The sequence below is a fragment of the Drosophila gunungcola genome, unplaced genomic scaffold (assembly GCF_025200985.1).
Source record: "Drosophila gunungcola strain Sukarami unplaced genomic scaffold, Dgunungcola_SK_2 000168F, whole genome shotgun sequence".
Taxonomy (NCBI): Eukaryota; Metazoa; Arthropoda; class Insecta; order Diptera; family Drosophilidae; genus Drosophila; species Drosophila gunungcola.
The window spans coordinates 1-134,870 of NW_026453329.1; the positions used below are offsets into that span (position 1 = coordinate 1).

At 38.2% G+C, this 134,870-nt stretch overlaps 12 protein-coding genes and 3 long non-coding RNA genes across 18 annotated transcripts; 6 read left to right on the forward strand and 9 right to left on the reverse strand.

Annotated features, from left to right (window-relative positions):
* Nucleotides 1-9,767: 9,767 nt before the first annotated feature.
* Nucleotides 9,768-11,941, reverse strand: LOC128265874 (uncharacterized). The gene is made up of 2 exons (XM_053002090.1): nucleotides 11,547-11,941; nucleotides 9,768-9,912 (listed from the first exon to the last, which is right to left on the reverse strand). Exons 1-2 carry the CDS (start codon nucleotides 11,820-11,822, stop codon nucleotides 9,841-9,843), a joined length of 348 nt encoding a protein of 115 aa, XP_052858050.1. The 5' UTR covers nucleotides 11,823-11,941; the 3' UTR covers nucleotides 9,768-9,840.
* A 6,738-nt stretch (nucleotides 11,942-18,679) lies between these two features.
* LOC128265885 (uncharacterized) lies at nucleotides 18,680-35,280 on the forward strand. Its single transcript, XR_008268933.1, has 3 exons — nucleotides 18,680-18,839; nucleotides 19,817-20,049; nucleotides 35,052-35,280. It is a non-coding gene; the product is annotated as an uncharacterized LOC128265885 (long non-coding RNA).
* On the reverse strand, nucleotides 29,977-38,085 carry LOC128265884 (ras-GEF domain-containing family member 1B). Its single transcript, XM_053002100.1, is given in 7 exon segments — nucleotides 29,977-31,160; nucleotides 31,218-31,420; nucleotides 31,472-31,618; nucleotides 31,700-31,750; nucleotides 31,752-32,861; nucleotides 32,863-33,198; nucleotides 37,371-38,085. Coding segments are annotated over 6 exon segments (2,037 nt in total). The 5' UTR covers nucleotides 33,112-33,198; nucleotides 37,371-38,085; the 3' UTR covers nucleotides 29,977-30,883.
* Nucleotides 38,086-40,065: 1,980 nt separating this feature from the next.
* Nucleotides 40,066-42,803, forward strand: LOC128265880 (uncharacterized). The gene is made up of 5 exons (XM_053002095.1): nucleotides 40,066-40,378; nucleotides 40,434-40,930; nucleotides 40,997-41,787; nucleotides 41,930-42,120; nucleotides 42,183-42,803. Coding segments are annotated over exons 1-5 (1,593 nt in total). The 5' UTR covers nucleotides 40,066-40,376; the 3' UTR covers nucleotides 42,295-42,803.
* Nucleotides 42,804-42,980: 177 nt separating this feature from the next.
* LOC128265881 (alanine--glyoxylate aminotransferase 2, mitochondrial) lies at nucleotides 42,981-55,599 on the forward strand. Of its 2 annotated transcripts, none has more exons than XM_053002096.1 (4): nucleotides 42,981-43,184; nucleotides 49,390-49,714; nucleotides 51,019-52,093; nucleotides 54,405-55,599. In XM_053002096.1, exons 1-4 carry the CDS (start codon nucleotides 43,163-43,165, stop codon nucleotides 54,537-54,539), a joined length of 1,557 nt encoding a protein of 518 aa, XP_052858056.1. In that variant the 5' UTR covers nucleotides 42,981-43,162; the 3' UTR covers nucleotides 54,540-55,599. The 2 variants fall into 2 exon arrangements, with proteins under 2 accessions (XP_052858056.1, XP_052858057.1); XM_053002097.1 differs by lacking the exon at nucleotides 54,405-55,599 and adding an exon at nucleotides 52,293-52,594.
* LOC128265882 (transmembrane protein 64) lies at nucleotides 54,548-65,714 on the reverse strand. The gene is made up of 4 exons (XM_053002098.1): nucleotides 64,679-65,714; nucleotides 57,776-57,899; nucleotides 57,438-57,599; nucleotides 54,548-55,070 (listed from the first exon to the last, which is right to left on the reverse strand). The coding sequence occupies exons 1-4, from the start codon at nucleotides 65,359-65,361 to the stop codon at nucleotides 54,957-54,959; spliced, it is 1,083 nt and encodes a 360-aa protein (XP_052858058.1). The 5' UTR covers nucleotides 65,362-65,714; the 3' UTR covers nucleotides 54,548-54,956.
* On the reverse strand, nucleotides 59,968-62,001 carry LOC128265883 (xaa-Pro aminopeptidase 3). Its single transcript, XM_053002099.1, is given in 2 exon segments — nucleotides 59,968-60,583; nucleotides 60,585-62,001. Coding segments are annotated over 2 exon segments (1,608 nt in total). The 5' UTR covers nucleotides 61,986-62,001; the 3' UTR covers nucleotides 59,968-60,376.
* Nucleotides 65,715-66,690: 976 nt separating the features above from the next.
* Nucleotides 66,691-68,305, forward strand: LOC128265879 (transcription elongation factor, mitochondrial). The gene is given in 3 exon segments (XM_053002093.1): nucleotides 66,691-66,942; nucleotides 67,001-67,691; nucleotides 67,693-68,305. Coding segments are annotated over 3 exon segments (1,131 nt in total). The 5' UTR covers nucleotides 66,691-66,757; the 3' UTR covers nucleotides 67,948-68,305.
* Nucleotides 68,306-70,195: 1,890 nt separating this feature from the next.
* Nucleotides 70,196-72,183, reverse strand: LOC128265875 (protein maelstrom). The gene is made up of 4 exons (XM_053002091.1): nucleotides 71,747-72,183; nucleotides 71,480-71,681; nucleotides 70,857-71,413; nucleotides 70,196-70,789 (listed from the first exon to the last, which is right to left on the reverse strand). The coding sequence occupies exons 1-4, from the start codon at nucleotides 71,864-71,866 to the stop codon at nucleotides 70,283-70,285; spliced, it is 1,386 nt and encodes a 461-aa protein (XP_052858051.1). The 5' UTR covers nucleotides 71,867-72,183; the 3' UTR covers nucleotides 70,196-70,282.
* A 2,763-nt stretch (nucleotides 72,184-74,946) lies between these two features.
* Nucleotides 74,947-77,106, reverse strand: LOC128265877 (serine/arginine repetitive matrix protein 2). Its single transcript, XM_053002092.1, is given in 5 exon segments — nucleotides 74,947-75,250; nucleotides 75,252-75,817; nucleotides 75,819-76,009; nucleotides 76,012-76,807; nucleotides 76,901-77,106. Coding segments are annotated over 5 exon segments (1,917 nt in total). The 5' UTR covers nucleotides 76,964-77,106; the 3' UTR covers nucleotides 74,947-74,949.
* Nucleotides 77,107-78,726: 1,620 nt separating this feature from the next.
* Nucleotides 78,727-81,858, forward strand: LOC128265873 (ADP-ribosylation factor GTPase-activating protein 2). Its single transcript, XM_053002089.1, is given in 7 exon segments — nucleotides 78,727-79,064; nucleotides 79,160-79,207; nucleotides 79,209-79,484; nucleotides 79,639-79,755; nucleotides 79,854-80,003; nucleotides 80,061-80,913; nucleotides 80,979-81,858. Coding segments are annotated over 7 exon segments (1,680 nt in total). The 5' UTR covers nucleotides 78,727-78,983; the 3' UTR covers nucleotides 81,134-81,858.
* An 8,557-nt stretch (nucleotides 81,859-90,415) lies between these two features.
* Nucleotides 90,416-92,284, reverse strand: LOC128265871 (zinc finger BED domain-containing protein 4-like). 3 transcript variants are annotated; one of them, XM_053002086.1, is made up of 4 exons: nucleotides 92,217-92,284; nucleotides 92,088-92,168; nucleotides 90,737-92,028; nucleotides 90,416-90,675 (listed from the first exon to the last, which is right to left on the reverse strand). In XM_053002086.1, the coding sequence occupies exons 2-4, from the start codon at nucleotides 92,119-92,121 to the stop codon at nucleotides 90,517-90,519; spliced, it is 1,485 nt and encodes a 494-aa protein (XP_052858046.1). In that variant the 5' UTR covers nucleotides 92,122-92,168; nucleotides 92,217-92,284; the 3' UTR covers nucleotides 90,416-90,516. The 3 variants fall into 3 exon arrangements, with proteins under 3 accessions (XP_052858046.1, XP_052858048.1, XP_052858047.1); XM_053002088.1 differs by having other exon boundaries at nucleotides 92,088-92,161; nucleotides 92,217-92,221; XM_053002087.1 differs by lacking the exon at nucleotides 92,217-92,284 and having other exon boundaries at nucleotides 92,088-92,201.
* A 6,396-nt stretch (nucleotides 92,285-98,680) lies between these two features.
* Nucleotides 98,681-100,238, reverse strand: LOC128265870 (brain acid soluble protein 1). Its single transcript, XM_053002085.1, is given in 4 exon segments — nucleotides 98,681-99,313; nucleotides 99,315-99,616; nucleotides 99,697-99,867; nucleotides 100,015-100,238. Coding segments are annotated over 4 exon segments (1,038 nt in total). The 5' UTR covers nucleotides 100,094-100,238; the 3' UTR covers nucleotides 98,681-98,827.
* Nucleotides 100,239-111,017: 10,779 nt separating this feature from the next.
* On the forward strand, nucleotides 111,018-112,742 carry LOC128265872 (uncharacterized). The gene is made up of 3 exons (XR_008268931.1): nucleotides 111,018-111,244; nucleotides 111,504-112,505; nucleotides 112,572-112,742. It is a non-coding gene; the product is annotated as an uncharacterized LOC128265872 (long non-coding RNA).
* Nucleotides 112,743-119,964: 7,222 nt separating this feature from the next.
* LOC128265878 (uncharacterized) lies at nucleotides 119,965-134,482 on the reverse strand. Its single transcript, XR_008268932.1, has 7 exons — nucleotides 134,342-134,482; nucleotides 120,820-120,941; nucleotides 120,684-120,756; nucleotides 120,479-120,567; nucleotides 120,350-120,415; nucleotides 120,113-120,234; nucleotides 119,965-120,046 (listed from the first exon to the last, which is right to left on the reverse strand). It is a non-coding gene; the product is annotated as an uncharacterized LOC128265878 (long non-coding RNA).
* Between the last annotated feature and the right edge of the window lie 388 nt (nucleotides 134,483-134,870).

Sequence of the window (134,870 nt, forward strand, 5' to 3'; positions counted from 1 at the left end):
TTTTTTTTTTTTTTAATGTATTTCCCAAACTTTGAAAAAATATAAAATAGTTTTGAAGATAAAAGAGTTATCCTGCATTTAAATTGTTTTGATAGTTCAGATGTTGTAGGTTGTTAAAGTTTTGGAACGATCAAAAAATTGGGCTGAAATCATCATAGGTTCGATGTTTGCTTTTTTTTTCTTGTTTAAAAAAATTTATTTCCCAAACTTTTTGAAAAAATATAAAATAGTTTTGAAGATAAAAGAGTTATCCTGCATTTAAATTATTTTGTTTTTTTTTCAGATGTTTTGATTAGTGTTCGGTTGAATTAGGCTGTGAGCCAATGCATAATTCGTTCTCATCGCGATGCTTGCCCCATGCTAATGCGAGTTTGAAAGGATTTTTAAATTTAATCCATATGTTAAATATGTTCTTTGTAAATTAATATTTACAAAACATGTAACATTTTGCATCTTAAAACTTGATTCAATTGCTAAGTTAAAATATTCAAGTTATCTGAATTGAAAATATAAAACAAAATTGGTTGAAACAGGAACTGAATTTGATCGGTAATGTGTTGCAAGTGTTCGACATGCGCCGATCTATAGCTCAGTTGATAATGCTGATCGGGGACCTTGAGATGTTTGCAGTGGGATGGTGTGCGCTTATTGGCGATTTTGCTTACAATTGTTTCGCCACTGCTAATTACTCAATTACATGGGGCCGCTATCTGTAGCGATCTTTATTTTTGGAAAAGCCTGTCCATTGTGTCGCCGCTGCCCTTCCAATTTTCTTATGCAAATTTTCTACACTGGCCAGCGTGTGAGATTTCCTGATCGCTCTGCCATTAGCACCATTCACAATGTTTGGGAATCTCCCACTGCACTAACGACCATAAATAATCGCTTCGCACTTTTAGATACCTCTGCTCCGCGTGACTTGTTATAAATTGCATAAGCAGTTAAGCAGTAAGCAAGGACAATCTGGTGATGTGTACGATTTTCCCAACTGATCATTAACAAATTTATTTTTTGTTTAAACCAGTTATCTTAAGAGGTTGGTCAAAGTAATCGTTATAAAGTATATACATATGCATATTCTTGATCACTAGAAAAGTTGATATTTTCATGTCTTCTACGCAACCTATTTTCTCAGTTAGAATGTGCATAGAATTAGCAGTAAATTAATTATAAATTAGTTATCCGTAAATTATTCGTGCAAAAACAAAAATTTAAGCCCAATTTTTTTCAAAGTTATCCAACGTTTTGCTTTCTTGATAACCTTTTACAAAATCCTTTTCACTAGAAATTTCATTTAAATACATTTATACACAACACATAATTTAAACTACATAGTTATTTAACCGTTTCTAATGCTCTACTTAGGTCAGCAAACACAAATACTACTTAATATATTCTCCTCAACTATAATTAATGCAACTGTTTACAACTCTATTTTTATACCCTTGCAGAGGGTGTAATAATTTCAGTAAGAAGATTTCAACGCAGTGAAGGAGACGATTCCGACCCTATAAAGTATATATATTGAATTGTATTGATCAGCATCACTAGGAGAGTCGATCTAGCCATGTCCGTCTGTCTGTCCGTCTGTCCGTCCGTTTCTACGCAAACTAGTCCCTCAGATTTAAAGCTATCTGCATGAAACTTTACCAAAAGTTGTCTTTCTATTGCAGGTAGTATATAAGTCGGAACGAGCCGGATCGGACGACTATAGCATATACATAGCTCCCATAGGAAGCAGAATAAATAAAAAAAGTTATCTTTGCTGTTTTTAAATTTTTTTTTAGTTCTTCAAGATATTGTAATGGTTAAATATTTTAAAATAACTGTTTAAATGTCATCAAAATCGGACGACTATAGCATATAGCTCCTATAGAAACAATCGGAAAAATAAATGAAAAAATAACTTTGTTGTTTTTTTATTTTTTTTTTTAGTTCTTCGACATATAGTAATGGTTAAATGTTTCAGAATTACGGTTTAAATGTTTAGAAATTTTTTTTCATTGTTAAATTATTTGACAGTTCAGAATTACGCTTTTAGTTTTATTAAAATCGGAAAACGATATCATATAGCTGCCATAAGATCTCAAATAATTGAGCTGCAAATGATCATAGCTTCAATGCTTTTAAACATACAAGCAAGTAAATCATAATTTTAATGTCTTCAAGATTATTTAATTTTTGCGATGGCCGCAAGGGTATTTGAACATCGCTTGCCGAAGTTTGCTTCCTTTCTTGTTTTTTTTTTAAATCTAATGTAGACCTAATTCTTACTTAAATAGATTTTTTCTTGTAAGTTTGTCACTGATAAAAAATATAAAATGCATCGATCATCACAAAAAAAATCTGGTTATGTATCATACTACATCGATGTTTCTTCCAGTTCTACTGCTCACGTCGCGCACAATTTCCGCGAAATCTACAACTAAAAAAAACATTGTCTACCGTGGCTGGGTGCATATTTTAATTTTGGGGGTTTAATAAATTTTTTCCGTTCCGTTTTATACCCATTATTGGAAAGGATACTAGCTAGCTAACACCTAAGTAAATTACAAGGTATTTACGAGAACAATAAAATAGGTAAGGTACAAGGTGCAATTATTTAAGAATCAAGATAAGGTAAAAGGTGCAAAAAATTACAAAAAACTTTTTACCTTTTTTACCCGTTACTCGTAGAGTAAAAGGGTATTTTGTAATCTTTTGAAAAGTGTGTAAAAGTTATAAAGGACATATATTCTTGATTAAGATGACTAGCCGAGTCGATCTAGTCATGTCCTGGCGAAAAGTTTGACATTACTTTTGTGATGAATCTTAGCCAGTTTATACCTGTTATATTTCAAATAACTTATACCTTAACCCAACCTAGAGGTCTTTCCACCATATTTGGCATGTAATTTGGCGGGAAGCAAAGTTTACTAATGACGGCTCCTTGACAGCCAACAACAATGGCGGCAACAAGAAGCCTCTTAGGTACACAATGCGGTTTTTGGGGCAGTTAGCAATCGCTCGAGTTCTTTATTAATTTACGTTGCTTACTTTGTAGGACACAAACACAAGGAGGGCGGAGGTTTGGTCTATTGGCAGGGCAGAGTTTTTTTGGGGAATAAGTTTTACCTCCTTTTAAAACATAGTTGTTACAATTTTTGGCATCAATTACATTGCGATCGGTGAGGCAAAGGTACAAGCACGGCGTAATAGAAAATAACCTTACTTTTGCTTTGAGACAAGCAAGAAGTTAATAAAACTAAATTTAATGAATTTCTAATTGATGCCAGCTTCCACGAACTTCGCATTTCTAGGTTTACTGCCTGGTTTCGATCCATGTGGCTTACATTTGTGGTTTTTTTGAACTTTTTGGCATAAAAAGTCATGAAAACGGCAAAGCCCAAAACCAGAACTTCATTCAGGCTTACCACAAAGGGAATTCAGGATTTAAGCTGCCTCATTCGACCAATGGTGGGCCCTATTCCAAGTCCCCGCTTATAGCGTTTTGGTCTACGCTCATCGTCTATCGGTAATTGACATGCATTTTCTAGTTCAATAATTGCAATCAAGCACCCTCAAATTAGAATTGTTTATCTTCTCCAATGCATGGCACTAAACTTGTCCATGAGCCTAGGCTGGCCGAAATCAGATGTGCAAACCCGGAAATGCCACTTTTGTTGACACTTTATCGACAGATGGACAATGATTGAAAGCTTTTAAACGGACCAGTTGTTTCGCAGAATCATTAAATTTGCAAGTTTGGTACAGTTGGAAAGGTTTGAGTCCTTCAATTTGGTTTTCCTATGAAAGAACCCATTTGTAGATGGGTTTTAGTCACTGAAACTAACTACCAAATTCCCATTTTCCAAGTGAATAAAGCTTACTCCAGGCTATTAATAATCTTTTTTGTTACTATAAAGGAAAGCAATATTGACGCTCAAAATGCAAATTCCCTTTCCGATTGCTTAAAAATCGAGTTTGTTAAGGTTTAACACCATATTTGTCAATTTTAAACTTTTTTGTTAAGCTTTATCGATAGTTTATACTCCTAACAATATCAAGTGAAAGAGGCAAAAACGTAAATTGAATAGCGTTATTCCTATGAACGACAGCTAGCAGGTATAAACCGTTTTTCCGTTTACAGATCGACAAAATAAAACTGAGTTCTCTTGAATATGTTTACTATACCTACGTCATTTTTGATTGGTTACAAATTGTAAATTTGGCATTACTCGCAGAAATAAGTGCGGGCATTTTATAGTATGAGTACCGACCACTGATTTAAGCTATAGTGACTCGTTGTAAAAAAATTGTGCTCGTTTAACTATAGGGATATTGTCTGAGCTTTGACATTTAAAACATTTTAAACATTAGGACTCAGCCACATTACTAATTGATACATATTTTTTACCTGATGTTGTATTACACATGTTGGCAAGTATGTGCAATTTAAAAATGTGAAAAAGTAAGGCAATGGAACGGTTTTTTAAGAAAGTTTAACTGAGAAAGTTTATCAACTGTGAAATTTCAGCATAAGAAATATTTTTAAAGAGGCAGTATTTTCCCAGTACAATTTTGTTAGACTGACTTTAAATATCTGACCACTAGAAGTCACGCATTTATCATTCCAATGGCATAGCTCAGCTGGCTAGACGCCACGATGAAAAGTAGAAAATGGGGTTGTGGGCGTTTCAGAGCCACGTAACATGAAACTGTTGGCCAAAACTGTGCGTTACTTAACGGCCAAAAGCAGGGCTCTCCGGGCGTAAAAAATGGTTAGCAAGTGCACCCATTTTTCTTGGTCTCCGTGCCCGAGGGCTTGGGTCACTGGTTAGTTTGCATAGCAAATGTCTCATGAAAAAACTAATTCCGCAGAGAAGGAAAATTCTAACGAGCTCGCCGGAAGTGCACGAAAAAAGCAAAGTGTACAGAAACGACAAGCTCAAGTGACGGCAGAGAAGAGTGAATAAGGAGAGATGATCAACATTTCGAGGACTCGAAAACTTTATTCGGCATTCAATACTCGAACAGGAGGTGCCAGCACGAGCGCTAATGATGAGCAAATGGACTATGTAGTCTCGTTAAAGATGTGATGCGATGACTCTTCAATTGAGAAATTCCATAAATTTTGACAGGAGAGAGAGGTTGAGTTTCGTTTGATGACATGAAGTAACGAATCGAGTCGAGTAGATTCGATCCACGAAGTCATTGCAAGCGAAAAAGACTTGACGTTATACATTAATTGTTGAAGTAAGTCGAGCCTCGCTCAAGTGCATATGGGAGGCGTTCCCTCGACTCCAAACTGCCATCTTACTGGCATAGTTTACGGCATGTAAGCTGCTTACCCAATGGCTTCGTCCGGGCACATGATTTAGGTCGCAGGTCCTACGATGGCGACCCAACATTTTATGCGTCATTAAGTGCAGCTCAACGGCAAGTGGTTAAAGCTAACCAACTTTTAACTTTTGGTCGAATGGACCCGCTGCTCCAGACGCGAATCAATCTCAATCTTGCGAACCGAACCCAGCGGAGCCAAGCCAAACAATTTGCGGCGAATTGTATTTGCAATCCAATCTGGGTAACGTCGATTGCCAATTTTCCTGGCACCCTCGGTAGATCCCTTTTCCCAGCGTGCACGAAAGCTTCTTAATGGAGCCCTTAAAAATATGCAGGCCGTCACTTTTGGCCCCGAAACAGAAATCCTATTAAAAGCGGAGGTAGGAAAGCGATTCGAAAGGTTGACGGGAAGTCAGGGAAGGAATGTGAAGTGGGCGGAAGTTATTGCCCTGCGCCTTTGGCATCTTTTAGGTTGCATTGTGAGTTTAAGAAAACCTCTACCCTTAGCTAATTCCCTTGCATATCTTCAAAAAGGGGCACGCATAGCTTCCATGAGGAGCAGCCCAACTAATTCGAAGCGAATGAAATACGTTTATTCGTTATGGAAAAGAATAAATCTCGAATGTCCCAAATATTTAACACACGCGATGTTCTCCTTCTCCTTGCACGACTGAGTATGTCTACAGAAATAACAAAACATGCAAGCTTCTACAGAAGATACTTTTGATAAGACGAATAGGGTGGTAGGGATATTATTATAGTTTACAACGCCTGCAGTAGGATGCCAGCTTGGGGAGAATTTTCCACTTTGACACTCGAGAGCCGCAGGGAGATAAAAAATAGACAGACGAACAGGTTGAGTTGGGAGTGAAGGAGGTCTCATCTTGTCCTATAGACGCAATTTCGAAATGCACAGACGGCGGTTCACAACGACAAGGACAGACGTCGCATACAAATGGGTGTTGGATTCATTCCTCCCACAGGACCACCTCACAGGACCATTCACCATCTAACTGGTAATGGACCAGCTCAAAGAAGTTGGGTCGACTAAAATCGAACTTTCGAAATTTGAAAAGTGGAATCGTTTGCCCATTTTTTGCCCACTTTTGCCCACCAATTCGTTTTTTTTGCCCACCTCCAGTTTTGAAAATATGGGAACTTTGAAAATTTTCGAAGATTTTCGAAAACATAAAAGTTGACTTTTTAAATTTTTTTTTTTATCGCAAAAGAATCGTTTGCCCACGTTTGTCCACCTTTTACAATTTTGAAAAAGTAAAAACTTTAGAAAATGTACAACTTTTAAGTTTTCATAATTTTTTACCCACTAAAACGATTCTCTTGCGACTAAAAAAAAAATTTTAAAAAGTCAACTTTTATGTTTTCGAAAATCTTCGAAAATTTTCAAAGTTCCCATATTTTCAAAACTGGAGGTGGGCAAAAACAACTAATTGGTGGGCAAAAGTGGGCAAAAAATGGGCAAACGATTCCGCTTTTCAAATTTCGAAAATTCGATTTTAGTCGACCCAACTTCTTTAAGCTTAATGGACCCTCATCAGCGTTTCATATAAACAAGAACTCTAGAACAGAGTTATTCTAGTGCTACTGAATATATGGTGTCATTTTAAGCGAAATCTTTTTAGTTTGACAATTTCTTAGTTTTGTCGGTACACAAAAATAACAATAATCATGATTTTATGCGCCCTGAGTTCCATAATAGGAAAGTGTATAGGGCGTGTGTTGTGTTACAGCGCGACCACTTAAATATTTGATAAAAAGGATTGGAAACAGCTGCCGATGCAAGTCTGTCACGCCCATCACTACCTTCTCTATGGTTCTTTGTGTTTTTGTTAGAGTGTGCATCTGGGAGGAGGAATTATGCAAATTGTCATTTCAATATCACAGCGTTGAAAACAAAGCCAAGTTGAGTGATAAAATGGGGAGCAAACGGTGGAGAAGTTATCTAGCATTCCTTGTCTGATGGTTTTGTATGTTGCAAGCTTCATTGGTTGCACAGCTCCGAGCAGCAATGGTTGCAATGGGAGTTGTTGCATTTCAATGTTTTTTTTACTAAGAATATATAAAAATAGAATATATAAAAATTCTCGGTGCAATTTTTGCCGCCCAAAAGTTAAAACTCATTAACGCACTGTGTGTTGATAAGCATTCGGGTTTTAAAGGATGTTCAAAAGTTTTAGTTCTTCTAATACTAATAACGTATTGAAGGTACAGAAAAATTTTGTGAAAGCTTTTTGGTTTCTTAAATAAGCTTAGGTAAACGATATTTTAGTTGCATTCCTGTATAAACAAAGTAAACGTCCCGTTTTTAAATAAAAAAAGAAATCGAGTGATAAAAAAAGGTTGGATAGTTAAGAACAAGCAAAAGTTCAAAAATACAGAAAGTTTATATTTTGTAATATAATAAAAAGTTATTCAAAATGTACAAATTATTTAAGAAAAGTGCCTCAAAGAATGTAAGCTGTGTGTTATCTTACTGCATTTAAAAATTATTCTATCGATATAAAACTGACAGCACTGAATGCAAAATAGAAACTCGTCGGTTAGGAAATAAAACTAAATTTCGGCTTTATATTATGTAGCATTGGAATTATACTGATAATGTGGAATCTGCCTATTATAGTTTAATGTTAACACAACGTTTATGAAATGTTTAATATGTGTTTTTTTGCTAAATTTAAATAACAATTAAATTGTGAATTCCTTTTCGCTTTTAAACAGTACTCGCAAAGGAAATTTATGCGCGGCGGGCGCTGATAATTTACATATTATTGACTGGCAAATTGCAATTTTCTGGTATGAGTAATGGAATTTCTGGTATGTTAGGGTGCAACCGAATTAATATGTGTGCCGACTCAAAGGACACTTTTCCCACTACAGTTAACGGACAGGTCACTCTCACAAGCCAAGCCCTCCAACCTCGATATGGGTCTACTATGCTATGATTAGCTTCGATTTTCTCTTTTTAGAATTGCCTTTTTGCGTTGCTGATAATTTACGTGTAAACCATACAGGTATACAAACTTTGAAGTGGTGTCTGGGCTTTTCCTTTTACCAACCAAAATGATTTTGAATAATATTTTTGTTCTTACAAGTAGCTTTCTGTTAAATCGTATCAGGAGATCACAGTTTATATTTTCCTTTACATAATGGGATTCTTAATTCTAACTTTGAATTCTGTAAGTTTTTTTTAGCATACCGATATATGTATGTGTATATTTACATATATTTTTTTAATAAGGGTCGGAAAAGATTCGTCTTTAAATTTTGTGGCTTTTTGTGCTTTTTACCAGTAACCTGTATGTTTTTAAAGGAATAAATGTTTGTTAACTAGAAAAAAAACTGTTGCTCGATCACACAATATAGAATTTAAGGGTCGTGTAAACAACAAAGCATGCCGATTGATGCTTTTTTAAAATGCACAGCCTCAATGCATGAAACGATAATCTAATATTTGTCGCCGTTCGCCGGTAACTAATTTATTTGGTTTAAAAAAGTGAATTATCCCAAACGTTTGCACTTTCTTCCTTGCAATCGATTGTGTTAATATTGGTATCGGGACACGCTGGTGGCCAATTTAATTACAATTTTCAATTAGCTAAATCAACACCGGGAACAGGTAAAAGCAGGCAAGCGCCGAGGGACGTTTGTTTTAATTGTATTTACAGCACTAAAGTGAGAATGATCATGTTTAGCAACTCAACAAATCAACCAGAACGGGAAAAAAAAGGTTGGATGTCGTTACAGAAATATAGGATTATAGAATATTCAATTCAAGCTTGTAAAAGCTGAAACACAAACAACATTACAACTTAATACTCAGTTATATGGCGGTTAGTTTATTTCCGACTTTCATTTTGAGTATTTATCAGAATCTTTAATTCAATAATATTTATGTGCGTTTTCACCGACCACATTTGCATATTGTTTATGCTGAATTGCTTCAGAAATGTTAAATTCAGAAAACGTGTCTGATAGTCAATAAATAATCAAGGCCAAAAAATATATATAAACTTGCAAAGCTTATTAAATTTATGGGCATTTTGTCAGCCAGCGTCCGCATAATGAGTTGGGCAAAACAGAAGAGCGGGAAAATTATTTGTGTTGATGATTCCAATTGTCAGCTATTAATTCAAAGTCAACGTTGAGTGTCCATTCATCTATAGCAAAGCTTGGTTTAATGAGAGGAATATGATAAGTTGAGCTCCAAGTATCAAATGTAAGATTCAGGTCACCGACTTGCAGGTAGAGACAAAGTTGAAAAATCAATTTTTTCCTTTCACAGACTTCCACTAGGAGATAGAGCACCCACAATGCACCCAGTTGCACAAAAAATTGAATGAGACTCGGGCAGGGGTCTGCTCGTTTGCTGTAATTTCTAGCCACTTACATCATCTGGAACAAGTTTGCAACTCTATAAAGTTCGTTTCCACGTCTTAGCCGGGCCATTCATCTAACATCCAAAGCAACGAAGCCGTTAAGTGCCCTCCCAGCATACCACCCTTACCAAGGAAAGAGTCCACCAAGTCGGAAAAGCCGCAAAAAGTAATATTCCAGAAAGAAAAGCGCAATCAGCTGATGAAGGAAAAGAAAGAGAAACAGATTTATAGCCAAGCACCAAAATGAGCGTAGTAAAACAAAAGCCTCGCCCGGCTGAACTCAAACCAATCTGTGAAGGGTGGGCACGTAAGTATGAAAGGTGAAGTTCTGAACTCAGGCAGTCAGATATCAGCTAACGAAGCGAATTTACATCAATCCTTCCCAGAGCTGCTTATTCCGCCTAACGACTTCTAGTCTAATTTTATTTCTATTCCATTTCGGTCCTTCACCTCATTAGCACGCAATTGATGAGAGCGAGAAGCACTTAGTGGAAAAATGAAATCTAGGAACGATCATTTTAAGGGGCTAACACAATATTAACTACAAAAAGAAAATTTGGTATTGGAATGGTGACTAACACGCGGCTTTTTCGTCTTTTGTCTCCATTTTGCTTGCAAGTTCAAGTCCGAACGACACCAAAGATTAAATTGGTTATTATTTTTGTCTGACAAACGTTCATCGGGAGTTCATCCCTGACGTCTGGCAACACTCCTAGTATTTTTTCCATCGATCTGAGTACCATCGTGCAAAAAGGCACTGTCGTAAAGTGTTTGCCGGTTATTTGCCTCTCGCTTTCTCTCATAGGCGGCGAACGGTTTTCGTCGATCTGAGTACTAGGCTTTAAAAAAAATCCCAAAAATGGCCTAATTTTTCGTGAGTAATGGGGCCTTGAAGAAGAAAGATCCTGGTAAGTAGAATTTTTGTGATAAAAGAAATTTTAATTTTGCTTGTTAATAAGTTTGCTGAGAGCATAGTGCCGGTAGACAGTGAGGTAAAACCGAATTTTATGCGTAATTCATTTCTTATTTAAATTTGCAGAACCAAAAAGGGAGTCGTATTGAACCACCGTTAAGAATTCGCAATCTACATTTTTGATTTAAGTTTTTTATTAAAAAGATTTGTTGTGATCTTATTGTATGAATTTCTTATTGTATGAATTTCTTGCCTAGACTCCAGCTGAAATGGCCGTTATTGAAAATTTCGAGTATAAAACTTATGCTTGCACTGTGTGTGTTATTTTACGAACCCTGATATTAACTTATAGTAATAATTTTTTTGGCTAAAATTTGGGACACAGCGCGGTCGTCTACCAATGAGTAGGAAATTAATCAAAAAGAACCAAAACTATTTATATATAATACTCCCTATATTAGAAATTGTAAATTGTAAAATTATTTTACTCCAAAACAGGGGAGTAGGCTATTGTTTTATAAAATTTATTGGCCTTCTGGGCCACCGAAGACTCGACTAAATATGAAATTTGAATGTGGCTTTTTAGATAAGTTGTATGGAAAAGGTTGATGACCCACCTTTAAAAAGAATTCGTTAACCTAATTTGATACACTACCAACACAACACAAGTCCAATATAATTGTAAAATTAATCAATTATAAAGCGTTTTGAAAAGCCTTTTTTTGCCCACACAGCTTAGAGTACGCATCACCATTACTGAAGGACGACACGTCTGTGTATTTAAAAAAAATTGCTAAACCCAAATTATGCACAGACACGACCCAAGACAGGGCCGAAAGAGATGAACAAAGTACCTTTGCCAGATCACATCACAGTAGTCGAAGTAAACAGAAGCCTAACCTTCTATGGCCTCTCACCTGTTCGACTAAGTCCTCATCTGTTTCGATTCTATCTTTTTTGACTGCTGCACTGCCCGGCCTGACATCCTGTTTGACGTTCCGCTGCTCCTTGACGTTGCCGATACTCCTCCGTAGCTTGGACTTGCTTCCGACGCCCCTGATCTTAGGATGGCGATTGCGAAGGCCACTTGAAGTCGCTGGGCTTTCTGCCAGGGGGCTCAACGGCACCGTGGAGCCGGGAGCTGCCGGAGGGACCCGACGCTTCGTCGTCAAAGGCTTTAAACTCTGGGGCATTTGGGCGAATTTATACTGAAGTAAGACTCAATGAAGCTGAGGCTGCCGCCTCGTGCAGAGCACTGAACTTAAGCCTTCCCATCCCCCACATTCCCGTCAATGTCCTACGCATGCTGCCCTGCTGATAATATCCATTAAATCACCCATGGGCGGTAAGTAATCTGATTAACGGCCAGAGGCAGGGTCAGCGAGTGGGAAAACTTATGTGATGCCATATGGACAAATTTTGTATTCCATCGAAAAACATCCTCTGTCTGAACTGCCACTTGCAGGACTTCAGCTTCCATAGTTGTGGGGCCCGACAGTAAGAAACAACAGCAAGGACCAAACTTAACACTTTGTTGCAAATGCAATTTCAAATGTGTTTCACCGAAATGTAGAGGCATTTCAATTTAAAAGGATTCTTTTCAGGGGGCCGAGGAAGGTAAATTGGTGCAATGACCAGTGTGAGAACTGCGTTGGTTGGCTGCAAAGCCACAGCGCATTGGGTTTTCAGCCTGACCAAAGGTGGGGAGCACAAAACATTACCTGAATATGAGGTGACAAACAATATTGGACTTTAAATTCCCATACTTCTACATGCGATTTCACAGATGCTTTTGAGTATTTAATACCCTTGCAATAGATATTCTAATTTTGGACAGAAAGTTGTCAAATTGCCTTCTCCGTCACTGTATTCATTCTTGATTAGCGTTCATCGCGCAAAATGTCTTACACCAAGAACGGATAGAACTACCATATTCTTTTAACCACTCTCCATCTTTTTCTCCGTTAATAGAATTTAAAAAAAAATGGTTTTTATTAGCTTTTATAGAAACAATCAATTCGTATATAGGATTGCAGGGTATAAAAACCTTCCAAAAATATCATATTCAGAACCATACATTCAAGTTTCACATTCTATGAAAGCTTTGCGGAAAAAGTTTTAGCTGCCAGCTCAGAAAAGAGTCGGGAGGAGCAAAACAAAGCGCAATCATAAACAGACAACTCTCTTTTACAGGGACTGCCAATGAAAACTTTTTTAATTTGGACTTATAAACCTAAGTAACGTTGGCAATTGCCGCACAAAGCCTGAGGTGTTTAAATAGTAGCGGCGGGTGCATGTCCGAGCAGTTAGAGATAGCCAGGGTCAGTAAAAAGTGAACCTGAAAATCCAACCGAAGTGCAGTGCATCTGATTTTGGCTTTTGGGTTTTTAAGCAGCTGGTGCCATGTGCCCGAGTGCACTGCTAGTGTTCATAGCCAGCTCCTGGACGCACAACTCTCTTGCAAAAATGTTGCCAAATATTCTGTTGGACTTTCCCTGCGCTTTCCTGAGCCTCCCACTTTCTCGAGCCTCCCACACAGGACTAACTGAATTTGTATATGCAATCCAGACTGCGTGCGGTTGGCCGCTGACAGACATTAGCACAGCTTATACTTCCGCCGCATGACCTCCCATCACTTGCATACAAAAATTGCCAAAAACTGCAAGCTCAAAGTGGAATTTTGCTTCTTGCATTGGGGCGTGGGTAGGTGCGCTGTGTATAGCTATATATATATATGTATCTGGCAGATACGAGCCACAGTTATTTTTATAAACTTCTGGCTTCTGCTTCGTCCTTTTGCGTACTGCCCGTTTATCTGGCTAAGGACCCGGGACAGACAATGTAGTATTGGCCAGTCAAATAAAATTCGTGTCATTCCGCCTTACATTCACTGCACACAAATTTGTTCGTGAATGGAAACTGGAGTTTGAAATGGTGCATACTTTTCGGCTTGGTGGAACACAGCCAGCAATCTGTCGTTGCTGAATCTTTTTAGTTAGATTGCAGAGATTAAGGAGAAAATTAAACTATTGAAAATAAAATATATTAGGCGTATTTTTGACCGAACTATGTGAGGCAGACATTTGCGAATTTATGTATATTGTGGATCAGGACAGATATGTGTACTAGATATGTATTTTTTAAGGAATCGCTTAATATGAGGAAATTTTGACATGAATTGGCATTTTTTTTCGGAAATACTTTTAGATTTCCGCTTGATTTTCTCTGACTGTCACCAAAAGCAGCGAATCTGATGTCTGAAGTATTCGTGTGCTGGTAGCTCTTGATAAGCATGCCAAACATGCTGTTGACACAGACAGGACCAAATAGCGACCGCACATATCAACAATCTGGCAGTGGGGGCCTTTAAGCTGCTGCGGCAGGCAAAAAATTATGAAGAGTGGATGCGAGGGGCAGTACCATTACCCACCCTTCCGAAATAATGTTTCGTTACTCATCTCGCTCGTGTCCTTTTATCGGGGGCCATTTTAATTGTTTTTACAAGGGCTAATCCCCCTTTCTACGCCCTTAAATCCCCAATTGCTTTGCACTCAGAATAAAATTTGCGTTTTGATTAGACTAGAAAGGTTTTTTTATTTTATCTATTTGACCTATGTGTTGTTTATACTTTAACAGCAAAATATTCATAGTAGTGATATAAATGATGACGAAATCAGTTAAAGCAAGAATGGAAATAAAATTCGGTAAGCCGAAATTCATATTCATAAACAACAAAATCGTCTATAAAACGATTTATGTGTATATGTTTAAAATCAAAAAAGCTATTTCGATTTACCGTAGAATTTTTCAATTTAATAGTGTTTCGTTATTTACGTTTTTATAAAATTAAAACAGTAATTTTAAAACAGTAAACCATTATACCTAGGAGTATATAAACTTAAAAGCAATGAAGTTTTGGTTTCAAGTTCCGATCTGGCCTGCTCCGACTTATGTATATACAACATGCAATAGAAATACGAATTTTTTGATTTTTTATTCAAATAGCTTAATAGCTTAGCTGAGAGTCTAGATTGCGTAGAAACGGACTAAGGGACAGACGGAAATGGCTAGATCCACTCTGGTAGTGATACTGGTCATAATATTATGGTTGCAAAATTTTAATTGATATTAGAATACCCTCTGCATGCAATAAAAACATCCCTTTCTTGGCTTGAGTAGAGTTCTCCCACCAGACTGCCGACCTCAGATATTTCGAGCCCTATAATCTTCCTGGCATTGAGGGAACGTGATCCAAACAAATTTTAAAAAATTATTAAATATTAAAATGAGCGATGAGGCTCATTTCCACCTCAGCGTACGTGAACAAGTCTAACTTCCGCACCTGGGGCACCAAAAGCCCACAAGTGATGCACCATGAGCCATTACACCCGTTCAAAGTGACTGCATGGTGCGCTGCTCACGCTGGAGGTGTCATCGGGCCGTGTTAGCCGAGTTTTTTCTGCCGCAATTGGACGAATTAGGACTGGAGTACATGTTGTTCCAACAGGACGAAGCAACGGCACAAACTGCGCGAGCCACAACCGAAGTTCTTGCTCTGGCCCGCAAGATTGCCCAATTTAACCGTTCCAGGCTTTTATCCAGACCCTGAAAGCCCTCAAGGACATCTTGCGACACAAGTGAGAGAATCTGAAGATGTCATATAACAAGCCCGAATTAAAATTATTGTCCATGCTACCAACCCAAATTGCATATCTACTATATTGTGTACCGTGGAATAAAATTAATTAATCGTTTAAAGAATTCATGTATGATCTCAATTGAATAAAAATAAACAGTCCGTCCATTAATGAAGAATTGTTGTTATCTACTTTAGAGATTGCTTAGCATTTAAGGAATTCGTTGTTTGATTCGATAGGGATACGTTACATTTTAGTTTACACAACTCTTTCATAGATCATTTTCTCGGAGTGTTAAACCATTTTTTCCTAAAAAAAAAAGGTATGGAACGTTGACTGCAGCTTCTTCCAGCTCTTGATGATTTTGTAGTGGTTAGTGTTCTTGGGGGTGGTGGTCATAACTTCGCGTAGCACAAGTTGCAATCATTATCATCCCATTCCATTTACCTCCGCTGGTTTCGGTCGTCTTATCATCATACTCGTAAACTCCTGCGCTTTGTGGTCATGTTTTATACACGTTTTTTTGGGTCTGCTTGTGCAACATGCTTTTCAATTTCTTTTTACATCCACTTCTCAAAGGAAGTACAAGCACTGGGCCCTCACAGTTTGTGAAGCAAGGGTCTAACATTATAATTCAACTAGGGTAATGAACGGAAAGGGCGGATCGGTCGACTATATCATATAGCAACGCAGTAAAGAAGACCATAAAAACAATGGAAATGTTAAAAAAAAATTTCTTTTTTCTTTTTCTGTCCCTCCGTCTGTCCGTACGTCTGTCCGTCCGTTTCTACGCAAAATAGTCTCTCAGATTTAAAGCTATCTGCATAAATCAAATTTATTTTGTAAATTTGGTTTTTAATTCTTTTTGACTTGTTAATAATTTTACAGTTCAGAATTACGCTTTTAATTTTATTAAATGTCATAACGCTGCCATATGAACTATCAAATAATTGAGCTGCAAATGTTTTTAAACATATTCACAAGTAAATCATAATTTAAATGTTTTCAAGAATATTTAATTTTTCCAATAGCTGCAAGGGTATACGTACGTTTAGCTTTGTTATAAAAATTAAGCATTTTTTGCGAGAGACTTAATATGACAAGAGTGTTTAACGGTTTGAACGGACACAAAAGAAGAAAATAAGGGCTATAAGAATTAATCAATTAATTAATTCAATATATAGCCCCTGCATGTGCTTGAGCTTTTACCGGGATATGAAGTAGGATGAGAGGTTGCCGGGACTCACGAAAAGTACAATCACAGACAGTCCTACAACGAGATGAAAGGCTGTTCGTGAACCTTTCTGTCAGCGGTCAATATTTCCATTCATAAAGCGACCACAAAGAAAAACTGAAAGGACCACCCTTCCAACTTTCTATTTTGGGACACACACATACGATTTCTATACGATTTCTTTTTCTAAGAGAAAAAGAAGACTGATATTTCCTTCAACTGCTCGATGTAACTCCTCAGAAAATCAAGGAAATTCAATTTGTTGAAGTGGCGCATCTGTGTCATTTCAGACATGAAACCCTCGACCTTTTCCATCGAATCGCAAGAAATGCGTAAGGTGTTCCGCGTGTTCCGTAGTGAATATGCAAAAGATTTCAACAATCACATTACGCTCCAATAGAATTTGCTAAACATGCGGATAAACGGCAATTCGTGGACGAAAAAATACAGCTTTTGGAAGTTTGAAAATGTGTTCAAAATGAACACATTGGCATTGCTACTGCTAATCAGTCGTAATATATATAAAATTATGTTCTGCTCGTTTTATTTTGAATTTCTTTAAAGAGTTTATGATTGGATTTCCAGCTCGCAGTCGACTTGGTAAAACGCCGGGAAGCGGTTCCCAGATTGGAACTGACCCAGCTGTGAGTCTGACAGTATCCGTCACTACACCAAGTCAGTCGAATTTGAATGCCAAATTATTTTTTCCCTCCATTCTGTGTTCCATGTGCGTCACTAGCGTAAGAAAGACACTTGCACCTGCGAGGGGGAGGTGTGCCTGTCAATGCTAAACTTGTTAATATGATATGTAAGTAAAGCGACAGCTGTTACCTGTATCAAGCACGAGCGCTTTCTGTAGAAAAATATATCCTGGACTCATTTGGAAAGGGTATTAAAACGAAACCGTTTTTCATGTAACCAATATATTATCGTTTTAAATAAGTTAGATATGGAATGCCTAAGGTTGTATATGAAGCAAACGACCAATATAATATAACCGGAACGAAAGCAAACTTCGAGAAGCCAAAGTTTAAACAATCCTGTAGCTTTAACAAAAATCTAGTTCTATACAACGATTACATACCAATTTGTATAGCGACTAAATAATATAATATAATATTTTATATAGCTGCTACAGAAAAATGTGTCTACAGGCTGTGTTTTTAAAAAGTTCGGCTGTTGGCTTTTATGCCCTTGCAGTTACTCTTATTGGACCTTTTCGAGACCCATAAAGTATCTATATTCCAAATCTGCATCACTAGGAAAGTCTGTCCGTCCTTCTGCCCGTCCGTACGTCTGTCTGTCCGCCCTTCCGTCCGGTCGTCCGTTTCTACGCAAACTAAACTCTCAGTTTTAAAGCTATCTGCAGAAACTTTTCCAAAAGTTGTCTTCCTTAGTCCAAAGTGATCAAGTGAAAATATGAAAAAAATGTGTAAACACATTTAAGATGTGTGTTTAAAGGTCTAATCAAACTGAAATAAAATCAATATTTCTAATCAGTACTACTTTTTCTGAATTAAATAAGTTATAATCGTGTTTAAGATTTTAAAACCAGATTGAGAACTTCATCCCAAATTATAACTCGTCTATAATTGGGTTGAAAGAGATTCCTGTGGCAGACCCGGTAAATTGTTGAGTTTTGGCTCGAAACTTAGCTCATTGTGATTCAGTGTGAGTTCATAAAATTATTCCCCTACTGCATGGCTTCCCTCTGAGGAACGACAATGCATAATAATGCAGTTTATGTTTTATGATTATAATAAATACTCTTAAATACTGCCAGTCATTTGCCAGCTTCCATTTATGCAGGTAGTGTGGGCATACCATTTGCTGTACAAGCGGATAGGACGATACATATTCTTGGCCATGCAATAAATCCATTTGTACCACTGGATTTAATGCTCAAATTTGCCTGTCACAAAAGCAGCCATAGTGAAAGTCAGCGTCAAAAAAGAAAACATGCAATATGCATATGCTAAGTCGTTAGCAACGCCTATGCTGTACTCCAAAGGACTCCGCACCGGAAAAACATGCACGTATTGTTGTTATTCGATTCCCGAGACATGCTGATTTTCAAATAACTGTTGGGAAATACCTTAAACATGTATATCTTTGTGCATTTCATAGTAGGTCTAGGATGTTTTTGTAAAATGTGTCAAAAACACCTGAACCTCGAATTTGATATTTTAAAGGAAATTATCTAGCAAGACAGAAAAAAACTGTGCTTGTTTTATAATATCTATTATGTATACAACTTGGCTTCTTTAGTCAAACAATCAACCAAATATTGAAATAGTTTGCTTTTTATGGAAGATGACAACCTTAAGGAGAAATTTGAGGTAAGCGATATACAATAGAAAATTGCAAATTTTGTAATAGTTTAAGTTACTATAGAATGCCAACGTAGAATATAACTCCGCCTTGTTGTCTTTTGAATTTTGCGGTTATGTATAAAGCGCTACAGAGCTCGTATATTATACATCAAAGGACAGGGAGGCAAAGGCAAATCCGATAGAGAAACGCTCCATTAGATTAATGGTGTTTTGGGGGAACTGCGATTGAATGGTTTCGACGATTCAGAGCCGGGCTCTCAGTTTTAAAGCTATCTAAATAAAACTTTACCAACTTTGTCCTTCTGTGGCAGGTAGTAGATATATAAAACAGAACGAGTCGAATCGGACTTAATCATATTGCTCCCATAGAACAATCGGAAAAAAGGAAACAATTATTAACTTGCTGTTTTTTATTTTGTTTTAGTTCTTTGAGAAAGTCATGGTTTATCATTTCAGAAAAAATTAAAAAAAATTAACTTTTCTTTTTTTATTGATTTGTTAATGGTTTGATAATTCAAAATAACCCTTTTATTTGAAACTTTGGCTTGCCGAAGTAACTTCCTTTCTTCTTTAACCCTGAAAATGTAAAATTTTGTGTTAAAATGGCTTTTCTATCTTTTGCTGTTAAAATATATTTTCTTTGTCTAAAAATTTGTCAAATTTTTAAATTTGTGAAACTTGCCAGTTGTCAACTGGAAAGTCCCCGGCTTGAACCACTATCCACTTCTTTAGAATATGACGTCACAGCTGAAAAATCTGATTTCACAAAAATTTAAAATTCAAGTGCATCTAAAAATATATATCTTCAATGGAACCAATTTTCATTTCTCTTGCAATCTTGTGGATAATTAAAAAAAAAAATTTAATATTTTAAAGTTTGTAATCAAGGCAAATTTAGTTTTAAAATTTAAAAAATCTTTATGCTGAAATACACGTTTGAAATCAACTATTAAAATTGTACGCGCTTTTATTTATTTTCCTAGGTTTCTCTCTAGGTTATCGGAATCCAAGCACAACTAAAAAGAAACTTTAGGCATAAGACTTGGACTCGAAATGGGACTTAGCACAAACTACATGCCGTATACGTGTTGTAAAAGAAGCAAACTTCAAGTGAATAAATCTAGGTCAGATTGCAGTGACCTGAGCTCCAACGAGCAACCCATAATGAGGAGCATGAAATGCCCAAGAAATGAGTCTTTCAAAAGTAACATGTAAGGTATGCCGTCAGTGGTAGCAGAAATAGAACGGTTTAAGGTTAACACTCTAGGGAAAATCGTTCCCCAAGTTAAAGCTGTCTTTTTTGGGTAACCAACTTAAATAAATATTTTGTTCATTCATTTCATATTAAAAGTGTATACACTTTTTTTAAAACAATTTTGTTTAGTATATGTCAGTGCAAAGAATAAGTGCACTTGTGCTCGCACAATCAAGTAAATTAAAGTCATTACCAGACGTTTTTACCTATGTAAAGAAAACTAAAGAGCGAAAACAGTATGACACAGCTTTCATCCATCATAATACAACAAAGTTCAATATTATTTTAAAACGACCTGCTCACGACAAGAATGGAAGCAAACTTCAGCAAGCTTCTTGCAGCTATTGCACAAATGAAATATTCTTTAAAACATTTAAATTTTGAATTATATTCATATAGGTTTAAAAAAGTGATGTCTACCCAAAAACAATAACATGTTAACTTGCATTTGTGTGCGTAAGAGAAATGCTATGCCGAAGCCAAACCTTTTACAGTGTCGTAGTCGCGACAGAGAGCCGGCAGAGCAACTCGCTGACTCGCGAGTCGTCCGCGTGGACAACACTGGTTTAAAAACATTGAAGCTATGATGATTTTCACCACAATTATTGGTGCGTCCGTAAGGCTGACATATAATAGAGTTTTCCGATTTGAGTAAAATTAAATGCGTAAATCTGAACCGTAAACCCATTATTATGCCCAGCAGAATTAAAAAAAGTAATGCTAAAATTGTTACTCAATCTATATTTTATTTTAATATTCCGATTGTTTCCATAGGAGCTATATTATAAAGTCGTACGATATTAATCAAACTGTAATTCTGACATAATAAACCATTACTATATATCGAAAAACTAAAAAAAATTAAGAAACAGCAAAGTTCTAAATTTTTTTCATTTAAAACTGACAGACGTGACTAGATCGACTCTTCTAGTGATGCTGATCAAGAATATATATACTTTATAGGGTCGGAAGTGTCTTTTTCACTACGCTGCAAACTTCTGACTGAAATTATAATACACTGCAGAGTGGTATAAAAAGTATGGTAAATATCTTAAATAAAAGCTAGAGAAATTTTGTATACCCTTACAGAGAGTAATATATTTTCAGTCAGTAGTTTGAAACGCAGTAATATAATTATTACATTTGTGTATTTTCCACGTGAAAAGCTTTCGCAAAATTGGCGGGTTTTTAAAAGCAATCTTATATAATTTGTCTCTCGGCTGAAAAAATGCTATTCAAATAAGCTTTTATTTTCTTGTTCACTATCTCTATTCACAGGAGTAGCCGCTATAAACGTCATTTAATGTCGATAGTATGGTGTGACTTAATAGTGTGCAGGCTTTTAGGACCATATTTAATACTTGGAATACAGCTGTATTATACTGCTAACATGCAATATTAAAGATGTATTTAGTTTCCATTTCCATAAGATATAGAATTTTCTTCATATTGGTAACAATGTCTAGTATTCGACTGACATAATTATGTGAGAAGAAGTGCAGGTACGTATTCTAACTATTTGCTCTTGAAACGTGTCAAAAACACAATACTGATTTTGGGAAGCTGATGTTTATATACTCTCGATTTACCGTTAAATATTCGTTAGATAAAGCCGTTAGCGGTAAAATATGTAACAGGTAATCGTATGTAACAGGTAAAGGGATTCGTTCCGGAAACTAAAAAAGCTAGAGATTTGAAATGCAGATTCCTTTCAATTTGCACAGTGCAAGTTTATTGCAAAACTAAACTTCAATTGTTTTTTGGGGGAATATTTAGTTTATAGTTTATTGGCTGAGTAACGGGTATCTAATAGTCGGGGAAATCAACTATACCGTTCATTTTAGTTTTTTTTTGTAATTGTTCCCGTAATTCCTCCTGAATCAATTGATTTTCTAAAATTCTCAGTATTACACATTGTTAAAACAATTCCTTTTCATCGGTGCATAACATTTTATGGTACATCCTGCAACATATTTTTAATATCCATGTTTTTCCTTTCTGCTAACAAAAGACCCTTATGGTTAAGATGAAGTTAAAATTCAGTTCAATTTAAAAAAAAAGGTTATTAACTTTTTTTATGACAGTTATATTTTTGGCAAAGGTGTATTATAATATTTGTATTGATTAAAAACGACACAGTAATTAACAAGAACAGAAAATGTTTTGTATTTCAAGCCGACAATCAATATCCCTCTGGCTAATGTCGCGTGTCGAAACAACTAAAAATTCAATTTTAACGCCTCTGCAAGATGCACAACACACAGAATAAGCTCCAATGAGATTGACAAGCTCGACAATGCTTTTCCACCCAGGCAGAAATTGTAACAACAATTCAATCGCGGCCATCAAGAGGGGGTGCGGAACTTATACCTGACGACCAAGTCGTAGTACATCGCGTCACAATTAACTATGTTATTTTGTATGTATGTTGTATTGTCGATAAGGGGGCAGGATTATGATCAGTGTAGGGAAAGGTACTAGTTTATTGGTAAGGTAAAGTAAAAAGTATTTGTGAAAATAAGTACGTCGGTAAGGTAAAAGGTTTGCAATTTTTCAAGTATCTTTTTACGGTAAAAAGTACACAAAAGGTAAAAAAAATTAATTAAATACAATTTTTTTAAATCATTTTTTTAATACAATTTTTTTTAATTAATCATTTTGAGATCAATTTGTTCTTCACGAAGTTGCAGTTGAATTATGATGTTTTATTTACGCTTTGGCAATTAAGTCTGGTTGAAGATGCATGTAAAAATAAATAAAAATTGAATTTTTTGGTATCAAACTAATTTAAAAACAAAAATAAATAAACAAGAGAGAAGGCTATAGTCGAGTTTCCCGACTATTTGATACCCGTCGCTCAGCCAATAAACTTCAAATTAAGTATTCCCCCTACAAAACAATCGAAGTTAAGGTGGCGCCATCTGTCGAACTCCAAAGACAAAACTAGAAGCTAAGTGCGAGCAGCACCCCCACCTCCCGCTAACAGTTATTTTGTTTTGTGGCTCTACTGCAGCGATTACCGGAAAGCAGCGGCCGAGCAGCGGCAGAGCGGCGGCAGGATCTAACAAATATCAGAGTGACGAGAGAGACGTGTTTACTAGTTCACGATTTGTGGGCGTTAAAGTGGGCGTGGCTCCGTTTTGAAATAAACTTGCGCTGGGTAGGAAATAATAGAATTTGCATGCCAAAACCCAAATCTCTAGCTTTTATAGTTTCTGAGATCTCGATCGACCCGGCTATTGATCCTGATCAACGAAAACAATATACCCTTTTAATCTACGAGTAACGGGTATATATATTTCCGTACCCAAACACCTAACACGGCATGTTCTTAAGATAAATACAAATCTTTACCTTGTAAGGTAAAAAGTAGCCTTCCATGTTTTACCTAGACTAGGTATAAGGTACCAAAAATTATTCCCAGGTACGTACCTAGGTACATCACAACACTGGTAGAGATTGACACGGGTCTGACGTGTTATTGATTGAAAAGAGCGTGGGTACTGCAGTAGCCCCTTGGAGCGCCAGCTCACCTCCTCCAGTTAATGCCCAGTGGCCACATCAAGATTAATTATTAACAAGTTGCTGAGGCGGAACTGAGGACATTTCGATTGATTTTCCAGGGTAGTTTCGGGCTTTCTAGGACACTGGCCTAATTGAAACGTAATCTAGCGAGAGAAAATTGATGTCATGGCCATATCAAGAACTTTGGGCTTATGCTTGTTCTCGTCCTTTCCTTATCTCCCGAAAGCGTGAACGACTGTGTCAACACAAATTCCATTAATATGGGACCAAATTACCATAAGAGAACACTTCCGCTGAACAAATCCGTGATGTCTCTGCCCGCCCACCTGCGTGCCGTTCCCACTCGCCGATTAAAAGTCAACAGGGATTGTATGGGGAAACCCCGCACAAGCGGCCACGGGGGTTGCCACAAATTGCAGAATACTTCTTTGTCGCTTATCGATTTTTTCGCTCCTTCGTCTGGTGCCCACCCGCCCCCTTGATTTCCTTTGTTGTGCTTTGGACTTCGCAGAGTGTTTTTCGGCCCAGGACTCACCACCAGCCACAAGTTGCAGACGCCGAATAAGCCCCAATTCCCGCAAAGGTATTCGAAATATCTTCAAAGTCTTACCCCAGATCCGCCTCTGGAAGGAACTCACCTCGATAACGCTGTCGCTGCCCAGGCCGCAGATCTTGCTGCTGACCAGTATCTGCTGCTGCTGTTGCTGCTGCTGCTGCTGCTCCAGCTGATGCTTCCGCTGCCTGCGCTGATGCCTACGGGCCGCCACTGCCTCCGCCGCGGTGGGAGCTAGTCGAAGGCCTCCCCCGCCGGGAGCGATGATTACGTCGTCGTCGTCGTAGTCCTCGTCCAGGCCCAGAGCCGGGGCACGTTCACACTGAGCGCGGCCACATCCGCGTCCGCGTCCGCAAGCGCGTCTAGTTCTGCGTCAATGTCAGCCCGCCGTGTCCGGCAGCAAGTCCAAATCGCTGTGGAAACTCAAATCGAGGTCTTGGGGCAACTTGACGTACTTATTGTGGTTTTTCATTGTTGCTGCCTGTCATGAGTCATGAGGCGAGGCCGCGCGGTGATTACGGGGACGAGAGGCCGCAAACCAAAACAAAAATAATCACACGGGCACAATCGATTTTTCCGCGTCAACAACGGCCCGAACGGTAGCACATAGTTAAGCTTTCGAATCGGAATGCGCGTTTGATTGCGTCCAACACCTTCGCAGGCTGCCTTTAGTGTGGCCACGCTTGGACCGACGCAATTGGCCTTCACCGAAAATGTACTAAATTGGTATCCTTAAAAATAACAGCCGCTTCGGTGACTGCCTGTTACGAATATTTTACTGTAAAAGATTATTTTACTGCAATGTATTTTTACGTTATTCAGCATCTTTCCACCTTATACTATCTGCTATAGCTGCCCATTCATACAGGCACACGCTGTTACCAAAGCCTACGAGAAATTAAACAAACCTACAAAGCCTAGTACTTAAAACGACGAACAGTTACGCCAGCGTAAAGTTTATTCTTTTAAGAGTGACCAAAGTTTTTTTCTTACGGTCTTACTGTCAGTAAGCTGGGCTTGTCGACAAATGCAAAACAATTCGAATTTAACCCGCCAGCTTGCAGCTATATATAATCAAAAAAAAACAAAAATTGCATATAAATGGATCGGGAATATTTTGTAGTCAACATTGTATTACATTTTGCTGAGTTCTTGGGTTTTTCCGTCCATTTTTTGATCCGACAAATAATATGCTCTGCTAACTTCAACCTCAAAAAATAAATTATTTATTCTTAACGCCGGGGCCTGGTGTTCGTTCACCCAGAGAAATCTGGCAACGTTTTGCAATTTTCTGGTATTATTTTTCGTCGATCTGAGTACCGGAGTGAATAAAGGCACGCCAGTTATTTGCCTCTTGCTAGTACTAGGCGTAAGCCTGGGGATGAACTCTCGATGAATGTTTGTCAGGTGTAGTGTGATTTGAACTTGCAAGCGAAATTGAGGGAAAAACAACAAAAATTCCAAATTCCAATTCCAAATCCAAATTTAACTCTAGCGTCGTTTATATTCAACGTCTTCGATTTTGCTTTCTCAAATTAATTTGTTTGTCAACAAGCCCAGCTGATTGACAGGACAGTATGACCAAAGCACACCAACTCAGGAGAACTCTGATAACTTTGGTCTCACTAGAAAGAATCAAGTTTTTTCGTTGGCAAAACTGTTCGTCGATCTGAGTACTAGGCTTGATGGAAAATACAATTTTGCTCATTCATTGCAGATGACTACGAAACGGAATGAAAAAGAGACGCTTAAATGTATACGCATTATAAACAAAACAATTAGGTTTGAATTTAACGTTAAAAAGGCAGTGTCGCCGTGTACTTATTACCAAAAAAATCTCAAGCAGTATCCCTATAGTTGTCTCTGTCTCTGAGCTTTAATGAATCCGTCAATGAATGAGGCGAATAACGTAATGTCATACCCGTATAAAGACTTATTTTTGAATTCTCCACTTATTTTTCATGTGTTGGGCAGGAAATCGCTAAAAGTAGGTAAACTTTTCACGGCTATAACTTCTAAACTAGTAAAACTAGTAAAGTTATATATGTCATCAAATAAGTACTGTCAAATTAATTTAAAAATTATTAAATTTTTATAGATATTTTTTTTACTTTTTTGTAATATATTTAAAAAGGAAAACCGATTTTTGTTTTACGTATTACGTATATAGCCCTGGAAATTTTCTCACCTGTTATCATTTTCTGCATAAATGTTTTTGGAAAGTTTTTAGCGCTGCCCTGGCAAGAATTTCCTCCTAAAATTATGATGATGCAATCAACTTGGTGAGGAAAATTTTATAAATAAATGGTTTCAGATTAAAGGAAGAAATTGTCACTAATTGTTTGTGAGCTATGAGCAATTTTTTTTTAAATTAAATTTAAAACTAATCTTAAATTAATAAAACTAACACGACATCAGATACTAAACAAAAAAGTGCTCAATATGTAAGCTGGTATCTTTAAAAAAACGAAGTTTTAAGGAATTGAATGTTCTATTGGCAGCCTTGCCACTTTTTTCGATAAGTTTTATATCCTTACAAATGGCATTATAATTTTAGTCAGATGGACACGTTCCATCACTAGGAGAGTCGATCTCTCGTTTCAACGCAACTATCCTATCAGTTTTAAAGCTATAAGAAAAAGCCGAATTCGACGACTAAATCATACAGCTAACATGGGAACAATCGGGAAAATATATTAAAAATTATAACTTCGCTGTTTTTTGTGGTTGTGGTTTATGGTGCTTGTTAAATATAAATCAAAACATTCGAAATATTATTGTTTTTAAAAAACATTTAATTTTTGGAATAGATACAGGGGTATAGCAACAAGTTTTTTGTTGTAAAAATCATGGTAATAATACCTATTTTGGAACTTTGACTAAATTTCAAACAACATCCTTTTATATCAAACAAAAACAGCTCTTAGCAAGGTAGAAAAGTCGCGACAATCGCACCTTCAAGTTTTAAAATATTTGATCTCAAATGTTGTGACGAAAAATTAATAAGCATTCGACTAAACAAATACACTTTTTAATGTTCCCATCCGGCACGCTGAGATAAAATTGTCTGTGTAGGCAAAATACCTGGATGAAGCCGTCCGAATTTAATCAAATTTAAGACGTATTTCTTAAATAATCAACCATTACTTTTTATCGGAAAAATAAGAAAAAAATAAAAAAAATATTTGTTCTTCTATGGGAGCTATATGTTATAGTCGTCCGACCCTGCTCGTTCCGACTTATAGTATATGCATCAAGAAACAACTTAGCTTTAATGTCATATAGCTGCCATACGATAGATCGAATTTAAATGTTTAGATTTAGAAATTTTAAAAAATATTTAATTTATGCAATAGCTGCAAGGAAATTTTAGCTTCGGCTTGCTGCCTCCTTTTTGTTTTTTTCTTGTTTTTTTTTAATACCATATTTATTTGTGGTATTATTGACATTCCAAACGGAGTTTGTTGGACTTACACCCAACTAAAATCGCTCGCTCATCCGAGCACTTATCATAATATAGGACAAGGTATTGCATCTTTCACTCTGCTAGAGCTTGAGGAAACTTTAGCAAAAAAAGTTTAGGTAGAATTGGAACATTCGAGAGAAGTTTTCTTTCTATCAACTGATGAATGGACGCTGCAATTGTGTGTTACTAAATCTATATCAGCAGCTGGAAAATCTATATCTCATTATGGTCGATCCTTGAAGATATTGATTTGGACGACCCACAATGTCTTTACATATATTTTGATCAGTACGCTGGAGTTTTTTTGATTTTCTCATTGCACACTGGGCCAGAAATGTAATTTTTTGGCATTTCTTTCCCTGTACAGCTAAGAAGCTGAAATATAACCGTTTATCTTTATAAAAGATCGATTATTTTAACAAACTCAAAATAACATTTATAAGATTTTTAAAAGATATAGATAAGCCAATTTCGGAAAATATTTCTAATTTGTTCATATTTATATAGACTAGCATAGAAACAAGAAGGAAGCAAAACTTTGGCAAGCCGAAGTGTCATATACCCTTGCAGCTATAGCAATAAATAAATATTCTTGAAAACATTAAAAATATGATTTCCTTGCTTATATGTTTATAAACATTGAAGCTATGATGGTTTTCAGCTCTAATATGTGAGCGTTTCTAAGGCAGCTATATGATAGCGTTTTTCGATGCTTATAAAATTAAAAGCGTAATTCTGAACTGTCAAATTATTAATATGTCAAAAAGAATTTTTGGAAAAAACTTACAAATTAGAAAAGTTACACTTTTATTAAATTTATTTTTTTTACATATTTTTTTTTTTTTCCATTGGATCTTTATGTTATAGTCGTCCGATTTTTATGAAATTTAAACCGTAATTCTGAAATATTTAATTATTACTAGATGTCGAATAATTAAAAACAGTAAAAAAAACAACAGAGTTATAATTTTTTGTATTTATTTTTCCGATTTTTCCTATGGAAGCTATTTGCTATAGTCGTCCGATCCGGCTCGTTACTACTTATATACTATATAATAGAAAGACAACTTTTGGGAAAGTTTCATGCACATAGTTTTAAAACTGAGAGACTAGTTTGCGTAGAAACGGACGGACAGACGGACATGGATAGATCGACTCTCCTAGTGATGCTGATCAAGAATATATATACTTTATGGGGTCGGAAATGACTACATCACTGCGTTGCAAAATTCTGACTGAAATTATAATACTCTCTGCAAGGGTATTTAAATGTAGGGAACGGATTCAATATATTTTAACATACATTTAAGTATAAGACACTCAAATTAAAACCACTAAAAAAATGAAGTGCTGTTAAATTGATAAACTTTTAAAAATTCCATCTTTTGGTGCCCGAGTTGTCAATATTAGTAAAAATAATCGACCCAACCAAATTGTATATACTTTTTATGTTTTATCTTTGCAGCTGCACTATAAAAGGTTAAAAATAATTATTTATTTTTTAAATATTTAAAATGACGTCACGTTTGTGTTTAGTTCTCGTATGAGAAGATATAAGGGATGCAGCTTGCTTTTGGGGTGCATCTTGCTATAGACTTCTATAACTGTCTCTCCTTTAAATTAAGTTCTTAATTGAAACCGCGATTCTCTAAAATTAAAGCAAAACAGCGCGAAATGATTTTGGTAGTTAATTAACTAAAGAACTTATTTTAAAAGAAATCACTTTATTTCCGGTGGGTACGGTGGGTATTCGACGCAACTAACGCTAAATTGTCTATATTTTTTGTTTGGCACGCTGCAAGGCAATGCACTTCTTTATTTAGGAAACTTAATTATTTTTCTCCAGCAGATTGGTTACCGATTTCACAAAAAAATAACGGTCAACATCAGCGTTATTCTACCACAAAAAGTCCTTGAACTTTGAATCATCTTGATCTGATGATCACTTTACTTTTAAGTAAGACATGATTTCCCATCTCTTGTTCTAAAACCTGGGCCTCATTTTTGACACCTCATGGCTTGTGCCGCTTCAAACAGCTCCGTAATAATTCAGTTATGGGAATTTCTATATGGTTCGTCAGCTGGTGTCCGGATGCAACTGGTAATAGTGATTCCAATAATGATGTATGAGAGTATTAGGTGGCCTGATAACCAGCAGCCTTTTTAAATAAAGGCAAAGAGTCTTTTTTGATACGGACCTGAACCTTTTTCTATGAGAGACTTACTCAGTTTGAATTCTTGCCTTTTTCGACATTTCACATCTTTCTAATCCAATCACGATCTTTTTGAAATGCGCCAAGCCAGCAAAATTAAACCATTAAACAACCAATCTACATGTACAAAATTAAATATTTTGTTATAAGAACTGGTTTTGTTCATATCCTTTATTCGAAAGCAGTTTTAATTATTAATGTTGTGTTTAGTCCCTTTATAGCTAATATCATTTATGATTTAATCCACACTATTATTTAATCTTGCAACTGCATCGTAAAAACTCAAATTTTTTTGAAAAGTATCTTTTAACCACAAAGTGTCCTTTTCTACTGTTCCTACTTGTTGTTCTGTAGGTTTTCTTAATTGTACAAAAATGTTAATGCTCAGGGACTGATAATTTGCGGATATAATGTTACTGATACAGAAAAGCCTCGAGAAAGAATCATTATGTAATCCGTCGGATTATATTCGGTTGTAATCGTAAAGAAATATCAAAAAGATTTCATTTAGCTATAAAATTGTATACATAAATATAAATACTGGTCACGTACGAACATCGCGTACTCAAGCAGATTTGTCAAATGGTTTTGGTCATAATTATGATATCATAAATTATCCCAAAAATGCCACGTTAATAGCTAAAAAAGTTGCATTAGCTGTTAGCCATATAAGGCTTTAAGTACATTGGTTCGTTGTTTCCACCCTTCTACTCGTCTAGTTAAATAAATAAAGTTACTGCCAACGTTTCGGAGCTTCTCTTCAAAAGACCCGCCGCGACCCATCAGTGGAAATACGGGACAGGAACAAAAAGAAATGGCGATTGAGTGAAAATAAAAATTATTGACACAATTTAGCTTCAAAAGCTTTTCTTTCGCAGCAAGGGGCTAATCAGGGCTTGGGGCTTGTTTGACCCTCTGTACTCATCTTCTCATTAACTTAGACTTAAATATCCCCGGTCTTACGGCTCTAGTGAAAAAATAATCATGGCAAGCGCTTAAGCGTAGCTTAGTCTACCCTCTACATAGTGGTTACTGCGACTATTGTTGCTGCTCTTGCAGCTGCTGTAGCAGTTGTTGCTTTGTCTCCGCCTTTACGGTCTTGTAGCGGTCCTTCTCCTCCGTGTTCTCTGGCGGCTCACACTCGAAGGATGCCAACGAAAGAGTGTTCTCATTGAGTACTGCGCTGTGTTGAAGATAGGCTATGATGTTGGGCAGCTTCTCGAAAGGACAGTTCACTTTTTTCCACTCATTAAACTCCATCACTTGTTTGGCCAGTTGGGAGCACTTCTCGAAGTTGATATGATTGTTTGGCAGTCTGTTTAAGAAGTCGGCAATTAGTGGTCTTTCGTGAGAGACTACCACAAACACTTACCGATTTGAACAGCCCTCGTTCAGAAAGTACAAGTCCTTAACAAATAAACTAAAGAATGGAATGATTATGCGTTCTCGTTCCTCAGTAGCGCCCTCCGAGCGCCACATCGCAGCTTTGAGCGTGGAGCGATAGCTGTTGAAGTTCGATGTTGGATCCATTTGATGTTCCAGCACTGAGAACTTGGCCGATTGCACTTTGGCCCACTGAATTCAAAATTATTAGAGGACCAAAATATAGTGAATACACCCCCAAACTTACCGTCTTCTTAGTCTGCCTATGGGCGCCAGGTTTAGACCAGCTATAATGGCCATCAGACTATTAAAGTTGCCAATGTTGAAGCACTCGCGGGCTGTCTCAATCCAATACTCTATAATACGCACACGCTGCTTTTTCTTAGGGTACTGTGAGGGACAATAATAAAATGTATTTTAACATATTAAATGTTTGCTTATAGTCTAAAAGATTGTTCACTGTTTACCCACCTTGACAATCTCGCTGGCCGTCAAATAACTGAGGCGATTGAACCATTGCACAGTAAGACTCCAAGTTCCGTGTCTTTTTCATGTCGTTCAACGAACCACCACCGCCTCCAATGCATTTTCCTTTGCTGCCCTCCTTGCTCCCATCCTTGGCCTTCTGCTGGTAATCCTTTGTGAAGGCTTGGACAAACTCCTCCGGCCCAATGTGCGACAAGCGCTCCAGCTCGATGGCAGTCAGCTGGTGTGCCAAGTCGGCACAGCTTGGACACATGTCCATAATGCCGAACACTTCGTCCGGCTGTGGAGTTGTGGAGATCGAGTTGGAGGTGGAGGCAGAGGAGGTGTGGCCACTTGAGGAGGAATTAGAGGTGCCGCTGGTTGATCCGCCGCCACTGGCACCGTTGGCATGGGAAGAGGTGCCCAAAAAGGTCTGAAAGGCATTGTGCAAGTGATGATGATGTCCGTGGTGGTGGTGCTGCTGCTGCTGCTGACTCTGTGCCTCCTCCGAGGTGAGCGTCTGCAGAAACTCCTCGTACTGCTCTAGTGACGTTAGCCGGGACACTAGTAGCTGCAGTATGCGCGATACCTGCTTGCCCAGCGAATTGTCGATATATACGCACTTCCTCGCCAAAATGCGAACCTGTTGCATTAGCCGCTCATCTCTGAAGTCGTACGGAAAGATCTCGATCCATTCCGACAGCAGCCTTATGCAGTACTGGGCAGAGCGCTGAGTGCTCGTCCGCTGCTGGGGTCGCGGCTCCAGCTCCGAACTGGAAGCTGCAACAGCCGCCGCGGATCCCTTCCGCTGCGTCAGCGGCGAAGCGGAATTGATGCTAAGCAGCATGGGTCGGCCAGGCACCTGTCCGGCATCGTCCACCACGTCTCCGCCGGCGCTCACATCCTGCTGCTGTTGTTCCCAAGTCTGAGAGATCTGCGCCAAAAGTTCGTGGGGGCGCACAAAAAGCCGGGCGCTAAGGAGGAATGCGAAAACAAATCCGTCATCCGGGTAGTATTCGTGGGTAGGGACCATGTGGACAATGAGTGATTGCAGCGGACCCGAGTGTAGCCGCCCATCGCAGTACACCAGGTGGCCGTCCTTAGCCTCTTTGCTTAAGGCCCGGCTTTGGGGCGCAGCATAGCTTAGCGGCTTCTCGGGCGACTTTTCCGGCTAGCGCGATGCGACGAAGGGCGGTAAGTGACTCGTGGGCGGTACATGCGCTATTGCTCCTCTGCGTCTTCAGGTCCGGCAGTGTTTTATGTGTAATTGACGTGGTCGTGGCACCTGATCCACCAGCCCCAGAGGCCGCTCCGACAGCCCGCTCCTGGCCCTTGAGATTAAGGTTTATGTTTGCGCTGCCGGTGCTACCGCTGCGGCCGTTGCTGGCACTGGTGAGTCCGCCGTTGCTCGACGACATCTTAACGCAGTCCAATCCTAGGCTAGCGCATCTAAGCCAACGATCTCGTTATGCCCGAAATGCATCGGGGAGTCAAGCGGAGAGCTGCTGAAATGGGAGTGCAACCAAAGATTAATGTCCTTCTGTTCTTAATATCAAGCCTATCTTAACTGAGAAGCAACTGATACCTGTTCGTTTTTGGAGAAATTAAATATAGTTAGTGTATAAAAGTTTATTGAATGTGACAATAGTGTGCTCAAATTAAATCATTCTTTAAACTTTAAGCTCGTTTTCAGGTCCAGCTCATATAAGAAAATTATAAACTGAAAGGGTCATAGTCTAACTAACATGCTTTTTTGTTTGACTTAACAAGGCTCTTTGGTATTCCTGGTTTGGCTATTATAGTTATAATAGGACACTTCCATTGTGGTCAGAAGTGGTGGAGACGTAAAATGGAATTGAAAAGGAGGATTGCCTGATTGGTTGGTTTCTTGTTTCTCTTTAAAGGTTAAATCCATACGGTTTTGTGGTAAAGTAATAATTCTTGGCTTGACTTAGTAATCGCTTAAGATCATCCTTAGCACGAACCAAGTCCAGGATCCCGGATTTTAAAAGGGCATGAAGTGAATTGTATTGGTCGATTTGACTTGACCAACAGGATAAGGACCCAGCAGGACAAATAGTTTGGGGCGACGTCAATGTTTTTAGGAGAACTCAGTTGTTCGTTGGAGTAACAACCTCTTAAATGAAAGTCTTGCGAGACTGCGTTTGGGAAAATTTGTAGACTTATTTTCTAAATGAAAACGACAAAACCCTCCAGAGATGAATGTTTGTGGGTTTCCCCTGCAGCTAATTAGCAGAACACCTCCACTAAACTTTATCTTTTTCATAATATTTTTCACTAGGAATTTGCCGTTAATTATCCGTAAATTATTCGTGAAAGAATCCAATTCTTATAATTATTTTTTAAACAGACTAGAACAGCGGGTCTGATTTAAAAAAAATATATAAAAACAGGGGCGAAAACTTTATTTATTATTGTGGTTTATTCTATTCCTAACAATAATTAAAAATATTCCGTTTCAAGCAGTCTGTATAAGAACAAAGATCAAAGCATACTGACATGAAGGGAATTATAATACATGATATGAAAAAAGAACCAAGAACCACTCACGATAAGCGTAATTAGTTATTAGTAACAAGTTAGCAGAATATCTAACAAATTTTTATAAAATTAAGCGGCAAATTTTATTTTTTACGATTTATGTGACGATAATTAACGGCAAACTATGGATAAAAAAGTTTAAATTTTAAAAGTTTTACTGCTAACGGTTGAACGGTTGCGGTTTCCACGATAACTCAAAATATCAAATATTACATATTAATTTTAAGGATAACACATTAACAAGCCAACAAGCTAATATATCTTAACATTCAGCCAGCATATTTTCATCAAATTGACTGTTCTTAAATTTAAACAGTGTGCACTATGAGGGAAGGTAACCTCCTCCTTCCAGATAACGAGCCTCTAAAAACTATCGAGCGATTAAATGTTCATTTGTTCTGAAAATCAGCCCAATCGTGGCTTATCACAGGCCAATAAACAGCACACAGCCTCGAAGGCAAATTGAAAACGAGAATTACAAAGAGTAATTAACAGCACAACAAAAATGTGGAATATGGGTCAACGAATTGCTAAGGTTGGGAGCAAATCGAAAAAGGGAGGAAAGTGGCAGAATGGGTGGTATGAACACGTTAATTTAATTACCAAGACGCACAGCAAAGAAGAAGGAAGGGCAACCTTTTCATTTTTCCTGCCATATTGAACGCTTCAGAAACAGGGAGGTCTTTAAGATAAATTATTAACTGCAGACCAAACAAAATCAATTTTCAAATAATCTCCAACAACAACTGAACTCAGCTAAAGGCATTTTAAAGTCTATATTTATAACATTTCACAGTATGTGTACATGGCCAGTAAAACAGCACCAGCAACAACAACATCAACAACAAACAAATGGAATGCACTGCCCATATAAGCTTAAAGCAACAACTGCAAAAACAATTACAACAACAGCTCACCATAATTTGTATACAAAACGAAAGAAGAAGAAAAAGCAGAGGCAGCAATGACAGATGAAAAACACTAAGGCCAGTGCACAGTGGAGCAAATTCAATACTGGAAAATATTGTCGGCTTACGGAAAAAGGTCACTTATGTTCATATACAAAGCCAAAACAATCTTCTTTAAATTTTAGAAAGATATACTCTAACTCTATTATCTTTATAAAATATATTATCGTTGGTTTTATTGACCTTGAATTTTTGTATACATAAATCGAAGCGAAAAACTCTATGTCATAGTTGGTTATTGGATCTTTAAAACACAACTTTTTGATAACTTTCATCACACTAGCACTCCCTAGGGAGTGATCCCCGAACTCAGATAGGACTAACTCTAGATTCGTCTGCACGTCACCGCAGACTCTTCAGCTATCTTTGGATACAGCTGCTGAATGTCTAAAATATACGAGCTGTGTTCAAAAAGTAAGGTGACTTTTCAAATTTCGCGGGCAACATATTTTCGATTATCGATTTTTTTGTGTTGTTATGTTGGTACACCCGTCCCTAACATCTGGTCCAAGCTTCAAGTGAATCCCCTTTTTTGTTTGGTTAAGAGAGGCGTGAAGGTTACAAGTTGTTTTTGATGCTCGATTTTGATTTTTCTAAGGATGGTTTACGAGGCTGGAAAAACAGATTTTTGAAATTTTTTTTCTTGTTTCTGAGTGAATATGAATATTCAAGGTTTTTACACGGTAAATGCCTATATTTGAAGAGTATCTAGGTTTATTTTTATAATATTTATTATTTATCACGAAACGGCAGTCGGTCGGAGTCTCTTCAAAAAGATGGATACTTAAAAAAAAATTCAATTGATTTATTTCATATATTAGTTTGTTGTGCGGATAACCGAAGTTAAATTTTAAAATATTCGATTTTAAAATTCCGATTATTTTCAAATTTTTTAAGCTTGAAGCTGGCGACAAGAAATAGTTCTTGAAATAAGCAGAAAAATATCCTAAAACAAGACCTTTATTTAAAAGTTGTATTCGAAATACACATTTTTTGTTACAAGGCTTTTTGGTGTGCATTTGTCATTTTATGATAAAAATGTTGTCAGTCATTTAAAATGAGAGCTGCGTTTGCATCACAATCGCATAATCGCTTTTTTTAAGGCTTTTGAAGATCTAACTGCTAAACCTCTTTCTGCGAATTTTCAATTATTGAGGAAACCACCCAAATATGCTCCGGTTTTAAGATTGTCCTGGCTTTGCTTGTATTAGCTTTTGTTAGTTAATAAATTTATAAACAAGTGATAATTAGTGATTACTTTCATTTTCGGACCAGACATTCAATGTTGTTTTTTTTTTTGGATTGTCAAATTTGTCTTCTTTTGTCAAATGATACAGGTTGATGGGAAAGGAGGTAAGGGTTGGTTGTCGGTAAAAATTTTTTTTTTAATTTTTGTTTTTGTGCATACACATTGGTAACAAACACGAAAACGATAATAATATTGATAATTATTTTTTCTTTGGAAAAGAATGCCAAAAAAAACCCTTTACGTTTTATTCCAAAAAATGGATCATACCAAATTGGAACGGATCTTAGGGCCTTTCCTTTTTTCCATGGCAGCATTAGGACACGGTTGTACGATCACTTAGATTTTTAAACTTTAAAGGTGTATTTATAAAACACATATAGAAAAATTAGAAAAATACCTTATTAGTGAATTCCATGGGATTAAAAATGATGATGATGAAGAAAAAGAAAAATCATGTAACTTACACAAAAGTAAAAAGATCTCTTTTTTTATGTCAAGAAAAAATATATATATTACATGAAAGAAAACTAGTTGAACGTTCTAAGCCTACATTTTTTTTACATATTTTGCCTATTATAAAAAATGTGGGTTCTAAATATTGGAAATACAATTTGAAAGACAGTTGATCTAAAAAAAATTAGGCAAATGATTTTCTTATTTAGGCAATGGAAACATTTGGCTAAAGCGTTCCTTCTTGTTTGTAGCTGGCAGCGTGCGATCGACTCCACCGTGCAAGGTGAACGAAAGGCAAATGCAGGGGAAAAGCCAAAGAGGCCAGTTAAGAAGTCAACCAACCGGGGGAAATATGGAGAGTGAGGACGAGAGAGTGACCCGAACCGAAAGGATTTTCTGGGCGGCAGGACGAATTTCCAATTGGAACTGGCTGCGAGGGTCTTACCTGCCGCAGCTCTCGAGCATGCTGCAAATGTCCTGGGTCGGGGTCCTTCGATCTCCTACTCAGCGTTCCCAGAAATTAGGACACCGCGATGAACACGCCCGTGAGGAAGCTGATGTCTTGGCTGCACTGCAGGGAAATCAGGACAGCCAAAAGTGGAACACTCGCTGCTGTCGGAGCGGGAAGTCGTGGGGTGGGTCTGTATATGTTTGCACGGCAATTCACAATACGCGAGCTTTCGGCGCACCACCCTCGCAGGCTCACATGCACGCACCTTCACCCCCGCGGCTGAGCAGGGGCATATGGACGCCAATAATTACGTCTGCGGCAGGCAAATGATGTTTTTCGAGACACTCGGCGCAATTAATTTGCCACACAAAATGCACTGCAACGCTTTTCTCGGCCATGTACGCGTCCGAACTAGTGTCTGTGTGTATATACTATGTATATATACAATGTATGTACAAGACCGACCGGTTTGTTTGCTACGCAGAATTTTCCTTCCACAGCAGTGGGACAACACCAAACTCGAGGAAACACGGTTGCGGCTTCGATAAAAAACGCTTAATCCCGGATTTATGGCCTCAGAAGGTAGGGCGACGGCCAATTGCGTGTTTCCGCCTTGCCTTTCGCTTTTATTTTTATTGCATTAAAAATGGGCAGCGAACCCCGAACGTCGCGTTTTGTTTACTATGGCTGGACTGTGCGCATTTACCAACACTGGGCGCGAGGCGGTTCACAGAACTGCGTTTACGAGTGCGAAATAACAGGGGTATTCTTTTAATAAAAATATCGTTCAGGTGGTTGATTGTGTTTGAAGTACCAAAGTGTTCTTTACAAATGTTCTTAAAAGAAACATAAATATTGATTAAACAGTATCTCTAAAACTTACATGGACTTTGTATTTGACAGACGAAAAACTGCCGTTTACACTTGGCAAACGCAAGTATGTGAACGAAAATGGAGGTTGTTTTGATTGTAATAGAAAATTAACAAAATCTGGGATAGCAACAAAAATTATGATTAATAACAATTTATATTTTAAACTTTTGTTTAGACGTATGCAGTGCGCTATGTTTGCTTACAAAGACTGCCTTGAAGAGTTTGAGCACTTTAAAGGGGAAATAATAATAAGAAAATTACAATTTAAGCAAGAAAATTCGTTTGCAAATAACAAAATTAAAATTCATACCGACTTCGTTTGCCAGCTGTTTATTGTTTGTTGTTGCTAGAGGTGCTAAAAAATATCACGAGGTCAGTGCCAACCACAACTCATATGTACTTTTGTCCTAGGGTCCAACGAAATATGGAAAAGCAGCAATAATGCCCAGTACTCAGATCGACGAAATCCGTTCGTCAGGTATGAGGGAGAGCGAGATGCAAACAGCCGGCGTACACTTTTCGTTAGTTTTTTTTTCACACCGGTCCTCAGATCTACAAAAAAAACTGCAAAGCGTTGTCAGATTTCTATGGGTGAACGTATGCCAGGCCCCAGCGAAAAAAGTACAATATTTAATCTCTTGAGTTGGCAAAACATGGTACAACTTTTTTGAATGCGACCCAAAATATATCTGAAAATATTTATAAAGATTGCAATTCATAATGTTACTTTGTTATATATTACATATAATTACAAACATTATTGATGATTAAATATAGTTTCAAGCTGGCGGGTTAAACTAAAATTTTTTTTCCAATTGTTAACAGGCCCAGCTGACTGAAAGTAAGACGGTTAGACCAAAACTACGGTCACACTAGAAATAATAAACTTTTTACGCTGACGAAACAGTTTGTCAATCTGAGTACTAGGCTTATAGCCTATTCAGACAGGCGTATTTTCTGCTTCAGCCACCAAATTCCGCTTCAGCGGCATTTTCTTCCATAGCAGGTGCATGTGCTAGAAAGAGACGGAAAAAAGTCGCTACAACTGGCTGTAGCGATTCAGTATTTTTTCAGTATTCAAATGATTTTTACTTGGCTATTTTGAATTTTTTGGAGATGGATATACATTTTGGCCTACAATGCGGATTTTATGAGAAAAATTAAATTATATGAACAAATGCCAATTCGATAATATGAAAGAATTGGAGGGCATTAACCTCCATTTAAACTGCGGGTATAAAGCTGGATGACCTCAATCCAGCATAAAATAATTTATCAGGTGGTATCCATAGGGCACCATAGGCCAACATCAGTGGATAGATCAGAGGCAGAGAAAAACTTTCCACTTGCGAATGTCAAAATTGAATTTTAGTTTTTCGTTAGTAATCATTTTTTTGGCGGGAAAATTTTTCTTCTCTTTTTATTTTTAACTGTTTTTGCAACAGCGGGTGCCTACAACTCTTTTAAAGCCTAGTACTCAGATCGACGAAAACCGTTGGCCGCCTATGAGAGATCGTCGACGGAAAAAATACTAGAAATGTGCAGAGCGTTGCCAGACGTCTGGGATGAACTCTCGAGGAACATTTGTCCGGCCCTGGCGAAAAGAATACAAAATTTAATCATTGGTGTTGTGGGATTTGAAATTGCAAGCGAAATGGAGGGAATAACGACAAAAAAGACGAAAAAGCCCCATATCTGCCACTATTCCAATGCTAAATTAAATGTTGGTGTCGTTTTGCTCTCTCAATTTAATTTGTTTGTCAACAAGCCCAGCTGATTGACAGTATGATCGAAGCACCCAAACTCGGGTGAACTCAGAAAACTTCGGTCTCACTAGGAAAAATAAAATTTTTTCGCTGTCGAAACTGTTTTTCGATCTGAGTACTGGCTATAAGCGGCTGTGTGCAGACGCTATTAACTTTGGTATAAATAAACTATTTATAATGAGGTACTTGTGTTACCGTTAAAAATAAAGCCTATGTGGAGTTAAACTTTTAGTTAAAAATAAGTTGTACAAATGATGATAATTACAAAAACATGCAAGTATTGCAATAGGGTGGCAACGCCGTTGTGAAAAATATCCTATTTTTGCCCGCTTCAGCAAAGAAGCAAAAGAACTTGGCAAAAATGTAAGTAACTTGAATATTTTTTGGTTGAAATGAACTAAACAATGCTAGCTTCCAGGGTTAAACATAGGACAGCAGCACAAGACGACGACGTCACCGCGTCCACAAGCGGCACGGGATCGGGAGCAGCCGCCTCGTCCTCGTTCTCCTTTAAGCACTTTCTAAGCAGCACGGGCACTGTAACGGCTCCGACCAGCACGGTGACCTCAGCCGCCGTGCAGACGTCCACGGGCGCCCGGCCCAAGGTGCCCCAGTCTGCCTCCGCCTCGCACATGCAGCCGCCGGATGTGAACGGCAGCAGTGCCTCCTCCAGGATGAAGCGGTCTCCGCGCTTCAGCTCCTTCGACTCGCAGGCGAGTCTGGCTGAGTACGCAGCCTGCGGGGGAGGCCCCACCAGCAGCAGCGGCAGCGGCGGACCCCAGCATCGCTTGAGGCCGGACTTGCGGCTGGGCCACGACGCCGTGCAGGACGCACTGGACAACGACGACGATGACCACGTGGCGCTGGCCGAGGTGCGCAACACGGGCAGGCACTACGACAAGCGAATGGATGACGGTGAGTGCTCGCGACGGATTCCAGCTTGGACTTTAACTAACCGGCAATCGCTTCCTGCGCGGACAGATATTTTCCCATCAGCCGCTTCCAACCAGCAACCCGCCAGTGGTACGCGCTACGTGCCGCGCTCCTACTCCAACTACGAGATGCCACCCCACGTGCAATGCTCCTCGTCCTCGCCGCGCCGTCGGCCGGCTGGAAACCGCGACCAACGCCCCACCCTTCTAGTGCTGTCCTCCAGCCCCAAGATGAAGCTTGACCTGCCGCTGGACGCGTGCAATGCAGTGAGTGGCGGGGCCAGTGGTGGCGCTGCAGCAGCGGCCGGCCTGCCGGACTTTGTGCAGGATCACCTGCCAGACGCTTGGTGCGGCGGGCAAGACCCCCTCCCTAGCTCGCCCCCCAACTCACCCCTGGGTGCGGCGGAGGCGGCGAGTGGAGCAGTGGGACTGCTGCCGTCAGCACTGTCCAACGCTGTCGCGCTTCCTGGTCCGCCCAGCGAGCCAGCCGCCGGGTCCACTGCCAAAATGCTGCCCGACTTCCTGTCGGACGGCCCCATAATTCACTCGTCTCAGCGACTGGCCGACGTGGCTATCGGTCTGCCCTCCAATTCCATTGACTCGCCTCCCCAGGAGGCGGTCGGCACGTTGCAGCTGTCGTCACTGCGCCAGGAGAACGAGCGCCTGCAACGGGAGCTTCAGGAGGCTCGTGCGGAACTTAACGTCCAGACCAGGCGGGCTAGCGACTTTGAACAGCAGCTGCTGCATCTTTCTGAGGCCGCAAGGCGACGGGAGGCGGCAGCCACGACGACCAACACACAGACCACGCAGCATTTGAGGCGCCAGTTGGCTCAATTAGAGGTGAGAGCCTGTGTGCACACATTTCTCGTCAAAAGCTTATTTCATTATGCCAACATTTACTCAATTTAAACGATCTCAGGAAGATTAATTGAGTTTTGTAAGCCTTGATTTATTTTATTACATTCTCCTTTATCTTTTTCAGGCGCAGCTTAGCACCTTAAGAGGCGGCGCCGGCAACTCTGATTGCGCCGCAGGAGGAGTTCCTGCGGCGACTCCTGACAGAGGCAGCAAAAGCACCTCAAGCAGCGGGAGCAGCGCCACGCGACCGTCCAGAACGCACCATTTGTCAAGGGATCTTCTTCGTGCCGCCGACACCGCTGAGCAGAACCTGAGGTAAGCCAGATTAAGAATTGTGGTGTAACCTGACTGACCGCACGACTGCGCATTCCTTGCAGGCAACTACTGACTGGCGTGGATAACTTGCGCCAGATGGCGGCCAACTTGGAACAGCCGTCGCAGCCACCAACAACGCCCCGAAGTCCCGATTTGTACACCGAATTTAACTGAACCGCCCGGGATGGTCTCTTGGAGAGACCGTTGTGCTCCTGCTCAGATCGGTTATTGATGTTTGTGTAATCATTGTAGCCCACGACGACGCGTAGAGCTTGTTTTTAGATGACCCCGCGAATGTTTTATATTTCCTTATAATATGTTGCATCGGGTTAAGTGATCAGGAGAGTCCGTAGGTATGGTGATGGGCCATGTGAGAATCAAAGCGCAAACTCGTGATGTTGGTTGATAAAGCATAATATATAATTCATACATGATAAATCAATATATGTAGCATATTGGAGGACCTACCTTATATCAACGGCTAATGTAAATTACACTGCAATGTTAAATGTCTGCCACCCTGAACTGCGCATTGAGTCCGGGATAGCGCCCCGCGCAGCAATTAATAAGGAGCTATAAAAGCGATATATTTTTTGTTAAAAACAAAGGATTACCTGTGCACTTTAGTAGTTTGTGCTTCAGTACATAGCAAACAAGAATTGAAATAAATTACTATGAGACAACCAGCTGTTAACCCACTGTGTGATACTCCCCCTCCCCCCAGCGCTTTCTCAACCGACCTTGGGCTGCGGCTGGCAAAGGAGAGTGCTTTTCCGCAGCCTTGACTTAGCTCTTCAATCTGAAATCGTCGTCCGAAGCTTTCCCTTGGGCGAGCTTTCTCCGCTGGCACTGGAATAGAAATCGTATTCTCCGATCAGTGGTTCTACCGACGACGTTATATGCGGACGACTGGCGTAGATCGCACTGCTTTGATTCGAGTGCGAGTAGAAGTGCTGTTCAAATCAAAATAGTAAATACCTAAAATATATGTGTATCAAGAGGTGATCACAGAACAGCATAAGATTGGAAACTGAACCCAGAAATGATGTCTAAGCGATTATTGGGTGAGTTTACTGCAGGATACAACGACGACAAAGGTCCATTTGTCGACTACACTTCTCTGCCCATGCAATATTGTATATATGTCCCTGTTTTTGGAAATTTAAATTGAGTGTTTGTTGATTTACCGTCTGAATATTTATTAGAAATATAGGCTGATCACGGCTTGCAGATGTGAAAATATAGTGTGGACATTTCCAAAGCACTTAAACTTTTGTAAGGGCAAATATTAAATACATATTTTTTGAGAATCGGCAGATTATTTTTAAAATCAGGAGCATGGAAAGATACATTAAGACAGTATTTTTAGTTAGTGAAAAACTAATCAGAGAGGTATATACGTGCTTATAACGCTTGGCCCGTGTTGGGTCGAGTTTGGTGTACGCGCAGATAAGAGAGATAAGCGAGAGTTGATAATTTGACAGGTGGCAGGCTGATAATCCGGAGCTGCTGCCAAGCGCACTAAGAAGTCGTGTGGCCTAGGCTGTCCGCAGGGGACCAGTTGTTATCAGCTCAAATGGGTACAGCTGCTCAGTACTAATAAAAGACTCCATTGCCTTTCATTGCACATTTAAGGCTACATACAAATGCACTTTTTTTTTGTAAATCTTTACGAAAACACCAATATATAATTTCTTTACAGTTCAGGGCACAGGCTTAAACGCACGTGTGCGAGTGCAGCTTCAGGTTCTGTTTGAAATTAATTCCCTGAGTAATCACATTTTGTCTAAGAAATTGCGCTTCAGTTTATAAACAATATCAGGAGCACAACCTTTAGTAGAGTAAAATAATACTGTGACTCCATCCCACAACACAGGAACGCAAAATCTAACTTTTTAAAATTGGATGTTTCTGAGTAAAAGACCCATACAAAGTTACGTCCCATCAGCTAAGGGTTACCGCGTAAAAACAAGCATACGAAAACTCGATGCTTGACGACATATTTTATTATATAGCCCATATAATTGAAGTTACTTATCTAATCTTTTTTTTGCTGAGAAACACTCTTAGCATAAAAAAACAAGAAAGAACGATATAGTCCAGTTCCCCGACTTTTAGATACCCGTTACCTAGCTATATTCCCCCACAAAAAATGGGAGGTTGGGTGGCACCACCTGTCGTACTGCATAGCCAACACTAGAAGCAAAGAGCACGCAGCACTCCCACCGCCCGCTAACAGTTCTTTTGTTTTGTCTCCCTACATAAGCGAGCACCGGCAGAGCAGCGGCGGCAGAGGACTTAATAACTTAATTTCTTAAATAATAACTCAATTTAAAAAATTTTTGAGTCTACAGATAGATGATCAAAACACACCCACAACGTCTAATAGCTAAGGCCTAACATGTGTCTGAGTGACGTGACAGACTTTCGCAATTTGTGTTAGAGTGGGCGTGACTCCGTTTTGAAATAAACTTGCGCAGCGTAAGAATTACTGGAATCTGCAATTAAAATCCCAAATCGTAAGCTTTTATAGTTTTCGAGATCTCGACGTTCATTCGGACGGACAGTCGGATAGACATACGGACATGGCAAATTGCCTTGCCTATATAGTGTGTTAAAGTTGTTTCCGATACCCAATTTTCTGAACCTTGCATAACATTTTGCTTTAAAATTTTAAATATCCAAATTTATTCATAATACCGTATATAAAATTCAATCGGCCCCCTCACATCCTCCATGCTTTGCTGTTTTCGGAATTTGGTTTGCTCCACGCAAACATCTTCCCGTCGGACCCAAGTAAGCTAAATTTAATTTCGTCAGTAAATAGAACCTTCAATTAGAAAATTTCAATAGGAAAAGTAAATTTCTGAGTTAACAAAGTATTATATTACCGTCTTCCAGAATTCTCCTGTTTGCAGCAAATATTCCTTTGCAAATTTAACTCGGTACTTTTTGTTTGGTACTTTTTGTTCTGCCATGGTAATCAAACGTATGTAAATTATTATTACGTACAGTATACAAGCAAACATCTCAATCAGTTCCGCTTCTTTTTGCAGACGGTATAAACTTCAGCTTCCCCAAGTTCGTTTCATTTCATGTTTAAAGAAATTGTCAGTTCTTTTGCGGTCTGTGCGGTGTGAGCCTCGCTTTATTTCTTTTAAGACTGATAGCGGTCATTTAATATATTTTTTCAGTTAACTGCCGAAGATCCACAGTGTAGTGATTTTCGATTGGAGCCATTCTCGTACAAAAATCAAAAGTTTAGCAGAAAATTCTAGTAAAACAATTGTTATTTTATTAATCACTGTGGATGGAAACCGTGCGCAAGAAGACTACTATATTTAGCCGTAATATTCGTAGTCAGCAAAGAATTTTACGGTCTTAATAAATAATATAACAATCAAAATGTATCGCTTTTATAAGTGTTTGTGCATACTAAGAGTTTTAGAAAGTCATTTGGTTTTGTGGAAATGGGGGTAAAAGTGCGAGAAATTTTGATTCCTATATTGGAGCTTTTGGGGCCGGTGGAGCAAAAAGTCGTATTTTTATGGCATGATTGTATTCTGGCTTTAAATACGCGTCCGACTACACTTTAATTACCGATTACCCGATAATCCATTAAAAAGATATTCAAAAAACAAGATTTCGACATCATTTTTAATATGAGAACGTTTTTCCTTTATGGTTTGTATGATCGTATTAAAGCGATACGCTAATTTAGCGGAAAAACGGTTAAAAAGTTAGATTTCAAACGCCCACAAATTCCAAACTGCTAAAGCTATGGTTACGTGCTATATCATTATGGACGACAGTACACGTAGTGACGATCTGCTTAGGAGACTATGCTGATGTGATGGTCCGATCGTAACGAGCAATACACCAATCGAAACGAATAAGTAATAAAATAAATTGGATCAGGAGAATAATAAATAAATAATAAATAAAAATAAGAATAAAATAATTGGATCAGGAGAAAGGGCGGTGAAAGTGATTTACTAAACATTTTTTTAAGTAGAGTTCCTGTGAAATTTTACACTTTTTTAACACAGTTTACATTTTATTAAAAAGTTTTCATCGTCGTTTGTCAGTACCAAACAATTTAAAGGACTTGTTTTAAAACTTTGGAATAATTTTTTTTGTGTTGAGCAGTTCGTTAAAAAAAGTTTTTTTTAAATTTTTTTTAGCGGGAAATCGCTAAAAATACCTAACGCTGCACGGCTTTAACTTCTAAACTAGTTAAGCTACAGACAAGTGATATATGTCATTAAAATGGTGATTACTGGTGGATCAGTAATCAGTGATCAAGTTTGTTCTGCTGAACAATTATAATACATTACGCACTAATTTATTACGTTATGCTTGTTTTGTTTGTTTTTATTTTTTTTTGTTTAGATTCTGATTTTTCTGTTAATCCTTATCGATGTTTATACCATAGATATGGATAGCAGATATGTATGATCAGTGATCATACGCGTTCAGCAGAACTATTGTAAGAAATCCATCAGTGATCAGTAATCATGTTGTCCTTTTAATACATTCGGTCCGCTTCATCCAGGTATTTTGCCTACACAGGCATTTTTTATTTCAGCGTGACGAATAGGAACATTTAAAAAGTGTATTTATTTAGTCGAATGCTTATTAAATTTTCGTCACAGAATTTGATATCAAATATTTTATATGTTTAAGGTGCGATCGTCACGACTTTTTTATCTCGTTATACCCTTGCAGAGGGTATTATAATTTCAGTCAGAAGTTTGCAACGCAGTGAAGGAGACGTTTCCGACCCTATAAAGTATATATATATTTTTGATCAGCATCACTAGTAGAGTCGATCTAGCCATGTCCGTCTGTCCGTCCGTCCGTTTATATGCAAACTGGTCTCTCTGTTTTAAAGCTACCTGCATGAAACTTTTCCAAAAGTTGTCTTTCTATTGCAGGTAGTATATAAGTCGGAACGAGCCGGATCGGACGACTATAGCATATAGCTCCCATAGGAACAATCGGAAAAATAAATGAAAAAAATTATAACTTTGCTGTTTTTTAATTTTTTGTTTAGTTCTTCGAGATATAGTAAAGGTGTAATATTTCAGAATTACGGTTTAAATTTCATCAAAATCGGACGACTATAGCATATAGCTCCCATAGGAACAATCGGAAAAATAAATGAAAAAAAATTATAACTTTTCTGTTTTTTAATTTTTTGTTTAGTTCTTCGACATATAGCAATGTTTAATTATTTCAGAATTATGGTATAAATTTTATCAAAATCGGACGTCTATAGCATATAGCTCCCATAGAAATAATAAAAATACATAAAATAACTATCTAATAATTGAGCTGCAAATCATCATAGTTTCAATGTTTTTTTTTAGCACATACTCAAGTAAATCATAATTTAAATGTTTTCAAAAGTATTTAATTAATGCAATAGCTGCAAGGGTATATGAACTTCGGCTTGCCGAAGTTTGCTTTCCTTCTTGTTTTTGTTTGATATCAGAATTTTTTGTTTAAAATATAGTAAAGTACCTAATATTGTGACCATGGTTTTTATAAAAAAATGTTTCCCTATGCTTCAGTACTAATTTTGTTTTCGCAAGACTTTAAAGCTTAAGTAACAAAAAAGGAAGCAAGCTTCGGCAAGTTTAAGTTTATATACCCTTGCAATTATTCCAAAAACAAAATTTTTTTTAAAATAACAATATTTCGATTTTTATTTTTAATGTGTTTTACAATCAGCTTTTTGATATAGTGGTTTGATTTTAATAAAATTAGAACCGTACTTCTAAAACAATAAACCTATACTTTGTATAGAAGTATATTCAAATTTTTTTTTCATATAATGACAAAGTCGTCCGATCCTGCTCGTTTCAACTTCTACTTATAGTTTCAAAACTGATGGGCTAGTTTGCGTAGAAACGAGTGGACAAACAATCAAAAAAAACAAACAAACAAAGATCGACTCTCCATATGATGCTGTCAAGGTCGGGAATGTGTCCTTCTAACTTAAATTAAAATACCATTTGTAAGGATATAAAAATTTACGAGAAAGTTATCCCTATAGAACATTAAAATTTGAACAACTTCGTTGTTTTTAAGAAATTTGCTTATTGAAAGGTAAACAATCCCAGATTAGTTGTTCGCGCCAATCACATGTTCGAGTAGCATCAAGCTGAATGTGCCAATAAAATCAGGCACGTTCAAAAAGTTCACTAATGCGTCTATGGAATGAGGCTGTTGTTCGCAAACAATAGGAACGACCCTTGGTCATCAAAAATAGGATGTTTACAAACAGGACCTGTAACGGCTGTTTGGTGAAACGGCTGTTTGACAATTTCAGCACGAAAACACGTTTAGGTAACACCCAAATTATTAAATTTTATAAAATTTAAGCTTGTACAAAATTTTTTTCCACACTCGAGAGTAAAAAATGTGGTTTTTAATAACATTGTTTTTTTCAGCACACGTTCGAAATTTTAAAAATGTGTTGAATTAATGTACACTGATATTATAGACCACATGTAAATGAATTTTATCACATTAGTTTTTACGGAGCTTAGTATTGTTTCGCTAACTGTAAATTATTGTAAAGAAACTATGAAAAGTAATTGCGAGAAAATTCAGATAATTTTTGGATGTCCTTCTACTCCTCCTTCTACTTGCGCTTTTAAAATTCCCAATTGGTTCTTCTGCGCCATGTACCATGCACACATAAGTCAGACAAAAATAAAGACACAATCATTTAGGTTTATTGATTTCATTCCACAATACAATTTTGTATTTTTAAATTTAATTGGATTTACATAACATTCGGTAAACTAAACCAATAAAAATGGTAAAGAATTTATTTTTTGGTGAGGGCTAAAGTTTATTGCCCTGGAACACCCCTTTGTTAAGCACGCTTAAGTACGCAAATTTCACATGCGTCGTCGCTTGCTATTAAATGGTCAGTGAACTGATAAATTGAAAGTGTTCAGACTTAAGGACAAAAGTCTCTTGTTAAAATACTATCAACGCGTAAGTTTTTTAATTTGTTGACATATCCTAGACCAGCAATAGTTCCCTAAAGAAGATAACCGAATCACGCAATGCTTAATGATATTTACATACTCTCAAGCAAATGGATGGCCTTTAGAGTATTTCCAGGTCCACGTGGTTATTATAATATTCTTTTTCTTTGTTTTCTATAAAAATGTACACACATTTAGTCATTCTTATGCATATACCTACTATACAAATATGACTGCTATAAACCTACACTTTTCTTTCCAGCTCATACCAGTCGGGTCCTTCCCCGCACCTTGGTCCGCAGCAGCTCCAGCTCAACACTGCGCTCGAAGGCTGCGCCCGCCGCGATGAACCAGGTGCAGAGTGAGATGCCCGAGTGCGGTCATCGTCCTGTGGCCTACGAAGGATCCAGCTATGAGCAGATCCTCAAGACGCGACGCAACCACCTGACACCCAACCTGCTAGCGCACTTCAAAAAACCGCTGGTGATCCATACGGGCCACATGCAGTGGCTGTACGATCACGAGGGACGGCGCTACCTGGATATGTTTGGCGGAATTGTCACTGTGTCTGTGGGACATTGTCACCCGTAAGCAACAGAAGTTTTTCATTTTCACAGAAAAAAACAAAAGCTATAAGGGACCATTTACTTTTATTAATATACTACTTGTTATGTATTGTGTTATGTAATCTAGCCGTATTCACACGAGAAAGAACGTTTATTCCTTTCAGCCAAACTCGGTCGTTCGTATGAGAACTATAGGTAACAAACCAAAAGCCCTTTTTATAGGGGAAAGCAAATCGTTAGGTTATCACTGTGGGTGGCAGTCCAAAGAGTGACGAATCGCACGGAGAGTTTGCGGAGGAGACCACTATAAAAATAGTCGGATCAACTTGAATGGGTGGCGGTGAAGAGTGGGTTTCCCACGGTCCCGCGAACTTCCCTTCAACCTTTAATTTAATGACCATTTTGACTGTTTGTATAGAGTCAATCAAAAAATAATAGTACTAAAAACTTTTAGTACATAAACTCCATAAATTAAAAACAAGAAAGAACGCTATAGTTAAGTTTCCCGACTATTAGAAACCCGTTACTCAGCCACCCTAAGCATTTCCCCTACAAAACAATCATAGTTTATGTGGCGACATCTGTCGAAGGGCATAGCCAACACTAGAAGCTAAGAGCGTGCAGCACCTCTACCCCTCCGCTAACAGTTCTGTAATTCTCTCTCTTTCTCTCATCTGCTAGCAGCGGCAGAACAGCGGCCGCTCAGTGGCTAAGCAGCGGCAGAGGGTCGGCAGAGAACTTATAAACCCCATGACTACTACAATAAAATAACAGCTCGAATTTAAAAATGTTTGGGTTTGCCGACAGATATGAACGAAACGCACACACTACAATCAACCCCAACCTTCTAATGTGCCTCAGAGTGACGGTACATACTTTCACGATTTGCGGGCGTTAAAGTGGGCGTGGCTCCGTTTTTAAACTTGCGTTGCTTAGGAAACGCTAGAATCGGCATGCCAAATCCCAAATCTCTAGCTATTATAGTTTCCGAGATCTTAACGTTCATACAGACAAACAGACGGACATGACTAGATCAACGCGGCTATTGATTCTGATCAAGAATATACATACATATATACTTTATGGGTTCTGAAAAGCTTTCGTTTACTTGTTACATACTTTTCAACGAATACAATATACCCTTTTACACTACGAGTAACGGGTATAAAAATTACATTGCAGTCGGAAATATCTAATTTATTTGAAGGGAAGTGAGGGGTCCGAACATGGATACTTCGTGCCCCGATTTCCCCTTTTACCTTCCAGTTTACCGGTTTATTAAAGAGTTCCCCACTGCCACTAATACCAATTGCATCCATCTCTAGGAAAGTGAACCAGGCGCTGAACGAGCAGACCGCCAAGCTGTGGCACACGACCAACATCTACATGCACCCGAAGATTCACGAGTACGCCGAGCGGCTGGTGGCCAAGTTCCCAGGGAACCTGAAGAGCGTTTGCTTCGTGAACTCCGGCTCGGAGGCCAACGACCTGGCCATGCTGATGGCGCGCCTGCACACAGGCAACCAGGACATCCTCTCCTTCCGCAACGCCTACCACGGCATGTCGCCGTACACCATGGGACTGACGGCGCACTCCACCTGGCGCTTCCCGTTGCCGGGGGTCAACAACGGGTTGGTGCACGTGATGAATCCCGACCCCTACCAGGGCATTTGGGGCGGCTCATCCTGCCGGGACTCGCCCGTGCAGACGACGCGCGACTGCCAGTGCCGGGATGGCTGCCAGGCGGGCGACGCCTACTACAACGAGCTGGAGGAAACCTTCAAGTACTCGTTGCCGCGCGGCAAGGTGGCGGCGATGTTCGCCGAGTCCATCCAGGGGGTCGGCGGCACGGTGCAGTTCCCCAAGGGCTACCTAAAGCGGGCAGCCGCACTGGTCAGGGCGAACGGTGGACTTTTCGTGGCCGACGAGGTGCAGACGGGCTTCGGACGCACCGGCGAGCACTTCTGGGGCTTCGAGGGCCACGACTATGTGCCCGACATAGTCACCATGGCCAAGGGCATTGGCAACGGCTTTCCACTGGCCGCCGTGGTCACCACGCCCGAAATCGCCGCCTCCCTGGGCCAGGCTCTGCACTTCAACACCTACGGTGGCAACCCGATGGCCAGTGCCGTGGGAATCGCCGTGCTGGACGTGATTGAGGAGGAGCAGCTGCAGCGCAACTCGCTGGAGGTGGGCACCTTCTTCCTGAAGGGTCTGGCCGAGCTGCAGGAGCGCTTCGAGATCGTCGGAGATGTGCGGGGCAAGGGCCTGATGATCGGCGTGGAGCTGGTGGGCAATCGCGAGAAACGCACCCCGCTGGCCACGCCACACGTACTGGAGATCTGGGAGAAGTGCAAGGATCTGGGCGTGCTCTTCGGACGCGGAGGCCTCCATGGAAACGTAAGTGTCAACTTTTCGTTGGGCTGAGTGCATCCTCATCTGGGCTCTTCTGTCCTCGTTCGGGCACATCTGACTAACAAGAAACCGACCTCGGCTAAAGAGCCTCCAGGCGAGATGGTCCTCCCTGGTGGCTTTTTCTTCGAGCGCATCATCAACTCCTCCTGTTTCTATCTGTGCATCCTTTCGTGCATTTCCACAGGTTCTGCGCATCAAGCCGCCCATGTGCATCAATCGGGCTGACGCGAAGTTCGCCGTGGATGTGCTGGCCCGGGCCATTACCGAGTCCCTGCCACATCAAGAATAATTACGAGGATCCGAGTTGAGAAGAGGAGTACAGACAAGAGATAGCGTTTCAAAGGTCTCGGATGGTCTCGGCTGCATTTATTAATCGATTCAATTAGACGAGTCTCTTTCGTGGCTATAGAATAATTGAATCCATTATATTTCGCTTGTTAAACGTTGAAAAGAATTGGTTGTTATATAACCGAAAAGTTGATCGAACGTGAATGTTTTTGCAATAGGAAACAGTGTGGAAGGAGATATAATATCTTTATATGTAGATATATATCACTATATCACTACGGCAGTACATGTGTGCATAGGAGACTACTATATAAAGCCGCAGAATTGAAAATCTGCTATAATGGTCCGATCGTAAAGTAATAAACCAATACACCAAAGGTATCGCTAAAAGAAAAGAAAAGGACCAAGACTTTAGAAAATTGATTTGGTTCAGGAGAAAAAGTAGTGAAAGTGCCCTACTAAGATTTTGTATTATTGGGACTCCCAATTTGAAAGCTTTTGGGCCCAGTTTAAAATTGGTTGTATATACGCGTCGAATGACAGCCGATTTGCTTAAATTCGATGCTCCGTTCAAAATTTATTCAAAAAATACTTTTTTTTTGTATATTTTAAAATTAACATTTTTGAGGTTCTGTTTGACAGTTTCAAAAAATTGTAAGGACTTATTTTTAAAATCCTGGAATAATTTTTCTTGTGTTGGGCAGGTCGTTTCAAAAAAAGTCTGTTCTACGACTTTGCTAAACTCTGCACGCCCATAACTAGTTAAGCTACAGTCAAGTGCCATATGTCGTTTAAAAGGTCAAATGCTAATTCCACTGCCTTAACATAATTGGTCTAAATAAAATAGTCTTAGAATTATTTAACTTTTTTTTTAAACTCATTTTTGCAATTTTATTAAATTACTAAAGATTTTTGTTTTATTTTTTCATATATGGCCCTTGAAATTACTATAATATATATTATATAAAACATGTATCTTTCTAAAAAATCTTTTTCGAAAGTTTCCCAGTTCAGAGCAGCTACGGCTGCCCAGACTAGTATGGAATTTCGCTGAAGAATATTTAATTTTTGAAATAGCTGCAAGGGTATATAAACATCGGCTTGTCGAAGCTTGCTTCCTTCCTTGTGTTATATGTTTTTATTGGCATTTTGAGAATATACAAAAATTTAAAAAACCCAAAATTCTGAGAGATACTGGCCGGTCCCATTCGACCGCCTATAGAAAAAAATCGGTGCGTCCTGGCTAACATAATTTGTAGAGATCGGAAAAAAATATTGAAACAAATTCTTCACCTAAAAAAAGTAACAAAATGGCGTCGACTTGAAAACAGAAAATGTTTTTACCCAATCTTTTCGACCTTTTCGAATATTTTAAAAATACTTATAATAAAAATTTTTTTAAGTTCGAGACAAGATATATACATAATTTCAAAGAAATCGGTTCGTGTCAACCACCTCAAAAAACGTAAGTTCGAGAAAAACGCGTTTAAAGTTTAGGAAAAATTTATAATGGCTTGGACACAAGTCGGCTGCATCTCCTAAAATAATTCGAGTTTTAAAAATCTTTTAAGGATCATATATTTAAAAGTCTAAAAATTCAAAATATGCAAAAAAATAAAATGAGTCTACCACTAAGTTAACATGGTCGGTCACTTACTCCCAATACACTAGAATATAAAATATTGTGGTAATAATTGTAAAGTTTATTTTCTTTTGACGTCTGCATGAAGTCAATCAATTATGTTTCTTAGTTTGGTATATTTTTATATATTATTTTATATCAGCTAACTTTTTATTATTTACTTACATATGTACGTTTTTACTCCTACTAATTTGCATGAACAAACACTCCAAATTCAGTTTCCTGACGAATTCGATAAATGAAAAACATCAATGTTAAATGTCCGATTTTGTGGTTTTCTGTTACACGTACTACAGACAGGTCATGTGTCATGAACAGGGAAATTTTCAAACTAATTCGCCATATTTGTGCCCTGTTCCTCTTCAGGTGCTGAGCTTGAGGCCTCCTCTGTGCCTTTGCATCGGAGATGTGGAATTCGCCCTAGAGACATTGGAGGCAGCCTTTAAGTTTCACATGAGCAAAAGCCCTCGCAGCTGGAGAATCAGCCAAAGGACGAGATAGGATAACAATTGTACTTCAGAGCTCATTTATTCACTTTGCTTACAAGCTAGTAATTAAACAACGATATAGAGCAGCATTATGACCAAAAATCGATTCCAAAAGTGAGCGATTTTTGAGCGAGGCTTTGACTTAGTTGTATTTATCCTTAGTTGTAAAAATTAAATTGTGATGTGGATCATGGTCGTTACCCTAAGGCGCGGTTTTTGAGGGAAACGTACGTGTGAACGAAATCCTTTAACATAAAAACTGCTTAAAATAGCGTAATGTTTGGTTTGAGCATAATATAAAAACAAAAAACACGAAAATCGCCTTTGCTTAAAAAAGCTAATGCAAAAATGCAGTCAGTCCAGGAGATTCACTTGTGATGGGGAAGCTCTCGTGTTTCACATGGGGGAACTCCATTCAATGTGGCTCCTGCTAAACTTGTATGTCATGGTGCTTTTCTTCGTTGTCAGCGACTAGCAGCGTCTCTGACAGTTCCTTCCTCGCCTTTTGAACAACCCAAAACATCAGGACCACGCCACAAATGACCTTTAAAGAGACAAAAGTTAGGAATAATTTTGTATCACTTTTACTATTTGCTACTGCATCTAATTTTAATGTGTATATTAGTGCAAAAGAAATGAAGTGGAAAGGACCGCTAAAACCGGAGATATAAAGCTTCATTCATAGGGCATTTTGTGAAATTTGTCGTTTTTTTTCAAAACTTTACAAAACAATAATGTTTTTATACCCTTGCAGAGGGTATTATAATTTCAGTCGGAAGTTTGCAACGCCGTGAAGGAGACATTTCCGACCCTGTAAAGTATATATATTCTTGATCAGCATCACTAGTAGGGTCGATCTAGCCATGTCCGTCTGTCCGTCTGTCAGTCTGTCCGTCTGTCCGTCCGTATTTACGCAAACTAGTCTCTCAGTTTTAAAGCTATCTGAATGAAACTTTCCCAAAAGTTGTCTTTCTATTGCAGGTCGTATATAAGTCGGAACGAGCCGGATCGGACGACTATAGCATATAGCTCCCATAGGAACAATCGAAAAAATAAATAAGAAAAAATTAAAATTTTGCTGTTTTTTAATTTTGTTTTTAGTTCTTCGACATATAGTAATGGTTAAATAATTCAGAATTACGGTTTAAATTTCATCAAAATTGGACGACTATATCATAAAGCTCCCATAGGAACAATCGGAAAAAAAATACAAACAAAATTATAACTTTGCTGTTTTTTATTTTTTTTTTTGTAGTTCTTCGACATATGGTAATGGTTAAATAATTTAGAATTACGTTTTAAATTTCATCAAAATCGGACGACTATATCATATAGCTCCCATAGGAACAATCGATAAAAAAATACAACAAAAATAATAGCTTTGCTGTTTTTTAATTTTTTTTTTAGTTCTTGACATATAGTAATGGTTAAATATTTTAGACTTACGGTTTAAATTACAACAAAATCGGACGACTATATCATACAGCTCCCATAGAAATAATAAAAATATATAAAATAACTATCTAATAATTGAGCTGCAAATCATCATAGCTTCAATGTTTTTAAACATATACGCAAGTAAATCATAACTTTAATGTTTTCAAAAATATTTAATTCTTGCAATATCTGCAAGGGTATATGAACTTCGGCTTGCCGAAGTTTGCTTTTTTTTTTGTTTTGCCAAATTTTGGTTCACGTTTAGACTATCTGTAAACAACATTTTCGACAAATCAAAAATTTAAACATTTTTTTTTATCAAAATCTATTTGGTTTGTAAGATAATGTTAGGGTAAATTTGGATTTGAATTTGGAGTATATCGCGAAACTGCAAGCAATGCAATACAGGTCAAGTTTTCCCTTTTTTCTTACATTTTTTTTGTTTGCGGTATTCAATAAAAACAAGAAAACAAGCAAACTTGGGCAAGCTGAAGTTCATATACCCTTGCAGCTATTTCAAAAATTAAATATTCTTGAAAACTTTAAAATTTTGATTTAATGCGTATCAGTTTAAAAGCATTGAAGCTATGATGATCTGCAGCTCAATTATTCAATAGTTCCTATGTCAGCTATTCGGTATCGTTTTACCATTAAAAGCGTAAATCAAAAAGAATATTTAAAAAAAATTACAAAATAGAAAAGTTACATTCAAAAAAAAAAATTATTTTTATTGTTTTCATGGGAGCTTTATGATATAGTCGTCCGATTTTGATCAAATTGATACCGTAATTCTCAAATATTTAGCCATTATTATATGTCGAAGAACTAAAAAAAAATTTCAAAACAACAAAGTTATTATTTATTTATTTATGTTTCCGATTGTTCCTATGGGAGCTATATGTTATAGTCGTCCGACTTGTGTTCTACCTGCAATATACCCTTGCAGAGGGTATTGTAATTTCAGTCAGAAGTTTGCAACGCAGGAGACATCTCCGACCCTATAAAGTATATATATTCTTGATCACATTCACAAGGAGAGTCGATCTAGCCATGTCCGTCTGTCCGTCCGTCTGTCCGTCCGTTTCTACGCGAACTTGTCTCTCAATTTTAAAGCTATCTGCTTGAATTTTTCCCAAAAGTTCTCTTTCTATTGCAGGTAGTACATAAGTCGGAACGAGCCGGATCGGACGACTATATCATATACATAGCTCCCGTAGAAACAATCGGAAAAAATTGATGTTTATAAGCATATACGCAAATAGTTTAAAAGTTTTCAAGAATATTTAATTTTTGGAATTGCTGCAAGGTTATATGAACTCCGGCTTGCCGAAGCTTGCTTCTTTTCTTGTGGATGTATACTTTATAAGCAACAACATTATCTCGTCCTAGTTTGGAGATCTGGGCACCATTTCATTACATTCAGTTGCCCGCCACCAAATACCAATTACTAATATTAAAGTGACGAGCCACTTACCTCAAAGATAAAGCTAATATATCCCGTCAGCTTGGTATTATTATCATTGAGCACTTCGTGCATGGACCTTAGCGTGGAGCCCAAGTAAACATTGATAATTTGGGCTGGCAGCAGCCCAATCATTGTGGCCACATGGTAGTCTTTCGTATTAATGGAACTGATCTGCGAAAATAATTATCTGTTGTAAGCAGTGATTTCTTAAACGATTATGTAATTATACAATGAAAGGGCGTTTGAAAATGTCATAGTTTACAATGCAAACATCCATAAATAATAAAGGATTCTCCAAATGAGTCCTTTCCGTTTGAATTGCTCAGATGAGCCTTTGCATGACTTACTCCGAATATCACATTCTGTACTCCGAAGGGAATGGGTGTAAGTCGTGTAAAGAGCACGACCCTAAATGCCTTTGGTCCAGATATCACGCGGAGAATAGCTCGCCCCGTGTCATTTTTGATTAGCCTGTAAAAAGAATGAAAATAAACGGACACATTAGATCACTATGAACGGCAGTACATATATTGACGATGAGCACCGGTAAGCATGCGCAAGGAGACTATTATATATAGCCGCAATATTCGAAGTCAGCTAAGAATAGTACGATCTTAATACATGATATAGCAACCAAAAGATATCACTTTTATAAGAGTTTGTGCATACTAAGCGATTTATATAGTCTTTTGGTTTCCGAGAAATGGGGGTGCAAATTTTGTATTACTTATATAACATGGTTGTATTCTGGCATTAAACACGCGTCCCACGACACAACAAATATCTAAATCCGATACTCCGTTAAAAAGATATTTAATAAACAAAACAGATACAGCATTTTTAAAATGGGAACGTGTTTCCGTTTTTGGTTTGTATGTGCGTACCAAAGCGATGTTTTATGGTCCTGAAACCAATTTTACTGTATTAAGCAGCTCGAGCTGAAAAACTTATGTTCTAACACATTTTGGAAAATATCCTGGTTTGGCGGTAAATCATAAAAAAATATAGATTTCACACGCCCACAACTTTATTATCGTGACGATCGCACCTTCAACTCCAAAAACATCTGATATCACATTGTGTGACAACTATTTTTTATTTACCAAAAAAAATTACTTTATTTTTATTTAATTTGTTTTTTAATCGACATGCTTTGAAATGGGTTAGTAACAAGACTGATTTAGTTGTGCAGCTTTGTGTGAATAGTAATTAAATAAAAATAAAGAATTTTTTTTTGGTAAAATAAAAAAAAATCGTCACAAAATGTGATATTAGAAGTTTTTGGAGTTGAAGGTGCGATCGTCACGTTAATTTTACCTCGTCAAGAGGTGTTTTTGTTTGATATATAAAATATAGTCATAAACACATTAACGTTTTATAGAGTCAAGGTCCTCATATCTATGTTTGCGGTTGTCTACCGTTCGGCAGTTTATTAGTCTACGGTACCCTATAAAAAAATTGGTGTGCAAGTCTATCATCACTGTGGACGGTCGTCAACGTAGTGTAAGTGAACCTTTTTCGCCTCTTGTCTTGGCAATAATTGGAAATAAATAATCTTACTTTTGGAGGGAGTAGTAATATAATTGACAAAATACCCTGGGACAGTGAAACCCACTTTCATAATTAAGGGAAGTGTTAAAATGTACCGTTATCAGCTTTTGCTGTATGCATTTAAGTCTTACAGTCTCGCCTGATAAGGCAACGAAAAGCCACTGTCTGATAGATTGGTGGTGTCTTAAGCAACCCAAACGGAGGATGAATCAATGAGTACAATGACTAGCCCCGGGTTTTAGGTGACTTCGTATCGTTCGTCTAAATGTGTATACTTATTCACCACATTTTATTTGAAATGAAATAAAAACCACGTGTTAAACCTTTATCATATACGTAAAACTTTAATTTTAGTTATAGTTTTTGAAATAAAGTTTCCATTTGGAAAATGTTTGTTGGGTCCATAGATATAGACGAACGGTAACATATAGAAAATAACTGGCCTCTACTCTACAATGTCTCTAAAGAGTGGGCGGGATCAGATTTGAAATAAACTTGGGCTATTGCCAGAATCTACAATTTAAATAACAAATCTGATAGTTTCCGAGATCTTAACGTTTATTAAAAATTGTAAAGTTCAATTTAAAACCACAGGTATCTTTAATATTTACAAGTAGTTAACAGTTTTACTATTACCATTACCATAGGGAAAACTGATTTTGCAAAATGCTAATTTTACGATTTTTCATTCTGCTAAAGTTTTCTAACCGAAAAAGAAACCGACTAAAAAAACCCTTAGTTAGAGGAATATAAATACTTTCTAAATACAAATAAAGATGTTGTCCCGCTCGCGCTGTCATTCGCTTTGCTGGATTTTTGAGCCAAACTTTTTATACCCTTTACTCGTAGAGTAAAAAGTTTTAAGGTCGGAGGTTCCATTTTTACATTAAAAAATCAGCTTATTATTGCCTGTTAAAATAAAAAAAATGTTAATAAAAAACGTTTGTTTGTCCGAAAGTGTTTACTGTTTAAAGGATGCGATAAAAATTTTATTTAGATCGGACCGTATTTTTTGAGTTACGTTACGCACCGACTGGAAAAACGTAGTGTTGAGTAAAAAGCGTCTCTAAATTTTTTAGTCCGATTGAGACGAACTTTTCACAGGATATTTCTGAGATGTTTTACTTTTATATACAACATTTGCAAAAACAAAATTTGTTTTAAGTTGCAAACCATTTTGCCCCCTTACCATTAAAGAAATGGGTTTAGCAAAAATAGATTTTTAGCTATTACAAGGAAGTAATCACTTATAATCCGAAGTCTTACTATAACAAATCGTTTTTTAATATCTACAAACATCACATAAATATATATTGTCGATGGTACACACATTGATATCCACAAGATAACTGGTGATGGCCTTTTCAGCGCGGCAGTTCGTGAACAATTTCTTTTTTTCAGTTTCCCTCAGCGAGGTCATTCAGCTGGAGCTTATCATTTGATCCGCCCTGACCACCGTCTTCCCACAATCGTGGCGATCTGACTCGGCTGGCAGGTGAGCATACGGCCTCAATTGCCTGCCGCTCGCTGGGACAGCGGGCAGTGAGCACCTCTACGGAGTAGTCATCCCGTATGTGAAGGGTGTCGCCCAGCTGACAGAGCAGTGCCCCTAAACTCGGGATACGCCTGACAGCAGTCGTCGGGAATGGAGATGGACAGGCGCAGCGACACCACGTTTCCGGGTGCGAATGGGTAGTCGAGCAGTCTCCGACTGGTGTCCCGACTATCTAGGCCCACGTGCGAGACGACAATTGGCGTACAGTTGTACTTGCGGGCCACCTCGACAGTCTCGGCTGCACTCCTGTTGCCTTGGGGCAAGATCCGGAGCTCCCTAAGGTGTCGCGCCAGAAGGATTAAATATGCGGCATGCAGTTCCAGAGGTGTGCGAACTGTACCCTCATTTCCAGTGGACTGTATCAACGAGCACAGATCGCGGCGAATGTCCAGCAGTGCACCGTACAGCATTTTCTGGGGAGGCGTGAACCGGCCCGAACTGGGCCAGCACCTGGCCAATGCGCCTTGGTAGCCTCCGTACTGGCAGCCAGCATCCATTTGCCACAGCCCATTGGCGTCCAAGCCGCAGGTCACTGCCGACACGTTTGGATGGGCGTGTCGCATACGGCACTTGTAGTCGAAGGATGTAGCCAGCTCTTTTGGATTGCGATGGTGCTGGGCTATCAGCTCCGCCATGGATTCGGCGGCAATTGCGTTAGCCCGCCGCAGGGCACTCTGCTCCCGGGGGGTCTTAAAGGTGCGTGTGTACTGGAGGATGTACCGGGGGTTACCTAGAGTTTTGTTGGCCTCCACGGCCACCTCTTTCACTATCCGGCTGACTGGATTCGAGGGCTCGAAAAAGTGCCACAGTTCGGGAGTTTGATCCCTTAGCAACCAAAGCAAACTTTTCTTAAGCATGGTTAGGGGTAGCACATCGTCCACGTGGTGCATATGGCTATAAATCGTGGACAGCTGGGAGTCAACTTCCTCGGAAAGGAAGAGCAGCGCGCCAGCCTTTCGCTTCCGGCTGCGATGGAGTACCAGGGCTGCTCCTGGCCTCAAGCAGTCGCAGAGATAGAGAAACTCGCATTTCTGCCGCAAAGGACATCTGCGGAGTGAGTCGACCCCGGCCACCACCAGAACGTGTGCAAACATCCGGTTTTTCCTCTGGGGCTCCTTAAACGCGTCCTTTGCCTGCATATAGGCATTAAGATCCTCCAAGGCCATGGATCGGTGCAGGTCGATCTCTTCGGGCACCATGACTGCACTGGGCATCGGATCGTTGTGGAGGTACTCGGCCATTGTGGGGAACTGGCCTCCGGGGGAGTCTCGGGAGAACCTTTCGATCAGGTCGGGCACTGGGAGCGGTTGAATTCTTTTAGCGAACTCGGAGGACGGGACCGTTGGCAGTACCAGGTGGACATCACTCCGATCCGAAGCGGCCAATGCGGCACACTGACGACGCACACCAAGCCATGTAAAATACTTAAAATTTCGAACGGATCGTAGCATTGGAGAATCAAAGGAAGCACACTGGGCAGAGGGGACTATATGGACTATAGTTGGTCGGAGACTGTTGTACGATGGAGTGCCTGATCTCCGTAAAAACGTATTTTGTAAAACACGAAACACTCACTTTTCCCAATACAATTTTAAATCGTACAGGGCGACCTCTAAAGCACAGCTATAGTGACTATCCCTTGACATAAACCCAAAATCATATTTTTTATGTTCTTATAAAAAAGTTTCCAACCAAATTTAAGCACAATTTTACCTTTCCTGTCATCAAAAATATGGGAATATGTTTTTAAATTCGAAGCCATTTTATTACGAAATCTAGAATTTAAGAACGTTTGCCGTTTTTATGGAAGCTTATCTAATTCTGGTTCACCATATTTTCTAGAAACAATTGCATTCACACAGAAATCTTCTCAGTTGATATTTGTATGTTAAGTTTTTACCACCTCATATCGAACAAAAGATTAACTTGTTGACGCTTTTTATACCCTTGCAGAGGGTATTATAATTTCAGTCAGAAGTTTGCAACGCAGTGAAGGAGACATGTCCGACCCTATAAAGTATATATATATCTTGATCAGCATCACTAGGAGAGTCGATCTAGCCATGTCCGTCTGTCCGTCCGTTTCTACGCAAACTAGTCTCTCAGTTTTAAAGCTTATCTGCATGAAACAAAAGTCGGAACGAGCCGGATCGGATGACTATAGCATATATCTCCCATAGGAACAATCAGATAAATAAACGAAAAAAAAATTATAAGTATTGTACTATTAGTTCTTTAAGTAAATGTAGACTATATTATTACCAAACAAAAACACCTCATAACGAGGTAAAATGTCGTGACGATCGCACTTTTAACATACAAAATTTCTGATATAAAATTTTGCTACGCATTTAAATAAATAGGCACTTTTTATTGCATCTATGGTGATTTTCACTTCAATTATTTGATATGATATCGTTTTCCGATTTTCATAACATTTTATGCGTACATAGTTCTAAATTATTTAACCCAAAATATTACAAAAAAAAATTAAAAATTAGAGAAGTTACAAATTTAAAATTTTTTTTGGTTATTTTTCGGTTCTTCTAGGTTGCGTAGAAACGGACGTACGGCCGGACAGACAATAACTAATCACCTGCAAATTGAAAAAAAATTAATTTTAAAATTTGAACTGCTAACTTTTTTCACATCGATTGTTCCAATAAATTTAAAAGGCACAGTCGACCGGTTTTAATGAAATCAAAAGCCAGTTCTGTTGGCTTTGATCAAATAATACAAATAAATAATAATAATAAATGATATAGCAATCGAAAGGAAGTTTTAGAAAGTTTAAATGGGAGTGAAAGTGCGAACAAATTTTGTCCTTATATTGGAACTGTTGGGGCCGGAGCAGCATTAAACCTTTTGTGGCACTGCTGTATTTTGGCATTAATTACGTGTGTAATGACACCTCGGTCATCTCAATTTGATTATCCGTTCAAAAGAAATTCAACAAATACGAATTTTAGAGCATTTTTGTCCGCTTGTTTGTTTGCACGGTGAAATTTTTGATTTAGAACCTCAAAACCCCTTTAATGTTGTAAATAAAAAGCTTTGTTGGAGCGCGACGAATAACAAAATTGTAAAATGTGTATTTATTAAGTTGAATGCTTAATAATTTTTCGTCACATAATTTAATATCAGAATTGTTGTGCGTCGTAGGTGCGATCGGCATATTTTTTTTACCTCCTTAAGATATGTTTTTGTTTGTATCAAATATGGGCATTTCCAGGAAAAAGTCATCCAAGCCCCAAAAAGTAAACGTTACAAAATTTTTGTGTTGGTAAGTAAAATATTAAATAAACACTCAAATATTGATAAACGATTTCATTGGAGTCCATTCCTTCCGGTTCCACTAAGATATCCGACTTTGAAACAGAAGCAACATTTTGTTTAATTTTCGTTTAGTTGGTATGTCTTCTGTGGAAAACATTGAAGCTATGAAGATTTTTAGGTCAATGATTCGATCGTCCCTATGACAGCTATTTGTAATCGATTTCCGATTTTAATAAAAGTAAAAGCGTAATTCTAAAATTCAATTCAATTTTTTTGTAATTTTCCGATTTTTTCCATAGGAGCTATATGCTATAGTAGGCAGATTTTATTGAAATTTAAACCGTAATTTTGAAACATTAAACTAATACTATGTTAAAAAGAACAAAAAAAAACAAAGTTTTATTTTTCTTCATTTCTTTTTCTTTGTTTCTATTAGAGCTATATGCTATAGTCGTCTGATGCAGATCGTCTCGACTTATATACTACCTGCAATAAAAAGACAACTTTTGGGAAAGTTTCATGCTGATAGCTTTAAGACTGAGAGACTAGTTTGCGTAGAAACGGACGGTCAGACGGACAGACGGACATGGCTAGATTGACTCTCCTAGTGTTGCTGATCAAGAATATATATACTTTATAGGGTTGGAAATGTCTCCTTCACTGCGTTGGAAACTTCTGACTGAAATTATAACACCCTTTCAAAGGGTACAGTAACCACTTTTTCACAATAAATTCTTAAAAGTTGTACCTGCTTTTTCGATTTTTGAACTAAATACGTCTTCTCAAATGACACGATTGTTTAGATAACTAAAAATATCAAGTCTTAGACATGATACTTGCAAGACGTGTATTTTGACAAAGCACTTACCTTTGCACGGGAATGCGGTGCCGGCAGCTGCGAATCGTGGCATGGGCTACGGCAATGCCGAGGTTGGCGCCTAGAATCACGGTGAACCAGCCACGCAGGCAACCGAACAGGTAACCGGCGGTGACGAGCAGGACGAAGTAGCCCACCACCACGGGGAAGCTGACGAGGGCGAAAAGCGCCATGTACACGGCGAAGGTCAGCCAGGGGTTCTGCATCTCGATCCAGAAGAGGAGCTGGCGGGCGTAGTCCCGCGTCGCCCAGCCGACGAAGATAAGGGCGGCCAGGATGCAGGCGGGCACCAGGCAGCCGAGGTACCAGTTTCGGGTGAGGAAGCCGTGGGCGCGCCCCCACCAAGAGTAGCGCATCCGACTGCGGAGCAGGGAGGTGGAGCGGGTGGCCCTACGACTGGGGGTGTTGCTGGCGAGGAAGGGCTCGCACTCACTGCCCTCCGAGGAGTCCAGGGCCAGCAAGGCGGCGGAGGAGGCATCGGACTGGCTGGTTGGACAGCTGGGCAGTGGGTCAACCTCCAGTCCGCTGGAACAGCTGACCTTGATCAGCTGTGCGGAGGCAAGCGCTGAGGGGGCGGGAACTGGCTTCTGCATATTGCTGTTGTTGCTCGCATATCCGTACGTGTTGTTGTTGTTGTTGCAACAGCTGTTCGTCCCGAAGTCCGTCGACGACATGGCCAGGATTTACATTTAAATTTACAGTTGTCTCTGGCACTACCTTTCTCCGTTTTCTCTTTCACTTAGCGCTACGAAATTTCACTTATGCGCACCCGCATCCGCGCTAAAACAGATGCTTTGGAATTTACTGGTGGGTGTGAATTAGGTGAAACATTTGGCAAGGCAACCGAGTGCCAGAAACCGTTGTTTTTATTGTCTTAATTCAATTGAAATAAGTGTTTTTTTATATTTATTTATTAAGTAACTTCCTATCTGTAACAGCAGGAATTTCTTTGGTTGTCCCGTGTGAACGGGTAATCACTAAATTTATTACGCTTTTGTTGTTTTTATATGTGGCTCAACAAACTAGAGGTGGAGAAACATCGATGCCAACATCGATATCATCGATGATTTTAAAACATCGGGTTTGTCGATGTTTGGCGGGGCAACATCAATGTTTTTCCATCTCTATTCTGCCGCAATTATGTTAGGAAAACGATGATTTAACAGAGGAATGTTACGAAATTGACGATCTAACATAAATCGACGTTACAAAATCGACATTTTTGAATTTTGAACTTCGAACAAACCCGATTCCGGCTCCATGCTAGAGGAGAGTTTTGGAGCTGGCAGCAGCTCTTTTTGCCGTTTCGTTTGGCGGGCAACATCGATGTTTTCAATCTCCAACTACGGGCAAGAAAGACCTGTAATTGAAAGTATGAAAATATATTTAATCTTTTCACTACAATATTGTCTTACAATTTTGTGTTCTATTGGTGGAGGTAAATACATTCCTGAAAAGTAAGTTGTATTAATAAAGGCTGTATTTATTTGGGTATGCTTTGACTTGTCCGCATTTGCGTACATTACATGTAGTTGCAGCCTTTAAATATATCTAGCAACATCAAAGTTATTTGAAAATTTTGAGGATCCGGGACCAAAAAGGAAGCGAAAAGTTTCGATATGTAAAAAACAAACCTTCTCGACCATATAGACCATATACCATAGAAATATATTTTATATAAGTATGGAAAAAGCCAAAATTTAACTGCATCGGAGATATTTGTTGCAATACAGCAATGACTATGCTCGCAAACGATTATGAAATATGATAGATGTCGATGTCTATTCATTTAGTCGTGTTGTGGAAGAAGGGTTTATAGGAGCTGTTCAGATTAGCAGTGAAAACATTTGTCAAAAATCCCAACTGTTTCCCACGAATGGACTGTGTGGAAAAAAGGTATTAAACCGTTTTTATTTGCTTCGATAATTAAATATATCGATGCACTAAGAAAATATAAGGCAACGATAAATCGACTTTCTTTCATCTTTAATGCTTTTCCGGAACTTGGTCACACTAACCGCGCAGCTGATATGGAATTAAGTAACAACAAACGCGATATAGAGCTTCAATATGCTGTCCAGGCGGTCATGGTTGAGCCCGTATATGGGATACCTTGGGCTGTCATCCAGGCTGCAGCACGGAGCTAGACAGGCTGAAAATGACCAGCCAAGCGGCTTATTGCCCGCCTACTCGGATGCGGAACGGATGAAAATCCTGCAGGCGATAAACGAAAACGGCGTGGATCAGATGACCAGGTAGGTATGCACCTCGCACCACACCTGTAGTCCTACCTGACCTTTCCATTCGATCCAGCTTCGACATAACTAAGGCCAGGGCCGCCAAGCTGCACAGCTGGAAGACTCGCCACGGTCCGCTGCAAGACCTCGGTGACATCCTGTGCGTGGAGGGATTCGGCTTGAAGGTGGCAACCAAGTTCTTCAAGAGTCTGCTCGAGCCGTTGGAAAGTAGGAGCAGCGGAGTAGTCGGAAAGAAGCGAAAGGCTGCGCGAGTTGCGCCCTTCATAACACCGGCTATTGACGAGGCGCAGCGTCTACGAATAATCTCCACTGTGGGCGTGCGCATCGGAGTAACAAGTGTAAGCTGGGCGCGATTGGAGATCGGGAGCAGTGAGGCACCCTGCACGCTCACCGATTGGCATCACCACGAGCTCAACGACAAGAAGCTGCACTTGTCGGAGCTCACACGACGATGCCTTTACGTCTCCCACCAGATTCCGCAGGCCGACTGCTACGTCCTGGAGAGTCCACAGATGGCCCAGGCCAGCAGCAACCCGGGCAGCATCGATCAACAGAACGTCAACATACAGAAGGCCCAGGTGGCGGCCATCATGAGCTACTCGTTAATGTCCCGGTCGGACGCCGAAGAAGACAAGGCCAACAGCCTCTTCTTTATGCGCCGGTTCCTGTCAGCCCGCCTCTTCAATCACCTCGTTGGCACGGAGCGCGTGTCGTCCGAGGACACAATATTGGCCATGATGCGGACCGTATTCCAATGTGAAAGATGAGCTCCCCAGTACGGAGCGTTCGTTGCACAACGAGGTGCACTTTCCCGCCGACCTACGCCACGCATTCTCGCAGCAGGAACGCTACCAGCGCGAGCTTCTGGGCCAGGCCTTTTTACTTAGCTTAGCCTTTACTCGCCTCGTGCTCTTGCAGGATCCGCAGAGCATCGACTCGGTGTCCCGCAGCTCTAAGGGCTCTCTTCCGGGAGATGAAGGTTGCGAAGTTGGGGCTGTGTAACATAAAGGATTGTCAACGCATTACGTTTTATAAGTATAAACTATTAAAGCAGACCCTCCCTGGAAATAAAAGGGACTCCTCAAACTGAAACAAATTTAATTTCCTCTAAATCGAATTCGAAAAAGATTTTCTTACACTGGTCACCAAAAAAAAAAAAACCTTAGGACTAAACGCTTATGATTTACACGTTTAAACTTACTATCATGTCAAAGATTTTGAAAAAACTCGTTAAAGTATAATTTTTTCTACTTTTAGGTGATTCCCTAATTGGCTCATTTTGCAATGAGTTAATTTGTTAGTTTTGGTAAATAACACATAGTCATTAATTCTATCTTGTTGGACATTTTATAGGCTTCCGTAAATTAAAATGTGTTTAAAAAGTAGAAAAAAGTTATATATGATTCTAAAAAAAAAAGGAAGTCGATTTTCTTTTTAAATTTGCCGATTGTTTCTATGTCAGCAATATGACATCGTTGTCCGATGTAAATAGTATATATTCGTATTCGAAGATATAATTTTTTAAAATTTATGTTTCCGATTGATACTTGTACAATTTATAATGCAATGCTCTTGGAAACAATTTTCAAAAAAAAACTTACATTTTCATTTTTGGTGTTATGTACACAATAAGTGTTATATTTTAGCTAAATTTTTTTAGACTAAAAAAATATTTATTTGCAAAAATCTAAAGCTAATCTCCGGGAGCTCCTCTCAAAAAAGGCGTTTTGAGGTGACTTGACCCTCCGAAATTAAAAAAACGAACAGATTTAGTTCACGAACAGATTTATAATCAAGTAATCAATCGAAGGAATAAGCAAAAGAAAGTTTTTCTTACAAAATGGTGGTTTCTTTAAAAAAAAGTATTTTTGAGCAAAATTTCGGTCTTAAATTGCTTATAAAAAATATTGATCGGAAAAAGTTTTTAATTAATTACCAAAAATATAAGTCGCTCGTGTTAAAATTTGAGTTGAATCGGCTGTTTTCGAGTAATGTTGGTAAAACGCGCTTAAAGTTTGTACCTTCGAAAATATAAACCGGAACGATACAATATTTTCTGTGCATTTTTAAATATATGTACATTAAGAAAATAATATAAAAAAATTATATTTTTTAAAAATTCTAACTATATATAGCCCCCTTAATGTTGCAAGCTCAAGTTTTTATATGCCCTTACGGCAAACATAGATCGGCTTTAGTGTTGCTGCAGCAATTGATCATGATCAAAATATATGATTATGTATGTATGTCTCCTTGTTGCAAACATACTACTGAATTTCTACTCTGAAAGAGTATAAAATTAATTACATACATACATACATAGGTAGAACTGAGGACGCATTATTTGGTATTTTATTCTTGGAAATAAATCAAACGGGAAAGAAAGCTGACTTGAGCCGAAGATTTAATATTTTTGCAGTTAAAGGATGGATTCGAAACGGTATAAAACCGTTAATATTTGTTCCTCTGGCAGCTTTTGAAATACTCTTGCAAACGCTATAGAAACAGACGGACGTGGCCATATCACCTCGTTACGCTTTATAGGGTTGGAAATGTTTTCTTCACTGCGTCACAAATGAATGAGTGAACAAAATAGAATTGTTCACTTAAGTGAGTGAACTGAACAGAATAATTGATATTGTTCATTGATACTTCTTCAGTTACTCAATTGTTCAGTTGCTCAGTTATTGAGTTAAGCAGTTGCTCAAAGATCATTATTCGCTCATTGTTTTATTAGCTGACTAGTTCTTTCCTTATATTATTTAATCTAAATATGTATAGATTTCAAATCTGTTCTGATTTTCATAATCTTTGATAAGAGGGGTGTTAACAATAACGTAGGCCAAATGAGACAGTATAAAAACCAACAAAATTGTCAGCTAGTTAAACTTGTGAGCAAACTTGATCAACTAAACAACTAAATAATTGAGCAAATAGATAACTGAACAAATGGGCAACTGATCAAGTGAGCAACTGAACAAATGAGCAACTGAACAAGTGAGTGAGTTTGTTCACTCAATAAAAAGTGAGCAACTGAACTTGTTCACCAAAGTGTGCGAGTTTAGTCAACACTACAGGTTAGACACTTGATTCAAGTTAATTGATTGACACGGCAGTTAATGGTGATCAAGAAATATATATTTACCTTATAAGCGCCAAAAATAGTCTCCTCCACTCCTTCTGCAAAGTTTTAACATATTCAATCAAACGCAAAATATAGGCAAGCCAATTTTATTTAATGCCTCACAATCTGTAATTCTTATTGCTTTTTAAAGCATTGTCGGTTACGTGAATTGAGTTGATTCATAAACCAAGTCGTTTACAAAACCAAAATGCACTATTTTTGATTCTTCTTTTCAGTGCCGTTTACGCTAAAGTCGTTGTCGGAGAGCTTCTGAAGAGGGCGCGAGTGCCTCGGCAAGTTCCAAGCCCCTGTGTTCCTTTCGGCAGAAACACCGGCTGCGCGAGTGGGACGACGCCCGCCGAGACTGGGAAATTCTCCGACTTCGTTTAAGTCGGCGGTGAAAGCGGTGTGGTCAGTGGGAGCATAGGAGCTAGATGCGACGGAACGTCTGCTGCCAGTGGGCGACGTGTCGCGGGATTGGTTCTCTTTCTTGACCCGCGAACCTGGAAGCGAGTAGAAAGAGTCGAATGAAGAGTCTGGCGCGAGTGAGGAGGCGTCCGAAGGGATGATCCGGTAGCTCGGTTTCGTTTTGGGGGGTATGTGCTTTCCGGGTTGGACGGTGATGGCCAGGTCGCCACACATGAAATCGCTGAAGGTGTAGGCCCATCTAGTCACCATACTCTGGGTGCAGTACTTGGTGCGGTCGTTCTCCTCGTGGAACTGCAAAAAGTCATCAGGGAACAACTCAACATACATAGATTCGGTTTTTTTCAAAGTGTATTCTTACCTGACATGCGATCTCGGGTGTAAATTCAAAGAAGTCTTTCGTGAAAAATGCGTCAGTCACGAATTTGTTGATACTTTCGTCGGGCAAGCCGGCAATATCCAAGACTTCCTTCTTCAGTATGAACAACAGGTACTGGATGTCAAACACCTGAATCCTCTGGCCCCCGTCGCGGGCGTCATCCTCATCCTCGCAGGCCAAGTATTGAAAGCACGACTTTACCATGGTAATGTTTTCGGAGGGTGTGAAGACGATGAGCTGGTCTCCCTGGCATTTGGCCAAGTAGCCGACTATGTTGCGGTACAGCTTGGCCATGTTCTTCTCCCCAAGCGCGTTGGGCGGCAGCGGCAGGTTGTGAGTGGTCGACGAGTGGTGCTTGGCATCGCTGCCCTGCCCAAAAATGATCTGGCCGGGGTCGATCAGGCTGCTATAGATGGACCTGATGCCCTCCTTCAGCGAGTACTCGCAGGCTGCGAACTCGGCGGGCACGTAGATGTCGGCGTTCACTGCCTTGGTGAAGAAGTTGAAGGCTGCGAAGACGAACTTGGTGTTCTCCAGATCTGCACCAAATAGGAAGCACATTGGAAGTCACTTGGGATAAGGTCTCTTCGCTATACGTGGCTTACCATGGGACCTCTTGGCGTCCATGACGATGCGCTCGATGGTGCGCTTCATGTGCATCAGGCTCTCAGCCGCTTCGCGTTGCGCCAGTTCCACCTGGGACACCGCCTGGCCGTGGCAGTTGAGGCGTTCCGTCTTGGCCCGCTCCCTCACGTCGGCGTCCTTGGCCCCAGAGTTGTAGGGGCCCCGCTGCTGGACCGTCATTTTCTGAGGGAACGGGAACGGTGCTTGGGTTAGCCCGTGGCGATCGGGTGCTGAATCAGGAAACCTACCTCCCAAATGCTGCCGCAGTGCGAAACAGCCTGCGCTATCGTCATGCGGCGGCCCTCGGCGTTGCGGTCCCGCCACTCGTTCACAAACATCATGAAGCCACTATGCTTCTTAGGGGCCATCCTAGCTGGGCGTGGCTAGTCGAAGGGGCGTGATATGGGACGGGGTTAGTGTGGCTAATGTCGTGCACGTGTGCGCGAGCGAGCGAGATAGCGAGCGGCAGGAGAGAACCAATGAACGGGCAGAAATACAGGTTTTAGATCCTGTTGGAATGGTTTCCACCGAAAATTGATTCTTTTCTATTCTATTCTAGTTTCTCGACCGCACAACTGACTTCACTTGGAAACCACTAAAAGGAAACCTGTAAACAAATCTCGAGTTGAAAACTGAGAAATCAAATGTGATGACGCTTTAAATTTCTGGTTACTGTAAAAAAAATCTACAGTAAAGCGAGTACAATGACCTCAAACGTTACGCAACACTCAAAGGGTACTCGAAAAATATCGATTCTTTAAAAACTATAACAGCTTTAAACTTAAATGGTATGCAACTTAAAAATGTACATATATAATTTGCCAAAAGTACAAGTATTTTCACTATCAGCCCCGTCCCAGTTTTCACTTCCGAACGATTCACACGGATTTGAATTTCCCAGACCTGTTCCAATTTTCACTTCCGAAAGATTTGCACGGAATCTAAGTTCTGTAAATTCTCTGTTGACTTCCGCAAAAACTGACGGATTCAGATCCACAAGAACAAAAACAAACTATTTTAAAATACTTTGCGATAACTTAAAGTGAAAATGGAATTTTTACCCTATTCTATGATGTTTTAGAAACATTGTTGGACTTTTTAAATATTTTAAATTTTTAAAAATTATTTTGTGATGGAACTGGAGTTTTGCAAATCCGCCGCGCCTGTTCTAGTTTCCGAACGAATTTGATAGAAACAAAGCAAGAGTTGTCACGGTACGAAATTATGTAAGTAAATGTATGTAAGAAAAACGAATATTTTCTCTATTTAAAATTCATTTTATTAGGAGGAAACGTAAGAATAACAAATCAAACGTCATATTTACGAAGTTCATGGAGGAGAATGTGGATATAGCCCGGGTGTTTGTGAAAGATGACAGATCTGGCAAATGAAAAATATTAGTAATGCATCTTAAAATAAGTTGAATTTGTTATTTTTGGTTACCAACCGTGTTGGGGTGTACCTAAATTATTGTACCTAGGTAAACTTTTTTGATACCTTATACCTTACCTAGGAAAACAATTATGAGGCTATCTTTTACCTTACCTAGGTAAAGATTTTTATTTATCTTAAAAACTTGTTATAATGTGTATTAAAATATTTAAAAACCAAATATTTGTTTTTTAAACAAAAAAATATATATAAATTTTTGTTGGGTCGATTATTTTACCAATATTGGCATTTCGGACACAAAAAGAAGGAATTTTTAAAAGTTAATTAATCTTAAACCAGTTAAAACTTTTTAGTGGTTTACATTTTTTTATTTGTTGTATCTTAAACTTAAGTATGAGTTGAAATGAACTTAATCCGGTTTCTACCTTTTTTCTTTTAAAAATCCTTAAAATTTTAGTTGGTTAAAAAGATCAGTCTTTTTAGAAGATAGTCAGCTTAATTTCAGGGGAAATCAAACAAATTCTTCATTAGTTGTTATCGCGTTGACCACTTAAAAAAAATAATTTAAAGTAACAAAACGGCGTCGACTTGAAAACAAAAAATGTTTATTAACCAACTTTATAGACCTTTTCGAATATTTTAAAAATACTTATAATCAAAATTATTTCAAGCCCTAAGCAGACGCGATAGGGATACAAGATGTCTACCAAATTTCAAGAGAATCGGTTCAGTAGAACTTGAAATATCATGTCAACCCCGTCAAAAAAGTATATTCGAGAAAAACGAGTTTAAAGTTTAGGAAGCATTTATAATGGCTCAGACGCCACGTCACTAAAAAGGCTGTATTTCCTAAAATAATTCGAATTTTGAAGAATCATAGAATCATATTTTTAAAAGTCTAAGCATTCAAAATAAATAATAAATAATAAAAAAATTTAATTTTTTCAAATTTCTAGACCAGAATACCCCATTAAGACAAATTAAGTTAAGGCAGCCTGATTATAATTTAAAAATTTATTTTCAAAACATTTCTCAGGTCATTAAACGAAATAAAAGCAGGAAAAAGTATTTCTAAAAACAGTGCTGAAAACAAATCCTTAGCGCAAACTACAAAGATGCTTAGGATTCAGCCAGCTACCACGGGACATGAGTCGATCCCTATGAGTCATAGGCCTGGGGAAAAGGCACCTAAGCGACCAGCGACGTCACTTTATTCGAACCTAAAGAATTAGAATTATCTGCAGACGGAGGAACCACCTGGTCGAGTTTGAGGAACACAAATCCGATCCGTTAACTTATTTGTTCATTTAAGCTGTAACGACGAAACTTGTACCTGGACTTTGGTCGCTGACCAACACTTGCGCTTGGTTTTTGAACGTATGATCGCGGCCCGTACTACCGATTGCAGGAATTTCGTTTATAGCATACATACATACATATGTAGATGTGTTGCTTTAAAAAATGTAAAACAAATAAAAATATATTAACAATATTTATTTAGGCTTTCCAGGAACAGGAAACTGCACTATATTCTGCTCCCTTTCCCTGCTAAACATATGGCTTCGGACAAATAATTTTGAAATCAGACGTTAATCGAACCAACGATGGCCGCCAGTCAGAGCGAGGATGACCAGGCTCAGCCGGAGTCGATGCCAATCGAGCATTGCATAACAGATCTAGCCAGGACTGGACATACCAAAGAGCCGGCGGACATCGACTTCAGTATGAGCAGAGGTCGCCTCGCATTTTTGGGTGCCCAAACCGTGAGCGATTCTGTCCAGGACCGGCCTCTAAAACCTAATTCCCCGGAGTTTCCGTCCGAGGATCCCACCCCATGGCTTAAGTGCTGCGGTCGTAACTTTATGCGTTCAATATTCTCGATCCAGCCAAGCCCAAATACCAGGCCCGTGCTCACCCGTCGTCGACGAGGTACATTCCCCGTACGCAGCCAGAACGACTCCTAACTTACGCATACCATTTAACTCCCGTAACCTATGTATGTAGTACAAATAAAAACTATAGTTCTTAAACGTTAAATTAAAGAATTACTGAGGAACCCCTAGAAATAGCTGCTGGGGTGGTACTGCCCAGAGTAGCCTGTGGGCCACTCTGGGTAGGCGTTAAAGGCGGGTAGTGGCGAGTAGATGTCCGGCCGGAACACGTCCTGGATCCGGTGACGCAGGTCGTGTGGATCCAAACAATAGAGGGATCGCGTTGTGGCCAAACGGCGTCTCAGGTCGAAGGGAACTAGCTCGTGCGGATGTTGGCTGTAGGGTCCGGGCGCCAGGTAGCCGGGAAAGTGCTGCGCACTGTATTCCAGGTGGGTGAAGTGCGTATAGAGCACTTGCTGGATCAGGGGGCGGTAGCAGGTGTTGGCGCAGCTTCTTTGGGCGGGTTAACCGGTTGTCGTGCTGCGTGACCATTGGAGAGATGGGCCTTGGCAAGATGGGGGAGGAGGAGGCAGGAGGTGGCTGGATGCGACTTTGTAGCTGCTTGGCCTCGACTGGACTCGCCACTCGGTCGGTCATAATAGGCTTATCCTTAAGTGATTCTAAGGGTTTGTTCTGTGCAGGCTGGGACACACTCCTCTGACGCTCCTCGTGCTGAATCTTCGGACTTCTGGAAGACTGGCGGGGCACGATCTTAGGTTTCCTGCATTTGCTTCCTGAGCGCGCCTTGGGCGCGCTTCTCGAAGACTCTCGCAGCAGGACATTTGCTGATATGGACCTGCTCCTGGAACGCTTTCGGAACGGTATTCTTCTTGGCCGGGAGCTGCTCTTCGAACGCTTCCGGAACGGAACCCTGTTTCCCAAGCGCCGACGCACCAGGTTCGTGGCTGACCTAGATCTGCTCCTTGAACGAAGACGAGGCAAACGTGCTGGCGAATACCGCCGGATACCGTGCCTCCATCCAAATCCGGGAGGATCTAGGCCGACCCCGGTAGCAACTGCTATGTGTGTGCCTAATGCTTGGAGAAACATCCCTCAACCTTCTGTCCGAAGGGTGATTTCGTATTGAACGTGAACGACTTGTGCGATCCGGACTTCGAGATCTGGATCTAAGTCTTGGCCTAGGTGAGACCGGCATTCGGCGGCGCTTAAGCCGGTCCCTAGAGAGCTCCTTCTCCTCCGTATGTGATCTCTGGATTGGCTTCGATGCTTTCTGCGGCTGGCCTGGCTTAATCTTTCCTTGTCCAAAGATGAGTTCCTTGAAGAGCTCCTCTTTCTGCCTCTAAAAGTGGGGCTGGGGCTGCGACTAATGGGTATATTTCTCAGAGAGGAACTCTTTCTTCGAGCACGTGTCCGCTCTTTGGATTTGCTGCGGGGGTTTCTCTGATCAGGCTTGATTTCTTTGGCTTTGGTTGTGGTGGCTTTCATTGATAACCACTCCTTATGCGCAGTGCTGCCCCAGTGGCGCCTGGAATTTTCTTCTGGACTGCTTCTGAGCTCCTTTTGGCTATCTTTTGCAGAGGAATTAATACGTTGAACGGGTTCCATTCCCTCGGATACGTATACCTCAGTGTTGTTCTCCTCACTGGAAGCGATTTCGCCCGACTCCTGCAAGGACTCATTGAAGCTGATGGGGGATACATCGCAGTCGGGCTTTGATCTTCTAGTGAACAATGTAGAGTCGTCGGCCAGTGTGATGGAGGGCGGCGGTGGCGTGATCACTGGTTTTTCATCCAGATCCGACTCGGCCTCCTCCTCAGCCAGAATGACTCCCAGCTCGTCCAGGACATCCCACAGATCTTCACAAAAGGGCTCGCTCTTGATATGAATTACCTCCGGATGCATGTTCTGCTCACTCGCTCCCACGTTTTGGAGCTCACCTTCAACCTGCGATTGGACACATTGATCCGAGGTGTCTACGGGATCATGGCACGCATCCATGTGTTTGTCTTTCTCTGGGGTCAGGGGCTATATGTGTACACATGAGGGATCAGAATTGGTTTGGGAAACTGTGGCTTTTCGGGAGGAATGCAACAGGCTGATACCGTTTCAAATACACACCTTGCCCGGGGACTTCACTGAATTCCGGAGTCCAGCGTCCCGGTTGCTACTTCTGGTTTTCATTATTTTGAAATTTGTTTGAACTTATTTTGTTGCTGGGCATTGGCGTTAGTACATCCTTGGCTCTTCAATTCTCGATAGCACGGACATTCGATTGCACATTCTAAGAATTTCATAAATTCCAACATGTTGCTGGTATTCTTGTAACCGTTAGTGGAAGGAATGTATTGCACTGCAGCATTTGTTATACCTCAGGCACACTGAGCACGATAGCTCTGTAAAGGCGTTCACACTGAACAAATTTGAGGCTAGGCAATCTAAAATTTTTTAAATATCTTTGCAGAGATTTGATAATAGGAAACTTAAAAAATGAATTGCAAATATAAAATAAATCCAGCAGTCCAGCTGGTCCAACATTTTTAATGAGCATTGAGTTTGTTCCAAATCGAAACAAAGCTTAAAAAAGCCTGTAATGGAGCTGCGAAAAAATCGATGTCAACATCGATACTATTGATTCCTTTGATTTCGGAAAAATCATCGATTTTGTTTTGAAATAAACGATGTATGGTTGGAGTTTTTAATGCCCTTTTTCCGAACCGTTCATCCGTTGGAAAAGGTTGAAATTTTTAACAAATGTGAAACTCCGATTTCCATAGAGCACATCAACCTTCCGATTGCATTTAGTTGAGTTTGTCGCCGATATCTTGATTTTCCTCTGCTACTGATTTATTCACTGATGTTGGCCTATAATGACCTATGGTGACCACCCGATACATTAATTTCTGCTGGATTTCCAGATATATGTTTATATATAAGTGCTTTTCTTCGTTAATTTTGGGTCGTCCAGCTTTTGTCACGCAGGTCAAATGGAAGTTTATATTTCATATTATCAAATGACATTTTTTCATTTAATTACATGTTTTGCTTAAAAAGTCTGCGGAGACTTGGCCAAAATGCATCTCAATTCCCCAAAATTGATATGTAAAATCATCTTAACACTTAAAAAATTCTGAATCACAACCGAATTTACAGCCTACTAGTCGCAACTAATTTCTGTCTCTTTGTAGCACATGCACATCTTATGGAAGAAAAATCCTCTGAAGCGGAAATACACATATGTCGCTGAAGCAGAACACACGCCTGTCTGAATAGGCTATTATAGGGTGATGTGCTTGATTTGATTGGCGCATTAAGATAAATGCTAATGCCATTCCGACAACTGATCTGGGATTGTTGTTGAGTGTTGAATTGTCGCATATCCAAGCGAAATAAATTATAATCAATAATATGAAAGAGTTTACGGAGCTCTTTAATGACTTTTAATCGCATTTTGTTTTAGCGCGGCATTTAGCCTAATGGGAGTCCTTGTGTAAATAATTGCGCATTAGACAAAATGCGTTCCAATCCGCCAATGGAATCAGATAGTTACTTAAAATGTTCTTCGTAGTGGCCTTTACAAGACAACGTATCGTATTACATAAATACATTTCTGACAAAAAAAATATTTTATATTAAGCAATCTTTCTTAGCTTTACTGTTAATTTTATTTGGTTTTGTTAATATTAATTCACAAATTGGCAAAGTGTACCCGGCAGTTGCTTTAACTCCGATAACGGTAGGAAACTCGATTAAGTGTACCTAGGCTATTATCTTTCGGCACAAACGGTTTGCTATGAGAACGCTCCGCATCAACTTTGTCGCTGATGTGAGCCATGTGCAAATGGTATAAACGAGCCCAGCTGGTTAGTTATTGGAATTCCCCTAATAAAAAAGAATCATTTAAAATGCGATAGGATGGCGCCTCAAAAAAAAACGTGGCAGCGCCGGTGCCGCTGCGTTTTCCAACTCTGGCGCGCACATCAGCACCGAGTGGACGGACCCAACACTACGTCGAGTACTACGAAACGAAAACACGTCCACGTACGTTCTGAAAAGTCGAGAAATTCTCAAAGGTTTGTGTTTGGCAGTCAGGGCTTCCCTTGACCAGCGCAAGTCGCATTCGCAGTGAAAGAAACGAGAGCGCCGAGCAACGTCGACGATTTTCAGTGTCCCGACTTAGAAATTCCACTCGTAGCATTTAGAAATGGCCAATCCAGCTGCAGGACCCTCCAAGCAGGAGATCGAATCGGTCTTCAGTCGCCTGCGCGCCCAGCCAGCCAACAAAGTGAGTGCCCTACTTTCGTATGTTCGCCCTTGGGCTCCGACTAATGGGGCACCCTTCGCTCTCCTCCCTCTTCCTTCACTCTCCTCGTGCCACAGTCCTGCTTCGACTGCGCGGCCAAGGCGCCCACCTGGTCCTCCGTCACCGTACGGCATCTTCATTTGCATCGACTGCTCCGCCGTGCACCGCAACCTGGGCGTGCACCTGACCTTCGTGCGCAGCACCAACCTGGACACCAACTGGACCTGGCTGCAGCTCCGCCAGATGCAGCTCGGGGGCAACGCGAACGCGGCCCAGTTCTTCCGGGCCCACAACTGCAGCAGCACCGACGCCCAGGTCAAGTACAACTCACGGGCGGCCCAGCTGTACCGGGACAAGCTGAGCGCACAGGCCCAGCAGGCAATGAAGATACACGGCACGAAGGTGAGTCAGTCCACAGCCAAACACAACCCGTGTTGTTTGTTATTGCCTGTAGTTCTGTTACACTAAACCTCCTAACCGACATTTGCATTGCCCCACTGCTCTGCCTGCTTCCCAATTCACCTCCTTGCCCCGCACACCATACCTACCATACCAGCTGCATCTGGAGCAGACGGACAAGAGCGAGGGCAACGAGGCCCCGAAAGAGGAGGACTTCTTTGCCCAGTGCGACAACGACACGGACTTTAATGTGGAGAACAACAATGTCAGCAAGGTATGGCGAATCTCATTCCCAGGAGACACGCACGCGCTTAAAGAGTTCTTGAAGTTTCAGAGTATATAGACCCACGTTTATGCTTGACTCTCTTTTAGCAGGATCTAAAGCCAGCAATCGCTGCTCCCGTCATCAGCTTAGAGAGCCAACTGGGTGGCGGCCCGAGCGTGGATCTGCTCAATTCGGTGGTGCCCGCAGCAGCGCCCTCCTCGATCGGTGCGCGCAAGGTGCAGCCCAAAAAGGGTGGGGTAGGTGTAGCCAAAAGCGTTGAATTACGCAGAATAATCGATTTGTTTCTCTTCTAGCTGGGTGCCCGCAAGGTGGGCGGCCTGGGGGCCACGAAAGTTAAGACTAACTTCGCAGACATCGAGGCCCGTGCCAACGCGGCCAACGAGATAAAGACATCCGTGGCCACGGCCCCTCTGGACAAGCCCCAGACAGCCGAGGAGGAACTTGAAACGGTGGCCAGTATGCGGCTGGCATACCAGGAGCTTTCCATGCAAAAGACCCGCGAGGAGGCTAAGCTCAAGAGCATGGACCCGGCCAAGGCCAAGCAGATGGAGCGCCTGGGCATGGGATTTAGCCTGCGTGGATCGGACATGGCCCACTCTGCGCTCGGCGATATGGAGACTATCCAGCAGTCAGCGGCTCCTAAGGCTAAACTTTCCTCCTTGGAGAGCGACAACTTCTTCACGGACTACTCACTGTACGGCAACAGCAGCAGCGGAGGGGGAACCGGATCTAGCGAAAAGCGAGAGGGCTCCGCTGGCGGTGGCACCAAGCTGGATAAGTTTGAACTGGATGCGCTTGGCTACGAGACAATAGAGCCTATTGGCGGCTCGCACAGCAACATTACATCTATGTTTGCCGGCAGCAATGACTATGACAAGCCCAAGGCGTCGGCGCCGGCCAAAAAGAGTAGTGGATTGACCGCCTCGTCCTCCTCGGGTCACAGCAAAGCAGGCGCAAGCAATGATCCCGTGATCGCCCAACAGAAATTTGGAAACTCTAAGGGCTTCGGCTCCGACCAGTACTTCGCCAGCGAACAGTCTGCGGCTGACGTCAGCGCGAGTTTGAACCGCTTCCAGGGATCGCGGGCCATATCTTCGTCGGATTACTTTGGCGACGGCACTCCTGGCGGCAGTGCGGGCAACAGGGGTGAGTGACATAGCGAATTGAGAACTGTGATCAAGATTGTAATGTTAAACTCTCGAATCTTGCAGCAGGCTACTCATCGTCTGTGAACTTTAGTGCACCCGACCTGGATGTGGAAAGCGTGAAAGAGAGCGTACGTCAAGGAGTGCACAAAGTCGCCGGCCGCCTGAGCAATCTGGCCAATGACGTGATGACCTCCTGGCAAGACAAATACGGCTACTGATATCAGCGGCACTCCCACAGTGACCCGCAAGGCAGCGCGAGCAGGAGGAGCAGCAACAGCGGTGTCGGAGAAATGTCTAATTTTAACGTTTTTATATATTAGTCACACACCAACCATTTCGCGCTTATGCAGAAAGATATAAAGAATTCCAAGCAGATAGCCACTTAGCTAACATCAGAGGAGCATCGTTTTCGCATACCTGATATTGATCTTGTAAAAAAAATAATTGAAACTGAACAAACCGAAACAAAATCCATGCAGTGTAGCCAGCTGTACAATACGCGTAGTGTCTTTTAAATTTACAAAAATATACCGTTCAGATCAAGCATATAATGATGTGCATTACATTTGTATTTCTCCATTAGTTATCAATATTTTTTCGAGCTTACTTTTGTATTCCGGTAGGCTAATTTTTAATTTGGTTCTCGTTTATCATGAAATTTATTAAAAGAGTGTAATCTGAATAAACTAGTACTGCATAGCAAATATTCATGAGTTAAGCAGTTTTTAAGTTTTAGAAAATGTTCCCATCTAAATGGATTTGTATTGTATAAAATATAAAATAACAACTGCATTTTAACTTTGATCGAATAACCATCGAAACACTGCAATTCCAAATTCATTCCTGCTCAACTTTGTCACTCTTTTATCAGTCCAACCGACAATCGTAGTAAGCGCAGAATATACTTCTCTCTCTTGCTTTTCTTTAAAATAAGAGTTATGATTTATTGATAAAATTGAGAATGCCGGTTGTTAAATTTGGGTGATAATGGTTGGTTGATGAAAAGGATATTCATTTTTTATCGATGAACTCCGCTGATATGCGAATGTTATATTCGTCACCATTTTCACATGGCAACTTATAAATGAATATACAGAATAATACAATGATGAATTTTTGGAGATGGATCACTCATGAAATGTATGTGGTTATACATGTACACATATGTATGCATTCTTGAAAGTGCTAAGCTGAAAGCAATTTTCTGAGATAAAAATAAGAATAAAGCTATGATGATTTGCAGTCAGAAGTTTGATTTTGGCAGCTATATGATATCGTTTTCCGATTTTAATAAAATTAAAAGCGTAATTCTGAATTGTCAAATTATTAATAAGTCAAAAAGAATTACAACAAAAAAATAATACAAAATAGAAAAGTTACATTTTTTTAAATTAATTTTTTTTTGTTCCCTAGATCGACTCTTCTAGTGATGCTGATCAAGAATATATATACTTTATAGGGTCGGAAATGTTTTCTTATTTGCGTTGCAAACTTCTGACAGAAATTATTATACCCTCTGCAAGGGTATACAAATACAACAAAATTGTAATTCTGTTGTACATAGATAGGATAAGATTTCAGAACTACGCCTTTTGTTTTATTCAAATCGGAAAACGATATCATATAGCTGCCAAATGAACGATCGAATAACTCGGGTGAAAATTAAACTTCTGACTGAAATTATTATACCCTCTGCAAGGGTTTAAAAACAACTCTTGACGGGGTAAGAACAAAGTGAAAAAGCTTTTGATATCAAATTTTGTGACGATTATTATTTACTTTAAAAAAATTAACTTTTTTATTTAATTAGTTTATAATTCGGCACGCTGCATTGGAATGTTTAAGTAACAATGCTTCATTTTATTGTGCAGCGTGGTGCGGAATACGAATCTAATTAAATAATTCATCGGCTTTAAAAAAATTTCCTCTTTTCGTAAAATGGATGTTTTTCATTAAATCCTTGACCATGGGGTGATAAACTGTATCTTTTGTTGGCAATGCGAAGCTCATTTTGTGAAGATTTTTTTTAATGAAAGTTTGTTATTTTAATATATGAATGATGAACTAAACTAAGCGCAAAAATAATAACACGGCATGAGTTTTTTTATTAATGTGTGACTTTATAAAGGTGTCTGACTTTATAAAGTTTTCCAAACACCGTAATTAAAGTTTACTAGATCATTTGATGTGGAATTTCTTTCTTTCGAAATATTTAAATTGGCAATGACTTACTCTGTTGTCTATGGTTGCAGTTAGAGCATTTTGAATTTAACTCATGTTTATGTAAAAAATATTGTCTTATTCCTGTTAAGGAAGGACATTCCAAAAGCTGTCGCAAAAAACCTCCACTGTATTGCTAAAATGTTAACATTTGTTCTTATCATTAAGGGGTGTGTATAATTTAAAAACGTTTCTTTATTACTTTGATTTTTAAACGCACCTTACATTTATATAACATTGAAAAGCAGAGCTCGCATAACATGCATTAGTATTGGAGTTTTCCATACCACGGATGTTATGTACGATTTCCTTTTTTTGCGGAGGCTCAATGTATTATTTGACGTCGTAGTTAGACACATTTTTAACTTTTCTTGTTATTAGCAATAATATGCTGTAGGTCTTCTCTAGATTAACTTCTTAACCGATTGTACTCTATTATTGCCCCGTCATTTGTTTTAGTAATTTTTTGGGTTTTGGTTAAGAATGTGTAAGCCCAAAAGAGTGTTTAACCGAGATAACGCAACATGCGTTTGTCCATTTGCAAAAACACTGCCACCAATAGCAACAACTTCTTGGCTTCTATGAATGGTTATTGCATATGCCAAAGATATTGGTTATTGTTTTCGTACAATGAAGACATTTTAATTTAGCTGAAATTTTGATTCAACACGCCCAAATTGATATACCTATTCGACTCTGGTTTATTATATGTATTTATGGTTTCTGTTGTAAAATGCAGCGCAGCTTTAGCGTGTGATCGGAGCAATACTATCTAAGTTTATAGGCCTTTGCAACGACTCGGTGGATTGTTGATTTTACTCTGTGTGTCCATTTTGCTTTTAGCGCGTTAATGTAGAGACTTCGAAGAATCCAGATGGGTGTGAATTTTAATGTTGGTATAAGATTATATGTGGATTCCAAAAGTCTGTCTGGGATAGAGGTGAGTCCAGCACCAGCTAAATTACATTTGATTGGATATGTCGGAAAATCGTTAAAGCATCGACGGAAGGCTGTGTGGTATGGTGCGTGGAGCGTCGGTAGGTTTTCGTTTGCGGATAAGTCATATATGTGTAATCCGTAGTCAAGTTTGGATAGTATTAGGGCCCGGGTGATCTTAATCAGTGTGGTGGTATATATGTGGGAAAACTTGGATGATACTTTGTTTATGTTTTCTTAAGATCAATAAAGTGTTTTTTAAAGTTACATTTTTGGTCGAAGGTACTCCATATATTTGTTTGTCTTATTACCTAGACTTAGCCCTGGCATAGTGCATTTTTGCTTACTGCATATATGCAATATTAAGCATTTTTCTATTGATAGTTTTGCATATCAATGAGCACTTTAGAGAAGGACTGGGCTACGTTTTTTGGGTCTTTGATTCGGAACAGCCGCCGACTCATAAAAGTTTTCACTGAAAAATCTTCCGATCGAACCCCCCAAAGTACAAGTTACTTTAGGACCACATGTATGACAACGCGATCAAATTCTTTCTCGAACTCAGTTCCCAGTATAGTTACGTGATTCCTAATCGAGAGAGCATCTGACACGAAACCATGTATTTGCAGTAATGCAACGATTGTGCTTAGTTTTGATTTGAAGTCAACTTGATTTTGGGAGATCATATTTCTGTTTAGATACCAAACTAGTCGGTTATAGGCTTATCTGTCTTGGGAATGGGTATGGTAGCAGCTGATTTTCAGGTGTGGAGGTGGACTCCGATTGATAGGATTTCATTGAAATATATTTATTAATTTGAGTTTGGCTGCCGGGTGAAGTTGGCAAAACATTGGATGGGAAATTCTGTCTTGTCCCGGAGTCTTACCTTTGACATGGTGAAGTGTGGTTTTGCAATTCAATATGGGTAGTGGGTTGTTCAAGGTACTGAGCAGATAGTCTGATTGGGTGGGGATAGCTCTTTTTTGCTACGAAATCGCTAAAAAATGTTGGTCCTCAGAATACTGTAACCACTAGTTACCGAAGGCGTCTGCTACTTGACGTGGTTTGGTTTTCTAAAAGGTAATTTAAATCTGACCATTTTCGCTTTGCTGTAGATAGCGGGGTTATTTAGAGGTAAAGTCATTCATGGTGTTATTTTTACTTTCCATTGCAAATCCTTTAAATTGAACTACAAGGAAGCTTTTAAGGCTGGACTCGAATCAGTTTAGCCAATGTCATTTTTCAGAAAATTTTTAAAGTTGCCGCTTGGATGAAAGGCGGGCTGACGATAGGTGATAGTTGTCAGTCGCCGGGTTAACTAGTTAAGATTTGGGCAAGAGTTATGGAATCTTAGGTTCAATTATGTATTTGGGTACACTTGTTGTACTTATACTTTCCAAGGTACATGTAAGTTGGTACCTACTTTCAATAAATTTGGTACGAGTTTGGACACCTGCAAGAAGACCCCACGAGGATTGACTCTTCTATGCTTAGTTGGCCAAAGAGATGTACATGGACTTAAATTTGAGCCATTTCTAGGGCAGGCGGTCTAATTCCGACCATTGTTGAAAGGCTGTCCTTACATTCGAACGAGCCGTTTGCAAACCCACTGGCGGGACGCTTTTAGCGCTGACTTAATACATGATCTCGACTTTTCGACCATCTCAGAAAAGATTCTACTTCTCAGTGATGAACTATCGCTGAACACTGTTAAAAATGGCTCATGTCAATGGGAGTAGGGACTGCCAATTGATTTCACCTTGCGTGTGCTGTGATTGGCAATTTGCTTACTTGTTTTGTTTGTGCTTTGATTAATAACGGTGTGAATGTGACCTATTCATAAGTGTTTCTTGTGTGATTTTTTCATAATTAATTCAATTGTTTTTAAATATGTATAAAGGGTGCAAAAAGCACAGTGGATGTTAAAGAGAAAATTGCAGCCGAAGCGAAGTGTGGCCGTTTTTTCTGAAAAATTTAAAGCGATAATGGAGAGGAATAGGCCGACCTTGTATGCTGTAAGACGTGTTTTACGGTTTCAAAGTTTACAGGTAAACCTGGTAACCTGGTAAAGCAAAAAATCTTTTAAGTGCCAGTAAATTTCGGAAAGCTTCCTTCATTGAAGTCAATCAAGCGACGAAAGACGAGGGTGTTGCTGTTGTCACCGAATGGGTTTAACAGAACTGCCGTCCTCTATAATTTATAGATGGTTCTCGGCTTAAAAGTTTTTTAATTTTTAATTAATGTTGGAGCAAAATTTAGATAAGTTGTTACCACACCCAACAACAGTTTTCCGTAACATAACAAACATATATGCATCACATTTTGGCCCAATTAAAGCCGAAATTGAGACATACAAAGTCTTTGGATATGCCATCACCATTGACGTGTTGACTGATAACTTTTTGAGTACGTCTTATTTGTCATGTATAGTCCACTTCATTAAGGAGGGAGTTTCGGTTGATCGTCTTATGGCCATGAAGTCAATGAAAGACACATCCTGCACAGGTTTGTTAACCAATCTATAATTCTACATTTCTAACTTTTTGTATTTTTTGTTGCCAAGGGTTGAACATAGAAAAAAAGATATTGAGAGATTTCGGGTGTGATCTCAACGTGGACAATCCCGCAATTGTAAACGACCGTAAGTCGAATATGATAAAGCCTTTCGCAACTTAGAAAAAATTAATTGCACCAACAATCTGCTTAACAATCCCATTGAGAAAGCAATTGGTGCTGTTCCTGCCATGGGCAATATCGTCACTACTTGCAGCAAGATGGTAAAGTACCTTAAAAAGTCAGGATTGAATTCAGTATTAGGAGTCTCTTTAAAATTTCCCACTCGGTGGAATATGGTCTTATATTTGATGATGTCCATTGACAAAATTAGATTGAGATAACTGCAATCAATGTTAACCATTTGGATTCCGTTCTATACATTTTAGAAGCTTTTAAAAAACTTGAAGCTAAAAAAGGGAAAAAGGGACTTCCTCCCAGAAGTCACGTTTCCGGCTTCCGACCCGGAAACGATACGGAATAAAACGGCAGCTCGAAACTAACGATGCCCGGCAGCTCGAAACTAACGATGCCGGCTCGAAACTAACGATGCCCTGCATTCCCACATCCCACTAGAAAATCCAAGTAGTTCGTTCCTCTAAAACGACCCAGAACACTACGAACCCGACGTACTCGACCGACGAAACGCCGACGCCAAGCAGTACACCTGGCCACAGAGCATCATCGACACCAAGCAGTGTACCCAGCAACCGCACGACGTCAACAACACCCGGTACACTCAGCCACCACACATCGGCAACGCCAAGCAGTTCCTCGAACCATTGCGTGGTGCCAGCAGCAAGCAGTGCAACATACGGCCCTTCCGTAGCGCCGACCCCGCACATAAAGCAGTGCGATACTCAACAAGCTGCGATATACTCGGCCTTCCCGCAGCGTCGATATCACCAAGCAGAACCACACTCGGCCCTTCCGCAGCGTCGATACCAACAAGCAGTACCACATTCGGCCCTTCAGCAGAGCCGACACCACGTAGCAAGCAGTATCACGCTCGATATAATTATGGTTAGAAAACGTAGTCTTAATCAATCGTACGATTAAAATATAACCATACTCTGTAGCGTTCGATTTGTGTTATTATTTGGGGAAAGGGAGGTAAACCGATCAAAAGAGGAAATAAATTTCTGTCTCGAACCCTGGCCACGGCGAGCTATACCGTCTCCCAAAACAGGGTCGTTACAGTGGCGCCCGAGCAAATTGAACACAAAAAGACAGTATCCTCAAATAGAAACACCAAAGATCGTTTACCCTCTTCCTCAGCACAACACAATGCCAGAGAAGTTAACTCGAGGCTGGATAAACAATGCCAATAAAGCCCAACTGGAAGCCTATCTAATAGAATTCGAGGTCAAACCAGAAACACTGTGCGAGGACATGCGAAGACAAATGTCAGATTTCATAAAGAACGGCAACCACGGCGAGGAAACTATCAAACGCCTCTTGGAACTGGCTCAGAAACACGCAAGAAGCCCATCACCAGCACCTAACGGCTGGGAAAACCAACTGAAAGGCATTAGCAGGACAACCGACACAGAGGAACACATCGAGGAAAAACATAAATATCTGCAAGTGCCGAACCCGACGGAGTTTGTCGAAGGATCTAAGCCCACAAGGACAGAAGGAAATAAAGTGGCCACGATGGGAGTAATACGAAGCTGGGGAGAAGAATACGACGGAACTGGAAACCCGGAAGAGTTCATTAGTAGAACAGAGGAATTAGCAGAGGCATACGGCATAGATCTAGATCATGCAGCAGGAGCAATGGTAATACTTCTCAGAGGCTGTGTCTTGGATTGGTGGCACACCCACCCAAACCCGATGCCGTCATGGAGCACCTTCCGGAAAGAATTCCTAGAGTATTACAGGCCAGCGGATCATGAGGAGAAAGCTATGGAAAGCATCACACATAGACACCAGGGCGAGAACGAGCCAGCGAAAGAATATGCACTAGAACTCAGGAAAATCATGCTATTCACTACACTCACAGAACAAAAAAAACTGGAGTGGGTGTACAGAAACAGTCGAGTGGAGTTCAAGCGATATGCCAAACGTGGAGAATGCCAAGCCCTAGCAGAATACCTCCGACTAGCCGAGGAATTCGAAGCACTACAACCACATGGGCACATAGCACAGCAGACAACGCAACCAAAACCGGAAACTCGCTTGGGACACCAACCACCAGGAAGTTACTGGAGAACACCAAGAAACCAATGGAGACCCCAAGAAACACAACCAATACTTAATAGAGGCGTCACAACATCTTGGGACATGAGCAATAGATGCTCGCGGTGCAAAGCAGTGGGACACCTAGCACGCGGATGCAATAACCAACCAAGACTGTTTGGCTGGGTATGCGGACAGGATGGAATACGAACAATTCATTGCTGCCGCAGGAATGAAACGACGGGAAACGGAAGACGCCCATGGAGTCAGAGCGGGTACCCAGGGCACACACCACACCCGCAACATCAATAAAGTTCAACGGCCGACGTCTACTAGCACAAGTCATCATAGGCAGCACAAGAATTCGCGGTGCAATTGACACAGGAGCCACACGGATTTTTATCGGCCAAGAACTAGCCAGTAGAATAGCCAGACATGGGAAAAGAAAACAGGTAATTGAAGCCATAAGACTTGCAGACGGAACAAACAGAACGGTCACTGAGGCACTAGAGGTACCAATACAACTCGGGTCACAAACAAACATCGGAGACCTACTGTTGGGAATAGACTTCTTGGAACAATGCAACGCTACACTAGAATGCGGAGGCATCACAGCAAAAATTAAGAAAAAGAAGAGGAACCAACGCAGGAGACAAGAAATAAACCCTACAACGACGACAATGACAATACAAGGACACGGAAAAGGAACAGGATATGAAACCAAGCAACCGCAACGGAACAGGCACAGGTCAAGATCCCCACAAAGAACATCCACGGGATCGAAACGGAGCCAACTAGTGGACAAACAGCGACCACAAACGGCATGGGTAAAGCCGAGACGCCTGTCCGACATATATAGGGACCTGGGAGTTGGCCCAGTAGATCTGTCCGAGGAGTCGGAGAAGAATTGGGATGAGGAGTGCGGACGAACAAAAAAACCACTCATCGACGCCCAACACGAGGAGAAGGTGGCGGAAGCCGTAGCCCTCCTGAAGTCCACCTGGCGCCCAGGAAACCGAGGAACCCGGAGGGTGACAACGGGAGAAATCGCAACAAGGATCCGGATCGGGCGAAGCGGCACCGTCAGCGTGACGACCACGGGAGCCACGGCCTTCTAAACGGGGGGACGACCCACCGTCACAAATATATATATAATTCAACTTTCTCATTAAAACTTAAAAAAAACATTCCAAAACACTGGCCTTTTATTATTCAAACGCGCGCCCAAAGCCAACAGCACCCGGTCACATTTATTCGACGAAGTTATCGATTGCCGATAATCATCGCCCAATAAAACCGATCACCCAAAACGGGATTATCATCATCGTCCGATCTGGTCACACTAAGCAGCGCCTATATAAGCGGAGACACAGCCCCAGACTAGAGCTGGAAAATAATCGATGTTTCCCTACATCGATGTTTCGATGTTTTCAGAAAAAAACATCGATGTATCGATACATCGAATTATTTTAAGGTGTTTTTGAAAAAATGTATTTTTCTCCATCACATATTATTAATTTGTAAAAGGTCTTGATAAATAATGAGGCTTTATTTGAGATCCATATATTCAGCTTATATTTCTTCTCTTTCCTTCAAAAACCAAAATAAAAACTAAATCACAATTCAATAAAAATTAAAATAAAAAACAATATCGAGTTCTACTCAATAGAATAAGAAAATAACTTAACTTAAGAAATCCAGTCATTTTTGTTTAAAAATAATAACATATTGACGTTTTTAGCCTTAAGCGAGCTTCGCTTTTCGCTGATAATAAGCCCGGCCTTACTGAACATCTCTCGCTTTCAGTAGAGGTGGCCGGAACGCAGAAGTATTTAAAAACGCATGTTTTGAAACCGTTGTCATTTGATATCTGTTAAAAGAAGAAATGGGATTTTAAGTTGGTTACCATCTAAATTGTTATCTTTTTTTACCTTCCAATAATCCAAAGGGTTTTGTGCAGGCTCCAAATTAGTACCATTTAAATATTGTTTCAAAGCTAATATGGAATCCACGCGACCGGTTTGGATTTTTTGAATATTGTTTGTTTGTAAGAAACTGAATAGTGTGTTAGACTCTGTTGTGGATTCTGGTGTTGGCGGGCTTGATGTGGAAGCTTTTGATTGAGCATTGATGCGCGACAGTTCATCCTCTAATGATTTAACTCCTTGGGAGGAATTAAATGGATTCCAAAATCCCTCCTTTTTAAAGCGAGGGTCTAAAATCGTGGTCATTCTTGTTACCGTACGATTTTCATAGGGGACCAATCTTGTATTGACCCCTTGAAGTATGTCATCACAGACATCTCGACCCACCTTAGTCTGGAGTTTGGTTTTTGTGGAGTTTAAATTGTGTAAAATTCCACAAATAACCGGAATCACTGAAGACACTGTGACATAAGTACTGGCGGATGTGTGCACCGTTGCGTGCTCAAACGGTGACAGTATTTCCTTAAAGCATCGAATATGTCTTATTTGCAGTATCTCACATGCTTTTATCATGTTTTTGGCGTTATCTGTGACCATAGCGGTGACCTTTCCTAAAAGGCTCCATTCCTCGAGTACTGTGCGTATTGAGTTTGCAATACTCTCGGAAGAATGGCTCCTTTCGTCGAGGAGCTTTTCTGTGGACAAAACAGCGTTGCGTAATTCGAAATCCGCTGTTATAAAATGGCACGTCACAGTAACGTAGCACTCGTTGGACCTTGACGTCCAGCAATCTGAAGTGATTGCACAGTGCTTGACGTCTTGTAAAAAGGCGTACAACCTGGCCTTCTTTTCTTCGAATGCATTTGCCATCGAAACATTTCTTAAGGTCGTACGTGAAGGCAATTCATACCTTGGATCGAGGAGGTTTACAAAATTGCGGAAGCCTTTATTTTCCACCACTGTGAAAGGGCGCAAGTCTGATGTAATATAATAGAACAAGGCACTGTCCAATTGTTGTTTTCGGTTCGACGACTTTTCGTACTTTTTCTCCATAAATGAAAGGACTGACGGCTGTTGTACTCTTGGCAATTCACTAATTGTTAAATTAGGATGAATGTTTTTCAAGTGGCAAGACAAGTTTGTCGTATTGCCACTTGTTTGGTACGTTTTGCCACATTTAATACATTTGGCTGTCCTGCCATCAGCCGATTTGTTAAAAAAGTTCCACACAGAAGACTTCCCATATTTTTTCCGCTTACTTGGGACCGTACTGTCGCTTTCTTCCTCTTGACAGGCAACTATATTGGACAAAAGTTACATTACAAATCATATGATTGTAAATAATAGCTCTAATTACCATTGTTATTCTGCTCTTTCAAAGCCTTCTCCATTTCTGAGCGCCGCCAACACCAACACACTTTCGGAATCAGACTGTAATCTATAATTTATTTACTTAAGTTTCTTACAAAAAACGTGCTCAGCTTACCAAGATTTTTTCCTGCCAAGTAGTGATGGGTAAAGAGGAAACATCGAACATCGATGTTTTGAAACCTCGATGTTCCCGATTTTCGAAAAACTTCGATGTATCGATACATCGCCGATGTTTTTTCCAGCTCTACCCCAGACCAGTCACTTGCGTTCCGACGACTCTCGCGGAAACAACCAACAGGAGGAATACCCGGTTAAGTCTTCTGGTAGTTAGTCTTGGTAGTGGTGGTGGATCCGTAAGCGTTCAGTTTGAAATTCGGCTCTACGACCTGGTGAGGATCACCGACGCCGGTGTGGTTTAGGAATACGCACCAAGGCCCGGTCGAGATCGCTGAGCCCGGCACGGTTTTCGTAACTCCGGCCCATCTCAGTGAGTTCCTCCCAGAAGTCACGTTTCCGGCTTCCGACCCGGAAACGATACGGAATAAAACGGCAGCTCGAAACTAACGATGCCCGGCAGCTCGAAACTAACGATGCCCTGCATTCCCACATCCCACTAGAAAATCCAAGTAGTTCGTTCCTGTAAAACGACCCAGAACACTACGAACCCGACGTACTCGACCGACGAAACGCCGACGCCAAGCAGTACACCTGGCCACAGAGCATCATCGACACCAAGCAGTGTACCCAGCAACCGCACGACGTCAACAACACCCGGTACACTCAGCCACCACACATCGGCAACGCCAAGCAGTTCCTCGAACCATTGCGTGGTGCCAGCAGCAAGCAGTGCAACATACGGCCCTTCCGTAGCGTCCGATCCCGCATATAAAGCAGTGCGATACTCAACAAGCTGCGATATACTCGGCCTTCCCGCAGCGTCGATATCACCAAGCAGAACCACACTCGGCCCTTCCGCAGCGTCGATACCAACAAGCAGTACCACATTCGGCCCTTCAGCAGAGCCGACACCACGTAGCAAGCAGTATCACGCTCGATATAATTATAGTTAGAAAACGTAGTCTTAATCAATCGTACGATTAAAATATAACCATACTCTGTAGCGTTCGATTTGTGTTATTATTTGGGGAAAGGGAGGTAAACCGATCAAAAGAGGAAATAAATTTCTGTCTCGAACCCTGGCCACGGCGAGCTATACCGTCTCCCAAAACAGGGTCGTTACTATAGAGATAATAAAAATTTATAAAATAACTATAACAATGTTTTTAAGCATATACGCAAGTAAATCATAAGTTTAATGTTTTCAAAATATTTAATTCTTGAACTTCGGTTTTCCGAAGTTTGCTTCCTTTCTTGTTTTTTTTCTCTCTCGCTGTTCTTTTATTCTCCGTGTGGGCTGGCAACACTCTCGATGCATCCAACAGCTGACCTAGTCCGTGACAACTATCGATATCCTGAACTATACGTTACATTCGGCCATCCTGATATTCTGAGTTTGACCCAGAAGAAGGCCCATCTTCATTCTCAACAACGTACTTCGATAACTCCATCTTATCTGAACTTGTAGAAGTAACACCGGGTCCTTCAACTAGCGCGGCTTTTTCACATCGTAGCGGCCATTACGCTTTACTTTGATTACCATGTAAGGAACAAGGAACGAACTAGCCAGCTTTCTCCCGGCAACAAAATGTGTCCACCAGATCGCCTTCTTTGTTAGCCTTTTCCTTGACTCGGGTTTTGTCTTAGTTCCTTTTGTAATTTTCTTCGTGGAACAGTTGACAAGCGAGTTAATAGCAACATGAACTTGATTTACAGTTGTATACCATTTTGACGGATCTTTCGCTGACTTAGCTCTATTAATTCGTTCAATTTGACCATTTTCTCTGGCAACTCCTGTTGTAGTCCAAAAATAATCGATACCATTTTTCGTGGCATATTCCTGAAATCGGTTCGTCGTAAAATCAACACCTCTATCGCTTATGGGACGTAAAGGGTATTCAAATACATCTGACCATTTCTCCAACTGCTTTCGTACCCCGTCACTTCCTGCGCTTTTTGTTGGGAATAACGAAACAAATTTGGTGAACGCATCAATGGCTGCAAAGATAAATCGACGTTGCGTCCATGGGTCCAAGGTGATTCACATGTAGAGTGCGTCGTGGTTTATCCCCCTTCTTAATGCAGTAAAACTACTTTGAAAGATATTCCTCCTTTTAATTGAAAGTCTTTCTAAGGCTGCGACTTAAGTACCTCAAGGATAACTGAGATATAGTTTTCTTTTTGCTGGGCCAACTTAAAACGAATAATCTACTGGGTGGCCACTAAGACTGTCCACGTGCTTAATTTTCTCTCCAGCACGTTGCTCAACCAGAAATGTGTAATCTTCCAGAGAAAGAATCCATTCCGCGACTTCTCTTTGTACGTCTTTCTTCATTGTTTGCGAAAACGCTGCACAGTCAGTTATTAACTTGAACTTGATCCCCAGCAGGCAGTGTGAAAACTTCTTTTCAGCTTTGACCTCAAGAACTTAGCTACATACATATGTCGTTTTACGTCTGCCGATGATGACTCCAAAACGCCACTGCATGCAGTCCGTTTTCGTTTCTCTGCATAAGAACACCAGCAAAACCATTCATAATTGCATCAGTACCATTTCAATACCAAATTTAACTTAAGCTTCGTTCATATTCAATATCCTCGATTTTGCTTTCTTAATTTAATTTAGTTTGACAACAAGCCCAGCTGATTGACAGTATGACCGAAGCACACGAACTTGGGTGAACTCTCAAATCGTCGGTCTCACTAGAAAGTTTTTTCCCTCGCGAAACTGTTCGTCGATCTGAGTACTAGGCTTAAAGAGGTCACTTGGCCCTATGATAAGTCTTATCACTTACAATACTATTGCTTTACTTATTAATGAAATAAACCTCTTTATCTAAATATTCGTCCTCAGGGCTAAACGGCTATATGTTTCATAACACTGTGGGGAATATATCCAATTTTTTGTATATTAATTCATTTTTTCAAAGTATTTAAATTGGTTTTTTTTAACATCTTTAAAATCTTCAAACTGTTAAGCTCTATACCAAAAAATGTTATATAACATAGCCAATGTTTAGTTTATATAGGTTTAATGTGCACTAATATTTGTATCTGTGCCTGTTCATTAATGTTTTGTAAAAATAGCAAACTGTTCTAAAGGTAATTTTTTGAAGAGAAATATCAATTTGACGGAGTCATACCAAACGTCGATAAGGGTCGATTAAACTACGTCCAAGTGTATGTTGTCGAGCTATTACTTGTATATCAAGGGTACTTTATCTCAATGTGCAGAAATCCGCGCAGCCAAAGGGTTGGTACCACGCCCATTTTGTCGGCACAGTTTCCTATTGATCTTAGAAGCCTAATGCAAAAAACTAGATTAAACTGTCTTTTTTTTTTGCTTTTGTTATTAATTAATATTCGAAAAATGGAAACATTCCACATAGTGCATTGCAGTAACAAATTAGTTTTAAGCTTTACATGTACGTGTGTTACTTTACGAGTGAGTGTGTTCACACAAGTTAAACTAGCCGTTAGGAATTTAGGTGGGAATCTTTTTTCGAGAAATAGTGTTGTAATATTTTGTAATCTTTGCAGTCAGTCGATGACAAACTTTCGAGGAGCGATACCGCCTTTCTCCGTGTGTCAAATAGGATTTTTCAACGGTTAATTTTACAGTAATCTCATTGACTTGCCAAAAAACTAAAATAAATTCGTTATAGATATTTTGCCTTGCCTAAAATTAACATAAAATCAGTAAATAAATCAGTAAATCGTACGCGCCGCCAGTGCTGTTGCTGCCTCTGCTGACGTTGCTGCCGAAGATTCCTGCCGTCTCCGTTGCTGCACTTGCTGATAAGTATCGATTTAAAAGTAGATTTTTTAATAATACTATAGCATTTATGTTTTACCAGCAATCAATTTAACGTAAGCTCACTATATTAATTATGCCTTGTCAAAAAATTAACATAAATCTTCTTAACATAAATAAAATCAATAGGTTTAACTTGATAAATGTAGCGCAAAGTCAATAAATAAATTCGTAAGCGCGAAAAGTTCTGTTGCTGCTTCTACTGACGTCATTGAACAGATTTTTAAATAATACAAGATCAAGTAAAAAGTTAGTGGTTAGGTGGATGCAAAAGAACCTCCTATCCAAGTTCGCTTCTGGCGAGTCGCTTTTAGTGGTCTAGCGTTGTCCTGATGGAAAACAATTCCTTTCCTATTGGCCAAAGCGGGGCATTACTGGGCAATTTCTTCAGACGGTCCAATTGTTGACAGTACAAAACCGAATTAAGTGTTTGGCCATAGGGGAGCAGCCAATCCCACCAAACACACAGGAAAACCTTTCCGTCAATCCTGGCTTAGCCACCGCCTGGGCTAGCTCATCCTTCATCCACGTTGTCGTAAGTGACCAACTTTTTATCACCAGTCACCAGTCAGAGGGTATTATAATTTCAGTCAGAAGTTTGCAACGCAATGAAGGAGACATTTCCGACCCTATAAAGTATATATATTGTTGATCAGCATCACTAAGCGAGTCGATCTAGCCATGTCCGTCTGTCCGTCCGTTTCTACGCAAACTAGTCCCTCAGTTTTAAAGCTATCTGCATGAAACTTTCCCAAAAGTTGTCTTTCTATCGCAGGTAGTACATAAGTCGGAACGAGCCGGATCGGACGACTATAGCATATAGCTCCCATAGGAACAATCGAAAAAAAAATGAAAAAAAATTATAACTTTTCTGTTTTTTAATTTTTCTATAAGTTCTTCGACATATAGTAATGGTTAAATATTTCAGAATTACGATTTAAATTTCATCAAAATCGGACGACTATAACATATAGCTCCCATAGGAACAATCCTAAAAATAAATAAAAAACAAGAAAGGAAGCAAACTTCGGCAAGCCGAAGTTTATATACCCTTGCAGCTATTGCAAGAATTAAATATTTTTGAAAACATTAAAATTATGATTTACTTGCGTATATGTCTAAAAACATTGAAGCAATGATGATTTGCAGCTCAATTATTAGGTAGTTATTTTTTATAATTTTATTATTTCTATTGGAGCTATATGATATAGTCGTCCTATTTTGATGAAATTTTAATCGTAATTCTGAAATATTTAACCATTACTATATCTCGAAGAACTAAAAAAAAAATTAAAAAACAGAAAAGTTATAATTTTTTTTCATTTATTTTTCCGATTGTTCCTATGGGAGCTATATGCTTATAGTCGTCCGATCCGGCTCGCTCCGACTTATATACTACCTGCAATAGAAAGACAACTTTTGAGAAAGTTTCATGCAGATATCTTAAAAACTGAGAGACTAGTTTGCATATAAAAGGACGGACAGACGGACAGACGGACATGGCTAGATCGACTCTACTAGTGATGCTGATCAAGAATATATATACTTTATAGGGTCGGAAACGTCTCCTTTACTGCGTTGCAAACTTCTGACTGAAATTATAATACCCTCTGCAAGGGTATAAAAATTATAACTTTGGTGTTTTTAAATTTTTTCTACATTCTAATAGTTAAATATTTCAGAATTACAGTTTAAATTTCATCAAAATCGGACGACTATATCCTATAGCTCCTATAGAAATAATAAAATTATATAAAATAACTATCTAATAATTGAGCTGCAAATCATCATTGCTTCAATGTTTTTAGACATATACGCAAGTAAATCATAATTTTAATGTTTTCAAAAATATTTAATTCTTGCAAAAGCTGCAAGGGTATATAAACTTCGGCTTGCCGAAGTTTGCTTCCTTTCTTGTTTTACTTCTTTTTGACCTATTAATAATTTGACAGTTCAGAATTACGCTTTTAATTAAAAACAAGAAAGGAAGCATACTTCGGCAAGCCGAAGTTTATATACCCTTGCAGCTTTTGCAAGAATTAAATATTTTGAAAACATTAAAATTATGATTTACTTGCGTATATGTTTAAAAACATTGAAGCCATGATTCAATATTTTAAACATAAACGTAAGTTAATCATAACTTTAATGTTTTCAAGAATGTTTGATTTTTGCAATAGTTAAAGGGTATATGAACTTCGGCTTGCCGAAGTTTGCTTCCTTTCTTGTTAAGAGGTGTTTTTGTTAAATATTTTTTTTTAAATCAGAGATTTGAATTTTGACGTCATACTATTTTTTATAAAAAAAATGGGTAACTAAAATGATATGGGCTGCATAATTAAAAATGTCGTCAGGCAGCGGATTTCCGTATTTTTAGCTGTACCGCGGATCCCTTAGCTCATGGAAAGCTAGTTTATATGGAACTTTACTCAAGAGTCCCCAATTATTATGGAAAAGTACAATTGGTTTGTGGAAATTTCAAAAAGTTTGGTGCTGTAATCCTGTGTAATTACAGTAAATTTACTCTTCCAGTAACCTTTTTTTGTGCATCGACATGAAAATATATTGGAAGGGAATCTGTCTTAACTATAGTTAAGTTAAAATAGTTTTTGATGTATGGTTGTGCACTATTAGTGTCAACAACAAAATTTAAAAAACAGAAAAAGCTTTATTTAATGCGCTCAAAAATGGAAAATTTTGCTAATAATTACAGGAGAATCTTTTTAGACTGAATTGACTGGGTGCCCTCGCTGATGCGGGCGCTAGCAAGATGTGGTTGATCGTCAGTCCGAGAATTAGTGGCGGAACTTGCTGGGATTGGGACGGACGCGACGAGCGGCGGATTCGGGGGAGCCGTATGCGATGGCGTGGCTGGTGGCGGATCCGCCCTCGCCGGTGCTGAAGGAGTTGGCGATGGCGATGGCGCCGCCGTTGGTGCCCCCGAAGTCGATGGGAAAGAAGGTGCCAGCGGGAAGTGGGGCGGCGGGCTTCTTGGAGGGCTTGCCTCCGGCGGGAGCGGCTGCCTTGGCGGGCTTCTTGGCAGCGGGACGTCGGGCGTTTGGCACGCGGACGGGGTTGACGGGCTTCACGGGCACGGAGAGCTCCTCCTCATCCTCCTCAACGTCATCAGCCACGGCGTTCTCCACCTCCTCCTCGTCCTCGATGGCGGCGGCCTGGGGCTCCTCCTCCTCCTCCTGGTCCAGCTCGACGATCACCTTCTTTTTGGCGGGCAGATAGCGGTTGGCAGGCACCACGGCAGCCACCGGAGCTATGGGAGCGGGGAGCGGGCAGCTCGGCCTCGGCGACGGGCAGGGGAACGGGCTCCTCTTCAGCGGCGGCCTCCTCGGCGGCAAAGTTGAAGTCACGCGGCACCTTGGCGGCGTCGTCGGCGGTCTCGGGCTCAGGCTCGGCCTCTGACTCGGCCTGGGGCACGGACACGGGCACGGGCACTTCGTCGGCATCGATGGCCACTTGGACGACGGGGGCCTGGTCGGGGTAGGCCTCGGCCACGGAGCTGGCACCGTGGGCACCGGCGGCAGCCAGGACGTCCTCCGCCGGGATAGCCTCGGCGCTGATCTCGGACTCTGCGTGATTGCAATCTTTGGTTAGGAAGGGCGTGGTTAGTGCTGGCGGGGACGGGGGCGCGGAGGCTGGGGCTGCTTACCCTTCAGGTAGGTGCCGGTGGCGACGGTCTCGCCGGCCACGATAGCACTGGCCGCCTGGGTGGAGCGGGCGTGGGTGCGACCGGGCTGCACGTACTGCATGTACATGAACCGCTGCTGGGGAGCGGATCCGTACCACTCGGCGGCGGCGGGCTGCTGGAGGTAGACCATTCCTGGAACGAGGAACGATTGCCGGTCTTGAGTAGGGCAGGCGAAGGAGGGGAGGGCGGATGAGTGATTAGCGGGGGTTACGTTCTGGGGGCGGGAGTGGGAGTGGAAGTGGGAGTGGAAGTGGGTAATCCTCTGGGCGGCCGACTCACTTTTCCTGGCAGGCAGGGCGTCGCCACTGGCCACGAAGCCAGCGATCAACAGCAGAGCCAAGGCAGCACTGATCTTCATGTTGTCAGAACTGAGTTGCGGTTGGGGAAACGACTTCTTAATAAATCCTCGAACGGGTCGGAGAGTCTCGATTCGGAATACGCGCACTGATCACGGCAGGAGCTAAACTTGTCACTGAAGTTTCCACCAAAGAAGTGATGTCTGGTCAGGGCAGCGCGTTAGATTTATATACGCGACGCGACGGGCAAAAAGGCAAAATGGCAAAAAGGCAAGCACAACTGAGCATAATGAGAGGCGGTCGAAAAAAAATCGGATATACCCATAGACGGCGACCGATCTCTGCTTAGTATGCAGCGGGGATCTTCGCGGGAACGTGCGAACCATCCGCCTGACAACTCTTATTGCTATTGCTGGATGACGACGCGATGCGAAGTTCGTACTATCGATGTGCCCGCTGGTCTGTGGACCCGTTCGGGGGTGGCTCTGGGCCAAGGGATCGGACCGGGATCGGACCTGAATCGGCGAAAATATCCACGCCGTGGGGACACATGTGGGCCATAAAATCGCAATTGGCAATTTAGTTTTAAGGTCATTCCGAAGACACGAAAGGCGGACGGTATCGAGGTTTATGGGTGCGTGTGTGTCTTATCGCCGAGATAGAAGTGCGCCGCCTAGAGAATTAAAATAGGCAGTTAAACACATGAGGTGCATAATCAATCTGAAGGAGAAGGATTCCGGCACCGGCAGTGACTCAACGCCCAGCCGACGTCAGCAAAAGTTCTGACGAGGCGCTAGGAGGCGTCTCTCAAATGTCAATTACTTCAGATTCCTTCTCGCACCCGACGTCATGACTTAATTGGAAAGTGGGACTCAAAAAGCCTCCCGAGTCATCAATCATACGCACTGCACCACCGACTGTCAGAAATGCCTTTTGATTAATTTAAACACCCCGTTATTGCAGAGCAAAGGGCTGCATGCAAATATTGTTTACTTTCGAAACTGCAAACTTTGTAACACTAAAATTGTACATCATTTATTTATAATATATTATAATGCATATACACGCTCTATTGGTTGATCAGGTTACCAGGGCTGGAACTCTATCTGTAACTGGATAGTAAGTTATACCATATCGTGGGAAAGTGCGTACGTGGAAGAAGGAATCGTTTTCGAACTCTCCTCTTATGAATCTTTAGATAATCTGGATAAAATATTACGCTTAATCAAGTTCAAAAACTACTGGGAAGCTTTCAAACGATTTCGTTTTTGTTCCGATATTATTGAATTTGTTTTTCATGCGTTTTTTAGCGTTTTATCCGATCAATTTAAAATAATTGATTTATGGGCAACATTTACGCCAATCAGAAATAGAAAAAGTATTTATCCAAATGAGTAATGATAAAACCAAACTTAGAAATATAATGGTCTTTCAAACATTAAACTCAATTGTGCACATAAGGTGCCATAGTTTTAGATACGGAGTTTGACGGGAAAATAAATGCTGCCATGATTATCAAGAGCAGGTTGATTAACTGTCATACATAAAACTATCTAAAGAGGACGAAATATTTGACAAACTTGACAAGTTATTAATTAAACCAATAAAAATAAAATACTCTTTTGTTTTTTTTAGCAACAACATTTCTTTGCTATTTCAAAGGCTATTTTAGCTTTATATGGCCCAAAGAGTTGGCAACACTGGATACAAAGCTCTTTGTTTTAAAGATGACTTGTCCTTATTAAAGGCATGAAACTCTACTTTGACTCTTCTCTTCTTTTCTCTCTAATCTTTTTTTCGCATAAAAATATATACTTTTTTTTGCCAAACTTTGGTTTGTATTAACATATAATTTATTAAATTACAAAAAAAAAACTGTTATCAAACATTTACTACATTTATTGTCAACTAATTTTTCGACTCTTTTCATGGAAGTTATATTGTATAGCCGTTGAAATTGTATCTGTCTGCGCATAAAAAATATTACTTTTAAGGTTTTAAGTCCCTAGCTTTTACTCTGAGGAAGTAAATTGCACTTAAAAATGCTGGTCGATAAAACTAACTATAAGGTATCCCATAGTCAAGTCCCTCGTCTACATCGTTTTTTTATGTATGTTTTTTTAAATTATGACGAAAGGCTTCTGATGTCCGTCACATCAAAGGTGGCGACGACATCTGCGCAGTAATCGCAAATTGAATGAATTATTTGCATATTAAGCCGCTGCACTTTCTTACGCATCATTTTTGATTCTTCATAAAAGTCGTATCAAAATCGCAAATATTTATGTTTCTTTCTGGAAGTCTTCAATCAAATAGAAAAGAATAACAAAATAAATATACAGATAAAATTTACTAACACGTTATAAAGAAATAACGGAGTGAATGATTGAACAGTAAATGAACAAAGTAAATGAAAGGACAGCACATCCACATGCGTAACAGCTCTCCTTATATTTATGGCTTTTTTTGATAAGGCCAAAACCAGTACTAATTATCAAATTTTTATTCAAATTCAGTCTATTTTCTAGAACGCAAACCAGTGATTTCGTGTGCTTCGCATGACAATTACCCCATACCGTAATAACTATGCGCAGTAGTTAGCTTTGTCTGGATAAAAAACATAAACAAGCTGAAAAAAAACCCAAAATTTATGTTGTTATTTGAAGTTCGGAAGACTTAATGTCTAAAAGGGGAATAAAAAAACAAACTACAAGTCCGCTGACTAGAAACAGCAAAGGGTACTGAAATGTAACTCAAAGAATTTAGCGGTATAAAGGAGAAAATTTCGACCCCACTAAAAAATTACTTCCATAGGCAATTTATTTTCATACCCTTGCAGAGGGTATTATAATTTCAGTCAGAAGTTTGCAACGCAGTAAAGGAGACATCTCCAACCCTATAAAGTATATATATTCTTGATCAGCATCACTAGGCGAGTCGATCTAGCCATGTCGTCTGTCCGGCAGTTTCTACGCAAACTAGTCTCTCAGATTTAAAGTTATCTTCATAAAACTTTCTCAAATAGTTGTCTTTTTACTGCAGGTAGTATATAAGTCGGAACGAGCCGGATCGGACGACTATAGCATATAGTTCCCATAGGAACAATCGGAAAAATAAATGAAAAAAAATTATAAGTTTGCTGTTCTTTAATTTTTTTTTTTTAGTTCTTTGACATATAGTAATGGTTAAATATTTTAGGATTACGGTTTAAATTTTATCAAATGTTTTCAAGAATATTTAATTTTTGCTATAGCTGCAAGGGTATATGAACTTCGGCTTGGCGAAATTCGCTTCCTTTCTTGTTATAAATAGCTGCAATATGAAGATACAAAATTGATAGACAAACCGACATTGCTTCGCTTTTTTGATTTATATACGAATACAAAACGATGTATTTTTTAACCGTTTTATAGATAAAATCGTATAATCGTTTTATCATATAGTAAGGGTATATTAACTTCGGGTTGTCGAATCAAATAGGTTTTTGAGTTAAATATTTTTAGCCAATTGTTTTAATCGTTTAAAAGTTTATTTTCACTGTGATATGCCTATTGGAGTTCAAACTAATGTGGACCGAAACGATGAAGTTTGTTTTAATATTATTAAACATTTTGTTGCAACACCAAAAACTGCTTGCTCATTGTTTGTACACTCAGAGAAAAAAATGTCTTAAAATTGGGGAAACATGACCTAACAATGGCGCTAAGACCATTTATGTCCTCAGGTTTTGAAATCCATGACCTAAACAATCCAGGACAGATATAGTAATGAAAAAAAGGCCTATATTTTATGTTACTGACAGCCTAAAATTTATAGAAACAAGAAAGGAAGCAAACTTCGGCAAGCCGAAGTTTATATACCCTTGCAGCTATTGCAAGAATTAAATATTTTTAAAAACATTAAAATTATGATTTACTTGCGTATATGTCTAAAAACATTGAAGCAATGATGATTTGCAGCTCATTATTAGGTAGTTATTTTATATAATTTATTATTCTATTGGAGCTATATGATATAGTCGTCCTATTTTGATGAAATTTAAACCGTAATTCTGAAATATTTAACCATTACTATATCTCAAAGAACTAAAAAAAAATTAAAAAACAGAAAAGTTATAATTTTTTTCATTTATTTTTCCGATTGTTCCTATGGGAGCTATATGCTATAGTCGTCCGATCCGGCTCGATCCGACTTATATACTACCTGCAATAGAAAGACAACTTTCATGCAGATAGCTTTAAAACTGAGAGACTAGTTTGCGTAAAAACGGACGGACAGACGGACATGGCTAGATCGACTCGCCTAGTGATGCTGATCAAGAATATATATACTTTATAGGGTCGGAGATGTCTCCTTCACTGACTGAAATTATAATACCCTCTGCAAGGGTATAAATATAGGCTACTCAAGACTAAAAATTTAGGATAAAATAATGACCTAAGTAATAAGTTATTGGCGCCCTAAAAATTTGAGAAAATCCCAGTCCGAATTTAGGTCACTTACGACCTAAACAAATTGGTTACCATCAAAGCCACTTTTAGGCTTCTCGCACTGTCATTCTTTCAAAATATTTGCCATATCTACAATAAAATAAAACTTGCTTTATTAATTTCCACGAACTAAACATACTGAGCAATTTTTAACTGCACGCCACGCCGATTACATGCATACACACATATGTACATATCACGTTGCGCATTTAAACACGTTTTAGTACACTATTATCTTAAAATTAAGAAACGAGCATGCTTATTTAAATGCGCTTATCTTTAAATTATGTTGTTTCGCATTAATTACTTGTAGATTTAATTAACTACAAAACTTTCCAATTGCTCTTTCGCTGAATGCGTGTTCTTTCTGTAAGTGATGGTATGTCACCGATTTGAAGGCGATAGCACTTAATTTTCCGAATATTGGTTTTTCTTATCGAAATTTTGTCCACCTCTAGCATACACCTTACAGTACAACATATACGCGAAATTAAACATAAAATAGTTCCTTAAATTATTAACTATATAAGAATAAGCAACTAATTCATACATCGTATTGTTTACCACCAATACTTTATCGTAATGTTGCACTGAAATGGTTTGGAAACAGATAACATTTTTAGGACAAATGGACTTCTTTTAAAAAGGCTTTTGGCCCGAAAAAATAGTTCATTCCTAACCTTAAAATAAAGGAAATAGTCTATATTTTGAGAGTTTTAAATAGTGCGATACCTAAAGCTGAAATTTAAGTCCATATAGAATAGCATAGCCTAAAAATAAGTATACTTATTCTCTGGGTGTAGTGTTGTCAATGCAGTATGTAACTATAATCCGATATTTTACTTGGGGAAGATTTTTGCAATTGTTTTAGTCATTTCTGAGTGAATATAAATGTAATACACGGTAAATGCCTATATTTGAAGAGTATTTTTTCCTTTGCGACGGTCGGCTGGTGTCTCTTCAAAAAAATTGCTTCTTGTGGTGCGTAAAGTCTGATATCTAAAAAAAAAATTGATTCATTTATTATATTAGTTTAAAGTGCGGAATAAACGATATTAAATTAAAAAATATACGATTTTGTACCACTTTTACATAAAAAAAAATCAGCCTATCATTGCCTGTAAAAATAATAAAAAACCATATTTTAAATAAAAACTTTCGCTCATACGCAAGTGTTTACTGTATAAAGAATGTGTGAGAATGCCACGCGAACATTTCTAATATTGAACAAAAAAGGAAGCAAACTTCGGCAAGCCGAAGTTCATATACCCTTGCAAAAATTAAATATTTTTGAAAACATTAAAATTATGATTTAGCTATGAGGATTTGCAACTCAGTTCTTCGATAGTTTCTATGGCAGCTATATAATATTTTTTCCGATTTTAATAAAATTAAAACCGTAATACTAAACTGTCAAATTATTAATTAATAAAAAATAATTTAAAAAAAAATACAAAATAAAAAAGTGAAATTTATTTTTTAATTTTTTTTTATATTTTTATTGTTTCCATGGGAGCTTGATGTTATATTTTTGATTAAAATTAAATCGTAATTCTGAAATATTTAATAATTACTAAATATCGAAGAACTACAAAAAAAAATTAAAAACAGCAAAGTTCTAATTTTGTTGTCAATTATTTTCTATGGGAGTTATATGCTACAGTCCTCTGATCCGACGCCTTCCGACTTATATACTACCTGCAGTAAAAAGACAACTATTTGAGAAAGTTTCATGCAGCTTTAAAACTGAGAGACTAGTTTGCGTAGAAACGGACGGACAGACTGGCGGACAGACGGACATGGCTAGATCGACTCTGCTAGTGATGCTGATCAAGAATATATATACTTTATAGAGTCGGAAACGTCTCTTTCACTGCGTTGCAAATTTCTGACTGATATTATAATACCCTCTGCAAGGGTATAAAAATCTATTATTATGAGTTCATCAGAGATTAAGTGCAATACATTTACAAAAACTAGATTTGATTTGGAAAGGTTGCTAAATTCCTTGCCAAATTACTAACTTTACCATTTAGAATTTAGAACGTCTAAAAATATAATATATGTGGGGCTTTTATGACTTTGTGGGGTCTTAAATGTTAACAAGAATGACTACTTGCAAGACTTAATTTAAAATATGTAAATTTTTGAATACGGCTAATAAACCAGGTCTTTGGTAGATAACCCAATACAGCCACCAATAGTAACCCGACTCATAAAAAACAAAACAAATAAAAACAAAAAAGAAAGCAAACTTCGGCAAGAAAAAGTCTATATACCCTTGCAGCTATTGCAAAAATAAAATATTCTTTAAGACATGCAAATTTTGAATGCAATATATATATGCTTATATGTTTAAAAAAATTAAAGCCATCAATTATTCGATCTTTTAAATGCCAGCTTTTTGATTTCAATAAAATTAGTTCGTAATTCTGAATTTTTAATCCATTATTATTTCCAAAATAATTTAAAAAAAATATATATATATAAATCAAAAATTATAATTTGTATTATTTATTTTTTAGTAATATGATTTTAATCAAATTTAAACCGTAATTCTAAATAATACACCATTACGATATATCGAAATTTAAAAACGGCAATATTATTATTTTTGCTTTTTTATACCCTTGCAGAGGGTATTATAATTTCAGTCAGAAGTTTGCAACGCAGTGAAGGAGACGTTTCCGACCCTATAAAGTATATATATTCTTGATCAGCATCACTAGGAGAGTCGATCTAGCCATGTCCGTCTGTCCGTCTGTCCGTCTGTCCGTCCGTTTATATGCAAACTAGTCTCTCAGTTTTAAAGCTATCTGCATGAAACTTTCCCAAAAGTTGTCTTTCTATTGCAGGTAGTATATAAGTCGGAACGAGCCGGATCGGACGACTATAGCATATAGCTCCCATAGGAACAATCGGAAAAATAAATGAAAAAAAATTATAACTTTGCTGTTTTTTAATTTTTTGTTTAGTTCTTCGACATATAGTAATGGTAAAATATTTCCGATTTACGGTTTAAATTTCATCAAAATCGGACGACTATAGCATATAGCTCCCATAGGAACAATCGGAAAAATAAATGAAAAAAAATTATAACTTTGCTGTTTTTTAATTTTTTGTTTAGTTCTTCGAGATATAGTAATGGTTTAATATTTCAGAATTACGGTTTCAATTTCATCAAAATCGGACGACTATAGCATATAGCTCCCATAGGAACAATCGGAAAAATAAATGAAAAAAATTATAACTTTTCTGTTTTTTAATTTTTGTTTAGTTCTTCGACATATAGCAATGTTTAATTATTTCAGAATTATGGTATAAATTTTATCAAAATCGGACGTCTATAGCATATAGCTCCCATAGAAATAATAAAAATATATAAAATAACTATCTAATAATTGAGCTGCAAATAATCATAGTTTCAATGTTTTTTTTTTAGCACATACTCAAGTAAATCATAATTTAAATGTTTTCAAAAGTATTTAATTAATGCAATAGCTGCAAGGGTATATGAACTTCGGCTTGCCGAAGTTTGCTTTCCTTCTTGTTTCCCGATTGTTCCTATGGGAGCTAAATGTTATAATCGACCGATCCGGTTTGTTCCGATTTATATACATAGTACCTGCATTGGAAGACAACTTTTGGGAAAGTTTAATGCAGACAACTTTAAAACTAAGAGACTAGCTTGCGTTGAAGCGGACAGACGAACAGACGGGCATGGCTAGATCTACTTCCTAGTGATGTTTATCAAGAATATATATATTTTATAGGGTCAGCAATGTCACCTTTACTGCGTTTCAACTATCTGCTTGAAATTATAATACCCTCTGCAAGGGTATAAAAATAAGAGCCCATATAATTTTATATCCTGTTCAACACCTATTTATCAGGTGCCCTTGTTGGCGTTATGCTAATTGTGGGTTCTTCCTTGGAACGTGGCTGTTTTTACGTTCTATTTAATCCCAGAAATTGGAACACCCAAGACCATTAAATCGAACGTCCACCGCACCAGATAGTGGAAGCTTGATACAACCAAAAACGCGAGTAATGGCCAGAGAAAAAAACAAACCACCTAATGTTCGACATTATTGTCGATATGCGAACCGAATTTCAATTCGCTCTGGTTAAAAGCAATTTGGTGTCAATTGGCGATTAGACGATGCCGAAACTCGAGCGGGCACCCGTGCTTAAATCACCACACTTTGATATTCAATGAAGGCGCAAGTAATTATGGCTTCGAAACCCACTGTACTGCCTCACTTCCGCACCGTGCATTTAATGCTCTCCTCATCTCTCGATTAAATTGCCAATTGGATAAACAGTTGGCCTGACGTTTAACACTTGGCATACGGTTACCGCACGCCTCCAGTTGGTACAGTCCTGTGTCGGTATGTTTCCCCCTCTGACAATGCAATTAATCAACGCAAATTAAAATTAACTTAATTCCAGACAGCTTGACATCGCGGTCAGTTCGTCGCATATCCAAATGCAGACGTTGATGTTGTGCTGGCTTGGGATTGATCTTGGCCAAAATGCCACTTTACATTCAACATATATTTTAATGACTCCCAAAACTGTGCTCTTCGATTTGAAATTACATTAAGAACGCAGGTACTCGTCTCTAGTGCAATGCCAAACACCTAAGTATAACATTTTATACGTCCAAAATTTTCAATGGCTACATACTAGGGCTGGAGAAATATCGATGTTTTCAAACATCGAGGTTTCTTGTGAAAAATTGTTTATTAAGGGGGTCTTCTACTCTTGATTGGTGTTTTTAACCCTTATAATTTCAGTCAGATGTTTGCAACGCAGTAAAGGAGACATTTCCGACCCTATAAAGTATATATATTCTTGATCAGTATAACTAGGAGAGTCGATCTAGCCATTTCCGTCTGCCCGTCTGTCCGTCCGTTTCTACGCCAACTAGTCTTTCAGTTTTGAAGCGATCTGCATGAAACTTTCCCAAAAGTTGTCTTTCTATTGCAGGTAGTACATAAGTCGAAACGAGCCGGATCGGACGACTTTAGCATATAGCTCCCATGGGAACAATTGGAAAAATTAATAAAAACAAGAAAGAAAGCAAGCTTCAGCAAGCCGATGTTTATATACCCTTGCTGCTATTGCAAAAATTAAACATTCTTGAAAACATTAAAATTATCATTTACTTGCGTATATGTTAAAAAACATAGAGAATATGATGATTTGCAGCTTAATTATTCGATAGTTGTCTTTCTATTGCAGGTAGTATATAAGTCGGAACGAGCCGGATCGGACGACTATAGCATGTAGCTCCCATAGGAACAATCGGAAAACTAAATAAAAAAAAATTATAACTTTACTGTTTTTTATTTTTTTTTAGTTCTTCGACGTATAGTAATGGTTAAATATTTCAGAATTACGGTTTAAATTTCATTAACAATAAAACAATAAAAATATAAAAAAAAATTTTTTAAATGTAACTTTTCTAATTTTTAATTTTTTTTTAATTCTTTTTAACTTATTAATAATTTGACAGTGCAGAATTACGCTTTTAATTTTATTGAAATCGGAAAACGATATCATACAGCTGCCATAGGAACTATCGAATAATTGAGCTGCAAATCATCATAGCACGTAATGATAATTTAAATCTTTTCAAGAATATTTAATTTTTGCAATAGCTGCAAGGGTATATGAACTTCGGCTTGCCGAAGTTTGCTTTCTTTCTTGTTTTTCGATTCAAATGGATCGCAACAGAACAGTTCGTTTTTTTTTTTTTAAATGACTAGCAATTTGTTCTTGCGACTGAGTTACAAATCTGTACATACACGCGGCGTGTATAAAATAGTAGTTGCACTATTCTGAAAAACATCGACTACATGTGAAATTTGGTAAGCAGACGTTTCAAATAGTATAGAAACAGACAAAAAGACGCATGGTGGAGTTGCTCAATAATGTTTATTTATTTAAAAACGGTGAGATATGGAAGAAAAATCTTGTATATTTGTTCTGTTAGCATCGGGAACACGCCAAAATTTAATCGACGATTTTAGAACATATTAAGAAATTAAGTTCAAATGGCCACTATTGCCAATAAAATTTCAAGTGGTGCTGTCTTATTTGTTGGGAGCATATTGGTTTTGAAACTAGTTTAAAGCACTTAACAATACCGTTTCTTTTTGTTTACGTTTAAATTCAAAGCAATCCGCCCAGTGGCTTAGCAGTGTATAATGTATACTAGCAAATATTTGCCATTGGGAAATTTCAATTTAAATTTCGGCACGCGGCATGTATAAAATAGCCTGAAAAAACATCAAATACCTGTGAACTTCGGTAAGCAGACGTTTCTAATAATATAGAAACAAACAAAAAGACGCCTGGTGGAGTTGGTCAATAATGTTTATAGTATAAAGAGTATCAAAAATCTTCTTCACTGCGGTATCGACCTAATTATAGTAGGCTTCTTTAAGGGTATTTTTGTCAAGTCGTCAACATATGCATTAACAAATTTAAATTTGCATTTGCGATTCTTGCACATGCTCGTACGATAGCTGCTGTTTTGTGGTGGTTCACGCTTTTTTGTTCAAGAGAAATTTGCATACCACGGAGTAGATACTTTGACAATGCAATTCCAAAAGCCTGACAAGTCGTCCCTGGCCAGTCGCCTCCCACATGTGGCTAAACATCAGCGGTCTCTGGTTCCAGCCGATGTCCCTAGGACTTTTTGCGGCTTTTTCGGTAAGTTATTTGTTCTGCGACGCAATCGCCTTCCGTCCGTGGTCCTTATCGCTGGCCAGCAACATTGGCTTCCCCAGGGGGCGGGTCCTGTCCGGCCGCAATAGAGCAGCCTTTGGACAGGACTCTACCCGCAAAACCGATTGCGACCGTCCCTTTGTTTGTCACACTGCAGTGGCTTTGTTTTTCGTGTGGCCTGTTCTCCTGTTCTCCTGCTGATCCACACGGCCTCGTTACCCGGACCCACCTCGATTTATTTCAGGTTCACTTTCCGGGGCCTCACACTGGCCGCCAAACTTTCTTAATGAGCTTCGTACGGATTTGCGGTTTCTTCCGCCCATCGCGAGTAACATGGAAATCGATGTGTAAAACAATAGGCGTGTCTGTGATTGGCTGCCTTAAGCGACTGCCTTAAGCGACTGCCAGCCCTGTAGATGGATATCTCGGTCCGCACTCGCAATAATAACAGCACTCGAGCCCATTGTTGGCACTCGAATTATATACACATTATCTGGGCACCGGATCCGGGCCAGGGACGAGCTCAGTAGCCCCACAGGACACCTTCCGCCACACAGACCAACACTTACGCAAGGAGTCAGACGTTGTTATTTTAATAGTTTAAGTAACCATAATATGTTGAGGACTTTTTAATAAACTTGAAACATGAGCGAGCGTGAGCCACAAGGACACCAGAGACCAGCAGGATGTGAACTAGGACCGGCTGCAGTCGGGCAAGATTTATGCAAACCAAAATGTAGCCAAAAATTACAGTTTAATGGAGTAGACTCGGGGAGTGTGCGTGGTCCCGGTCGTAATGAGCAGCGAGAAACTTGCAACAAAGCCAAGTTCGCTGTAGACAAAGGACCAGAGGCCAAGTTGGATCCCGGGCCAGGAGCAACTCCGAATGTATGCAGAAGTAACTTCTCTAATTTTGCAGGAAATATGAAGCCATTAAAGTGCAGCAGACGAAACAAGGCAGCATCTTGACTACTGCGGCACTCAGATACTTAGAAGGGGTGCCTGCGAAAAGTAGAAGGACCTGGCACATAAGGTGCAAGAGAAGGAGGAGGAGCTGGAGCTGAAGCTGGAGCTGGAGGATGGACGCAACACTCCGGGGCCATGTGGCCACCCTGCAAAGTTGTCCTCGAGAGTGTGAAAATAAATTGTGAAAAAGTTGTAGAAGTGAAAATGCCAACTGGTTTGCATGCCCCTGCCCCGATGTCCATCCCCGGCGCAGATTACCACTACAGGAACGCGATCCGGGGTAAGCGGTAAACAGCTGTTGACCGTTTTCCCTTAGTTCTACAATTTATTTCCACAAAAAATGCAGTGAAAAGGCACTAAGCGCCCAGAGCCCGATATACCTACATACATATCTTTAATTGCCAACTTGGCCACTGGCTGCGAGAAAAATGACTGCTGGTAACTGCAGCGCAGGATTCTGGTCCAGCTGGTGTCACATGTCCGGTATCCGGAGCTCCACTTAATCATTGCCCGGCCGACCCACAAATGGGGAGTCAGAAGGTGCCGAGATCTGTATAACGAATGTACTGAGACTCATAAGAAAAAAAGGTTACAATTATATTTTACAATAACAGTTAAACATATAATATTTACAATAATTTAAACTAAATTAAAATTTAGGAAAGGGAGCTTTTATGTCTACATATCTTAAATTTATTATAAATAGCTTTCCCATATGTGGCAAGTGAAGTTACAATAATTAAGTACTTCTGTGACTAACTTCATATAAATAAACAAAAATTACTATATTTAAATCGGAAAACGATACTATATAGCTGCCATAAGATCGATCGAATAATTGAGGTGAAAATCATCATAGCTTTAATTTTTTTATACCCTTGCAGAGGGTATTATAATTTCAGTCAGAAGTTTGCAACGCAGTGAAGGAGACATCCCGACCCTATAAAGTATATATATTCTTGATCAGCATCACTAGGATAGTCGATCTAGCCATGTCCGTCTGTCGTCCGTCTGCCCGTCCGTTTATACGCAAGCTAGTCTCTCAGTTTTAAAGCTATAGTAATGAAACTTTCCCAAAAGTTGTCTTTCTATTGCAGGTAGTATATAAGTCGGAACGAGCCGGATCGGCCGACTATAGCATATAGCTCCCATAGCAACAATCGGAAAAATAAATTAAAAAAAACTATAACTTTGGTGTTTTTCAATTTTGTTTTCGGTTCTTCAAGATATAGTAATGGTTAACTATTTCAGAATTACGGTTTAAATTTCATCAAAATCGGACGATTATATCATATAGCTCCCATAGGAACAATCGGAATAAAATACAACAAAAAATATACACTGGTAAAAAAATGGAATAGTAAAAATAAATATGCGCATATAGAATTGTAAAATGCATATTTCATATTTAAAGTAAATATAAAACTAGTGAAATTAAATACAAATCATATTAAATTCCATAATTTAATATTAAAATATTTAAATAAATGTGGTAAATATTGAGTTTAAATTTTGTGAAATTTGTTTTAAATCTTATCATATTAAAATTGAACATTTTCAGACTTAAAAAAAAACATAGTCAAATTAAGAATGTGTCATATTTAATTATAGTACGAAAACTAAAAATTATTTTAAGTTTTTAATGATTTTTGAACAAAACATTATTACAGTTGATATTGTCAATTAAATTTCAATAGCTCAATCTTAGGGAAATATATTTAATAAATATGGTGTTTAATATTATTATTATTTGTAATAATATCTATGTTTAAAGTATTATATTGAAAGTGCTCAATATTTAAATTTAATATTAATCAGTAATACATAACAACTTAAATTTTAAATTTATTTTGTTACTTTAAATATCATTCCTATGTAATTTAATGTTGTAGTCGAGAGCATTTAAGGTTCGCATTTTATATTTCAAAGTAAACACAAAATTTTTTTTTAATTTATTGTTTTGTTCCATTAATTTAGACGAAACTCTTAAATCTCAGACGAAGTCATAATCAATCAAAGATAATATTAAATTTAATGTTTATTACGTTCGTACCTAAATAAAAATAATGTTAAGTAAATGGAACAAAAGTCAACATTATATGTGCACAACAAATTCTAAAAGCGCTTTTTTGGCGGCCTTTTTTCTCTTTTATTCGCTGTTTCTTTGAAACGGATTCACAAACACATATATATGTATGCCCAGATCACTTCTCTTCGTATTCAGCTTTGAACGGCGTGTGCCATCATTTCCAAATCGCAGTTGAAGAGGTCGTGTCGTGTAGTTGTGAAAATTAAAGTTTAATCGCTGATGCCAAAGCCGCGCGCGTCTCTCATCAGAAACACAAATCAAAGATAGTGAAGTGTAAAAATAATTGATCTGGATCGCGATTCTTATACGTTATTGAGTAAATAATTCTGCAATACAATTGTTTTAGGCTTTGCTTATGTGAATACATACCCACGCTTGTTATATATACATGTGTTGGTATGCAGCGTTCGTTTACCGCTTAATTCCGTTATCACCCTCATCCTTGCCGGAAGAAATACAAATTTTATACCCACCCTCAACCACGCCGAGAATAAAATTTGATTGCAGCAGCAAAGCTCAAAAAAGTATTTGGTAAGTGCTTTTTTTTTTTATTTATGAACATTTCAGGATATTGAAGAAGAAATTTACCTAGCAGACAAAACTGAATTGATGAGAGATTTCTCAGACTTCTTTGTCAAAAGGAAGTAAAATCTCTCAACGTAGAGTTTTTGAAGGCTTGGCCAAAATATAAAGACTCTCGAGCACCAGAATTGGTAAGAATTTTTTTCATTGTTATATAAATGGCTGGTATTTTAACATATCTAATACTTCAAACTTAAAAGTAATTGCAAAATACTGATTAAGAACTTATTTGATTTTTTTAAATATTACTAAATACTAATAATGCTCAAAGTAATATTAACAGTAAAATAGCATAAAACCATCCCTAGTGATGCCGTATTACTTAGAAAAACCCAAGCTTAGAAAACAAATCTATTATCAGGTACAAATCGATTTTAATTTGATGTTCCCTAGAAAGGAAGGCGCATTAGCTACAAAATGGGAAGCGTTTAAAGAGAAAGTACAACTGTACTATGCATCTAATATCCACAACGTGAACAGCAAGGAGCTCTTTATGAATTTTAAGAATTCAGAAACTATTGGTAAATTATTGTTTAATTAAAATTCTTTTTTTTGTCTTTCTTTTACTTTTACTTAAATGACAGATTCATAAGCCTTTATTTTGACTATTCTGTTTCCCTCAATTTTACCATCCAGTATATGGTATTCATCAAAATCATCAAAAACCTTCGAGTTGACTCCATCGCCGACTATCGCCTAAAGGATTGCTGAAATTGTCGGTAAAAACCATTAGAATTTAGAAACAGTTCAACCGTTTATGTTTGTAGAAGGTCACAAAGCGACTTCTTTAAAAACTTTTATGTTTACTTTGATGAAACTGTATATAGTTTCGATTCATCCTTCAATCCTTCAATCTTTAGGTACGTGTTTTAAAATTTTAACACGTTAAATTTAAAGTACCCACCGGCCTCCGAGTTGCCCTGGGTTTTTATCCAACAGTATTTCTATAATATATATACGAAATACGACAAAAAGTCAGCAAATTTATCATCTTTGTTAATTTTCTAAAAAGAATAAGGATAAACTATGTTTCCCTGTTATAAATGCCAAAAAAAACCTCAAAGACGTGGATTTATTAATTAATCACTTAAAGCATGAACATTTGCAAAAAAAAAAAAACCGTCTTTTGATGACCCTTTACAATGTAAGATTTACTCATGTAATCAACTTTTTTCTAGTTTTTTTAATTTTAAGAAACATTTACAAAAGCCACACAGCGAACGAGTTTGTGAATTACCCATTAAAAAGGCTTCAGATTGCACTACAGATTTAAGTTCAGCTAACAATGTACTTTCCTTTTGTCAAAAAATGATCATACACACATTCAAAGCTGATTTCAACGAAAAATCTTTTCTGTTCACCCTTCAATTGCACGCAAAATCGAATTTGCCAAGAAATGAAATTGTTAAAATTCAAAGTATGGTTGCTAAGTTAATTGCTCCTATTGCCAGTGCAGTCTTTGAAGCGACCACAAATGCTGATGCAGCGATGAAATTCATAAATCAATTATTTCTGTTTGTGCGAGTCCATTTGAACTAATTAAGTCAGAGCACAAGTTTTTTAAAACTTTGTAAACTAAAAATTAGTTTGAAGACCGTAAGTCATACACTATATCTAATATAATTGGTCCTAAAAATAAAAAAAAAACTTGAATCTCTTTATCCAAATAAAATAAACATTATCATGATGCCTGTAATTTTCCAAGTAAGTCTCTTTTCGAAATTCCAAACATCTTAAATTTAACTGTTCAAAATCAAAAACGTTTAGTAGAAAGGAATCCTTTTGCAATTTTGTTATACCTTTTTTCTTGTATTTTGATGAATTACGGCTGCTATTACTCATTTCCAACGCTGCCTCAGTATTTAATATCCAAACTAGACTTTATTTTTTCTTTCTCTTACATACCGTCGGATGCGTTAAAGAGAATAATAATAAGGTAATATTTTATCATTTATTTCGTACTCTCAAAGAATTTGAAAATGGAGTCAACATTAAAACAGAAGATGGAAATAAACTGTTTATTTTGTTGTTGGCTTAATGTTAGGCGATAATTTGGGCTTAAATTCTTTGTTTGGGTTTGTTAAATCTTTTCGAGCGAAAAGGTTTTGCAGGGCGTGCAAGCGAACATAGAAATGCAAACTGACTTAGAGGAAAACAAAAGGTATCTAAGAGATAAAAATGCATACGAAAGTGACTTAAAAGTATATGATTTTTTCACGTTATTGATAACTTCTACTTCGACCTTATGCATGACGTCCTAGAAGGCATCTGTGTGTATGGAATTTGTCAAACACTGACAGCCTTAGTTAAAAATCAAATTTTGACCATAGAATTATTAAACGACCGGAAAAAACTGTTTCCATTTGGCGAATTGGACACAAGAAATATTTCAAGGCCTCTAGACTTAAAAAAACTAAAAAAAAATGATCTTAGAATGACTACCATTGAGAAGCTATGTTTTGCTAAGTTCTTACCATTAATGATTAATAAGGATGTGCCCAAAAATAACGATAATTGCATTTTGTATACACGTATGCTAGAAATTATCGATATTTTATTTCAAAACAAATTCTCTGAAGATGACTTAAAAGCTTTAGAGGGTAAACTTAAAACGCATCATAAATTATATATACACCTATATGGTCCTACTTTAAAACCAAAGCATAATTTTCTCGTGCATTATCCCACTGCCATTAAGAAATTTGGACCGATTAAACACGCGTGGGTAATAAGGTTTAAAGTTAAGCATATAGTGTCAAAAACATATTTAGGTTCAATAACATCAGGGAAAAATCAATGTAGATCAGTAGCAATTAAGGAATGTGTAAAATTTTCAAACTTCTTAATTAACTATGAAAATGGAATTCCGCCTGTTTTTGATCAATCTAATTTTAGAAATATAAATGTGAACAATATTGAATTTATGAATGAATCAAATCATTATATGTTTAAAACAGAAAATGTACAATATTCTGAAATGTAATTTACAAGGGACTAACATACAAAACAAACTATTACATTGTCTCCAAATGTTTAAAATACTCTTTCTCTTTTGCGAAAAGAAAACTATTTATGCTGCCTGTAATGATATATATGTAAACACATTTTGCTATCATATGCAGGCATATGAATGCGGAAAAAAAAACAAAAAATTAGTTTAAAAAAAACTTGACGAATTTACAAGTCATCCAATGCACAATGAAGTGAATGCTAAAACCTATGTTCAATATAGATCTCTTTAATAAACTATATGAGCCGTACTGTTAATAAATTGTGCTGAAACAAAACTATTAAAAAACAAGAAAACCCTTGCAGCTATTTCAAAAACTAAATACTCTTGAAAACGTAAAAAATTTCAGAATTACGGTTTAAATTTCATTAAAATCGCACACTATTTCATATAGCTTCCATAGGAACAAACGGAAAAAAATACAAAAAAAATTATAACTTCGCTGTTTTTTTAAATTTTTTTTAGTTGTTCGACATATAGTATTGTTTAAATATTTTAGAACTACGGTTTAAATTTCATCCAAATCGAACGGCTATATCATATAGCTCCCATAGAAATAATAAAAATATATAAAATAACTATGTAATAATTGAGCTGCAAGTCATCACAGCTTCAATGTTTTTAAACATATACGCAAGTAAATCATAATTTTAATGTTTTAAAAAATATTTAGTTTTTGCAATAGCTGCAAGGGTATATGAATTTAAGCTTGCCGAAGTTTGCTTCCTTTCTTGTTTAATTTTTTTTTAGTTCTTCGAAATATAGTGATGGTTTGCCCAGAGATTGCTCCTTCATATTACTATCTGTTTCGATCGATGGCTCATGGTCTGGCAGACCAGCGATTCTCCAACTATGATGAAGTCAAAGAATGGATGGACATTAGAAAAAAGCGCAGACTTTTTTCGACGCGGAATCTGTGATTTGCCAGAAAGATGGCGAAAAGTGGTAGCTATCGATGGGCAATACTTTGAAGCGTAAAAAAGGAACCAAATAAATCTTCAACTTTTGTAAAACAACCGCACGAAATTTTTTCTACACTTTATAGTAATGGTTTAATAATTTAAAACTACGGTTTTAATGTCAAATTCGTGACGATCGCACATTCAACATACAACACCTACAATATCATATTTTGTGACGAAAAAATTAATAAACATTCGATTAAAACGTACTCTTTTCAATTGTTTCCTTATATATGTACTTTATGGGTTCGATCAATCTAACTTCGTTGTTTTAAGATATTTGATTTTTGTATAGTAATTGACTTCATAAAATGTTGCTTAAATTAATAATAGTTTTTCTTTCTTTATCATAAATATGAACTGAGAAAAATTGCCGTTGTTTTTGCTATACTATACCATACTATAAAATGCTCGCACTTCTTTGTGCGATTAACTGGCACGGCAAAATTTGTCAGTGTGTCGTCAGTACTGTTCATCTCCTTTTTACTGATCGCCAAAACTTCCTCATTACTGCTGATGAAAACGTGATGATTTTCAATACAAAATAGTGATGATTTCAGCATTGGGATTCATCAGTAAAGCAAATCATGACCAAATCATATAGCTTTCGAAAATGGAAAATTAATGGCTATATACAACAAAAAATTGTAAACAAATTATTTTTTTAAATTAGTTTTTTGATTAATTTTTAAATGTAGCTCGGATCAAGGCAAGTTTGGTGTTTTAGACTGCTTTTTCAAGACTGAAAAAGTCTTCTCGGCTTCGCGAGTAAATCGTTCTCAAAATCAAAAATAATTTACTTTTATTCTAAAAACTAGAGCGCCTATGCTTGGACTCAACAACCTCTTCGTTCTCAACACCAAGAAGACTTATTCTCTAATCCGGAGTATTCAGTCTTAAAAAAGCAGTCTTGATCTGAGAAATTTTCTTCTTGATTTCGGTAAATCCGTTCTGGAATTACGACTGTTGAAAACGGTTTTTATTCCGTAAAAATGACAGGTCCCAAAAACTTTTTTAATTTTGTGTTTTTTTTTTATTTTCTTTTATCTAGATTTGAAATTATACAGCTAATCTTATAGTTTTCTTATCAATATTTAAAACATACATATGAAGAGGAGGTGTGACTTTGGTGGCGGTGGCTTTGCAGGCGATGATTGTGGAGACTTTTCTTGGGCAATCTATATTTTGAATAAACAAATAAAGTTAATAAGAATTTAAGAAAGAGGTATAATATAATGTCTTACCTTCGTTTTCCTCCAAGCGAACAGCTTTTCGCGGAAAAGAACTCTTATTCCGATTGGCGGAATCTCCTCTTTTATTTCCTCTGCGGTGATAAATTCAAGGCACTCGAAATTAACACCGGCACCTAGAAAAAAAATAATTAAACAGTGTAATTATTTATTTTCTTGTATCTAGATTCGAAATTATACAGCAAAATATATTTTAATCTTATAATTTTCTTATCAATATTTAAAACATACATATGAAGAGGAGGTGTGACTTTTGGGGTGGTGGCTTTGGAGGCGATGATTTTTTTCTTTGGCAAACTATATTTTTAATAAACAAAAAAGTTAATAAGAATTTTCGAAAGAGGTATAATAATGTCTTACCTTCGTTTTCCTCCAAGCGATTGGCAGAATCGCCTCTTTTATTTCCTCTGCGGTGATAAATTCAAGGCACTCGAAAATAACACCGGCAGCTAGCAAAAAAAATAATTAAACAGTGTAATTATTTATTTTTATTTATCTAGATTCGAAATTATACAGCTAAATATATTTTAGTCTTTTAGTTTTCTTATCAATATTTAAAACATACATATGAAGAGGAGGTGTGACTTTGGTGGCGGTGGCTTTGGAGGCGATGAATGTGGAGATTTTTCTTGGGCAAACTATATTTTTAATAAATAAAAAAAGTGAATAAGAATTTTCGAAAGTGGTATAATATGTCTTACCTTCGTTTTCCTCCAAGCGAACAGCTTTTCGCGGAAAAGAATTCTTATTCCGATTGGCGGAATCGCCTCTTTTATTTCCTCTGCGGTGATAAGTTCAAGGCACTCGAAATTAACACCGGCACCTAGAAAAAAAAATAATTAAACAGAGTAACAATTTTTATATTCCAATTTCAAAACTTGTCTAAACTAAAAAATTGTTAAGCGTGGCTCTGCTACAAAATGTATTTATCTAAATTTACTTCTTAACACGTGCTTAAGTAAAACAAAGTATTTAAAAGAGTTGTGAAATAGCACCTTTCCGCAAGTGACGCTGCTGCAGTCCATGTATGAATGTGTTTTTTGTTTCCTTTGATTCTTATACTTCTACGTCTTGCGAAAATTTTAAAGTAACATTCCGAACAATTTAAGAGAACTTCTCTCCCAATTTTTATCTCTTTCTCTTTTAAAGTTTTAGACTAAGTTCTTCTGGAGTTAAGGATCTTTTATTCTCGATTAGCGAAATCGAGAACAAATAGAACAATTTCTCCTTGAAGAAAATCTGAATAAATCAGATGAATCTGCAGAGATATTTATCTTTAGAAGCAGCGAATCCGTTCCTTATATCCTCCTTTTTTATTTCCAAGTTCACTTTCCGTTTATTTATTATTATTTCCAATAAAACACGAGGGAAGAAAATTATAGGAGCAGAGAGACCCGTTTTATTCTATTGGCATCCAAGATCAAAAGAGGAAGTAAGAACTAAGAACAAAAGTAAGCTGTGCTTCAGAAAAATCCCAAATGGTGCGTTACCGAAAACTTATATATAATTATAATAATTTTGTCAAAATAAAATAAACAGTTTCAACTATATTCACTGAGGCGATATTCTAATGCGATATTTCAACACTCCTTGATTTCAGGAACATTTCTGCTTGATAAAGTGAGAAGTAAAAATACTGAAATAGAGCAGATTTGCTCTTGGTTTTTTCGTTCTGAAATTTTCTCGGTGTACGAATGCCTGAATGGTTCAAGCATATTGGGTATCTTGATATCATTATTAAATGATAATCGTCTATTGTTTAGTTATTTTCTTAATTCCCACAGTAAAACCAAAGCAGAACAAGAAAGGAAGCTAGCTTTGCCAAGCCGAACTTTGTATACACTTGCATATATTCCAAAAATTGAATATTCTTCAACAACAAAAAAATATTTGGATTTGTATGACTATTTCCTTAACAACAGTTATGATTTTCCGCTTAATTATTCTACGATATGATACAGTGGCGTTATAACAAAACATTCTAAAATATATAAATAAATATTGCCAAAAAACACACATAGAGCCTATGTGAGTACATTAGAGTGGCCGTTTTGAAATAAACCAGAAATTACCAAAACTGCATCCCAAAGCTCCAGCTTTTATAGTTTTCGGTGTTTAGACAGACCGACAGATAGACGGAAATGGCTAAATTGACTTGGCTTTTGAATTTGCATTTGTTTGCTTAATTTGTTCTTATGAGAGCCATAGCCATGCGATCAACCGATCCGTCTTAAATACTATTTGCTATAGAAGGCCTACTTTTGGGCAAAATAAGCTTCAAAAGTAAGAGATTTTGCGTAGCACGGACGGATAGTCGGCGACAGCTAGATCGACTCTTCCAAGAATATATGTACTTTATAGGGTTGGAAATGCTTCCTTCACTACGTTGAATATGTATATGTAAATTTGATTCAACAACGGAGCACAACATTGTCATATTATTACCATTATTCGGCAATATTGATACTAGTACGAAATTTTATTTTTGGAAAAATTGTAAGTTGTACTACTACTATTTTCAATTGATACGAGAACATTTTTTATATTAGGCTACACATAATAAATGAGCAGTTAGCAATTTTTTCTTTTTGGGAGAAAATATGTCACTTAAAAATAAAATAAAATAAAAATAAAATAGCATAATTGTATTACTGCTAACCCCACCACTTCTTTTTATTTTTATGCCTTGTCTGTTTTTGTCTAATATTTGATTCCTGTTGATTAAATGACTTTAATTTCCCGCTAGCCATTTGCCTACTTTCGTTGAGTCAGTGTTTTTGAAGTGCTCCGTAAATATTTTCTAATAAGTTTCGCGCTCACATTACATTCCCTTCGCCAGATTCCATTATGCTCCAACCATTTGGTCTCTTTCTGGTCCCTAGAACTCGTTCGCGGAAGTTGGCGCCGCGTAATTAGCAATCTAGCAATGCAATGTAATGGGATTTAGTGGGAGGTCTGCGCCTCAAGTACATGAGTGGATTTCGCCACCAACCAATGGAAAGTGGCCAAGATGAGGCAGCACTTGACATATGGTAATGCGCATTTAAATGGATTTATGGTGTATGCTTTCCACGCTTTTAACTAGATTTGTATGCCAATCCCCGATGCAAAAACGAAGGCTGCTTTAAAGTACGCCGCACAATTTAAGGCTTGTTAGGCCGCGTTACTTAATGTCTTCTATGGCTTGCAAGTGCTAAGTCCCATCAGCGGTGAGGACGTAATTAAACGCCCATGGAGCGTAGAACGGGATTGAGTTGCACTTGCTATTCTTGGCCTATGCCTGGCACTAATTGCCCGGTCGAAGTTGCTGGTGCAAGTAACGATTATGGCCAGGAAGAAGGCGAGCTGGATCTTGGGGTAGGCACAAAGTGCCTGAGCAGGACATGGCCAAGTGCCAATTAGCAAGCAAAATAGATTGTAGTAAATTTTAATGACATATACGGCATAGTTGCTTCCGCTCAGTCTCGACCGTTTTTTCTCAAGTTAGGCGAGCTGGTGTCCTTTTGAAAGAGCCAACTACATGCAGACAGTCAAAGGCGTTGACCGCCTGCCGCATCATTGAATTCAAAATATCCAGCTTGGTGTGTGTCTGAGCCACTTCAATTAAAAAGACTTTCACCCACTACAAAAAGACCGACAAAGTCGGGCAAGGAAAAGCAGGAAAACACTTCCGCTTTACTTAGCTTCACTTTTGTGTGCCCGATGGTAAACGTTGCAATCGCTTTGAAATAGCGCAGACGTGCAGACCCGTGACCAGTACCGAATACCCGGTGCCTGAACCCCGGTTCCCAATGCTCCTAGCTGAAAAAAACTGCCTGGGAACAGTGGCGGCATCCATCGCAGCACGACATAACTTCCGTTCGTTCCGATTTCTCCTTCGGTGGGAAGGACAAAGATGGGTCAGGACGATGCACAGTGGTCCGAGTTTTTATTTATCTAAGCTTCGATTCACTTTGCTAGTAAAGGGAACAAAAACTATTGGTTTATCATTGCAAACAGTATAATAACTCGACCAGCCCCGCTGATCAAGGACGTATATAATTTTAAGGGTCGGAAAACAATGTGAGTTTTCTTTCATTCTTTACTTTCATTTACCCTTTTAATACCCTTGCAGAGGGTATTATAATTTCAGTCAGAAGTTTGCAACGCAGTGAAGGAGACATCTCCCACCCTATAAAGTATATATATTCTTGATCAGCATCACTAGGAGAGTCGATCTAGCCATGTCCGTCTGTCCGTCCGTTTCTACGCAAACTAGTCTCTCAGTTTTAACGCTATCTGCATGAAACTTTACCAAAGTTGTCTTTCTATTGCAGGTAGTATATAAGTCGGAACAAGCCGGATCGGACGACTATAGCATACAGCTCCCACAGGAACAATCGAAAAATAAATAAAAAAAAACTATAACTTTGGTGTTTTTCAATTTTGTTTTCGGTTCTTCAAGATATAGTAATAGTTAACTATTTTAGAATTACGGTTTAAATTTCATCAAAATCGGACGATTATATCATATAGCTCTAATAGGAACAATCGGAATCAAATACAAAAAAAATTATACACTGGTAAAAAAATGGAATAGTAAAAATAAATATGCGCATATTGAATTGTAAAATGCATATTTCATATTTAAAGTAAATATAAAACTATTGAAATTAAATACAAATCATATTAAATGGTATTTAATATTTTTAAATTTAAATCTATTATTGTTTGTAATAATATCTAAGTTTAAAGTATTATATTGAAAGTGCTCAATATTTAAATTTAATATTAATCAGTAATACATAACAACTTAAATTTTAAATTTATTTTTGTTACTTTAAATATCATTCCTATGTAATTTAAAGTTGTAGTCGAGGGCATTTAAGGTTCGCATTTTATATTTAAAAGTAAATACAGAAATTATTTTTTAATTTATTGTTGTGTTCCATTAACTTAGAACGAAACTCTTAAATCTCAGACGTAATCATAATCAATCAAAGATAATATTAAATTTAATGTTTATTACGTTCGTACCTAAATAAAAATAATGTTAAATAAATGGAACAAAAGTCAAAAGTATATGTGCGTAACAAATTCTAAAACCGCTTTTTTGGCGGCCTTTTTTCTCCTTTATTCGCTGTTTCTTTGAAACGGATTCACACATACATATGTACATATGTATGCCCAGATCACTTCTCTTCGTATTCAGCATTGCACGGCGTGTGTCATCATTTCCAAGTCGCAGTTGAAGAGGTCGTGTAGTTGTGAAAATTAAAGTTTAATCGCTGATGCCAAATCCGCGCGCGTCTCCCAAAATAAATAATCTGGATCACGAATCTTTTACGTTATTGGGTGAATAATTCTGCAATAAATTTATCTTAGGCTTTTCTTATGTGAATTCATAACCACGCTTGGTATACATATATTGTACATGTGTTGGTAAGCAGCGTTCGTTTACCGCTTAATTGCCGTTAGATTTATTTTGCATTTGTTTGGAAGCCACTAAAACTGGTAAACGGAATCCGCACATACATGCATATATTTGTATATTAAAAACAAATATATTCTAGAGTTATTCCCACATTTAAATGTGTGTTTTACCGCGATCTAGTTGAACTGATTAACCCTTATGATTAAGATCAAGCCAAGATTAAATTTAGCTTCAGCAGCATCACTATTTGGTAACTAACGATCTAAATATAAAAATTTAAATGTGGTAATATTATGTACATACATACGTACGCTGTGTATATGTACATGTTTTATGCATGCATGTGCAGCGTGCGTTTCCCGTTTATAGTTACCACCAAAGAAATAAAAAAAAAAAAGCTGTAAACGCATTCTGCACCTGCATGCATATGTGGCTGTTTTGAGAATAGAATAAAAACAAATACACTGATAAAAGAAAGTACTATTAAAAATAAATATGTGAATATTAAATCATAATATTATTATACCCTGCATATATAATTGCATGACTTATAGCCTGATTCCATTGGCGCATTAAAACGCATTTAGCCTAATGCGCACTTTATTTACACAGGGAATCCATATGGCTAAATGCAGCATTTTTAAATAAATGCGATTTTTTAAATGCGATTAAAAACCATTCGCCCCGAACATTTTTAGAAAAAATACCGGAAAATACGATGTTGAACGATATTTTGTTCGTGCCACCCTACACAACAGCTGTTTTCTATATGCAAGGTTGGCGCAATTTCTGATGTCTTTTGAATATAAAATCTATTTTGTATAAAAATGGACTGAAACCTAGAGCGCACGCTGCAAATTCTGCTCGCAGTACCACATTGCATACTGCTGGATCTCTGGCATGAAATAAGTCCCACATATACGAGGATCCTTGCCCTTTATAGAAACTTGGTGGTCTACATTGCAAACCCGTCATAACAACGCAATCAGCTTCTCCCCCTTGTCGTTCAAGTTGGCAAATGCCTCGGTCGCACTTATGGATGTCCTGCTGAGCATTTCAGAGTTTAGTAAACTCACTCATGTTCATTAATTGTGATTAATTTCTTTTGGATCTGCCAAACTGCTAAGTAAACAAACCCAGCTCAGCTGCTCGTGCCACTCACATGTCGGAGTAGCATATACTAACTGCTAACTGCGCCACTGGAATCAGGCACATTTAAAAAGTCCATCTAATGCGGCAATGGAATCAGGTTATTAATATGTACCTATTTAAATTAATGTGAAAAATATTAGATTTCAAGTGTAAATCTTTGTTTTAAAAATATATATTTAAGTCTAATATGGTTTCATTTAATACTCACATATTTAAATTTAATATTTCATTTTTTTTATCAGTACCGTTCATTAAGTTTTCTTTGATGATCATATTCTTTTGCGCGATCTGGCTAAACATCGTTACTTGAATTAGGTTATCACGCTCATCATTGCCGGAAGAAATACAAATTTTATATTACCCTCAACCACGCCGAGAATAAAATTTGATTGCAGCAGCAAAGCTCAAAAAGTATTTGGTAAGTGCCTTTTTTTTTTATTTATGAACATTTCAGGATATTGAAGAAGAAATTTACCTAGCAGACAAAACTGAATTGATGAGAGATTTCTCAGACTGGATCTGGTCACAGATAAATGGACAAAAACTTCATCTTCTTCGTCAAAAGGGAAGTAAAATCTTTCGGCGTAGAGTTTTTGAAGGCTTGGCCAAAATATAAAGACTCTCGAGCACCAGAATTGGTAAGAATTGTTTACATTGTTATATAAATGGCTGGTATTTTAACAAATCTAATACTTCAAACTTAAAAGTAATTGCAAAATACTGATTAAGAACTGATTTGATTTTTTTAAATATTACTAAATACTAATAATGCTCAAAGTAATAATAAAAGTAAAATAGCATAAAACCATCCCTAGTGATGCCGTATTACTTAGTAAAACCCAAGCTTAGAAACAAATCTATTATCAGGTACAAATCGATTTTAATTTGATGTTCCCTAGAAAGGAAGGCGCATTAGCTACAAAATGGGAAGCGTTTAAAGAGAAAGTACAACTGTACTATGCATCTAATATCCACAACGTGAACAGCAAGGAGCTCTTTATGAATTTTAAGAATTCAGAAACTATTGGTAAATTATTGTTTAATTAAAATCCTTTTTTTTTGTCTTTCTTTTACTTTTACTTAAATGACAGATTCATAAGCCTTTATTTGACTATTCTGTTTCCTTCAATTTTACCATCCAGTATATGGTATTCATCAAAATCATCAAAAACCTTCGAGTTGACTCCATCGCCGACTATCGCCAAAGGATTGCTGAAATTGTCGGTAAAAACCATTAGAATTTAGAAACAGTTCAACCGTTTATGTTTGTAGAAGGTCACAAAGCGACTTCTTTAAAAACTTTTTATGTTTACTTTGATAAAACTGTATATAGTTTCAATTCATTCCTTCAGTCTTTAGATACGTGTTTTAAAATTTTTAACACGTTAAATTTAAAGTACCCACCGGCCTCCGAGTTGCCCTGGGTTTTTATCCAACAGTATTTCTATAATATGTATACAAAATACGACAAAAAGTCAGCAAATTTGTCATCTTTATTATGTTTCTAAAAAGAATAAGGATAAACTATGTTTCCCTGTTATAAATGCCAAAAAAACCTCAAAGACGTGGATTTATTAATTAATCACTTAAAGCATGAACATTTGCAAAAAAAAACCGTCTTTTGATGACCCTTTACATTGTAAGATTTACTCATGTAATCAACTCTTTTCTAGTTTTTTTTAATTTTAAAAAACATTTACAAAAGCCATACAGCGAACGAGTTTGTGAATTACCCATTAAAAAGGCTTCAGATTGCACTACAGATTTAAGTTCAGCTAACAATGTACTTTCCTTTTGTCAAATAAATGATCATACACACATTCAAAGCTGATTTCAACGAAAAATCTTTTCTGTTCACCCTTCAATTGCAAACAAGATCGAATTTGCCAAGAAATGAAATTGTTAAAATTCAAAGTATGGTTGCTAAGTTAATTGCTCCTATTGCCAGTGCAGTCTTTGAAGCGACCACAAATGCTGATGCAGCTGATGAAATTCATAAATCGTTTATTTCTTTTTGTGCGAGTTCATTTGAATTAATTAAGTCAGAGCACAAGTTTTTTAAAACTTGGTAAAGTAAAAATTTGTTTGAAGACCCTAAGTCACACACTATATCTAATATAATTGGTCCTAAAAATAAAAAAAACTGTGAATCTCTTTATCCAAATAAAATAAAAATTATCATGATGCCTGTAATTTTCGAATTAAAGTCTCTTTTTGAAATTCCAAACATCTTAAATTTAACTGTTCAAAATCAAAAACGTTTAGTAGAAAAGGAATCCTTTTGAAATTTTGTTAATAATGAAACATGGACAAAAAACTTCAAAACTATAAACCCGATGACATTGTTATACCTTTTTTCTTGAATTTTGATGAATTGCGGCTGCTATTACTCATTTCCAACGCTGCATCAGTATTTAATATCCAAACTAGACTTTATTTTTTCTTTCGCTTACAACCGTCGGATGCGTTTAAAGAGAATAATAATGAGGTAATATTTTATCATTTATTTCGTACTCTCAAAGAATTTGAAAATGGAGTCAACATTAAAACAGAAGATGGAAATAAAACTGTTTATTTTGTTATTGGCTAATATTAGGCGATAATTTGGGCTTAAATTCTCTGTTTGGGTTTGTTAAATCTTTTCGAGCGAAAAGGTTTTGCAGGGCGAGCAAGCGAACATAGAAATGCGAACTGACTTAGAGGAAAACAAAAGGTATCTAAGAGATAAAAATGCAAACGATAGTGACTTAAAAGCATATGATTTTCTAGAAAGTGGAAAACAGATTGTATATTCAACGAATTAAAAACTTTTCACGTTATTGATAACTTTTACTTCGACCTTATGCATGACGTCCTAGAAGGCATCTGTGTGTATGGAATTTTTCAAACACTGACTGCCGTAATTAAAGATAAATTTTGACCATAGAATTATTCAACGACCGGAAAAAAACTGTTTCAATTTGGCGAATTGGACATAAGAAATATTTCAAGGCGTCTAGACTTAAAAAAACTAAAAAAAATTATCTTAGAATGACTGCCTTTGAGAAGCTATGTTTTGCTAAGTTCTTACCATTAATATTGATAATGATGAGCCTAAAAATAACGATAATTGGATTATGTATGCACGTATGCTAGAAATATCGATATTTTATTTCAAAACAAATTCTCTGAAGATGACTTAAAAGTTTTAGAGGGTAAAATTAAAACGCATCATAAATTATATGTACACCTATATGGTCCTACTTTAAAACCAAAGCATCATTTTCTCGTGCATTGTCCCACTGCCATTAAGAAATGTGGACCGATTAAACACGCGTGGGTAATGAGGTTTAAAGTTAAGCATATAGTGTCAAAACATATTTAGGTTCAATAACATCAGGGAAAAATCAATGTAGATCAGTAGCAATTAAGGAATGTGTAAAATTTTCAAACTTCTTAATTAACTATGAAAATGGAATTCCGCCTGTTTTTGATCAATCTAATTTTAGAAATATAAATGTGAACAATATTGATATTTGTGAATGAATCAAATCGTTATATGTTTAAAACAGAAAATGTACAATATTCTGAAAATGTAATTTACAAGGGACTTAACGTACAAAACAAACTATTACTAGCAATTAAGAGTGGGCTTTGTCTCCAAATGTTTAAAATACTCTTTCTCTTTTGTGAAAAGAAAACTATTTATGCTGCCTGTAATGATATAGATCTAAACACATTCTGCTATCATATGCAGGCATATGAATGCGGAAAAGAAAACAACAAATTAGTTTAAAAAAACTTGACTAATTCACAAGTCATCCAATGCACTTGTATGAAGTGAATGCTAAAACCTTATGTTCAATATAGATCTCTTTGATAAACTATATAAGTCGTACTGTTAATAAATTGTGCTGAAATAAAATTATTTAAAAAAATAAACTGCTTTATGTTTTTTTATGTTAAAACAACGGTTTTAAATAATTTATATGAATATACCTTGCATTTGATTTAAATATAATAAATATTTATATTTAAGACGCTAAAAATACATTTTATATAATTCATATTTAAATTAAATATTAAAATATTTAAATTCAATGCAATATGAATTGCACTGTATTTAAGTTTGGAATATTAAATTTAAAGATGTTTTATATTAACATTAAATACGATCATAAATCAAATTAAATATTTTAATATTTAAAACAAAGATGCACCGTATTTAACTTAAATTTATTTCATATTAATTTAAATACGGTTTCTACTTAAATTAAATATTTTAATATTTAAAACAAACATGTTTCATAATTACTTTAAATACGATTTCTAGTTAAATGAAATGTTTTAATATTTAAAACAAATACGCATCGTGTTTAATTTAACTATGAATTAAATTTAACTTAAATATGGACCTAATTTAAATTAAATATTAAAAATATTAAAAAAAATTCTTTAAATATTTAAATTAAATAAAATAAAAAATGGATGAAATCAAGGCGAAAAATATTTGAATTGAATACAAAATATTGAAATTTACCAGTGTAACTTTGCTGTTTTTAAATTTTTTTTTAGATCTTCGACATATAGTAATGGTTAAATATTTTAGAATCACGGTTTTAAATTCATCAAAATCGGACGACTATATCATATTGCTCCCATAGAAATAATAAGGGACATAGTTCCTGAGCTTGGGTTGGTAAAATATTACACTTTTTAACACAGTTTAAATTTTATTGAAAATAAAGTCGAATAACGCCTTATTTGCTAGGATCCGTTGCTCCGTTCAAAGTTATTCAAAAATTTCTACATCGTTTCTCAATTGAACAAATTTTAAGGACTTGTTTTAGAATTCTGGAATAATTTTTTTGTGTTGGGCAGGTCGTTGAAAAAGTTTGTTCTACGACTTTTTTGAAAAATTAGCTTATTTATCAGGACATCGCTATAAAAGCTAAACTTTGCACGGCTATTACTTCTAATCTAGTAAGCTACAGACAAGAGCTTTATGTCATTAAAAAGGTATTGTCAAATGCTAATCACGAAGCATTTAAATAAAACAATTTAAAAATGATTTCATTTTTTTTTTTTTGCAAATTTTTAAAAATTGTTACATTTGATTTTTGTTATTTTTTTACGTTTATAGCCCTTGAGATTCCTCAACTTTTGGTGCACAACAAAGTTTTCTGCATAAATGTTTTCGAAAGCTGTTAAACAACGAAAACGCCAATATTTTTATTTAATAATTGTAAAATATTAATTATTGTTTTAAATTTAAAATCAGATACTTTTTTTTGAAATCAGATACTTGGCAAAAAAAATGGGCAAGATGTAAGCAAATATCTTAAAAACAACGAAATTATTCAAATTTTAATGTTCTATAGGGCCAGATAACTTTCTCGATTCGTTTTTATCCTTACATATGTTATTTAAATTTCAGTCAGAAGGACCCCTTTCCTACCCTAACATCATCATTGGGAGAGTCGATCTAGCCATGTCCGATTGTTTGTCCACTCCTATCTACGCAAACTAATCAGTTTTAAAACTTTTAGTAGAAGTTGAAACGAGACCCGGCTCGACGACTATATCGGCGAGCTCTCGTTGCACCCAGAAAAAAAAATTGACCTTGACCTAAGAAATTCGCCATTGATTCAAGAAAATCTTCCTTGAGCTTCAGCCAATGGCGACTCGCCTTTCATTTTAGAAAATGACTTTCTTAAATATAAGGAAGGTCTTTCTAAAAATCATTACATAAATTTCTTGAATGTGTGGCAAATAACCATGAAATTAAGAAAAAACTTTTTATAAACAATGGTTTGAGTGATCTAAAATTGAAGAGCCCCCTTTTTAAATTATAAGGCGATTGCTTCCTAAAAACAACGATCTTAGATCATGAAACATTTTACTAAAATTAATGAAGTTTTTCCCTAATTTGCTGGCGATTTTCCAAAAATTAAAGAAGGGTGTTTATTTTGTTAAAGTAAGTTAAGGAGGTACAACCAACAAAATTAATGACGGTCAAAAGTAAATTTTTCGATTTAATGTCTTGATCTAGTGTAATGTGTTCTGATGGCCAAAAACAGGCACAGTTACAAGAAATAACGTGACGGTAGCCACCGAACTCTGCTGAATTCTAATCGGGTGTTGGATGATTGAAATGGTTTTGTGGGTTTTGAAGGGGGCTTGGAGACTCTATCCGCCCACAATCATTCATTGTTGTTGCAGGCAGCTAACCCCCAGTCAGGGTTCAGCCGGCAGCCAGAGCTGCGATAAAATAAATTTGCATATGAATTGAGAATTAAGAACATTTTGCACATCGTGCCACCTCCGTGCTCTTCTTTATCTGCTCCTCCGCTGCTGCCATTTTAGCATAGGACTGGAATATTCTACATGGGGGAAAGTGGCTGTTGACATTGTGGCTGCTGTTTGCCCTTTGAATTAGAGCCCACACACACGTTCTAGACTTCTCCCTCCCAATCGCCCAATGTCGATATTCCATATCAGAGTGTGAATAGCTTATTTCGTTTATCCATTTCAGCCGCTCTTCGGAATTTTCATTCGGCCTTTTTGGGCCAACATTTTTATGCTCCCGGCAAAAATAGAAAAAGAAAACACCCCGATACAGAAACAACTCGTTAGGCTTTTGAAATTGGAAATGTTTTTTTGACTGATACGCTAAAAATAGTCACAATGGTCATACTACCACTACAAAATTGGTCACATGGGCAGTTTTTAAACACACCCAGGCAAAAAATGACCTAAAAAGTAAAAAAAGGCCTATATTTAGGTTATTGACAGCCTAAAATTTATAGAACAGATTTAGGCTACTCAAGACCTTAAATTTTGGGTAAAACAAGAAAGGAAGCAAACTTCGGCTTGCCGAAGTTCATATACCCTTTGACTTGAGTGTGTGTTTACATTGAAGCTATGATGATATGCAGCTTAATTATTAGATAGTTCCTGTGCATCAAAAAGAATTTCTAAAAAAAATTACATAATAAAAAAGTTAAATTAAAAAAAAAATTTTTAATATATATATGGGAGCTTTAAGTTATAGTCGTCCGATTTTGATGAAATTTAAACCGTAATTCTGAAATATTGAACCATTACTATTTTTCAAAGAACTAAAAAAAAATGTAAAAACACCAAAGCTAAAATTTTTTTTTATTTTTCCGATTGTTCCAATGGGAGCATTATGCTATAGTCGTCCGATCCGGCTTATATACCTGCAATAGAAAGACAACAGCTTTAAAACTGAGAGACTAGTTTGCGTAGAAACGGACGGACAGACGGACATGGCTAGATCAACTCTCCTAGTGATGCTGATCAAGAATATATCCATTTTTTAGGGTCGGAGATGTCTCCTTCACTGCGTTGCAAACTTCTGACTGAAATTATAATACCCTCTGCAAGGGTAAAATAACTACCGTGTTTTTGGGCTACTGGCGACCGAATTTAGGTCACTTACGCCCAATTTTCATGACATATATGCCCCAAAACTTTAATTTGAATAAGTTTTATTTTTTATTATTTATATTGTTTTATTTGTTTAAAAGTATTCTTATCCTAATTAATTATTACTCGCTTTTATTTATTTATAATAAAAAAATATCACAACATTTAACGCATCTGCCAATATAGACGTATTATTATGCAAAATATATACGGATAAAAAAACTTACCTTCGTCTATATCATCCTCTTTTAATGTGTTTAACTTTCCAGGCTGTAATGCTCCTTTGCCCTTTCTTGATCCAACTGTTTAAACTTTGTCCGGAATGTAATCCACTTATTTTCCAAACTAAGTTCAACTTAAAATCTCTATTTATCTAATAAGAAACATAAACAAATATGAAATACACGTCTCAGCGAATACATACACTGCCGAACTAAAGTGATTTTTTATGATAGAGTTTTTATACCCTTGCAGAGGGTATTATAATTTCAGTCAGAAGTTTGCAACGCAGTGAAGGAGACATCTCCGACCCTATAAAGTATATATATTCTTGATCAGCATCACTAGGAGAGTCGATCTAGCCATGTCCGTCTGTCCGTCCGTCTGTCCGTCCGTTTCTACGCAAACTAGTCTCTCAGTTTTAAAGCTTTCTGCATGAAACTTTCCCAAAAGTTGTCTTTCTATTGCAGGTAGTATATAAGTCGGAACGAGCCGGATCGGACGACTATAGCATATAGCTCCCATAGGAACAATCGG

Excerpts from the sequence above, each read along its gene's own strand:
- LOC128265874 (XM_053002090.1), bottom strand. The coding sequence starts at position 11,822 with ATGCCCCAGAGTTTAAAGCCTTTGACGACGAAGCGTCGGGTCCCTCCG. Across the intron at positions 9,913-11,546 it reads ATGAGGACTTAGTCGAACAG|CTGATTGCGCTTTTCTTTCT; the intron begins GTGAGAGGCCAT and ends TTCCTTCATCAG.
- LOC128265880 (XM_053002095.1), top strand. Across the intron at positions 41,788-41,929 it reads GCCAGTTGGCTCAATTAGAG|GCGCAGCTTAGCACCTTAAG; the intron begins GTGAGAGCCTGT and ends TATCTTTTTCAG. Across the intron at positions 42,121-42,182 it reads ACCGCTGAGCAGAACCTGAG|GCAACTACTGACTGGCGTGG; the intron begins GTAAGCCAGATT and ends CATTCCTTGCAG.
- LOC128265871 (XM_053002086.1), bottom strand. The coding sequence starts at position 92,121 with ATGGAGAAGGCTTTGAAAGAGCAGAATAACAATG. Across the intron at positions 92,029-92,087 it reads GAAAGAGCAGAATAACAATG|TTGCCTGTCAAGAGGAAGAA; the intron begins GTAATTAGAGCT and ends TGTCCAATATAG. Across the intron at positions 90,676-90,736 it reads ACCCTTTGGATTATTGGAAG|ATATCAAATGACAACGGTTT; the intron begins GTAAAAAAAGAT and ends TTCTTTTAACAG.
- LOC128265882 (XM_053002098.1), bottom strand. The coding sequence starts at position 65,361 with ATGTCGTCGACGGACTTCGGGACGAACAGCTGTTGCAACAACAACAAC. Across the intron at positions 57,900-64,678 it reads CACCGCATTCCCGTGCAAAG|GCTAATCAAAAATGACACGG; the intron begins GTAAGTGCTTTG and ends TTCTTTTTACAG. Across the intron at positions 55,071-57,437 it reads ATATTAGCTTTATCTTTGAG|GTCATTTGTGGCGTGGTCCT; the intron begins GTAAGTGGCTCG and ends GTCTCTTTAAAG.
- LOC128265881 (XM_053002096.1), top strand. The coding sequence starts at position 43,163 with ATGATGTCTAAGCGATTATTGG. Across the intron at positions 43,185-49,389 it reads GATGTCTAAGCGATTATTGG|CTCATACCAGTCGGGTCCTT; the intron begins GTGAGTTTACTG and ends TTTTCTTTCCAG. Across the intron at positions 49,715-51,018 it reads TCTGTGGGACATTGTCACCC|GAAAGTGAACCAGGCGCTGA; the intron begins GTAAGCAACAGA and ends ATCCATCTCTAG.
- LOC128265875 (XM_053002091.1), bottom strand. The coding sequence starts at position 71,866 with ATGGCCCCTAAGAAGCATAGTGGCTTCATGATGTTTGTGAACGAGTGG. Across the intron at positions 71,682-71,746 it reads ACTGCGGCAGCATTTGGGAG|AAAATGACGGTCCAGCAGCG; the intron begins GTAGGTTTCCTG and ends CCGTTCCCTCAG. Across the intron at positions 71,414-71,479 it reads GGACGCCAAGAGGTCCCATG|ATCTGGAGAACACCAAGTTC; the intron begins GTAAGCCACGTA and ends TATTTGGTGCAG.